Genomic DNA, 144,179 nt, shown 5'->3' with positions numbered 1-144,179 from the left:
CTGGATAAATGTGTAAAACTGAAATAAAGGGCATCTGTTAACTACACCAGGAATAACTGGAACCAAATATAGCCATTCAAACTGGTATTGATGTAGTCGAGCGGCACAGTTCCGACTTGCACATAATGAACAACACATTATGAATGACTGAAATAAACAAGGCATAAATGACCAGTATAACAACCAAATATAGCCATTGAAAACTGGACAGAGTCTCACTGCAACCAACCTAACAAGCAAATACAGATAAACAGGGCATATGCTTGAAAACTGGACAAATGCTCACTGCAACCAACCTAACAAGCAGATAAAGATAAACAAGGCATCTGCTTGATAACTGGACAAATGCTAAAAAAGCAACCTAACAACCAAATACAGATAAACAAGGCATCTGCTTGATAACTGGACAAATGATAAAAAAAGCAACCTAACAACCAAATACAGATAAACAAGGCATCTGCTTGATAACCGGACAAATGCTCACTGCAACCAAACTAAGAACAAAATACAGATAAACAAGGCATCTGCTCGATAACTGGAAAAATGTTCAGTCCAACCAACCTAACAACCAAATACAGATAAACAAGGCATCTATTCACTATAAACAACCAAATATAGCCATTCGTGAAACTGAAGTGGACAATTCATACTTAAACATCACATAGACCTATTGAACAATACATTTTTGCATAACTGAAATAATTAAACACGGCACAGTTAAAGCACCGCACGACAAATGCTACTACAACAAAGGGTACGGGTTGGCAAGCTAGAAAAGGTAAGATTTGTTGATAGAATGTTGCCTCACATTTCATGGACGGGATCCTTCCAGTTGGAAGAGCGCAGACCCATGGTGCGATCTATGATGTCACAGATGGGTTGTTTCACCTTGGAAGAACCTTGGTCTCCTCGTGGTCGTGGTCATGGTCGATGAGATCTGACTTGGCAATTGAGGATCCCAAGCCGCCGCCGTAGAACGTGTCCTTCAGAAATGACAAAATGGGCTCAATGGCGTAGAAAGCCCGCAAATCCTTGACCGCTTGGCAGAGGAGATCAGCGGCAAGGCCGCCGAAGAGATCGACGGTGGTTGAACCAGAGGGGTTGGGGATGGAACACTTAACATGTGACATGGCTCGTGTGAAGCCGTCGGTGTTGACAAGCTTGATGTCGTAGCCAGCTTTCACGAGATACAGTAATATGCTAGCCCGCTGACATGAAGCCTTCGGCATGGCAACGTAGTCAACATCTTCGCCGGCTTCCACGGCGACGTGTTGCTCCGGGATCGACAGGTCAGGGCGAATGGCAGCCACCTCGCCAATGTCCGCCGGAGAGGCCATGATAAACCTCTTCTTGGCAAACGCTCGTCGGGCTCCCCGGGATACGTGGTCGAGCTTAGGCTACGACATTCTGGAGCAAGGGATGTGGATCTGGCGGGGAGGGACACCGCAGGCCTCATCTAAAAACTCAGGGGAGTGGGACGATGGTATGGGAATCGTTGGGTAACCTGAACTTTATTATCTAAGCTAGAAGGAACGGGAAGACCGGCAGGGGTTGGCGGCGGCGCCGGCGGCGGCCGCGAGCTAGGGTTCGAGGGGGGAGGGGCGGGTGGGGGAATGTGGAGGGGGGTTGGTGTTTAAGGATACGCCGTGGCTACTGAAAATTTTAGTAATGGTGGGTGGAGATGGTGGTGGACGAGGGAGGGTGTCAGTTCAAATGCCTCGGCTACTGCAATTTTACTATAAGGTCGGTCCTGGAGGAGTGTGGGCGACGGTTGAAGTACGGAGGCTACTAAAATTTGGGTAAAGGAATTGATGTGGGGCGGGAGTGCCCAAGATCGCGCACGATCCGATAGCAATATGCGTGTATGATAATAAGGAAAAGTGGCGCGGATCTGCTGATTTTTGCAACGCTCAAGGCGGGTAGTTTGTTTTTTATATTTCTAGCTAGTTGGTCTATTGCACACGGTTCGTCCTAATTTCCAAATAAACTTACCCGCCTTTAGCTTGCACAGGTGGTGGTTTTACAGCGCACTTGCATCGCACACGGTTAAGCCAGTACCACCACCCTTTGCTCGCGCTTGCGCGGTCGTGGTGATTTCAGCGCACTTGCATCGCACATGGTTGAGCCAGTACCTCCACCTTAATTTGCTCGCGCTTGCGCAATCGTGGTGATTTCAGCGCACTTGCATCGCACATGGTTGAGCCAGTACCTCCACCTTAATTTGCTCGTGCTTGCGCAGGCATGTTGATTCACATCGCACTTGTATCGCACACGGTTAACATATTATACCCCGTGTCCGTTGAGCATATCAGAGTCTTTGCAGCAAAAAATAACGTTAGAGAGGGTCAAAAGATAGCCACACCAGCATGTGGCCCAAATATATATGAGTGAAAAGGGTGGTCTGTGATGTTCAAAATTCCAATGCACAACTTTGACCGCGCGGGCCCACGGTTGGGCGCGTCGTTGAAGATCGATGAGAGGGGCCAGAAGTCAAGAACCACCTGGAAGTGGCCAAATATATGTACAAATATTGGGGATGTTTAAAACTTTAAATACATGATGCATAACTTTGGTGGCACCTGCCTCACAAACCCGAAAGCACCCTAACAACCACCTAGCTAGGATATATATATAATGACATAATGTCATACCTAGCTAGGATGCTTGGCCCACCACCTCCCACTTCGTGTCAGCAGGGAGGATGCACGTAATGATCGATACTTTGGTCATACATGCATGTCGCCATGACCTAGACGGACCAATGAATCTATCGTTTGGTCAAATGACAGTTGTTGTTGTTGATAAACCACTTGGGCCAATAGATTGAACCATCATAAAAGTCGCACGAGAGGGACCACAAAACCAGCACCTCTTGCATGCGGCCCAAAATGATGTACGTTGGGAAGGGGTGATGTGTGTTTTCAATATAGACTAATGTACAATTTAGATGTGGTGCCTACCTCTCGATACAGACAACAACCATGAAGGCAAGGTAGTTAAGGACGAGATACGCAGGGTTTGATGTAGGTCGAATCCAGCAATCTGAGCATCTGGGAGGGAATCCTGACAAAGCATGAGCTCGAGCTTTGGTTGAGCGACATTTGACGGTGACCGGCCCTAATACGAACTAGGAGGAATCCATTCATGGCCAACACATACCCCTCATTATCGGACAAAGGAATGATATATATACACTCGGGGAGCCCATAGATATGCGTGTGTCGTCACAAAAAACCGCACAAGGGAGACGTGGTCGATCAGAAGACCCCGTATACACTGCATGCTGCCGAAAATATGTATGCGTACGATGGTGTATGATGTGTTTAAATCCCAAAGGCACAACTTCGATGGGCCACCAACTACATTACAAACCGAACACCGTACCCGACTCCAAGCCTGGTTCAATACGTACGATGTTAGTTTCCCAACTTCGAGGCGGCGGGGGGGGGGGGGGGGGGGTCGTCCCATGCATGCGCTCAAACTTTATTTTGTCTAGCATGGGACACATCTATATATATCTATACATCTATACACCTATATAGTGTGTGAATAACTTTGAAAGTTGGTCGTTCGATGAAGCCAATTCGACGGTACAGAGATGGCAAATCCGAGCACTACTGGCCGTTGGATATCATCTACATTCCACCAGATTCTGCCACATGTACAATCTAGAAGACTCCATGGTTGAACTTAAGCATAATGCACAAACCTCAGAACACAAGCACTTCTCCTTTGTTCTCTAGAATCTTCCATATCTTAATTGCCCAAACTTTTTTTCTAAATGAATTGTCACTTTTTGTTTTTACCTTTACAATGCACAATTCCATGAATCTTAAAATAGATTTTTTTTATAGAACTAATTGATTTTGGATGAGATGAAATATAAGAATTAAACAATGGGAGAAGAGGCGGGAAACCGATGAGAGGAGTGGCGAGAAACGGTAGCCTATTTTTAATGAAAACCTAGTAGAGAAGGAAGCGTGAGCTACACGATGCATGCGCACAGTGCTTACCCATGTACTGCATGTGCTGTCGAAAGGGCTCAGGGTTGTCGTTCGATCTGGGAACATCCAACGGTGCACATGTACGATCCGTGGGGTTTGGGTTTGGCCAATCAGAACACACGACTCAGATCACGCGCGCAGCGAGGGGGAATATCATACAAAAACCAACATTCGGTGGAAACCAGTGAAAACCACGAGGAAAAGATGTTTTGAAGTTTCAAAAAAAAAATTGAAAAAAATGCGGGATGTTAAGAGGATGATGTTTTATTGCCACACAAAATTTCAAGTTGAAACACATTACGAGATGTGAGCTATGAAAAAGACAAAATCAACATTGAATAGTGTTGAATTGTAATGTCACTATTCAGGGCTGAATTTGTCTTTTTCATAGCTCACATCTCGTAATGTTTTTCAACTTGAAATTTTGTGTCACAATAAAACATCACCTTCTGAACATCCCACATTTTTTTCAGATTTTTATGAAACTTTAAAATATGGTTTCCAAGAAGTTTTCATTGATATTGGCTTTCATGAGTGAACCGTGTGCTATTTGAAAACATTTCGTGAGAAGAATCTCGGTTTTTAAATCCCCGTAAATCCAAAACTAAGCCAAAAATCGTGAAACCTGGCCTGGTGTCACGACATGGCACTTATATGTTGAGGAATTTTTTTCGTCCATTGTGGCGCAAGTTTTATTACAAGCCTCTTACAAACCGGAGCTTCTCTCAAAGAAGTCTCGTGGTTCCGATAGGGAAACGTGTCCCCCTTCTTGTGGGCGAAATGTAATCACTGCCTCTTTTCGCCTTGTATTTTCTTCTACGGGCAACATGGAACGACAGGATATCCGTGCTGAAATTTAAACTTGTTCAGGGTTCGTTTGGCCTTTTTATACACTAATTGAGTTTCCTAGGCATTTAATGTCCATAATTCAAATCTGAACTACAAATACATGCTCCAGTTCACCAAAATGGCTAGAAAATTATACATGTGTCCTTAGGTGCATGTTTAGGTCCCATGCCAGGAATGGGACAACTGTACCGGTGTCATGGCTCGTCCTCAAACATTTCGAATCTTAGTTTTTAATTCCCCATAAATCCTAAACTCACCAGAAAGTCATCAAAGGTGGCATGGTGTCACATCATGGCACATATATGTCGTGGTAAAAACATTGTCCAATTTGGGCCAAGCTTTATTACAAACCTCTTACAAAAACCGGAGCTTCTCTCAAAGAAGCCTCGTGGTTCCGATAGGGAAACGTGTTCCCCTTGTGGGCGAAACGTAATCACTGCCTCTTTTCGCCTTGTATTTCTTCCACGGGAAACATGGAACGACATGATATCCATGCTGAAATTTAAACTTATTCAAGGTTCATTTGGCCTTTTTATACACTAATTGAGTTTCCTAGGCATTTGATTTCCATAATTCAAATCTGATCTACAAATACATGCTCCAGTTCACCAAAATGGATAGAAAAATTATACATGTGTCCTTGGGTGCATGTTTAGGTCTCATGCCAGGAATGGGAACGAATTACAACCGTACCGGTGTCCTGGCTCGTCCTCAAACATTTCGAATCTCAGTTTTTAAGTCCCCATAAATCCTAAACTCACCAGAAAGTCATCAAAGGTGGCATGGTGTCACGTCATGGCACATATATGTCGTGGTAAAAACATTGCCAATTCGGTCCAAGATTTATTACAAACCGGAGCCTGTCGCAAGAACCCTTGTGGTTTCGATAGGGAAACGTGTCCCCTTGTGGGCCAAACGATAATCACTCCCTCTTCTAGCCTCGTATTTTCTTCTACACGCGACACGGAACAACTGGAGATTCGCGCTGAACTTTGAAATTATTCAGGGTTCGTTTGACCTTTTTTATTCATTAATTGAGTTTTCTAGGCATTTAATGTCCATAATTCAAATCCGAACTACAAATACATGCTCTAGTGCACCAAAATGGCTAGCAAAAACGTACATGTTTCCTTGGGGTGCATGTTTAGGTCCCATGGAACGAATGGGAATGAATTCAACCATCTCGTCATCCTGGCTTGGCCATAAACATTGCGAATCTCGGTTTTTAAATCTCTGTAAATCCAAAACTCACCAGGAAATCATGAAACTTGGCATGGTGTCACTACATGGTACATATAATTGTCCAATTTGGGCGAAGCTATATTACAAGCCTTTTACAAACCGGAGCCTGTCACAACCCTCGTGGTTCCGGTAGGGAAACATGCCCCTCTTGTGGGCGAAACGATAATCGTTGCCTCTTCTCGCCTTGAACTTTGTTTTCTATAGGCAACATAGAATAACAAGAGTGTCGAGCTAAAATTTGAAATTGTTCAGGGTTCGTTTGGCCATTGTATATATATTACTAATTACTAAGTTTTCTATGCATTTAATGTAGTCCATAATTCAAATTTGAACTACAACCACATGCTCCAGTGAAGCAAAATGGGTGGGAAATCCTACATGTGTCATTGGGTGCATGTTTAGGTCTCATTTAAGGAATGGGAATGAATTACAAACTTGTCGTCGTCCTGAAACATTGAGAATCTCGGTTTTCAAATCCCAGTAAATCAAAAAGTCACCCAAAAAACATGAAACTTGGCATGGTTACATGACATGGCACATATATGCCATGGTAAAAAAATCATCCAGTTTGAGAAGAGGCACACACATTAGTAGCCAATGAAGTCCTTTTTGAAACAAAAAGTTGACACGTTAATATCGCAAACAGTTGTATTATATTAACCGTGTCAAAATTTAACCATGCTCGGTGGCGTGCATGCAGCTGTTTGATTAGACGGGACGAGCGCGAGTAGTCCGCCGTGCAGGCTCGACGGGACGCGTGCGAGCAGTGCGCCGCGCAGGCTCGACGGGACGCGTGCATCCTGTCCACCTCGCAGGCTCGACGGGACACGTGAAAGCAGCAAGGCCGCCCATGCTCACCGGGAAGCGAGCTCTTTGACCTCCATGCACCAGCCGCCGCTGCCCGCCTCGCTCATAACTTCTCCATTAATGGGTTAATTAAAGCACCTGGATGGAGGGTGTTTGCTTGTGATCCCATGGCAGCATTTTCTTTGTTCGTGTTTTCAACTCGTATTCCGCCCTAATTTAAATTGCCACATAGGGCAATGGATAATACGACCACAAATAAAATGGCAACGGATAATACGACGACAAATTTACAATGGCGCAGATAATAATTGTCTTACATATTCCGGATAATTTAAAATGCCACATGCTGTCTGTGTTCTGGGAACGGGGGTCCCCAGACTTGCCTGCCTGCGGCCCACGGCGTGGCTTTGCTAGCAGGCCCGTACGGCCCATCTTTATCGTCAAGGCATCCAAGACCCTTGCGAGGGGCCAAGCCTCGCGAGGCGGACGATGCAAGACCTCCTCAGGAGCGGCCTCGCCATGCAGGCTCGCGAGGGGCGGAGAGATCAAGGCAAGGCAAACCTCGCGAGGTTCTCGTGACGTGACCCATGACGATCGAGACCAGGCGGGCGCCAGCACGCGCAGTGTCCTTGTTTCCTCTTTGGTGCTAAGGAGGCAAGCGCAGGCGCGGAGTACCGAGGCATCAAGCAAAGGTTTCCATATCAATGCAACAATACCAAGACCAGCAGGACGGCAAGACGGAGGTCACCATGGAGCCCAAGGCGGCGTCACCACCAGAGCCTTTTGCAGGCGAAGACTACTTTTGTCAGGATAAGCTGTACTAGTTGTCCCCTTTCAAATTGGCTGTTGTTGGCTCCATTCCCGCACAATATTTGGGGAGAGGACCAGGGCCTCTATAAATAGGACTAGCCACCACAGTAGAAGGAAACTGAGCCTGAGCTGATCGAATCCTCACACACACAAGTTCACCAAGCACAAGAACACCTCAACCTCAGGAGGCTGTTCTTCCCCCTTGTACTGTTCATCCTCAGCCCCAAGAGGCAATCCACCACCACCACACTGGAGTAGGGTATTACACCACAACGGTGGCCCAAACCAGTAAAAATCTTGTGTCCCTTGTGTTGTGAGCTGGTCGAGTTAGTCCGTAAGATCATAGCAAAACTAGGACGTGGATCAGTAGGGGGGAATCTTCGTGCGCACCCCAGTGTTCGAACCTTGAGGGTTTTGCCGGAACCCATGATCTGACATTTGGGGCACCAGGTATGGGTGCGCGAAGCTTCCCTTCCGTCGCCCCGCGTTCCGTTGCTTCATCGTCTCCATGGCGGACGCGCGCCGCGGTCGTGCTGAGCGTCGGGCTGCCCTTGCCGCCCGCGTTGCTCAGGCGGCTCCCGTCGGCGGGCCGCCCCGTCATTCTCCATCGCCTGCCGCCAACGTCGACACCGGCCCGGCGGGGAACGAGCAGCAAGCATCCTTGATGCACCCCTCGGTGCGGCGGGACGGCCGCACCGCCACTCCACCGCTGACCCCGGCCGGTTCGTCATCCCATGCTCGTCGCACTCCCATGGATGCGCAGGCTGCTCTGTGCATGGCGCGCGAGCTCCTGCACTACCGCCCCGTCGACGAACTCTACGAGGACTGGCTCGACTGCATCGCCGAGCTTGTCAGCGCCGCAGGGGGCTCCCCTGCGCCGTCCCTCTCGCTGCCTCGTCCTCCGACAGCCATGGGCGGCATGGCCCATGGGGCGCCTCCACCACCTCTGCCCCAAGACAGAGTCTTGGCGCCAAGGAGAGCGGCCCCACGGCGCGACCTGCGGCGTCCGGCGCTCGTGCAAGAAGAAAGAAGCTGCCAAGAGGTCCCACGGCCATGAGAAAACGCCCCCACGCTCCCTGCGCCACCACGGCAAGACCGCGCGCCGCCTGCGGTGGCGGTGCGCGGACGCCATCAAGAGCAAGCTCTCCACCAGCATCGAGTCCCTGTGACCACGGCAGGCTGCCGCGCCTTCACCCCTGAGCTGCGTAGCGTCGCCTGGCCTGGCAAGTTCAAGCCGGATCTGCCTCCTCGCTATGACGGCACCCCCGACCCCGCGGAATTCCTGCAGCTCTACGAGCTGAGCATCGAGGCGGCCAACAGCGACGAGAAAGTCATGGCGAACTGGTTCCCCATGGCTCTCAAGGATGGCGCCCGCTCCTGGCTCTTGAACCTGCCCCCAGGCTCGATCTCCTCCTGGGACAAGATGCGCAACTGTTTCGTTGCCAACTTCCAGGGCACTCGCGACCGCCCGCCGGCCGCGGGTGACCTGCGCCGCGTCAAGCAACAACCAGGAGAGACCCTCCAGAAGTACATCCAGCGCTTCAACAATGTTCGCCTCAAGATCCCCAAGGTGACGGACGAGGCCATCATCTCCGCGTTCTCTGATGGCGTCCGTGACGTCAAGATGAAGGAGGAGCTCGCCATCCACGAGGAGCTGTGCACGTCTCTGGAGCTGTTCAACCTGGCGACCAAGTGTGCAAGAGCTGAGGAGGGGCGCCTCTCCCTCCTCGAGCTCCCGGCTGTGGACCCGGAGGAGAAGAAAGCCAAGGCCAAGGACGTGAAGCGTAAGGGAGCGGCCGTGCTCGCGGCGGAGCCGGACACGAAGCGCGGTAGGGACCAGCCCGAGTCATCCAAGAGCAGCTGACCGTTCTGCGCCTTCCATAACCTGCATAGCCACAACACCAGCGACTACCAGGAGCTCAGAGCCATTCGAGAAGGACGCTTCGGTCAACGCCCCGAGCGCAACGACCGGGGCTACGGCCGAGGAGGAGGACGTGGTGGCGGACGCTGGGACGACCATGGCCCGCGCCAGGAGTGGCGCGACCGGCCTCGTGAGGACCGCTGGCAGGATCAGCCTCGCGAGGGCGCCTGGAGGGATCAGCCTCGTGAGGATCGTCCTCAAGGCAATGTTGGCCTTCCTCCACTACCGCCACCACCCAGAAGGAATAACGACCACCATCAAGACGAGGGGGCTGGGGGCTTCCAGGAGCCGCGCGCTATAGCCTGCATCTTGGGCGGAGCTCAAGCCCCAGCCTCGTAGTGTATCTTCAAGTAGTTTGCTCGTGAAGTGAATGCAGTCCTCCCCAAGCTTGAGGCCACGCGCCCGCTCAGATGGTCCAAGTGCCCCATCACGTTCAGTTTGGCAGATCAGCTCAAGTGCGCAGCTACTGCAGGCGTCCTCCCAATGCTTTGTTAACCAGTCATCAGCAACGTGCAAGTCACCAAGACCCTCATCGACGGTGGCGCAGGGCTCAACGTCCTGTCCGTCGACACGTTCGACAACCTCCAAGTGCCGTATGACCAGCTTCAGCCTACCAAGCCTTTCTCAGGAGTGACCGACGGTTCCACCACACCGATAGGGCAGGTATGCCTCCCTGTCACCTTTGGAGAACGCAACAACTACCGCACCGAGCTCATCGACTTCGACGTCGCCTACATCCGCCTGCCATATAATGCGATCCTCGGGTACCCAGCCCTGGCCAAGTTCATGGCGGTGACCCATCACTGCTACAATGTCCTCAAGATGCCGGGAAGCAGCGGAATCATCACAGTCCCGTGCGAAGAAGGAGATGCGGTGTGCTCCCTCGAGTGTGCCTTCCAAGCTGCAACAATCGACGACCCCGACAGCAAGGGCGAGCGCCTTCCTGAGGCCACCCCCAAGAAGAAGAAGCAGCTGCACCACGCAGGACCTCAGGCAAGCCGCGCCTCGTCAGGATCGGCGCCCGCACCTGGGGCGCCTCCCTCCATCGCAAAGGAAAGCGCGCCCGGCGCCCCTCTCGGGCAGGGCTCGGGGGCTCTCTTTTGGAGGGCCTCAGACTTTGCCAACATCATGAGGGAGGCGCTTGGGCACCACTTGGAGGCGTGCTTCACGGCACGTTTCCCTAAGGAGGACACAGGGCGAGGAGCGCCCACCGCTCAGGAGTTTATCACCAAGACCACGCAGGAATTGCAAGACGCAAGAGCCATACACGGCGGCCGCCGCTCACCGGGCATAGCTCCCCATCCAGGTGAGGATGTCGGGCTGCGCGTCTGCATCGATGTCCCATGGCTTAACAGGGCCGCATCTTAGGAGCTTTTCTGGCCTTCGCGCGTGGGACGCCGCGAGGGCCCACCTCACAGCTACGTTCGCATGCCTTTCAGCCTGCCGAGCGTGGCGACCACCTATCAGCGCAACCTGCGGAGCATCCCGGCGGCTCAGGAGGCCAGGCACCATGCTGTGCTGACGGATATGGAGACGGTCCTCAAGGAACCACCTGGACCCCTAGAGCCTCCTGAGGCTCAGGGCCCCGGTGGCTCATGAGGAGCAACCCCTTCGCCGCGTACCTTCAGCTGCCCCAACTCTCCTTCGTCAACAGAACCAGGTGACATTTTCCAAGTTTATTTAGCTGGGAGCGCCCCCAGGGCTGCATCATTCCCAGGCTGCGTGGGTCCGTCCCTGTGGCATGTATCCCTTTTATGTCTTTAGCTTACCTCGCTGGGAGCACCCCTCGGGCTGCATCATCCCAAGCCGCTCGGGCCTGGCCCAATGGCATGTATCTCCCTTGCATTTACTTAAGCCTGCTGCTTCCATGCTTAATCTACTTATGACTACTACTTGTTTGATCGTCACCCACCACGGGGGCTACTCACGCTGGCACGGCGCTTGTGCACGGGTCTGTCCCTGCAACGTCGACAAACCTGAGTGGCTGAGCTCTGGCTCACGGCGCGCCCCGCGCACGTCACCTCACCAGGCCCTCAGTGCCGTCATTCCCTCGCGAAGAGACCGGTGGCAGACCGGCAACCATAATGGCAAACTGTGTTTCTCCTTGTGTTGGCTTGCAGGAATCTCCTGAGGATAACAGCAGGTGGCACCGCGAGATCCCTCTCCGCCCATGCAGTCCGCTTGCACGTTAAAAGGGGGGCTCCTGAGCATCGTGACTCAGGAGCTCTTACTGGCTCTCCAGCCCTCACCCCCTGGCCTTGACCACGTCACGCAACCTGGCATACCAGCGGCGGCTGAGCTCGCTCGAGGGCCGGGACCTGAGGACGTAGAGCACGAAGGAGAGCGTGGGAGAGGGGGAGGCTCGTATGGGTCCGACCTAGCTACGCTGCGGACGCCTACGCACGAACCTGGCGCACCACGAGGAGTCAATCCCGAATCATCGAGATAAGTCCCGCGCTCAGATCGGCTAACCCTTGGAGCCTAGGAGTCACGCACGCCGCAGCCCTGTTGCGGCAACGCCGTCTCCCTTTCTTGCCTTACCATGGATGCTTGAGCGCTAAAGGGGACCTCCTGAGCATCGCGCCTCAGGAGCTCTTACTGGACCTCGGGCCGCTCACCTCCTGGCCTTGACCACGGCACGCGACCTGGCATACCAGCGACGGCTGCAGCTTGCCTGGGGACCGGGACCTGTCAGCGTAGAGCAACAAGCCGTCGCAAGGTTGGAAAGGGGAGACCGAGCCTAAACAGGACATGCGTTCACAAATTTCCATAATAAGGATAACATCAACAAAAGACATTACAGACCCTTTACACGCCCCCACGGGGTACTCCTCGATTCCTCGCAGGGAACAAAAGACGAGAACTTAGGGGAATCCTATCTACACGCCCCCGCGGCCGACGTCATCATCAACAGTGGGCCACGGGAGGCCAGCGCCAACCCCATCCAGATCAGCGACGGCGGCGGCTGGACGCTGCAGCCTTGCCCCGGGCACGGCGAGAGCTCGGGGGCACGTAGCTGTCGTTGCTCGTCTCCGGAGTCTCGTAGAGCTCAGGAGAACCGCTGGACTCCCAGGAATCGCTGCTGCTGGAGGGGCCGCAGGCGGGGTGCGCATCGTCCAGGCGCTCCCCACCAGGGCAGCACTCCAGGCGGCGGCCCTCCGCATCAAAGACCTTGAAGGACAGCGTGGAGGCGCCGTCATAATCAAAGTGGATCGCGAGGGCGCCCTCAGCGTGGCAAACCCGCGCGACCTCACCCCAGCCGTGGGTCATGAAGACCTTGCCGGAGGAGACCGCTTCAACCTCTGCTCCGGTCGCCGGAGCATTGCAGTCGGCATGCTGCAACTAGAGCTCGAGGCATCCCCTCGGCGGCATCATGTCGGAGAAGAACCGCGGGAAGCAGATCCAAGTGCTCGGGGACATCGCCGCCCACAGCACAAGCTCACGCGAGGAGTCCGTGGCGTGGACCCCAGGGGCGGCGACCCGCACCACAGCAGCACGTCGACCTTGGCCAAGGCGCGCACGCCGACGCTCGTCGCCTCTCCCTCCTGAGCCATCGGCTTGGGCGTACAGGGGTAACGGATACCCAGGAGGAGGCCGCTCGCACCAAGGCCTCGTCACCACCTGCATCACTGCTGCATCACGGGTGGACCGGCCTCTTCTTCGGCGGGAGCGGCGCCGGCCCGCCGAGGGGAGTCTTTCCTTTCTCCGCAGCAGAAAACCTTTGGATGGGCGCCATCGATGTCGACGGTGGAGCGGAGGAGGAAGAAGCGAGCGGAATGGGAAGAAATGGCGACGGGGGCTCTACCCCCCTCCTCATTTATAGCAGGAGAAGGCCAACCAGCGCCCCCCACGATCACAGGTAATGATGGTTTTCCTTGCATGTCGCAGGGACTTGTCAAGTCAGGTAGTTGCCAAGGCAGCGTGGGGAAGCGGAGACGCCCACGTCCAATCAACCGCCACGCGTCGACCAAGGCCGCAGGCTATTGGGGCCTCCGGCGCTCCGTACTTGACCTTTGGCTTCGCCTCGAAGCCAATCCCGAGCGCGCCTTGGGCCCGGGGGCTACTGTCGGCGTTCTGGAAATGGGGGTCCCCAGACTTGCCTGCCTGCGGCCCACGGCGTGGCTTTGCTAGCAGGCCCGTACGGCCCATCTTCATCATCAAGGCATCCAAGACCCTCGCGAGGGGCCAAGCCTCGCGAGGCGGACGATGCAAGACCTCCTCAGGAGCGGCCTCGCCAGGCAGGCTCGCGAGGGGCGGAGAGATCAAGGCAAGGCAAACCTCGCGAGGTTCTCGTGACGTGAGCCATGATGATCGAGACCAGGTGGGCGCCAGCGCGCAGTGTCCTTATTTCCTCTTTGGTGCTAAGGAGGCAAGCACAGGCGCGGAGTACCGAGGCATCAAGCAAAGGTTTCCATATCAGTGCAACGAGACCAAGACCAGCAGGACGGCAAGACGGAGGTCACCATGGAGCCCAAGGCGGCGTCACCACCAGAGTCTTTTGCAGGCGAAGACTACTTTTGTCAGGATAAGCTGTACTAGCTGTCCCCTTTCAAATTGGCTGTTGTTGGCTCCCTTCCCGCTCAATATTTGGGGAGAGGACCAGGGCCTCTATAAATACGACTAGCCACCACAGTAGAAGGAAACTGAGCCTGAGCTGATCGAATCCTCACACACACAAGTTCGCCAAGCACAAGAACACCTCAACCTCAGGAGGTTGTTCTTCCCCCTTGTACTGTTCATCCTCAGCCCAAGAGGCAATCCACCACCACCACACTGGAGTAGGGTATTACACCACAACGGTGGCCCGAACCAGTATAAATCTTGTGTCCCTTGTGTTGTGAGCTGGTCGAGTTAGTCCGCAAGATCTTAGCAAAACTAGGACGTGGATCGGTAGGGGGGAAATCTTCGTGCGCACCCCAGTGTTCGAACCTTGAGGGTTTTGCCGGAACCCGTGATCCAACACATGCGGCAAAGCCCGGAAGACAAGGGGGCAAGAGAAGAAGGAAATTGCAAACAACGATCTAGGTCGCTACTGTCTCTACTCGTCGATGGATCACCGGGCGGCGAAATCCTCCAGCTCCTTCTTCAATTCCTCACGACTTTGCTTGAAAGCAGCCACGGATTCCTCCACCTCCTGCTCGCGCTCGATCCGGAGCTTCCTCAAGCCACCCGTCAGTTCCTCGACGACCGCTTTCAGCGGTATCTCCGAGGCACTCCTCTACTCATGCAGCATCTTCCAGCCGGCGGCCTCCTCCTCCTTCTCGGTGACCAACTTGAGGAGCTTCGCATTGTCACCCATGATTTGCTCGACGAGGCCGGTCACCTTGTCAACCGAGGCATCGCTGATCTTGAGCAGCTTCATCAAGCCGTCGACCAGCTCCTGCTGCGTAGTGACGCCAGTGAGAATATCGTCGTCGCCGGTGAAGGACTTCAGGAACGCCGGCTCGTCGCAATGGCCTACGCCGCGAATGCACTTGTGAGAGCCCTCGCGTGCCCGTGAGAGCTCGTTCGAGGGCTCCGCGGAGCGTCGGGACATCTCTGCTACGGCTGCGGCTTCACGGAGGGACCTCTCTTGTGCTTCTGCGGCCTTGGTCTCCTCCTACCGGTCATGGCGGAACGACTTGATAGAAAAAAACCAGTTTTGTGGGTGATGAGGAGAGGAACTGTGAAGCAATTTTCGAGTGGGTAGTTTTTATAGCCCGGTGCTAAGTGTGAACACATATTAGTTTGATAGGTGTGAACAGATTTTCAATTACTTATTGCGTTGTAATCAGCAATGTGACGAGAAACAAGGTCAAAATTTATTGATGGCAGAAGGTTGACCACGTGGTTGCTCGCCGTTGAGGCGGCCGCGGCGCGCTCCGCTTTGGCGTCCCTGCGCGTGCTCTGCTCGCCGTTGAGGCAAAGTTACAATGGCAATGGTTAATAATTCTTAATAATTGTCTTACATATTCAGGATAATTTAAAATGCCAAATGCGGCAAGGTCCAGAACACTCACGACCTACATATGCATACAATTATAATAAAATATAAGCTAAAAGGCTGAGCTGGTGGCCTTCCGACGATGGTCTTCTCGGACTCCATGATCAGCATAGCACCCTTGCGGCCGTTCACGACAAGTGTCCCGACCCGCCTCCGCCAATGGAGCTGCTAGCGCTGGGAGGCTCTTGGGGCTGCTGGGCCTCTTCCAGAAGAGCTTGACAGCGTGCAATCGCGTGCATGACAACTCTGCGGAACCGCTCCATTTCCATGTCTCTGGCCTGGTAGCAAATTCCGTCGATCACCTGCATCCTCAAGATATCACGTTGGCGATGTTCTACTTCGTCGGGGACGTCAACTCCACCAAGGATGCGCTCGAGCCTGGCCACCACATCATCGGGATCAAGGTTGACACGGCCGCCGTGGGCAATGATGAAGCTGCAGGCTGCCTTTGTCTTGAATGAATCGCAGAGGTCCTCTGCCCGTTCCTTGCGGAGCATCGGGCTCTCGATGAGCACTGGTGACGGCGGCTCTTCGGGTGGGTCATCGATCATGCCGCCGAGAAGCTCTGGATCTTTTGCACGATGGATGGCAAACTGCTCATCACACCTCCTCTGCAATATGTCGATTGTGCTCCCAAAGACTATGACGCCGATATCGCTGCCGATGGGCCATGGTGCCTGCACCGGCCGATGAAGCTCTTGCTCCCCGACCTGCTCCGGCTCGTTCTCCTCACCGAAGATGTAACGCAGGTAGGCATCGACGTCGAAGCTTTGGTCGTTGCCTGGCATGCTTGGAATAACTAATAGTTGATGGGTGAGGACTAGATCTTCGCAGAGTGTCACTGCTACCTCTAGAGCACTGCGTTGGTTTTCCATTGAAGAGGAAAGGGTGATGCAGTAAAGTAGCGTAAGTATTTCCCTCAGTTTTTGAGAACCAAGGTATCAATCCAGTAGGAGACCACGCTCGAGTCCGACGCACCTACACAAACAAATAAGAACCTCGCAACCAACGCGATAAAGGGGTTGCCAATCCCTTCACGGTCACTTACGAGAGTGAGATCTGATAGATATGATAAGATAATATTTTTTTGGTATTTTTATGATAAAGACTAAAAGTAAAGAAAGCAAAATAAACGGCACTAGAAATAGCTTGTTGACAGGAGATTAATATGATGGAAAATAGACCCGGGGGCCATAGGTTTCACTAGTGGCTTCTCTCAAGAGCATAAGTATTACGGTGGGTGAACGAATTACTGTCGAGCAATTGATAGAATTGAGCATAGTTATGATAATATCTAGGTATGATCATGTATATAGGCATCACGTCCGTGACAAGTAGACTGAAACGATTCTGCATCTACTACTATTACTCCACACATCGACCGCTATCCAGCATGCATCTAGAGTATTAAGTTCATAAGAACAGAGTAATGCTTTAAGCAAGATGACATGATGTAGAGGGATAAACTCATGCAATATGATATAAACCCCATCTTTTTATCCTCGATGGCAACAATACAATACGTGCCTTGCTGCCCCTGCTGTCACTGGGAAAGGACACCGCAAGATTGAACCCAAAGCTAAGCACTTCTCCCATTGCAAGAAAGCTCAATCTAGTAGGCCAAACCAAACTGATAATTCGAAGAGACTTGCAAAGATAACCAATCATACATAAAAGAATTCAGAGGAGATTAAAATATTGTTCATAGATAAACTTGATCATAAACCCACAATTCATCGGTCTCAACAAACACACCGCAAAAGAACAGTTACATCAAATAGATCTCCAAGAAGATCGAGGAGAACTTTGTATTGAGATCCAAAGAGAGAGAAGAAGCCATCTAGCTAATAACTATGGACCCGAAGGTCTGAGGTAAACTACTCACACATCATCGGAGAGGCTATGGTGTTGATGTAGAAGCCCTCCGTGATCAATGCCCCCTCCGGCGAAGCGCCGGAAAAGGCCCCAAGATGGGATCTCATGGGTACAGAAGGTTGCGGCGGTGGATATAGAGTTTTGGCTCCGTATATGATGTTTCCAGGGTATATGGGTATATATAGGAGGAAGAAGTACGTCGGTGGAGCAACGTGGGCCCCACGAGGGTGGAGGGCGTGCCTGGGGGAGGTGGGAGCGCCCCCCTACCTCGTGCTCTCCTCGTTGATTGCTTTACGTAGACTCCAAGTCCTCTGGATCATGTTTGTTCCGATAATCACGTTCCCGAAGGTTTCACTCCATTTGGACTCTGTTTGATATCTTTTTCCTTCGAAACACTGAAATAGGCAAAAAAAACAGCAATTTGGGATGGGCCTCCGGTTAATAGGTTAGTCCCAAAAATAATATAAAAGTGTATAATAAAGCCCATTAATCATCCAGAACAGAATATAATATAGCTTGGAACAATAAAAAAATTATAGATACGTTGGAGACGTATCAAGCATCCCCAAGCTTAATTCATGCTCGTCCTCGAGTAGGTAAATGATAAAAACAGAATTTTTGATGTGGAATGCTACTTAATGTAATTATCTTATTTGTGGTATGAATATTCAGATCCGAAAGATTCAAGATAAAAGTTTAGTATTGACATAAAAATAATAATACTTCAAGCATACTAACTAAGCTATCATGTCTTCTCAAAATAACATGGCCAAAGAAAGTTATCCCTACAAAATCATATAGTCTGGCTATGCTCTATCTTCATCACACAAAGTATTTAATCATGCACAACCCCGATGACAAGCCAAGCAATTGTTTCATACTTTTGATGTTCTCAAACTTTTTCAATTTTCACGCAATACATGAGCGTGAGCCATGGACATAGCACTATATGTGGAATAGAATGGTGGTTGTGGAGAAGACAAAAAAGGAGAAGATAGCCTCACATCAACTAAGCGTATCAACGGGCTATGGAGATGCCCATCAATAGATATCAATGTGAGTGAGTAGGCATTGCCATGCAACGGATGCACTAGAGCTATAAGTGGATGAAAGCTCAACAAAAGAAACTAAGTGGGTGTGCATCCAACTCGCTTGCTCACGAAGACCTAGGGCATTTTGAGGAAGCCCATCATTGGAATATACAAGCCAAGTTCTATAATGTAAAATTCCGACTAGTATATGAAAATGACAACATAGGGGACTCTCTATCATGAAGATCATGGTGCTACTTTTGAAGCACAAGTGTGGTAAAAGGGTAGTAACATTGTCCCTTCTCTCTTTTTCTCTCATTTTTTTATTTGGGCCTTTTCTTTTCTTTTTTATATGGCCTCTTTTTTTAGTCCGGAGTCTCGTCCCGACTTGTGGGGGAATCATAGTCTCCATCATCCTTTCCTCACTTGGGACAATGCTCTAATAATGATGATCATCACACTTTTATTTACTTACAACTCAAGAATTACAACTCAATACTTAGAACAAAAATATGACTCTATGTGAATGCCTCCGGCGGAGTACCGGGATATGCAATGAATCAAGAGTGACATGTATAAAAAATTATGAACGGTGGCTTTGCCACAAATACAATGTCAACACATGATCATACAAAGCAATATGACAATGATGAAGCGTGTCATAGCAAATGGAACGGTGGAATGTTGCATGGCAATATATCTCGGAATGGCTATGGAAATGCCATAATAAGTAGGTATGGTGGCTGTTTTGAGGAAGGTATATGGTGGGTGTATGATACCGGCGAAAAGTGTGCGGTATTAGAGAGGCTAGCAATGGTGGAAAGGTGAGAGTGCGTATAATCCATGGATTCAACATTAGTCATAAAGAACTCATATACTTGTTGCAAAAATCTATTAGTTATCGAAACAAAGTATTACACGCATGCTCCTAGGGGGATAGATTGGTAAGAAAACACCATCGCTCGTCCCCGACCGCCACTCATAAGGAAGACAATCAATAAATAAATCATGCTCCGACTTCACCACATAACGGTTCACCATACGTGCATGCTACGGGAATCACAAACTTTAACACAAGTATTTCTCAAATTCACAACTACTCAACTAGCATGACTCTAATATCACCATCTCCATATCTCAAAACAATTATCAAGCATCAAACTTTTCTTGGTATTCAACGCACTTATAAGAAAGTTTTTACTAATCTTGGATGCCTATCATATTAGGACTACCTTCTCAATTTAAGCAAATTGCCATGCTGTTTTGTAGAACTCTCAAAATAATATAAGTGAAGCATGAGAGAACAATAGATTCTATAAAACAAATCCACCACCGTGCTCTAAAAGATATAAGTGAAGCACTAGAGCAAAACTATATAGCTCAAAAGATATAAGTGAAGCACATAGAGTATTCTAATAAATTCTGAATCATGTGTGTCTCTCTCAAAGGGTGTGTACAGCAAAGATGATTGTGGTAAACTAACAAACGAAGACTCAAATCATACAAGACGCTCCAAGCAAAACACATATCATGTGGTGAATAAAAATACAGCTCCAAGTAAAGTTACCGATGGATGAAGACGAAACAGGGGATGCCTTCCGGGGCATCCCCAAGCTTTGGCTTTTTGGTGTCCTTAGATTATATTGGGGTACCATGGGCATCCCCAAGCTTAGGCTCTTGCCACTCCTTGTTCCATAATCCATCAAATCTTTACCCAAAACTTGAAAACTTCACAACACAAAACTCAACAGAAAATCTCGTGAGCTCCGTTAGCGAAAGAAAAGAAAACACCACTTCAAGGTACTGTATTGAACTCATTCTTTATTTATATTGGTGTTAAACTTACTGTATTCCAACTTCTCTATGGTTTATAAACTATTTTACTAGCCATAGATTCATCAAAATAAGCAAACAACACACGAAAAACAGAATCTGTCAAAAACAGAGCAGTCTGTAGTAATCTGTAACTAACGCAAACTTCTGGAACTCTAAAAGTTCTGCCAAAATAGTACGACCTAAATAATTTGTTTATTGATCTGCTGCAATTGGAATCAGCATTATATCACGTTCTGATAATTTTTAACAATTGTTTTCGTGAACAGAAAGTTTCTGGAATTTTCAGCAAGATCAAATAACTATCATCCAAGAAGTTCCTATATGTTTAACTTGGCACAAACACTAATTAAAACACAAAAACAAATCTAACCAGAGGCTAGATCAAATATTTATTCCTAAACATAAGCAAAAAAACTAAAATAAAATTGGGTTGCCTCCCAACAAGCGCTATCGTTTAACGCCCCTAGCTAGGCATAAAAACAAGGATAGATCTAGGTGTTGCCATCTTTGGTAGGCAATCCATAAGTGACTCTCATAATAGATTCATAAGGTAATTTAATATTCTTTCTAGGGAAGTGTTCCATGCCTTTCCTTAATGGAAATTGGAATCTAATATTCCCTTCCTTCATATCAATAATTGCACCAATCGTTCTAAGGAAAGGTCTACCAAGAATAATAGTGGAATCCGCAAGGTGCAAGTTTAAAGAGCAATCATCAAATTCATGGAAACCTAACAAATCACATAAAGTTTTTGGAATCGTGGAAACACTAGCACCCAAATCACACAAAGCATAGCATTCATGATCTTTAATTTTAATTTTAATAGTAGGTTCCCACTCATCATAAAGTTTTCTAGGGATAGAAACTTCCAACTCAATTTTTTCTTCATAAGATTGCATTAAAGCATCAACGATATGTTTAGTAAAAGCTTTATTTTGACTATAAGCATGAGGAGAATTTAGCACGGATTGCAACAAGGAAATACAATCTATCAAAGAGCAATTATCATAATTAAATTCCTTGAAATCCAAAATAGTGGGTTCATTGATATCTAAAGTTTTGACCTCTTCAATCCCACTTTTACCAATTTTTGCATCAAGATCTAAAAACTCCGAATTTTTGGGACGCCTTCTAGGTAAAGGTGACGCATCTCCAGTCCCATCATTATCAAGATTCATATTGCAAAACAAAGATTTAATAGGAGACACATCAATAACTTTTAGATCTTCATCTTTATTCTCATAAAAACTAGAAGAACACGCTTTCACAAAACAATCTTTCTTAGCACGCATCCTAGCGGTTCTTTCTTTGCACTCATCAATGGAAATTCTCATGGCTTTGAGAGATTCATTGATATCATGCTTTGGTGGAATAGATCTAAGTTTCAAAGAATCAACATTAAGAGAAATTCTATCAACGTTCCTAGCCAATTCATCAACCTTAAGCAATTTTTCTTCAAGCAAAGCGTTGAAATTCTTTTGCGAATTCATAAACTCCTTAACACTAGTCTCAAATTCAGAGGGCATCTTATTAAAATTTCCATAAGAGTTGTCATAGGAATTACCATAATTATTAGAGGGATTACTATGATACGGCCTAGGATTAAAGTTTCCTCTATAAGCGTTGTTACCAAAATTATTCCTACCAACAAAATTCACATCCATAGATTCATTATTATTCTCAATCAAAGTAGACAAAGGCATATCGTTAGGATCAGAAGAAACACTTTTAGTAGCAAATAATTTCATAAGTTCATCCATCTTTCCACTCAAAACATTAATTTCTTCTATCGCATGCACTTTTTTATTAGTAGATCTTTCGGTGTGCCATTGAGAATAATTAACCATAATATTATCTAGGAGTTTAGTAGCTTCTCCTAAAGTGATTTCCATAAAAGTGCCTCCCGCGGCCGAATCTAAAAGATTTCTAGAAGCAAAATTCAATCCAGCATAAAAAATTTATATAATCATCCAAAGATTCAAACCATGTGTAGGGCAATTATGTATCATTAATTTCATCCTCTCCCAAGCTTGTGCAACATGTTCATGATCAAGTTGCTTAAAATTCATAATGTCGTTTCTAAGAGATATGATTTTAGCGGGAGGAAAATACTTAGAGATAAAAGCATCTTTGCACTTATTCCATGAATCAATACTATTTTTAGGCAAAGACGAAAACCAAGCTTTAGCACGATATCTAAGCGAAAAAGGGAATAGCATCAATTTAACAATATCATTGTCCACATCTTTCTTCTTTTGCATATCACACAAATCAACGAAGCTATTTTTATGGGTAGCGGCATCTTCACTAGGAAGGCCGGCGAATTGATCTTTCATGACAAGATTCAACAAAGCAGCATTAATTTCACAAGATTCAACATCGGTAAGAGGAGCAATCAGAGTGCTAAGAAAATCATTGTTGTCGGTATTGGTAAAGTCACACAATTTAGTATTATCTTGAGCCATCATGACAAGCAAGCAATCCAACCCACAAGCAAACAAGAAGCAAGCAAAAAAGAGGCGAACGGAAAAGAGAGGGAGAATAAAACGGCAAGGGTGAAGTGGGGGAGAGGAAAACGAGAGGCAAATGGCAAATAATGTAATGCTAGGGATAAGAGTTTGTGATGGGTACTTGGTATGTCTTGACTTGTGCGTAGCCTCCCCGGCAACGGCGCCAGAAATGGCTCGTTGTCGGGAAATCAAATCTTGACTTGACTTGGCGCGAATCTCCCCGGCAACGGCGCCAGAAATCCTTCTTGCTACCTCTTGAGCAGTGCGTTAGTTTTCCCTTGAAGAGGAAAGGGTGATGCAGTAAAGTAGCGTAAGTATTTCCCTCAGTTTTTGAGAACCAAGGTATCAATCCAGTAGGAGACCACGCTCGAGTCCCAGGCACCTACACAAACAAATAAGAACCTCGCAACCAACGTGATAAAGGGTTGTCAATCCCTTCACGGTCACTTACGAGAGTGAGATTTGATAGATATGATAAGATAATATTTTTTGGTATTTTTATGATAAAGACTAAAAGTAAAGAAAGCAAAATAAACGGCACTAGAAATAGCTTGTTGACAGGAGATTAATATGATGGAAAATAGACCCAGGGGCCATAGGTTTCACTAGTGGCTTCTCTCAAGAGCATAAGTATTACGGTGGGTGAACGAATTACTGTCGAGCAAGTGATAGGACTGAGCATAGTTATGAGAATATCTAGGTATGATCATGTATATAGGCATCACGTCCGTGACAAGTAGACCGAAACGATTCTGCATCTACTACTATTACTCCACACATCGACCGCTATCCAACATGCATCTAGAGTATTAAGTTCATAAGAACAGATTAATGCTTTAAGCAAGATGACATGATGTAGAGGGATAAACTCATGCAATATGATATAAACCCCATCTTTTTATCCTCGATGGCAACAATACAATACGTGCCTTGTTGCCCCTGCTGTCACTGGGAAAGGACACCGCAAGATTGAACCCAAAGCTAAGCACTTCTCCCATTGCAAGAAAGATCAATCTAGTAGGCCAAACCAAACTAATAATTCGAAGAGACTTGCAAAGATAACCAATCATACATAAAAGAATTCAGAGGAGATTCAAATATTGTTCATAGATAAACTTGATCATAAACCCACAATTCATCGGTCTCGACAAACACACCGCAAAAGAAGAGTTACATCAAATAGATCTCCAAGAAGATCGAGGAGAACTTTGTATTGAGATCCAAAGAGAGAGAAGAAGCCATCTAGCTAATAACTATGGACCCGAAGGTCTGAGGTAAACTACTCACACATCATCGGAGAGGCTATGGTGTTGATGTAGAAGCCCTCCGTGATCAATGCCCCCTCCGGCGGAGCGCCGGAAAAGGCCCCAAGATGGGATATCACGGGTACAGAAGGTTACGGCGGTGGAAATAGGGTTTTGGCTCCGTATATGATGTTTCCAGGGTATATGGGTATATATAGGAGGAAGAAGTACGTCGGTGGTGAAATGTGGGCCCCACACGGGTGGAGGGCGCGCCTGGGGGAGGTGGGCGTGCCCCCCTACCTCGTGCTCTCCTCGTTGATTGCTTTACGTAGACTCCAAGTCATTTGGATCACGTTTGTTTCGAAAATCACGTTCCCAAAGGTTTCATTCCGTTTGGACTCCGTTTGATATCTTTTTCCTTCGAAACACTCAAATAGGCAAAAAACAGCAATTTGGGCTGGGCCTCCGGTTAATAGGTTAGTCCCAAAAATAATATAAAAGTGTATAATAAAGCCCATTAATCATCCAAAACAGAATATAATATAGCATGGAACAATCAAAAATTATAGATACGTTGGAGACGTATCAGTCGGGGCGGTGCGTTGCCGCCTGGGTTATATGCAGCAAGCCGTTAGCTGGTGGCAGGAAACCGGTGAGGGAATAGGCGTGGATTTTACAATTCACCCATGTGGAGCGCGGGAAGCATTTGCTGGAGCGCGGGAAGACTAAGTGGAGCACACACACAACCCAAATGCCGTATCCGGTGCCACGTGTTATTTATCACACAATTTTTAACATAAGGAAACGTATGTGTAACTTACTAATCATCGCATACGAGTACTCGCAGACGCATCGTGTGCGATACTCCTAGCCACCGCAAGCAACTAGTTTGCATTTTTCAAAGTTTTTTGTACACACAGAATCCCACACGAACTAACTGTATTAACCGTCTCTGTTGTAATTTCTCATCCTAAATAGTTCATCCGGTCGGCTGTTTGCCACGTATCACACACATCTTGTTAAGTTGAACCATTTCTGTTGCGTTCGCTAATCGAAAACTGTTCATCCGAGTGAACCGTATGCCCTATATCACACACACCTTGATCTGGCTAACCGTTTATGTTGCACTCCCTAATAGCAAATGGTTCATCGGAGCGAACTGTATGCCGTATATCACACACACATTGATATGGTTGCCTGTTTCTGTTGTTCTACCTCATCGCAAAAAGTTCGAACGGGTTAACCGTGTGCCCTGAATCGCACACACAACTAAAATCTAAACCGTGTTTGATGGCTCCGCCATCACAAACGTTTTGCACCTTTTTGACAGTTTTTTACATCCCCGTTTGTGATTAATGCATCGCACACAGTTTCGTCAAAGGGTCTCTGATCGTAGTGTCGCGTTAGCAGCATCCTGCAGTAGTGATTATCATATCTATAATTACTCTCTACAAAATGTAGTGTACAGGCAATGCTTATGAAGAAGATTCTGTGCTGAAATTCTTGAGTTATCCTTCCCTTGACATGGAGAAGGGCATTATAAAGCCGGTGTTAACTGTTAATGTAAGTCAGTCCGTCTAAAGTCTTTATCCTCAACTGATGTTTAATTTGCTCATACTCCCTGTCGTTTACTGCTATTTAGTTTGTTGTTTCTATCAAAATGCATGTTTGCAACAACCGTAAGTTCCAAGTTTTACTTGTAAAACCAAATTCCTTATTCATACCATGCACATTACTCAATACCCCCTATATGTATGCTTGTTTTTGTGGATCTATAATCCAGTGTGTGGTGAAGCAGCCCACGTTTGCACCTTGTCATCTCCTGTTTTATCTTACTGATGTGGCTGATGATATGAAAAACATGCCATGCACATTAACCAAAATATATACAATGATTGACTTTGCCCTTCATCTATGTCGGTTATGTTGACATGGTAATCCAGTAGTGTGGTGAAGCTCCCCGCATTATGAACAATGCCAAATTATGCTATTGATATTTTGAACTTACTCTTTATTTTCTAATTTGAAATTGGATGAAATTGACAGCACAGTTATCATATTTGTTTATACACGTGCAAAACATGTCATCTCTCTGCTTGTTTCAGGGTGATATGCCTGATGGCATGCACAAGTCTGTTGAAGGCTGTGAGACAAACCCAACATATATTGCAGCAAAGGAGGCAAAACATCTTGAAGATAGCGAGACAACCCCAAAGTCTTGTCTTGATGCAGTGTTCAAGTTACTTGAGACTAGCAGTGAGACAAGCTCACAGAATTCGCTGTCTGAATCAGTTCAACTTCTTCAGTCCCAAGCTTTAGCAGAAAGGCATTCTGCAACTCAACTTCGACTTGAAGTCCTATCTCTAAGAAAGATTGCGGAGAACACCAATGAGAACCTCATTGCTAAACAGCTACACCTGGAAGCTATGACCGACATGCTAGGCCGGTCTCACAGCCTTGCTCAGCAGCTTGCGCAGCAGTTTCCGTGCAAGGCTAACCTTTCTTGAACTGTCTTGGAAGTGGTCTCAGTTCACTATTATTTTGTTACACTGCAATGGTGCCCAGTTTTTGTAATTTGCTTCTTCGTTGCGCTTTATGATCACTGGTGGCGAACTTCGATGCCCAGTGGATGTAATATACCATAAATCCTTTATTGTATAGTGTAGGTTTTATTCTAAGTTACTATGCCATAATTTATTTATTGTATAGAGTAGGTTTGTTCTTAATTCCTACTAGTTACTGCCATCATTCGCTATCTGAAAAAAAAATTGATGTAGTCGACCGGGCCGAAACATTCGCCTCTAACGGGCCTGGTTTTTAGCGGGCCACAATGGGGCCGGCCTACATCTTTCTTGGGCCCGAATGGCCATTGGTGCCTTCACACTTTGCGCCAGGCCCACAACTTACTCCGGCCTATATTCGGGCCAAATTTTAGTTGGGCCTTTTGTGGACCCAGCGCTTAGTTTGGCCCATGTAGCGTTGGGCCATTAACAGGCTGAATATTCTGCTGGCATATTACAGCCCAGAAGAAACCATGGGCCTTTAGCAGGCCAAAATTCATGTTGGGCCTTAATTTTCACTAGTCGTCGACAGGCCTTCAGCAGGCTGAAAGGTAGACCGGGCCTTTTTTGGCCCAGTTATATGACGGGCCGTTACCCAGCCAAAACATATCTCGGGCCTTAGTTGGCCCACTGATATCATGGGCCTTTAAGAGGCCGAAAGCTTAGTACAGGCATCAACGGGCCGAATTATACGACAGGTCTTTAACAGGCCCAAAGTCACGTTGGGCTGAACTGTTGCCACCTTTATCACGGGCCGTTAGTGGGTCAGATGTCGCGTCGGACCATATATGGCCCATGGGCAGCATGGGCCATTCCCAGGATGATACGTCCATTTTTCATCATGCTTTTATATTGATATTTATTGCATTATGGGTTGTTATTACACATTATGTCACAATACTTATGCCTATTCTCTCTTATTTTACAAGGTTTACATAAGGAGGTAGAATGCCGGCAGCTGGAATTCTGGGCTGGAAAAGGAGCAAATATTAGAGACCTATTCTGCATAACTCCAAAAGTCCTGAAACTCCACGAAAGTTATTTTTGGAAATAACTAAAAATACTGGAAGAAGAATCTACGTCAGGGGGGCCTCCACCTGTCCACGAGGGTGGGGGGCGCGCCCTACCCCCTGGGCGCGCCCCCTGCCTCGTGGGCCCCCTGTTGGCCCTTCGATGCCCATCTTCTGCTATATGAAGTCTTTCGTTCGAAGAAAAATCATAAGCAAGCTTTCGGGATGAGACTCCGCCGCCACGAGGCGGAACCTTGGCGGAACCAATCTAGGGCTCCGGCAGAGCTGTTCTGCCGGGGACACTTCCCTCCGGGAGGGGGAAATCATTGCCATCATCATCACCAACGCACCCCTCATCGGGAGAGGGCAAGCTCCATCAACATCTTCACCAGCACCATCTCCTCTCAAACCCTAGTTCATCTCTTGTATCCAATTCTTGTCTCTAAGTCTGGGATTGGTACCTGTAGGTTGCTAGTAGTGTTGATTACTCCTTGTAGTTGATGCTAGTTGGTTTATTTGGTGGAAGATCATATGTTCATATCCTTTATGCATATTAATACCCCTCTGATTATGAACATGAATATGCTTTGTGAGTAGTTACGTTTGTTCCTGAGGACATGGGAGAAGTCTTGCTATTAGTAGTCATGTGAATTTGGTATTCGTTCGATATTTTGATGAGATGTATGTTGTCTATCCTCTAGTGGTGTTATGTGAACGTTGACTACATAACACTTCACCATTATTTGGGCCTAGAGGAAGGCATTGGGAAGTAATAAGTAGATGATGGGTTGCTAGAGTGACAGAAGCTTAAACCCTAGTTTATGCGTTGCTTCGTAAGGGGCTGATTTCGATCCACATGTTTCATGCTATGGTTAGGTTTACCTTAATACTTCTTTTGTAGTTGCGGATGCTTGCAATAGGGGTTAATCATAAGTGGGATGCTTGTCCAAGTAAGGGCAGCACCCAAGCACCGGTCCACCCACATATCAAATTATCAAAGTACCGAACGCGAATCATATGAACGTGATGAAAACTAGTTGGACGATAATTCCCATGTGTCCTCGGGAGCGCTTTTCTCTATATAAGAGTTTGTCCAGGCTTGTCCTTTGCTACAAAAAGGATTGGGCCACCTTGCTGCACTTTATTTACTTTTGTTACTTGTTGCTCATTACAAATTATCCTATCACAAAACTATCTGTTACCTATAATTTCAGTGCTTGCAGAGAATACCTTGTTGAAAACCGCTTATCATTTCCTTCTGCTCCTTGTTGGGTTCGACACTCTTACTTATCGAAAGGACTACGATAGATCCCCTATACTTGTGGGTCATCAAGACTCTTTTCTGGCGCCGTTGCCGGGGAGTGAAGCGCCTTTGGTAGGTGGAATTTGGTAAAGAAAAATTTATATAGTGTGCTGAAATTTACTGTCACTTATTACTATGGAAAGTAATCCTCTGAGGGGCTTGTTCGGAGTATCTTCACCCCGACCAGTAGAGCAAAGAGTTGCTCCTCAACCTACTGAACCTACTGAAAATGAAAATGTCTACTTTGAAATTCCTTCGGGTATGTTAGAAAAACTGCTAGCTAATCCTTTTGCAGGAGATGGAATAATGCATCCTGATGAGCACCTAATCTATGTGGATGAAGTTTGTGGATTATTTAAGCTTGCAGGTATACCCGATGATGTTATTAAGAAGAAGGTCTTCCCTTTATCTTTGAAGGGAGATGCATTGGCATGGTATAGGCTATGTGATGATACGGGGTCATGGAACTACAAACGATTGAAATTGGAATTTCATCAGAAGTTTTATCCAATGCATCTTGTTCATCGTGATCACAATTATATATATATTTTTTGGCCCCGCGAAGGAGAAAGCATCGCTCAAGCTTGGGGGAGGCTTAAATCAATGTTATATTCATGCCCCAATCATGAGCTCCCAAGAGAAATAATTATTCAAAGTTTTTATGCTCGGCTTTCTGATAACAATCGCACCATGCTCGATACTTCTTGTGCTGGCTCTTTTATGATGAAGACTATTGAATTCAAATGGAACTTATTGGAAAGAATTAAACACAACTATGAAGATTGGGATCTCGACGAAGGTAAGGAGTCAGGTATGACACCTAAGTTTGATTGTGTTAAATCTTTTATGGATACCGATGTTTTCGGTAAATTTAGCACTAAATATGGACTTGAATCTGAGATAGTAGCTTCTTTCTGTGAATGTTTTGCTACTCACATTGATCTCCCTAAGGAGAAGTGGTTTAAATATCATCCTCCCATAGAAGTAAAAGTAGTTGCACCTATTAAAGTTGAAGAAAAGACTATCACTTATAATGATCCTATTGTTCCTACAGCTTATGTTGAGAAACCACCTTTCCCTGTTAGCATAAAGGATCATGCTAAAGCTTCAACTGTGGTTCGTAAAAGCAATATTAGAACCTATACAGCTCCTGAGCAAGTTAAAGTTGAACCTAATATTGCTATTGTTAAAGATCTCTTGGCTGATAATATTGATGGGCATGTTATTTATTTCCGTGAAGAGACTGCTAGAATTGCTAAACCTTGTGCTAAATATAAACATAGACCTGTGGTAGGCATGCCTGTTATTTCTGTTAAAATAGGAGATCATTTTTATCATGGCTTATGTGACATGGGTGCTAGTGCTAGTGCAATACCTATTGACTTATACAAAGAAATTATGCATGATATTGCACCTACTGAGTTAGAAGACATTGATGTCACTATTAAACTTGCCAATAGGGATACTATTTCACCCATGGGAATTGTTAGAGATGTTGAATCTTGTGTGGGAAAACTAAATATCCTGCTGATTTTCTCGTTCTTGGTTCCCCACAAGATAGCTTTTGTCCCATTATATTTGTTAGACCCTTCTTGAACACTGTTAATGCTAAGATAGACTGCGAAAAGGATGTTGTTACTATTGGTTTGGGTGATATGTCTCATGAGTTTAATTTCTCCAAATTTAGTAGACAACACCGTGAAGAAGAATTGCCTAGTAAGGATGAAATTATTGGTCTTGCTTCTATTGCCGTACCTCCTAGTGATCCTTTAGAACAATATTTGCTAGACCATGAAAATGATATGTTTATGAATGAAAGAAGGGAAATAGATGAAGTATTCTTTAAACAGGAACCTATCCTGAAACACAATTTGCCTGTTGAAATCCTAGGGGATCCTCCTCCACCCAAGGGTGATCCCGTGTTTGAGCTTAAACCGTTACCTGATACTCTTAAATATGCTTATCTTGATGAAAAGAAGATATATCCTGTTATTATTAGTGCTAACCTTTCAGAGCATGAAGAAGAGAGATTATTGAAAACTCTGAAGAAGCACTGTGCTGCTATTGGATATATTCTTGATGATCTTAAGGGCATTAGTCCCACTCTATGTCAACATAAAATAAATTTGGAGAAAGATGCCAAACCAGTTCGTGATCATCAACGACGGCTGAATCCTAAGATTAAAGAAGTGGTAAGAAAGGAAATACTAAAGCTCCTTGAGGCGGGTATAATTTATCCCGTTGCTGATAGTCAGTGGGTAAGTCCTGTCCATTGTGCCCCTAAGAAGGGAGGTATTACTGTCGTTCCTAATGATAAAGATGAATTGATTCCGCAAAGAATTATTACAGGTTATAGGATGGTAATTGATTTCCGCAAATTAAATAAAGCTACTGAAAAGGATCATTACCCCTTACCTTTTATCGATCAAATGCTAGAAAGATTATCTAAACATACACATTTTTGCTTTCTAGATGGTTATTCTGGTTTCTCTCAAATACCGGTGTCAGCCGATGATCAATCAAAGACCACTTTTACCTGCCCTTTCGGTACTTTTGCTTATAGACGTATGCCTTTTGGTTTATGTAATGCACCTGCTACCTTTCAAAGATGCATGATGGCTATATTCTCTGACTTTTGTGAAAAGATTTGTGAGGTTTTCATGGACGATTTCTCCGTCTATGGATCCTATTTTGATGATTGCTTGAGCAACCTTGATCGAGTTTTGCAGAGATGTGAAGAAACTAACCTTGTCTTGAATTGGGAGAAGTGCCACTTTATGGTTAATGAAGGTATTGTCTTGGGGCATAAAATTTCTGAAAGAGGTATTGAAGTTGATAAAGCCAAAGTTGATGCTATTGAGAAGATGCCATGTCCCAAGGACATCAAAGGTATAAGAAGTTTCCTTGGTCATGCCGGTTTTTATAGGAGGTTCATTAAGGACTTCTCAAAAATTTCTCGGCCTCTGACTAATTTATTACAAAAAGACATACCATTTGTCTTTGATGATGATTCTATAGAAGCATTTGAAATACTTAAGAAAGCATTGATCTCCGCACCTATTGTCCAGCCACCTGATTGGAATTTACCCTTTGAAATTATGTGTGATGCTAGTGATTATGCTGTGGGTGCTGTTCTAGGGCAAAGAGTTGATAAGAAATTAAATGTTATTCAATATGCTAGTAAAACTCTAGACAATGCTCAGAGAAATTATGCTACTACTGAAAAAGAATTCTTAGCAGTTGTATTTGCTTGTGATAAGTTCAGACCTTATATTGTTGATTCTAAAGTAACTATTCACACTGATCATGCTGCTATTAAATATCTTATGGAAAAGAAAGATGCTAAACCTAGACTTATTAGATGGGTTCTCTTGCTACAAGAATTTGATTTGCATATTATTGATAGAAAGGGAGCTGAGGAACCCCGTTGCAGACAACTTGTCTAGGTTAGAGAATGTTCTTGATGACCCACTACCTATTGATGATAGCTTTCCTGATGAGCAATTAAATGTCATAAATACTTCTCGTACTGCTCCATGGTATGCTGATTATGCTAATTACATCGTTGCTAAATTTATACCACCTAGTTTCACATACCAGCAAAAGAAAAAGTTTTTCTATGATTTGAGACATTACTTTTGGGATGACCCACATCTTTATAAAGAAGGAGTAGATGGTGTTATTAGACGTTGTGTACCTGAGCATGAACAGGAACAGATCCTACGCAAGTGTCACTCCGAGGCTTATGGAGGACACCACGCTGGAGACAGAACTGCACATAAGGTATTGCAATCCGGTTTTTATTGGCCTACTCTCTTCAAGGATGCCCGTAAGTTTGTTTTATCTTGTGATGAATGTCAAAGAATTGGTAATGTTAGTAGACGTCAAGAAATGCCTATGAATTATTCACTTGTTATTGAACCATTTGACGTTTGGGGCTTTGATTATATGGGACCTTTTCCTGCCTCTAATGCATACACACATATTTTAGTTGCTGTTGATTATGTTACTAAGTGGGTAGAAGCTATTCCAACTAGTAGTGCTGATCATAACACTTCTATTAAGATGCTTAAAGAAGTTATTTTTCCGAGGTTTGGAGTCCCTGGATATTTAATGACTGATGGTGGTTCACATTTTATTCATGGTGCTTTTCGTAAAATGCTTGCTAAATATGATGTTAATCATAGAATTGCATCTCCTTATCACCCACAGTCTAGTGGCCAAGTAGAATTGAGCAACAGAGAGCTGCATTATGGGCCTATAGAACTGCATATAAAAATCCTATGGGTATGTCTCCGTATAAAATGGTTTATGGAAAAGCATGTCACTTAACTGTCGAACTAGAACATAAGGCATATTGGGCTATTAAAGAGCTCAACTATGATTTCAAACTTGCCGGTGAGAAGAGGTTATTTGACATTAGCTCACTTGATGAATGGAGAACCCAAGCTTATGAGAATGCCAAATTGTTTAAAGAAAAACTTAAAAAATGGCATGACAAAAGAATACAAAAGCGTGAGTTTAATGTAGGAGATTATGTATTGCTATACAACTCTCATTTAAGATTTTTTGCAGGAAAACTTCTCTCTAAATGGGAAGGCCCTTACGTTATCGAGGAGGTCTATCGTTCCGGTGCCATAAAAATCAACAACTTCGAAGGCACAAATCCAAAGGTGGTCAACGGTCAAAGAATCAAACATTATATCTCAGGTAATCCTATAAATGTTGAAACCAATGTTATTGAAACCGTAACCCCGGAGGAATACATAAGGGACACTTTCCGGAATGTTTCAGACTCCGACAAGGAATAGGTATGTGGTACGGCAAGTAAACCGACTCCAAAACAGTTCTAATGGCAATTTTTCTCCGTTTTGGAATATTTAGAAAAATAGAAAAATAAGAAGCAGTCCGGGAAGGACACGAGGGTGGAGGGCGCGCCCTACCCCCCTGGGCACGCCCCCCTGCCTCGTGGGCACCTCGTGTGCTCTCCGGACTCCGTTTTCTTGCACGTTACGTATTTTGGTCGGTCAAAATTCAATATATATTCTCCCGAAGGTTTTGACTCCTGTATCACGCAATTGTCCTCTGTTCTTGTTTCGAGCTGTTTTTTGTTAGGATTGTCAAGGCCAGGCTTCATGTCGTCCCCCTCCTCCAACATTGGTGACAATTATGCTTGGCTAATGAAGATAGAGCTGAAGAGGGAAGAACCCATGGAGATCAACAAGGATGAAGGGATCAAGAAGGTAGTAATAAAGAAAATGAGGTTTCACATATAAATATACTATCTTGGACATCTTTTATGATTGGGAGCACTCATTAAAATATGACATGCTAAAGAGTTGATGTTGGACAAGGAAGACAGCGTAATGGGTTATGTTTTCTTATATCTGAGATAAAGTATATTGTCATGGATCATCCAACATGTTGAGCTTGCCTTTCCCCCTCATGCTAGCCTAATTCTTTGCACCAAGTAGAGATACTACTTGTGCTTCCAAAAACCCTTAAACCAGTTTTGCCATGAGAGTATCCTTCAAGTAAGTTGTCATCGGTGCAAGCAATAAAAATTGCTCTCTAAATATGTATGATTGATTGGTGTGGAGGAAATAAGCTTTATACAATCTTGTGATGTGGAAGAAATAAAAGCGACGGACTGCATAATAAAGGTCCATATCACAAGTGGCAATATAAAGTGACATTCTTTCGCATTAAGATTTTGTGCATCCAACCTTGAAAGCACATGGCAACCTCTGCTTCCCTCTGCGAAGGGCCTATCTTTTATTGTTATCTTTTATCTTATGCAAGAGTCATGGTGATCTTCACCTTTCCTTTTTACATTTTATCCTTTGGCAAGCACAGGGTGTTGGAATGATCCGGATAGATATATCTAATTGGATGTAAGTTAGCATGAACTATTATTGTTGACATTACCCTTGAGGTAAAAGGTTGGGAGGCGAAACTATAAGCCCCTATCTTTCTCTGTGTCCAGTTAAAACTCCGTAACCACAAGTATTGCGTGAGTGTTAGCAATTATGAAAGACTAAATGATAGTTGAGTATGTGGACTTGCTAGAAAGCTCTGACATAGACTCTTTCTGATGTTATGATAAATTGCAATTGCCTCAATGACTGAGATTATAGTTTGTTAGTTCTCAATAAAGTTTCTGATTCATACTTTGCATTGTGAATAGATTATTAATTGAGCATAAGGAATCATATGACAATATCTATATATGTTGCTGTTATGAGAATAATCATGATGCCCTCATGTCCGTATTTTATTTTATCAACACCTCTACCTCTAAACATGTGGACATATTTATCGTTATCGGCTTTCGCTTGAGGACAAGCGAGGTCTAAGCTTGGGGGAGTTGATACGTCCATTTTGCATCATGCTTTTATATTGATATTTATTGCATTATGGGCTGTTATTACACATTATGTCACAATACTTATGCCTATTCTCTCTTATTTTACAAGGTTTACATAAGGAGGGAGAATGCCGGCAGCTGGAATTCTGGGCTGGAAAAGGAGCAAATATTAGAGACCTATTCTGCACAACTCCAAAAGTCCTGAAACTCCATGAAAGTTATTTTTGGAAATAATAAATAATACTGGAAGAAGAATCTACGTCAGGGGGGCGTCCACCTGTCCACGAGGGTGGGGGCGCGCCCTACCCCCCGGGCGCGCCCCCTGCCTCGTGGGCCCCCTGTTGGCCCTCCGGTGCCCATCTTCTGCTATATGAAGTCTTTCATCCGAAGAAAAATCATAAGAAAGCTTTCGGGACGAGACTCCGCCGCCACGAGGCGGAACCAATCTAGGGCTCCGGCAGAGCTGTTCTGCCGGGGACACTTCCCTCCGGGAGGGGGAAATCATCGCCATCGTCATCACCAACGCTCCTCTCATTGGGAGAGGGCAATCTCCATCAACATCTTCACCAGCACCATCTCCTCTCAAACCCTAGTTCATCTCTTGTATCCAATTCTTGTCTCTAAGTCTGGGATTGGTACCTGTAGGTTGCTAGTAGTGTTGATTACTCCTTGTAGTTGATGCTAGTTGGTTTATTTGGTGGAAGATCATATGTTCAGATCCTTTATGCATATTAATACCCCTCTGATTATGAACATGAATATGCTTTGTGAGTAGTTACGTTTGTTCCTGAGGACATGGGAGAAGTCTTGCTATTAGTAGTCATGTGAATTTGGTATTCGTTCGATATTTTGATGAGATGTATGTTGTCTATCCTCTAGTGGTGTTATGTGAACGTCGACTACATAACACTTCTCCATTATTTGGGCCTAGAGGAAGGCATTGGGAAGTAATAAGTAGATGATGGGTTGCTAGAGTTACATAAGCTTAAACCCTAGTTTATGCGTTGCTTCGTAAGGGGCTGATTGGATCCACATGTTTCATGCTATGGTTAGGTTTACCTTAATACTTCTTTTGTAGTTGAGGATGCTTGCAATAGGGGTTAATCATAAGTGGGATGCTTGTCCAAGTAAGGGCAGCACCCAAGCACCGTTCCACCCACATATCAAATTATCAAAGTACCGAACGCGAATCATATGAACGTGATGAAAACTAGTTGGACGATAATTCCCATGTGTCCTCGGGAGCGCTTTTCTCTATATAAGAGTTTGTCCAGGCTTGTCCTTTGCTACAAAAAGGATTGGGCCACCTTGCTGCACTTTATTTACTTTTGTTACTTGTTGCTCGTTACAAATTATCCTATCACAAAACTATCTGTTACCTATAATTTTAGTGCTTGCAGAGAATACCTTGCTGAAAACCGCTTATCATTTCGTTCTGCTCCTTGTTGGGTTCGACACTCTTACTTATCGAAAGGACTACGATTGATCCCCTATACTTGTGGGTCATCACAGGCCGAAAGACACACCAGGCTGAAATGGTCCCATGTCTACATCGGGCCTCTAATAGGCCAAAAGTCACTGGGCCGTAATTGGGCCCAAATATTCGGCGAACAATTAACGGGCCAGATCTGGCTTCGGGCCGTAAATGGGCCTTTATTAAACAAGCCGTTATTGGGCTGGCCTACTAGTACCTGAGTAAGTACTACGGACCTTTGACTGGGCTAGCCTTTTTAACCTATATGGGCCTCTGTTGGGCCCTGCCACATGTCGACGTATCATAGGCATGTCTCCTCCAATGGACGGACGATATCTGGCCCACCGAGGAGCAACGCGTGTTTCCTCTGGCCAATGAGAATTTTACACGTGGAAAATCCCCATTGGTCCGGGTTGTTAACGGGTTATCGGATCCAAAACCGGACCCGATAACTTAACGACGACCCATTACGGTCGATGCCATGTGTCGGTCACCCTTGACGAAAGCACTTCTATGACGTGTGATTTATCGTCATGGAAGTGGACACTTCTGTGATGATAATTTTGGTAATGTCATGGAACACTTCTACCACATCACAAGTATGACTATCTTGATTCCGTCATAAAATCGTCATGGATGTACATGCATGACAGAAAACATGACCTACTATGACAAACACGTATCATCACGGAAGTGTTTTTTTGTTAGTGTAGGCTCGTCAAGTTTAACCAAGTATTCAGCACGTGCAAAACTGGCTTGCACCCGTTGTATGTGAACGTAGAGCTTATCACACCCGATCATGACGTGGTGTCTCAGCACGACGAACTATAGCAACGGTGCATACTCAGGGAGAACACTTATACCTTGAAATTTAGTGAGGGGTCATCTTATAATTCTACCGCCGTACTAAGAAAAATAAGATGCATAAAAGATAAACATCACATGCAATCAAAATATGTGACATGATATGGCCATCATCATCTTTTGCCTTTGATCTCCATCTCCAAAGCACCGTTATGATCTCCATCGTCACCGGCTTGACACCCTGATCTCCATCGTAGCGTCGTTGTCGTCTCGCCAACTATTGCTTCTACAACTATCGCTACCGCATAGTGATAGAGTAAAGCAATTACATGGCGATTGCATTTCATACAATAAAGCGACAACCATAAGGCTCCTGCCAGTTGCCGATAACTTTTACAAAACATGATCATCTCATATAATAACGTATATCACATCATGCCTTGACCATATCATATCACAACATGCCCTGCAAAAACAAGTTAGACGTCCTCTACTTTGTTGTTGCAAGTTTTACGCGGCTGCTACGGACTTCTAGCTAGAACCGTTCTTACCTACGCATCAAAACGACAATGATTTTTCGTCAAGTGTGCTGTTTTAACCTTCAACAAGGACCGGCCGTAGTCAAACTCGATTCAACTAAAGTTGGAGAAACAGACACCCGCCAGCCACCTGTGTGCAAAGCACGTCGGCAGAACCGGTCTCATGAACGTGGTCATGTAATGTTGGTCCAGGCCGCTTCATCCAACAATACCGCCGAATCAAAGTAAGACGTTGGTGGTAAGCAGTATGACTATTATCGCCCACAAGTCTTTGTGTTCTACTCGTGCATATCATCTACGCATAGACCTGGCTCAGATGACACTATTGGGGAACATAGCATGCAATTTCAAAAAAATTCCTACGCTCACGCAACATCTATCTAGGAGATGCATAGCAACGATAGGGGAGAGTGTGTCTACGTACCCTCGTAGACCGAAAGCGAAACCGTTAAGTTAACGCGGTTGATGTAGTCGAACATCTTCACGATCCAACCGATCCAAGTACCGAACGTACGGCACCTCCGAGTTCAGCACACGTTTAGCTCGATGACGTCCCTCGAACTCTTGATCCAGTAGAGGGTTGAGGGAGAGTTTCATCAGCACGACGGCGTGGTGACGGTGATGGTGATGTGATCCACGCAGGGCTTCGCCTAAGCACTACAACACTATGACTGGAGGAGTAAACTATGGAGGGGGGCACCGCACACGGCTAAGAGAACAATTGATGTGCCTTTGGGGTTCCCCCACCCCCGTATATAAAGGAGGGGAGGAGGAGGTGGCCAGCCCTAGGGGTGGCGCGCCATGGGGGGGAGTCCTACTAGGACTCCACTCCTAGTAGGATTCGCCCCCCCCCCCTTCCTTCCAACGCAGAGGGGAAAGGGAGAAGGAAAGGGGGGCCGCGCCCCCACCCCTTGTCCAATTCGGATTGGGCAGGGGGAGGCGCGCGCCACCTCATGTGGCCTGCCTCCCTCTCTCCACTACGGCCCATGAGGCCCATAACTTTCCCGGGGGGTTCCGGTAACCTCCCGGTACTCCCAAAAATCCCCGAACGTCTTCGGAACCATTCTGCTGTCTGTATATAACCTTCCAATATATCAATATTTACCTCTCGGCCATTTCGAGACTCCTTGTCATGTCCGTAATCTCATCCGGGACTCCGAACAAACTTCGGCCACCAAAACACACAACTCATAATAAAAATCGTCATCGAACGTTAAGCGTGCGGACCCTATGGGTTCGAGAACTATGTAGACATGACCGAGACACATCTCCGGTCAATAACCAATAGCGGAACATGGATGCTCATATTGGTTCCTACATATTCTATGAAGATCTTTATCGGTCAAACCGCATAACAACATACATCATTCCCTTTGTCATAGGTATGTTACTTGCCCGAGATTCGATCATCGATATCATCATACCTAGTTCAATCTCGTTACCGGCAAATCTCTTTACTCGTTCCGTAATGCATCATCCTGCAACTAACTCATTAGTCACATTGCTTGCAAGTCTTATAGTGATGTGCATTACCGAGAGGGCCCAGAGATACCTCTCCGATACACAGAGTGACAAATCCGAATCTTGATCTATGCCAACCCAACAAACACCTTCGGAGACACCTGTAGAGCATCTTTATAACCACCCAGTTAGGTTGTGACATTTGATAGCACACAAGGTGTTCCTCCGGTATTCGGGAGTTGCATAATCTCATAGTCAGAGGAATATGTACAAGTCATGAAGAAAGCAATATCAATAAAACTAAACGATCATAATGCTAATCTAACGGATTGGTCTTGTCCATCACATCATTCTCTAATGATGTGATCCTGTTCATCAAATGACAACACATGTCTATGGTCAAGAAACTTAACCATCTTTGATTAACGAGCTAGTCAAGTAGAGGCATACTAAGGACACTTTGTTTTGTCTATGTATTCACACATGTACTAAGTTTCCGGTTAATACAATTATAGCATGAATAATAAAAATTTATCATGATATAAGGAAATATAAATAACAACTTTATTATTGCCTCTAGGGCATATTTCCTTCAGTTCAGGGGGCACCCGAGGTGGACACAACCCACCAGGGCGCGCCTGGGCCTCCAGGCGCACCCTGGTGGGTTGTGCTCCCCTCGGAGCACCCCCCCCCCCCCCCAGGTGCTTCTCCGACCCACTGGATGTCTTCTGGTCCAAAAAATCCACAAAAAGTTTTGCTGCGTTTGGACTCCGTTTGGTATTGATTTCCTGCGATGTAAAAAACATGCAAAAAACAGCAACTGGAACTTGGCACTATGTCAATAGGTTAGTGCCAAAAATGGTATAAAATGACTATAAAATGATTATAAAACATCCAAGAATGATAATATAACAGCATGGAACAATCAAAAATTATAGATACGTTGGAGACGTATCAATACACTAGATGCATGCTGGATAGCGGTCGATGTGTGGAGTAATAGTAGTAGATGCAGGTAGGAGTCGGTCTACTAATCTTGGACGTGATGCCTATATAATGATCATTGCTTGGATATCGTCATGATTATTTGAAGTTATATCAATTTCCCAATAGCAATTTGTTTACCCACCGTATGCTATTTTTCTCGAGAGAAGCCACTAGTGAAATCTACGGCCCCCGGGTCTCTTCTTTATTATATTTGCCTTCGAGATCTATTTTTATTTGCTTTTATTTTCAGATCTATTAATCCAAAAACACAAAAATACCTCGCTGCAATTTATTGTTATATATTTTATCTCACATTCCCGCGAGATCTATTTATCCAATCTACTACAATTTTACCTATCTTTTTACCCGTGAGGGATTGACAACCCCTCTCTTACGTCGGGTTGCAAGTATTTGTTCTTTGTGTGCAGGAGCCGTTCACGTGGTGTTGCGTGGTTCTCCTACTGGTTCGATAAGCTTGGTCTCATCATTGAGGGAAATACCTACCATCGTTGTGCTGCATCATCCCTTCCTCTTTGGGGAAATACCGACGTAGTTCAAGCCGCATCACTGAGCATGAACAGGGACAAATCCTACGAAAATGTCACTCTGAAGCTTATGGAGGGCATCATGCGGGAGACAACTGCTCACAAGGTATTGCAATCTGGTTTTTATTGGCCTACTCTCTTCAAGGATGCCCATAAGTTTGTTTTATCTTGCGATGAATGTCAAAGAATTGGTAATATTGGTAAGCGTCAGGAAATGCCTATGAATTATTCTCTTGTTGTCGAACTTTGATGTTTGGGGTTTTGATTACATGGGACCTTTTCCTTCCTCTAATGGGTATACACATATTTTGGTTGTTGTTTATTTTGTTACTAAGTGGGCAGAAGCTATTCCAACTAGTAGTGCTGATCACAACACCTCTATTAAAATGCTTAAGGAATTTATTTTCCCAAGGTTTGGAGTCCCTAGATTTTTAGTGACTGATGGTGGTTCACACTTTATTCATGGTGCTTTTCGTAAAATGCTTGCTAAGTATGATGTCAACCATAGAATTACATCACCCTATCATCCTCGGTCTAGTGGTCAAGTTGAACTTAGCAATAGAAAAATAAAATTAATTTTACAAAAAACTATCAATAGGTCCCGAAAGAATTGGTCTAAGAAATTAGATGATGCACTTTCGGCTTATAGAACAACATATAAAAACCCTATGGGTATGTCTCCTTATAAAATGGTTTATGGAAAAGCTTGTCATTTGCCTCTTGAGTTAGAACATAAAGCATATTGGGCAATTAAAGAACTCAACTATGATTTCAAACTTGCCGGTGAAAAGAGGTTATTTGATATCAGCTCGTTAGATGAATGGAGAACCCAAGCTTATGAAAATGCTAAGTTATTTAAAGAAAAGGTTAAAAGATGGCATGATAAAAGAATCCAAAAGCGTGAGTTCAAAGTTGGAGAATATGTTCTTTTGTACAACTCTCGTTTCAGATTCTTTGCAGGAAAACTCCTCTCCAAATGGGAAGGACCCTATGTTATCAAGGAGGTTTATCGATCTGGAGCCATCAAAACAAATAATGCTGAGGGTACTAACCCGAAGGTTGTCAATGGGCAAAGAATAAAACATTGTACCTCAGGTATGCCCATTAATGTTGAAAGCAATATTATACAAACTATGACACCTGAAGAACATATAAAGGAAACCTTCCGGAACACTCCAGAATCATGAAAAAAGAGGAGGTGTGTGACACGGTAAGTAAACAGACTCCGGAAATCCGCAAAAATATTTTCTGTCGGTTTAGGAATATAATAAAAATTAGGAAAATAAGAAACAGCCAGGAAGGTAACCCTGGTGGGCACAAGACACCAAGGCGCGCCTGGCAGGCGCGCCCAGGTGGGTTGTGCCCACCTCGGGTACCTTCCGGACTCTGTTTTTCTTCCGTTTGCTTGTTTCCCAAGATAAAAATATATATTTATATATCCCCTGAACCTATTGACCACCGTATCATGGAGAAATCTTCTGTTTTCTTTTCTTGCTGTTTTCGGTCAGATATGTTAAGCCAGGCATCATGTCTCCTCCCTCCTACAACAACGTAGAAGAGGATGCTTGGTTGATGAAGATTGAATTGAAGAGAGAAGAGCCCAAAAATCCTTAAAAGGGGACAAGAGCAAGGAGGCTACTAGAGACCAAGCTCCGGTGGTCGAGCAAGCCTTGCCTACCGAGGAGGAGGAAGAAGATATCCTTAAACCTTACTATGATCATCTTACCCCCACTGAGATTGAAGCTTTTCGGATCATCGAAATGGTCCGTGTGCAAAATAAATATCTTACTCATGAAAATATTCTATTGCAAGAGCACATCATCGCCCTCCAGAGCGTCATCCATAGATTGGAGTATCTCTTGAGCTTGAAGGATAAGATTGCTACTACTTCATCACCACCACCTCCTTCTTCATCACCAAAGGAAAATTGAGTATCGGGTATGGGCACTCCCCTTGGCTTGTGCCAAGCTTGGGGGAGGTGCCCCGGTATCGTATCACCTCCATTATCTTTTGCCTTCACTTATCTTAGTTCGATCCATAGTTATCTTTTGCTTTAGATGAATAAAAGTTTAGTTCGATCCTTTCTTGTCAAGAGTTTGCTTAGTGATCTATCCTTGTAATCGTGTGCGAGATATATAATAAAGTTTAGTTTGAGTTTTTTTATTTACTTTCATGTTCAATAAAAAGAAAGGAAATAAATGAAAAAGATCATATGCTAATCTTACGGTAAGTAATGACATCACATAAGGAAGAGTATAAATAGAAAATTTTATTGGAGATTTACAAACATAGCATTAGTCAATGATACAATTCATGAAAGAATTAATAAGAGAAGAGAAGATTCACATGCAAATACACTATCTTGGACATCTTTTGTGATTGTGAGCCCCCATCAAAATATTATATCCCAAAATTGTTGACGTTGGACAAGGAAGACAATGTAATGATTTATGTTTGTTCATATTCACATAGAAGTTATATGGTCATAGATCCTTTAACATGTGGTGCTTTCCCCCCATCTTTGCTAGCCAAAAATTCCGCACTAAGTAGAGATACTACTTGTGCATCCAAAAACCCTTAAACCCACATCTTGTTTTGAGAGTCCACCATAACTACCTATGGATTGAGTAAGATCCTTCAAGTAAGTTGTCATCGGTGCAATAAGGAAATAAAAATTGCTTCTAAAAGTGTTGGATCATTTAGTGTAAGAGAAAATTGATCGTTGTACGAACTTGTGATGGCAAAGAATAAAAGCGGCAGACTGCATAATAAATGTTGCTATTATAAGGGGCAATATAACGTGACGTTCTTTTGCACTAAGAGATTGAACATACAAACAAAAAGCGCATGGCAATCTCTGCTTCCCTCTGCGAAGGGCCTATCTTTTACTTTTATGCAAGAGTCAAGGTATTTCTCTATATTCCTTTTTATTTTCTCTTTTGGTAAGCATCATGTGGTGAGGAAAGATCTAGGCACATATATCCAGTTGGATATGGGTGGCATGAGTTATTATTGTTGACATCACCCTTGAGGTGAATACGTTGGGAGGCAAAACTATAAGCCCCTATCTTTCTATGTGTACGATTGAAACTTTTTGCTCATGTGTATGCGGTGAGTGTTAGCAATCATAGAAGACTATAGATGGTTGAGTATGTGGACTTGCCTAAAGGCTTCGATACGTGACCCTTCCTGAAAATATGATGAATTATAGTTGGAAAGTTGACTGAGAACATAGTTTGTTGGTTTTCAATAGAGTTTATGCTTTATACTTTGATGTTGTGATGAATTGTTACTTATTCATGAGAAGTCTATGATAAAAGTTCTATGATAAAGTTTTATCTTAAAGTTTTTTACTGTTATAATAATATACATGATGCTTCTATGTCCGTATTTTGTATTTATCGACACCTCTCTCTCTCTCTCTCTAAGCATGTGGACATGTTTTTCGATTTCGGTTTTCGCTTGAGGACAAGCGAGGTCTAAGCTTGGGGCAGTTGATATGTCCATTTTGCATCATGTTTTCCTACTGTTATTTATATTGTTTTTATGCATAATAATGCCTTTTCTCTCATAATATGCAAGGTTCACACAAAGAGGGAGAATACCGGCAGCTGGAATTCTGGACTTGAAAAAGCTACGTTAGGCTACCTATTCTGCACAACTCCAAATGAGCTGAAACTTCACAGAGATTTTTTATGGAATATATAAGAATTATTGGAGCAAATAAGTACTAGAGGGGACCCACCAGGTGGGCACAACCCACCTGGGAGCGCCAGGGAGCCCAAGCGCGCCCTGGTGGGTTGTGCCCTCCTCGGCCCACCTTCGGTGCCCCTCTTCTGGTATATAAGTCATTTTGACCTAGAAAAATTAAGGAGAGGACTTTCAGGACAAAGCTTCGCCGTCTCGAGGTGGAACTTGGGCAGGAGCACTTTTGCCCTCCGGCGGAGCGATTCCACCGGGGGAACTTCCCTTCCGGAGGGGGAAATAATCATCATGATCATCACCAACAACTATCCCATCTTGGGGAGGGCAATCTCCATCAACATCTTCAACATCACCATCTCCTCTCAAACCCTAGTTCATCTCTTGTGTTCAATCTTTGTACTGCAACTATAGATTGGTGCTTGTGGGTGACTAGTAGTGTTGATTACATCTTGTAGTTGATTACTATATGGTTTATTCGGTGGAAGATTATATGTTCAGATCCATTATGCTATTTAATACCCCTTTGATCTTGACATGATTATCATTTGTGAGTAGTTACTTTTGTTCTTGAGGTCACGGGAGAAATATTGTTGCAAGTAATCATGTGAACTTGATATGTGTTCAATATTTTGATGGTATGTATGTTGTGATTCCCTTAGTGGTGTCATGTGAACATAGACTACATGAAACTTCACCATATTTGGGCCTAAGGGAATGCATTGTGGAGTAGTTATTAGATGATGGGTTGCAAGAGTGACAGAAGCTTAAACCCTAGCTTATGCGCTAGTTCGTAAGGGACTAATTTGGATCCAAAAGTTTAATGCTATGGTTAGATTTATTCTTAATAGTTTTCTCGTAGTTGCGGATGCTTGCGAGGGGGTTAATCATAAGTAGGAGGTTTGTTCAAGTAAGAACAACACCTAAGCATCGGTCCACCCACATATCAAATTATCAAAGTAGCGAACACAAATCAAACCAACATGATGAAAGTGACTATATGAAATTCCCGTGACCCTCAAGAACACTTTTGCTTATCATAAGAGACCGTTTTGTCCTGTCCTTTGCCTCAAAAGGATTGGCCTACCTTGCTGCACTTTTGTTACCATTACCGTTACTTGCTCGTTACAAATTATCTTGCTATCAAACTACTCGTTACTTATAATTTCAGTGCTTGTAGAGAATACCTTGCTAAAAACTATTTGTCATTTCCTTCCGCTCCTCGTTGGGTTTGACACTCTTACTTATCGAAAGGACTGTGATTGATCCCCTGTACTTGTGGGTCATCATGCTCCATCTTCTTAACACAAAGTATTTATCATGCACAACCCCGATGATAAGCCGAGTAATTGGTTCATACTTTTTAACTCGCTTCAGCTTTTTCAACCCTCACGCAATACATGAGCGCAAGCCATGGATATAGCACTATGGGTGGAATAGAGTATGATGATAGGGGTTAACATAGAGAAGACAAAACAAAAGTCTCACATCGACGCGGCTAATCAACTGGCTATGAAGATGCCCATCAATTGATATCAATGCGAGGAGTAGGGATTGCCATGCAACAGATGCAGTAAGAGCTATCAGTGTATATGAAAGCTCAATATGAAAACTAAGTGGGTGTGCATCTAACTCTATAATGAAAAATTCCCACTAGTATATGAAAGCGACAACATAGGAGACTCTCTATGTGAAAAACATGGTGCTACTCTGATGCACAAGTGTGGTATTTTCATGCCCCTTCTCTCTTTTTCTCTCTTTTTTTCTTTTTTTCTTTTTTTTCTTTTTTCTTGGGCTCTTTTTGGCCTCACTTTTTTTCTTCTTTTTTCTTATTTTTTTATATTTTTCCGGAGCCTCATCCTGACTTGTGGGGGAATCATAGTTTCTATCATCCTTTCCTCACTGGGACATGCTCTAATGATGAATAATGATGATCATCACACTTCTATTTACTTACAACTCGATATCTAGAACAAAGTATGACTCTATATGTGATGTAACACGAACTAGCGAGACACTAATTCATGCGTGTCGCGGCCCGATCTTTCACAGCACTGTAGTCGTCACGGCGTAGTAGAACGATCTGTGATAACTAGAAAAATACCGTACTCAAAGTAAATGATCGGGTAAAAATAGATTTCAGCCCTTGCTATTATCTAACAAGAACAAAAACCAATCTGCGGCAAGATCACCAGCCTCAACGCAGTAGCAGTCAATCCCTCAAAAGGTCACAGAAACGCAGTACATGGTGTCCCCTGACTGGGAACTTTTTTGGTTTATTTCAATCTCAGAACACTGGTACAGCGACATGCTAAACAAACAGTTTTTAACCCCTTTCCGCGACAGCATTTGGAACCGTTGCCATGTGAGTGTGTGCGATAGGGTGTCCTTCCCACACGACCCAGAAATCGTCGGGGATAGGCCCTCCTGGGACCCAGGCTGGGGCCATGTGCGATCGGGTGAGGCATCGAAACCCAATCATTTCCGTAGGTATGTACATCCCACACGGTGAATCCCAGAAAATCATTTCCGTAGGTATGTACATCCCACATGGTGAATCCCTGAAAATCATTTTCGTAGGTATGTACATCCCACATGGTGAATCCCAGAAAATCATTTCCGTAGGTATGTACATCCCACACGGTGAATCCTAGAAAAACATTTCCATAGGTATGTATATCACACACAGTTCTTTGTGTGGAAACGTTTGTGCAAGGTGGCCTAACGCAAACAGTTCGCTGCCGGAAGCCGTGTTTGATTGTTAGTTGATCGAACATGCCTACTTTCTAGAAACCGTGCGGGTTGTTTGAGTTCATCGCCCACGGTGTTGTCTGAGTAACCTTCTGCAATAGAAAACCACAATAAGCAGGGTAATTAGCCTATTATTGATAATCCATGTACTAATCAAACTGGTATTTCTTATAAAACATGCCAGATATTTCATATCCGTATAAAAGCAACCAGGATTTCATAATCGAATTACATCAGATAGCTTCGGCACTCAGTTACGCCATTACACAACAGCACCAAGTTTCACATGTAGCATCAAAAACCTTTGGAAAGTAGCATCATAAATGGTAAATAGACAGATGAATCTTATCTGGGAAACTGCAGAAGCGGAAGGCAAATATTGAGCCTTCAGTGATGTTGAATGTCCTTGCAACTTTAGGCCAGTGGCTATGGATAATTGCCCGCCCAACCTTCGTCCTCTTCAGCAAGACTTCAATATTGTACCGTGGGTGTTGAATGAATACCTTGCTTGCCTCTTGACCATGCAGGTGGTTTGAGAGGTAATCATCGGTGAACTGCTTTGAAAAGTACTGAAAACAAAGCTATGCATAAATCGTTGTTGTAAATTTTGAAATGGCGCAAGGGGTAAAAACAAGGTAATAGAGTTGGTACCATCCTATAGTTGACGGATGTCTTCTTCATTGTGCAAACAAAGATCTTGCAGTTATTCATCGCAAGTTTCTTCATCCTAACAATCTTTCTGAGTTTCTTGACAGTAGGAGCTACATGTGCAAGACCAAATTGTAAGAAACCTAAATATTAGAATAATTCCTGCAACTGCACAATAATCTGCTATTAGCCAAAGGACCCTACTTGAACAAACCTCGACGGTAAACCGCAATGTCTCCCATTGTTTCCCTGCAACACACATAAGGAAGATCTTGATCGGGTTAATTGAGAGTTGCCATACTATTAGTGGAATATGTATTGAGTACAGCCAAATTCGATTGGTGTCACATGCATAACAATACAAAATTGTACCCACAGCAAATGAAAATCAAATTGCAGAACTGAACCAAACAATTAAATGGACAGCAGACCAAATGAACCAAAATAGTTAACTGAGCACGACATTGCAGAATAGAAACATGTACTAGAAGATAAGACAGTTAACAAATCAAAGAATGCTTGAGAACAGTACTACGAAATGTAGCAATTGTTGGACCAAAGTGTTAAATGAACATTACATTTCAGAGGACCAAACTGATAATTGAACATCAGATTGCATATTAACATTACAGAGGACAAATCACTAGAAGGCACTGGCGGTGGCCTCGAGAAAACATCACGAACTGTATTTTAAAGTAGACAACCGCGTGGCGGTGTCGACAGTGGCCTCAAAGACGAGGCGCAGCCATAGCGACCTCGTTCGCGCGTACGGCCGCATGCTACTCAGCTCCACGTTATACTGCGTGTAAAATGGTTGTGGGCGGCACTTAATTGGAGGAGGGGGCAGTGGTTTCGGTGGAAGGTGTCGCTCCGTCGGTCGGGGCATGTGGGACGGGAAAGGAGGAGGATGGTGTGGGTGGGGTGTGGATTACCTGACCATATCGACAAGGCCGCGCAGCAAGAAGAAGGGTCGGCGGCGAGGAGGCCGCGCAGCAAGAAGAAGGGTCACCGGCGAGGAGGCGGCGCTGCAAGAAGAAGGGTAGCCGGCGAGGAGGTGGCGCTGCAAGAAGAAGGGTCGCCGGCGAGGAGGCTGAGCTGCCAGTAAGTAGTAGTGAAGGTTTGAACTTGGAAAGCAAGGAGGAACAGTGGAAATATGGCTTTTGGTAGGAGGGAGGGGGCGGGGAGATAGATATTTCCGTGGTGGCAAAAAAATTCGCTCGGTGCCGCGAGAAACTGGCGCGCAAGTGTGGTTCAAGCGGGGGCGGTGGACTGTAGACGACGAAGCTTCCTGCGTAAGCCAGACAAGACGGTGCACCAAGATATTTTATATCGCATCCACATGATTCTTTCTAGTAAACTGTTTATGGTATACCTGATTTTTTCATTATGTTTTGAAAGACAAAATGGTGTTACGGAGGGAAAGGATGGTGTTTGAATTGCTAGAACATTTACGTACATTGAACATGCAACTAGCACATGAGTGTCGTGTTTAAATTTGGAATTATTCCGGGTTCGTTTGGCATTTTATGCATTAATTGAGTTTCTGGGCATTTAATGTGCATAATTCAAATTTGAACTACAAGCACATGCTCCAATGCACCAAAGTTTGCTGAAAAATCACATGTGTGTCTTTGGGTGAATTTATAGGTCACATGCAAGAAATGAGAATAAAATTCAAACATTTGGGTGTCGTGGCTCGGCCAGAATGATTGAGAAACTTGGTTTTTTAATTCCTGTAAATCCAAAACACGGCTGAAAATCATGAAACTTGGCATGCTGTCATGACATGGCACCAACATGCTGCAGTAATTTTTTTGGCCGAATTGGGACAAGCTTTGGTGTAAGCTTCTTGCAAGTCGGAGCTTCCCTCAAGAAGGCTCTTGGTTACAAGAGGGAACGTGTCACCTCCGTGTGTGAAACGATATACGTACACTACCTTCTCCCGCCTTACTTTTTTACACAGGCAGATTAGACCAAATAGAAGTATCATGCTAAATTTTGGAATTATTCCGTGTTCGTTTGGCCCTTTTTATACATTAATTGAGTTTCTAGGCATTTAATGTGCATAATTCAAATTTGAACTACAAGCACATGCTCCAGTGCACCAAAGTTGTTTGAAAAATCACATGTGTGTCCTTGGGTGAATTTGTAGGTCCCATGCAAGAGATGGGAGTGAAATTCAAACATCTGAGCGTCGTGGCTCGGCCGGAAAGATTGAGAAACTTGGTTTTTTAATTCCTGTAAATCCAAAAACACGCCTGAAAATCATGAAACTTGGCATGGTGTCCTGACATGGCACCAACATGCTGCGGTAATTTTTTGGCCGAATTGGGACAAGCTTTGGTGTAAGCTTCTTGCAAACCGGAGCTTCCCTCAAGAAGGCTCGTGGTTCCGAGAGGGAACGTGTCACCTCCGTGTGCGAAACGACATACGTACACTGCCTTCTCCCGCCTTAATTTTTTTACATAGGCAGATTAGACCAAATAGAAGTATCGTGCTAAATTTTGGAATTATTTCGGGTTCGTTTGGCCTTTTTTATACATTAATTGAGTTTCTGGACATTTAATGTGCATAATTCAAATTTGAACTACAAGCACAGGCTCCAGTGCACCAAAGTTGTTTGAAAAATCACATGTGTGTCCTTGGGTGAATTTCTAGGTCCCATGCAAGAGATGGGAGTGAAATTCAAACATCTGAGCGTCGTGGCTCGGCCGGAAAGATTGAGAAACTTGGTTTTTTAATTCCTATAAATCCAAAACATGCCGGAAAATCATGAAACTTGGCATGGTGTCCTGACATGGCACCAACATGCTGCGGTAATTTTTTGGCCAAATTGGTACAAGATTTGGTGTAAGCTTCTTGCAAACCGGAGCTTCCCTCAAGAAGGCTCGTGGTTCCGAGAGGGAACGTGTCACCTCCGTGTGCGAAATGACATACGTACACTGCCTTCTCCCGCCTTAATTTTTTTACACAGGAAGATTAGACCAAATAGAAGTACCGTGCTAAATTTTGGAATTATTCCGGGTTCGTTTGGCCTTTTTTATACATTAATTGAGTTTCTGGACATTTAATGTGCATAATTCAAATTTGAACTACAAGCACAAGCTCCAGTGCACCAAAGTTGTTTGAAAAATCACATGTGTGTCCTTGGGTGAATTTGTAGGTCCCATGCAAGAGATGGGAGTGAAATTCAAACATCTGGGCGTCGTGGCTCGGCCGGAAAGATTGAGAAACTTGGTTTTTTAATTCCTGTAATTCCAAAACACGCCTGAAAATCATGAAACTTGGCATGGTGTCATGACATGGCACCAACATGTTGTGGTAATTTTTCAGTCCGATTTGCGAAGGCGCACACATTAACAATCAACAAAGTCATTTTGGAACAAGTGCTGTCACGTTACAAATCGGAAACACAAGTATTATTGAAACCGTGGGCATTCTACTTACCAATTACGTGCGGCCACGTGTCCCCTTTTTTTACTGGCTAGGAGATGTCGTGCGGGGTAGCTATTTGAGTACGGGAGGCTGCGATCAGACCCCTGCGCGTGCTCATCGGGAGGAGAGCCCTTTGACTGCTACCCGCCGCGCACCTCCCTCCCAACGTCTCCATTAATGGCGCCCGAGCACCTGTTCTACGGCGTGGCTATATGTCTCACTGGACTGAGATTTAAGAGAGAAAAATGAAAACCTAAAAAGAAAGTTTTGCACGGATCTTGATGTAAGATCCGACGGACCTATATAGCATCGACTGCGACTTATAGCGAGCATGATGAATATAAGGACAATGACAGTGGATAATAAGTATCTTACATATTTAGAAACATAGTTAAAAAGCCACATGCGGCAACGCCCGAAATACACAAGGGCAAAAGAAGAAGGAAGACAACGATCTGGCTCGCTGATCTCTACTTTCTTGATGCGTTGCTGCAGGCCGCGGGAACTAGTCTTCGCGGCGAGCGGTGACAAGCTCTTTCTTGTCCTCAAGATGCTGCTTGAGAGCATCCACGGATTCCTCCACCAGCCTTCTGCGCTCGATGCGCAACATGGCATTCTCGTCCATAAGTTTCTCGACGATGATGCCGGTCCTCTTCAACAAGGCAGTGGTCTGTTCCTACTGCTCCGCACTTCCGATGATCTTCGCCCTCAGTAGGTCGCGCTCGGCCCGGAGCTTCGCATTGCTCTCATTTAGTTGTCGGATGATGTCGGTAGACTGTTCAAACGAGGCTTTCATCCTGCAACCTCACCCACCTGGAGATCTGATCCATCTGCCTAAGGATGAGGGCACGCATGCGCTTGTAAGAGTCCTCGCCTGCCTGCGAGACATTTTCCCAGTCTGCCACGGCGCGGGAGGACATCTCTGTTGCATTCGCGGCGCGGTGGGACATCTCTTCTGCTTCCGTGGCGCAGCCGGACCAGTCTGTTGCATCGACGGCACGGCGGGACCTCCGTGCTGCTTCGGCAGCGCGGCGGGACCTCTCTGCTGCTACGGCCGTGAGACATGTTGGCTGCTTTCGCGGCGAGGCGGGACATCTCTCGTGCTTCCGCTTCCAGGCTCGCCTCTCCCTGGTGGCAACCTCTCGACCCAGAACTCACGCTGGCCATGGCGGACGCAAGGGAACGATGATGAATGACTTGTTTGTTTTTGACTTTTTGTGGATGAGGATTTGAGGAGGAATGTGCAGTCATCTTGGAGTACTAGTATTTATAACCGCGTAGTAATACGCTCCTAAGTGAGAAACCGTTTAGGTTTTGATCGGTGTGAATAGGTTACAATTGGAATGTGACGGGATGCGGCATCCCTGTTCTTCTAAAAAGAATTGTGACGGGACGCATGCTCAAAATTTACTGACGGTTATAAGTGCAACACTATTCCCGGAAGGCGTAACATGGGCACGTACGCCTTCTCGGCCGCGTACGTGGCGTTTGCACCATAGGGTTGTAAGGGCATTTTTATCCCTTAGTTGGTTTTGGTGATTGATGACAATGCTTTTGCGGACTAATCATGTGCATCAAATATTTCAGATATATTGACTAGGCACAAGATGATTGGGTTCCCCTCAAAGGCTATAGAAGACGGCGTTTCTCTTCGGTTCTTTTCGGTGGTATTGAGTCGTAGGGAAGCCGTACTATTAAGAGGGGGTCTGCTTTGGAAAGGTTGGGTGGATTCATCACGTACACATCGTCCCTTGCACCTCCTTTCCTCTTGCCTTTGGAGCATCCTAAGTTTTCCTTGTCTATGCAATTATAGCTCTTTTCTGCCGAACTAGGAAGTGCGGTAGTACCGCTCGTCAGAGCGGTAGTACCGCCCGCTGGTGCGGTAGTACCGCAAGGCCCCACGGTAGTACCGCTTCTGGTAAGCGGTAGTACCGTGGTCCCTGCTTAGTTCCGCAACTACGCGGCTGCAAGGGGCGGATGTAATTTTTTACATCCGCACCTCGCGCGGTAGTACCGTGGCTGGCTTACGGTACTACCGCGTCGGGTTTTTGCATCGACTCCTACTCTGCGGAAGTAGCCACGGATGTAATTTTTATATCCGTGCCTTCCCATCCCTGGACAGCCCCTGCCTTGCGGTAGTACCGCAAGGGGGAGCGGTAGTACCGCGCCAGCAGTACTACCGCCCTCTGCCTTAGTGCATGTGTGGCTGTTCTGGTCTCTGCTGCGTGGGCGGTAGTACTGCGGGGCTCTGCGGTAGTACCGCGTACCCCTGCGGTAGTACCGCGCCTCAGGTGCGGTAGTACCGCGTGCCCCTGCGGTAGTACCGCGTCTCAGGTGCGGTAGTACCGCGCTGCGCAGGCTGAGTTGGTGGATAATGGTTGGATTTGTTCTTCCACTATATAAGGGGTGTCTTCCTCCTCTAGTTGACCACCTCTTCCACCTCCAAGCTCCATTGTTGCTCTAAGCTCCATTTTCGCCCGATCTCCTTCCCTAGCCAATCAAACTTGTTGATTCTCTAGGGATTGGTTGAGGAGGCCCCGATCTACACTTCCACCAAGAGATATTTGAATCCCCCCACTAATCCCTTGTGGATCTTGTTACTCTTGGGTGTTGAGCACCCTAGACGGTTGAGGTCACCGTGGAGCCATAGTCCATTGTGGTGAAGCTTAGTGGTGTCGTTGGGAGCCTCCAATTAAGTTGTGGAGATTGCCCCAACCTTGTTTGTAAAGGTTCGGTCGCCGCCTTCAAGGGCACCAATAGTGGAATCACGGCATCTCGCATTGTGTGAGGGCGTGAGGAGAATACGGTGGCCCTAGTGGCTTCTTGGGGAGCATTGTGCCTCCACACCGCTCCAACGGAGACGTACTTCCTCTCAAAGGGAAGGAACTTCGGTAACACATCCTCGTCTTCACCGGCTCCACTCTTGGTTATCTCGTGACTTTACTTGTGCAATTTTATTTGTGCCTTATCTCTTGCTTGCGTGTATGCTTATTGTAGTTGCATCATATAGGTTGCTCACCTAGTTGCATATCTAGACAACCTACTTTGATGCAAAGTTTAAATTGGTAAAGAAAAGCTAAAAATTGTTAGTTGCCTATTCACCCCCCCCCCCTCTAGTCAACTATATCGATCCTTTCAATTAGTATCAGATCCTCGTCTCTTTATTAAGGACTTTGCCGTCCGAAGAGTATGGTTGATGTCGTAGACGGTGTGGAGGAGCACTCCGGTGTGAATCCGGTCTCGTCTACGGGAGATGGGGGAACCACGGCCTCTCGTGAGGAAATAAATGTGGCGTTGGACACATTGAAAACCTCCATGACTACCGAGGTCGAAAGCATGTTTCATAAATTCTTAGAAGGGCTTAAACTTTCCACCGCACCGTTGAAAGTGGGTGATCCCGCCAACAAGGTGACGGATGCTACCTCCGACAAAGGGGGAGCTACTAGCGAGAAAGCTCCTTCTTCTAGTGGTAAAAATGGCACCGGCATCTTTGCCCATGTGGAACCTCCACTTGTCTATGGTGGACCGCTCCCTTCCACTCATTTGAATCATGCCGGCCCGGCTCCGAAGATTGAGAAGAATATAGATTTTGATTCTTGGGTCTATTGTTTTAAGCGTCATTTAAATCATGTGAACACTAACCTTTGGAGAATCATTGAAGAAGGTTTTTATCCGCATGACCGAAGTAACTTCACTCCTAGAGAAGTTGTGGATCATCAATTCAATGAGAATGCTCTCTTCATCATCCAAGAAGCAATCCCACCCGAAGATCTTCCTCATCTCCGGCCCTACACCATGGCCAAAGATGCTTGGCTCCAAGTTGTTTCCCTCTATCAGGGAAGCGCAAGCATTCAACGCTCCAACTATGAAGTGGTGCAAGATGAAGCTGATGAGTTTGCAATGAAAGAAGATGAAGAACCTCGTGAGCTTTTTCGGAGAGTAACCAAACTCGCGGTCTCTCTCCGAGTTCATGGAAGTAAAGACACGGATGAAAATTGGATCAAGCGCAAATTCCTCAAGGCAATGATGCCCTACCACAAAGCCATGTCCTCCGTCATTCGTCAAAGGCCGGACTTCCACACCTTGTCCTCAAGTGAAGTTTTGGATGAGTTCGTTGCTATGAGCATCTTGGACAAGACCGCCGACAATGCGGTTCTTCGCTCTCAAAGAGTAAAGAAGCCCAACCTTGCTCTAAAGGCCAAGGTTAGTATGGAGGAAGAGGATGAAGAGGAAGAAGAGGAGGGCAACCTCGAAGATACGAAGTATGCCTATCATGAACACATGGCTCTTGCTTCAAGGCAATTTTGGAGCAAGAAGAACTCAAGGCCAAACTTCAACAAGAACAATTCAAGTGGCGCAAAGGGCAAGCAACGGGTGAGGACTTGCTTCAATTGTGGCAATGTGAGCCACTTTGTTGCGGAGTGCCCTTACGAGAAGAGGGAAGACAATGGTGGCAAGCTCATCAGAAAGGAAAAGGCCAAGTCGTTCCCCAACAAGAGCAACTTCACCAAGAAGACTCCTCCCAAGGCATTAGTCGTACAAGAAGAGTACAACGAGGATGATGACGATGATGAAGATGGTGAGTCGGTTGCCATGGCCTCTGTGGCCATTGCGATGACTCCACGGATGTCTCTCTTCGACTCACCCAATGAGAACATCGCCGCCAAGTGCCTCATGGCTAAAGCCACCAACAAGGTAACCCCCAACATCAAAACTACCATCATTAATCATCCTTCTTCGACGGATAGCATTGATGAACATGAGGGGACAAATGTGGAGGAAAATGAGTTTGAGACCTTTATGGGTAAACTCAAGGGTAAATCCAAGAAGCACTTCGTTGCTCTCTTGGAACAACTTGGTGAAGCCAATGACATGATCGAGGGTCACGAAGACACCATCTCTAAGATGGAGGGGCATAGTTGTGACTATGCCGATGAGATTTCGGATCTTTCCAATGCTCTTGACGAAGAGCGTGGTCTTCGTTTGGCTCTTGAGGAGTCATACAACAATGATCATGCTAAGTTAAAGAAAGGTCTTGATCATGCTCTTGTTGTGTCTCGTGTGCTAAACTCCGAGAAGGCAAAGCTTGGGGTTGATCTTGCTAGACTCAAAGAGGAGTTTGACATTCTTGACAAGGCTCACAAAGTCTTGAAGGGTGTTCATGCTAGCCTCAAAGAGTCTCATGATCAACTCCAAGTGAAGCTAACTAAGGAGAAAGCCACCTTTCCTCATATGGTGTTAATTGATAATGCAAATGCTACTAATCCTTGTTGTGAGCATGTGCATCTTGTTGAGGAGAATGCTAAGTTGAAGGAGCAACTTGAGAAAGGCCTTGTGTCATGCATACAAGGTGAGAAGAACCTCAACGACCTTTTGAGCAATCAAAAGGAAGTTGTGGCCAAGGAGGGGATTGGGTTCGCACCCAAGCCCAAGAACAAGAAGAAGAATGACAAGACCAAACGACCTCCTCCTCTCAAGCAAACTTTTGTGAAGGAGGGAGAGGGTGCTTCCAAGGAGAAGAAGAACAATGCAAAGTGTGGCGGTGTCAAGAAGGGCAATGCCACCCCTTCCAACAAAGCCGACGACTTTAATCCTTCTTATGTGCTATGCCGTGCTAGTGATGGGCATGTTTATGCCAAATTTGTTGGTTCTCCTCATGAGTATATTGAATGGTCTATTTGGGTTCCTAAGACCCTTGTTACTAACATCAAAGGACCCATTACAAAATGGGTACCTAAAACCAAGCATTGATCTCGTGTAGGTGTTTGCTTCCGGTGGGGGATCATGGTTGCTCGATAGTGGAGCTACAAATCATATGACCGGAAGCAAGGACTTGGTGGTGGACGTGCACAAGATTCCATCTATGCCCACCAATGTCAAGTGGGGTGATGCCTCGTCTTCTAAGGTATTGGGACTCGGCAAAGTTTTCATTTCTCATGATCTCATGATCGAGAAGGTCATGCTAGTTGAGTCCCTTGCATACAATTTACTTTCCGTTCGTCAACTTGCAATCATGGGCTTTGCCACTTTCTTTGATATTGATACCGTGGCCCTCTTATGGAGCAAGACTCTTAAAGTAGCCTTTGTTGGGCATGTCGAAAACGGTCTCTATGTGATTAACTTTTCGGAGCGACCCACTAAGACCGCGACATGCCTAATGGCTAAAGTTGACGTGGGATGGCTTTGGCATCGCTGGTTAGCCCGTGTCAATATGAGATCTTTGCAAAGTCTTCTCAAGGGGGACCATGTCCATGGACTAACGAATGTTAGTTTTGCTAAAGATCGTGCTTGCAGTGCTTGTATCGAAGGAAAGCTACATGAGACGGCTCACCCTCCCACAACTATCCTTTACTCGAAGAGGCCTTTGGAGCTCCTTCATTTGGATCTCTTTGGGCCTCCATCCTTTGATAGTCTTGGGCGTAGGAAGTATTGCTTGGTGATTGTGGATGACTATTCAAGATACACTTGATTGTATTTCTTCAAGAGGAAGAGCGAGACCCAACAAACCGTCATTGACTTTGCGAATGAAGCCCAACGTCAACACAATACAAAGATCTTAACAATAAGAAGTGACAACGGCACCGAGTTCAAGAACTACACCTTGGATGAGTTTCTTAGTGATGAGGGGATCAAGCTGTTGGGAATCGTAGCATAGTTTAAAATTTTCCTATGCTCACCAAGATGCATCTATGGAGTATACTAGCAACGAGGGGAAGGGAGTGCATCTACATACCCTTGTAGATCGCGAGCGGAAGCGTTCCAATGAACGTGGATGACGGAGTCGTACTCGCCGTGATCCAAATCACCGATGACCGAGTGCCGAACGGACGGCACCTCCGCGTTCAACACACGTACGGTGCAGCGACGTCTCCTCCTTCTTGATCCAGCAAGGGGGAAGGAGAGGTTGATGGAGATCCAACAGCACGACGGCGTGGTGGTGGATGTAGCGGGTCTCCGGCAGGGCTTCGCCAAGCTTCTGCGAGAGAGAGAGAGAGGTGTTGCAGGGGAGGAGGGAGGCGCCCAAGGCTGTAGGTTGCTGCCCTCCCTCCCCCCCTTTATATAGGCCCCCTTGGGAGGGGGGGCGGCCAAAACCCATCTAGGGTTGGGGGGCGGCGGCCAAGGGGTGGAAAGGGGTGCCTTGCCCCCCAAGGCAAGGGGGAAGCTCCCCCCCCCTAGGGTTCCCAACCCTAGGCGCATGGGGAAGGCCCAAGGGGGCACCCCAGCCCACTAAGGGCTGGTTCCCTTCCACTTTCAGCCCACGGGGCCCTCCGGGACAGGTGGCCCCACCCGGTGGACCTCCGGGACCCTTCCGGTGGTCCCGGTACAATACCGGTAACCCCCGAAACTTTCCCGGTGGCCGAAACTTGACTTCCTATATATAATTCTTCACCTCCGGACCATTCCGGAACCTCTCGTGACGTCCGAGATCTCATCCGGGACTCCGAACAACTTTCGGGTTTCCGCATACATATATCTCTACAACCCTAGCGTCACCGGACCTTAAGTGTGTAGACCCTACGGGTTCGGGAGACATGCAGACATGACCGAGACGCCTCTCCGGTCAATAACCAACAGCGGGATCTGGATACCCATGTTGGCTCCCACATGTTCCACGATGATCTCATCGGATGAACCACGGTGTCGAGGATTCAATCAATCCGTATGCAATTCCCTTTGTCAACCGGTATGTTACTTGCCCGAGATTCGATCGTCGGTATCCCAATACCTTGTTCAATCTCGTTACCGGCAAGTCTCTTTACTCGTACCGCAATGCATGATTCCGTGACTAACGCCTTAGTCACATTGAGCTCATTATGATGATGCATTACCGAGTGGGCCCAGAGATACCTCTCCGTCATACGGAGTGACAAATCCCAGTCTCGATCCGTGCCAACCCAACAGACACTTTCGGAGATACCCGTAGTGCACCTTTATAGTCACCCAGTTACGTTGTGACGTTTGGCACACCCAAAGCACTCCTACGGTATCTGGGAGTTGCACGATCTCATGGTCTAAGGAAAAGATACTTGACATTGGAAAAGCTCTAGCAAACGAAACTACACGATCTTTTATGCTATGCTTAGGATTGGGTCTTGTCCATCACATCATTCTCCTAATGATGTGATCCCATTATCAATGACATCCAATGTCCATAGTCAGGAAACCATGACTATCTGTTGATCAACGAGCTAGTCAACTAGAGGCTTACTAGGGACACTTTGTGGTCTATGTATTCACACATGTATTACGATTTCCGGACAATACAATTATAGCATGAATAATAGACAATTACCATGAACAAAGAAATATAATAATAACCATTTATTATTGCCTCTAGGGCATATTTCCAACAGTCTCCCACTTGCACTAGAGTCAATAATCTAGTTACATTGTGATGAATCGAACACCCATTGCGTCCTGGTGTTGATCATGTTTTGCCCTAGGGAGAGGTTTAGTCAACGGATCTGCTACATTCAGGTCCGTATGTACTTTACAAATATCTATGTCTCCATTTTGAACACTTTCACGAATGGAGTGGAAGCGACACTTGATATGCCTGGTCTTCCTGTGAAACCTGGGCTCCTTCGCAAGGGCAATAGCTCCAGTGTTGTCACAGAAGAGAGTCATCGGGCCCGACGCATTGGGAATCACCCCTAGGTCGGTAATGAACTCCTTCATCCAGACTGCTTCCTGTGCTGCCTCCGAGGCTGCCATGTACTCCGCTTCACATGTAGATCCCGCCACGACGCTTTGCTTGCAACTGCACCAGCTTACTGCTCCTCTATTCAAAATATACATGTATCCGGTCTGTGACTTCGAGTCATCCAGATCTGTGTCGAAGCTAGCGTCGACGTAACCCTTTACGACGAGCTCTTCGTCACCTCCATAAACGAGAAACATATCCTTAGTCCTCTTCAGGTACTTCAGGATATTCTTGACCGCTGTCCAGTGTTCCTTGCCGGGATTACTTTGGTATCTTCCTACCAAACTTACGGCAAGGTTTACATCAGGTCTGGTACACAGCATGGCATACATAATAGACCCTATGGCCGAGGCATAGGGGATGACACTCATCTCTTCTATATCTTTTGCCGTGGTCGGGCATTGAGCCTTGCTCAATTGCACACCTTGCAATACAGGCAAGAACCCCTTCTTGGACTGATCCATACTGAACTTCTTCAATATCTTGTCAAGGTATGTACTCTGTGAAAGACCAATGAGGCGTCTTGATCTATCTCTATAGATCTTGATGCCTAATATATAAGCAGCTTCTCCAAGGTCCTTCATTGAAAAACACTTATTCAAGTAGGCCTTTATACTTTCCAAGAATTCTATATCATTTCCCATCAATAGTATGTCATCCACATATAATATGAGAAATGCTACAGAGCTCCCACTCACTTTCTTGTAAACACAGGCTTCTCCATAAGTCTGTGTAAACCCAAACGCTTTGATCATCTCATCAAAGCGAATGTTCCAACTCCGAGATGCTTGCACCAGCCCATAGATTGAGCGCTGGAGCTTGCACACTTTGTTAGCATTCTTAGGATCGACAAAACCTTCCGGCTGCATCATATACAACTCTTCCTTAAGGAAGCCGTTAAGGAATGCCGTTTTGACGTCCATCTGCCATATCTCATAATCATAGTATCGGCAATTGCTAACATGATTCAGACGGACTTCAGCTTCGCTACGGGTGAGAAAGTCTCATCGTAGTCAACCCCTTGAACTTGTCGATAACCCTTAGCGACAAGTCGAGCTTTGTAGATGGTCACATTACCATCCGCGTCCGTCTTCTTCTTAAAGATCCATTTGTTTGCTATGGCTCGCCACTCATCGGGCAAGTCAGTCAAAGTCCATACTTTGTTTTCATACATGGATTCTATCTCGGATTTCATGGCTTCTAGCCATTTGTCGGAATCCGGGCCCGCCATCACTTCTTCATAGTTCGAAGGTTCACCGTTGTCTAACAACATGATTTCCAGGACAGGGTTGCCGTACCACTCTGGTGCGGAACGTGTCCTAGTGGACCTACGAAGTTCAGTAACTTGATCCGAAGCTTCATGATCATCATCATTAACTTTCTCCCCAGTCGGTGTAGGCACCACAGGAACATTTTCCCGCGCTGCGCTATTTTCCGGTTCGGAAGGGGTAACTATCACCTCATCAAGTTCCACTTTCCTCCCACTCAATTCTTTCGAGAGAAACTCCTTCTCCAGAAAGGACCCGTTCTTGGCAACGAAGATCTTGCCTTTGGATCTGAGGTAGAAGGTATACCCAATAGTTTCCTTAGGGTATCCTATGAAGACGCATTTTTCCGATTTGGGTTCGAGCTTTTCAGGTTGAAGTTTCTTGACATAAGCATCGCATCCCCAAACTTTTAGAAACGACAGCTTAGGTTTCTTCCCAAACCATAATTCATACGGTGTCGTCTCAACGGATTTCGACGGAGCCCTATTTAAAGTGAATGCGGCAGTCTCTAAAGCATAGCCCCAAAATGAGAGCGGTAAATCAGTAAGAGACATCATAGATCGCACCATATCCAATAGAGTGCGATTACGATGTTCGGACACACCATTTCTCTGAGGTGTTCCAGGCGGCGTGAGTTGTGAAACTATTCCACATTTCCTTAAGTGTGCACCAAACTCGTGACTTAAATATTCTCCACCACGATCTGATCGTAGGAATTTTATTCTCCTGTCACGTTGATTCTCAACCTCACTCTGAAATTCTTGAACTTTTCAAAGGTTTCAGACTTGTGTTTCATCAGGTAGACATATCCATATCTACTTAAATCATCAGTGAGAGTGAGAACATAACGATATCCTCCGCGAGCCTCTACACTCATTGGACCACACACATCGGTATGTATGATTTCCAATAAGTTGGTTGCTCGCTCCATTGTTCCGGAGAACGGAGTCTTGGTCATCTTACCCATGAGGCATGGTTCGCACGTGTCAAATGATTCGTAATCAAGAGACTCCAAAAGTCCATCTGCATGGAGCTTCTTCATGCGCTTGACACCAATGTGACCAAGGCGGCAGTGCCACAAGTATGTGGGACTATCGTTATCAACTTTACATCTTTTGGTATTCACACTATGAACATGTGTAACATCACGTTCGAGATTCATCAAAAATAAACCATTGACCAGCGGGGCATGACCATAAAACATATCTCTCAAATAAATAGAACAACCATTATTCTCGGATTTAAATGAGTAGCCATCTCGAATTAAACGAGATCCAGACACAATGTTCATGCTCAAAGTTGGCACTAAATAACAATTATTGAGGTTTAAAACTAATCCCGTGGGTAGATGCAGAGGTAGCGTGCCGACGGCGATCACATCGACCTTGGAACCATTCCCGACGCGCATCGTCACCTCGTCCTTTGCCAGTCTCCGTTTATTCCGTAGTTCCTGCTTTGAGTTACAAATATGAGCAACCGCACCGGTATCAAATACCCAGGAGCTACTATGAGTACTGGTAAGGTACACATCAATTACTTGTATATCACATATACCTTGGGTGTTGCCGGCCTTCTTCTTGTCCGCTAAATATTTGGGGCAGTTCCGCTTCCAGTGACCACTTCCCTTGCAATAAAAGCACTCAGTCCCGGGCTTGGGTCCATTCTTTGACTTCTTCCCAGTAACTGGTTTACCGGGCGCGGCAACTCCCTTGCCGTCCTTCTTGAAGTTCTTCTTACCCTTGCCCTTCTTGAACTTAGTGGTTTTATTCACCATCAACACTTGATGTTCTTTTCTGATCTCCCCTTCCGCTGATTTCAGCATTGAATATACTTCAGGAATGGTCTTTTCCATCCCCTGCATATTGTAGTTCATCACAAAGCTCTTGTAGCTTGGTGGAAGCGACTGGAGGATTCTGTCAATGACCGCGTCATCCGGGAGATTAACTCCCAGCTGAGACAAGCGGTTGTGCAACCCAGACATTCTGAGTATGTGCTCACTAACAGAACTATTCTCCTCCATTTTACAGCTGAAGAACTTGTCGGAGACATCATATCTCTCGACCCAGGCATGAGCTTGAAAAACCAGTTTCAGCTCCTCGAACATCTCATATGCTCCATGTTTCTCAAAACGCTTTTGGAGACCCGGTTCTAAGCTGTAAAGCATGCCGCACTGAACGAGGGAGTAATCATCAGCACGTGATTGCCAAGCGTTCATAACGTCTTGGTTCTGTGGGATTGGTGCATCACCTAGCGGTGCTTCTAAGACATAATCTTTCTTGGCTACTATGAGGATGAGCCTCAGGTTACGGACCCAGTCCGTATAGTTGCTGCCATCATCTTTCAGCTTGGTTTTCTCTAGGAACGCGTTGAAATTGAGGACAACGTTGGCCATTTGATCTACAAGACATAGTGTAAAGATTTTAGACTAAGTTTATGATAATTGAGTTCATCTAATCAAATTATTTAATGAACTCCCACTCAGATAGACATCCCTCTCGTCATCTAAGTGAAACATGATCCGAGTTTAACTAGGCCGTGTCCGATCATCACGTGAGACGGACTAGTCAAGATCGGTGAACATCTCCATGTTGATCGTATCTTCTATACGACTCATGCTCGACCTTTCGGTCCTCCGTGTTCCGAGGCCATGTATGTACATGCTAGGCTCGTCAAGTCAACCTAAGTGTATTGCATGTGTTCCGAGGCCATGTCTGTACATGCTAGGCTCGTCAACACCCGTTGTATTCAAACGTTAGAATCTATCACACCCGATCATCACGTGGTGCTTCGAAACAACGAACCTTCGCAACGGTGCACAGTTAGGGTGAACACTTTCTTGAAATTATTATAAGGGATCATCCTACTTGCTACCGTCGTTCTAAGCAAATAAGATGCAAAAACATGATAAACATCACATGCAATCAAATAGTGACATGATATGGCCAATATCATCATGCTCCTTTGATCTCCATCTTCGGGGCACCATGATCATCTTCGTCACCGGCATGACACCATGATCTCCATCATTGTGTCTTCATGAAGTCGTCACGCCAACGATTACTTCTACTTCTATGGCTAACCCGTTTAGCAACAAAGTAAAGTAATTTACATGGCGTTATTCAATGACACGCAGGTCATACAAAATAATAAAGACAACTCCTATGGCTCCTGCCGGTTGTCATACTCATCGACATGTAGGTCGTGATTCCTATTACAAGAATATGATCAATCTCATACATCACATATATCATTCATCACATCTTCTGGCCATATCACATCACATAGCACTTGCTGCAAAAACAAGTTAGACGTCCTCTAATTGTTGTTGCAAGTTTTTACGTGGTTTGTAGGTTTCTAGCAAGAACGTTTCTTACCTACGTATGACCACAACGTGATTTGCCAATTTCTATTTACCCTTCATAAGGACCCTTTTCATCGAATTCGTTCCGACTAAAGTAGGAGAGACAGACACCCGCTAGCCACCTTATGCATCTAGTGCATGTCAGTCGGTGGAACCTGTCTCACGTAAGTGTACGTGTAAGGTCGGTCCGGGCCGCTTCATCCTACAATACCGCCGAAACAAGAAAAGACTAGTAGCGGCAAGAAGAATTGGCAAACTCAACGCCCACAACTACTTTGTGTTCTACTCGTGCATAGTAACTACGCATAGACCTGGCTCATGATGCCACTGTTGGGAATCGTAGCATAGTTTAAAATTTTCCTACGCTCACCAAGATGCATCTATGGAGTATACTAGCAACGAGGGGCAGGGAGTGCATCTACATACCCTTGTAGATCGCGAGCGGAAGCGTTCCAATGAACGTGGATGACGGAGTCGTACTCGCCGTGATCCAAATCACCGATGACCGAGTGCCGAACGGACGGCACCTCCGCGTTCAACACACGTACGGTGCAGCGACGTATCCTCCTTCTTGATCCAGCAAGGGGGAAGGAGAGGTTGATGGAGATCCAACAGCACGACGGCGTGGTGGTGGATGTAGCGGGTCTCCGGCAGGGCTTCGCCAAGCTTCTGCGAGAGAGAGAGAGAGAGAGAGAGAGAGAGAGAGAGAGAGAGAGAGGTGTTGCAGGGGAGGAGGGAGGCGCCCAAGGCTGTAGGTTGCTGCCCTCCCTCCCCCCCTTTATATAGGCCCCCTTGGGAGGGGGGCCGGCCAAAACCCATCTAGGGTTGGGGGGGGCGGCGGCCAAGGGGTGGAAAGGGGTGCCTTGCCCCCCAAGGCAAGGGGGAAGCTCCCCCCCTAGGGTTCCCAACCCTAGGCGCATGGGGAAGGCCCAAGGGGGGCGCCCCAGCCCACTAAGGGCTGGTTCCCTTCCACTTTCAGCCCACGGGGCCCTCCGGGACAGGTGGCCCCACCCGGTGGACCCCCGGGACCCTTCTGGTGGTCCCGGTACAATACCGGTAACCCCCGAAACTTTCCCGGTGGCCGAAACTTGACTTCCTATATATAATTCTTCACCTCCGGACCATTCCGGAACCTCTCGTGACGTCCGGGATCTCATCCGGGACTCCGAACAACTTTCGGGTTTCCGCATACATATATCTCTACAACCCTAGCGTCACCGGACCTTAAGTGTGTAGACCCTACGGGTTCGGGAGACATGCAGACATGACCGAGACGCCTCTCCGGTCAATAACCAACAGCGGGATCTGGATACCCATGTTGGCTCCCACATGTTCCATGATGATCTCATCGGCTGAACCACGGTGTCGAGGATTCAATCAATCCGTATGCAATTCCCTTTGTCAATCGGTATGTTACTTGCCCGAGATTCGATCGTCGGTATCCCAATACCTTGTTCAATCTCGTTACCGGCAAGTCTCTTTACTCGTACCGCAATGCATGATCCCGTGACTAACGCCTTAGTCACATTGAGCTCATTATGATGATGCATTACCGAGTGGGCCCAGAGATACCTCTCCGTCATACGGAGTGACAAATCCCAGTCTCGATCCGTGCCAACCCAACAGACACTTTCGGAGATACCCGTAGTGCACCTTTATAGTCACCCAGTTACGTTGTGACGTTTGGCACACCCAAAGCACTCCTACGGTATCCGGGAGTTGCACGATCTCATGAGGAAAAGATACTTGACATTGGAAAAGCTCTAGCAAACGAAACTACACGATCTTTTATGCTATGCTTAGGATTGGGTCTTGTCCATCACATCATTCTCCTAATGATGTGATCCCGTTATCAATGACATCCAATGTCCATAGTCAGGAAACCATGACTATCTGTTGATCAACGAGCTAGTCAACTAGAGGCTTACTAGGGACACTTTGTGGTCTATGTATTCACACATGTATTACGATTTCCGGACAATACAATTATAGCATGAATAATAGACAATTACCATGAACAAAGAAATATAATAATAACCATTTATTATTGCCTCTAGGGCATATTTCCAACACAAGCATCAATATTCCGCACCTTACACCCCTCAACAAAACGGTGTTGCGGAGAGGAAGAACCGGACGTTGATGGATGCGGCAAGGACTATGATGGCGGAGTTCAAGTCTCCATACAACTTTTGGGCCGAAGCCATCAACACCGCGTGTCATGCATCCAATCGGCTCTACCTCCGCAAGGGCTTGAACAAGACTCCATATGAGATACTCACCGGTAACAAGCCCAACCTCAAGTACTTTCGGGTGTTCGGGTGTAAGTGTTTCATTCTCAAGAAAGGTGTTCGGTTGTCTAAATTTGAGGCTAGAGCTTATGAGGGCATATTTGTTGGTTATGCTACAAACTCTCATGATTACCGTGTCCTCAATAAATCTACGGGACTTATTGAGGAGACGTGTAACGTGAGGTTTGATGAGAATAACGGCTCCCAAGTGGAGCAAAGTGGCACTTGTGATGTAGGTGATGAAATTCCTCCTCAATCCATAAAAAGAATGGGTGTTGGTTTTATACTACCCATTGAGGAACCCCTTGTGGCCGAAGGAGAAGGACAATGCTCCACCCAAGTGGAGCCATCACCAACCCAAGGCCCACACGCTTCCAAAGAACAAAATGAAGACCCTCAACCTCATGAACAAGACCAAGGTCAAGATCATGCTCAAGACGGTGGTGACACACCAAGTGATGCCCAAGGTCAAGTTCTCTCCTCCGAGCAAGTTCAAGATCAAGAACAAGCTCAAGACGGCGCTCAAGATGATCAAGTGACCGCTCCTCGACTCACCACCGAGGAGGCATTGGAGCGTCGTGCCGCCAAGATTGCATCCAAGCTCTCCACCAAGGGTCATCTCATGAAGAATGTGCTTGGAAGCATTCAAAAGGGGGTAAGCACTCGTAGACAATTGGCAAACTATTGTGAACATCACGCGTTTGTCTCTTGTGTTGAACCCCATAAGGTATATGAAGCACTTGAAGATCCGGATTGGCTTAATGCCATGCATGAAGAACTCAACAACTTCGAGTACAACAAGGTGTGGAGATTAGTGCCGAGGCCAACGGGGAACCACAATGTCATTGGAACCAAGTGGATATTCAAGAACAAGCAAGATGCTCATGGGACCATCATTCGCAACAAGGCACGATTGGTGGCATAAGGCTACTCCCAAGTCGAGGGTATCGACTACGGTGAAACCTTTGCTCCCGTTGCTCGCCTTGAATCTATTCGTTTGTTGATTGCTTATGCTTCTCATCACAACTTTAAGTTGCAACAAATGGATGTGAAGAGTGCTTTTCTTAATGGTCCCATTAATGAGTTGGTTTATGTCAAGCAACCCCCCGGGTTCGAGGATCCCTACTTTCCCGATCATGTGTATCAACTCGATAAGGCACTCTATGGCCTTAAACAAGCCCCACGTGCGTGGTATGACCACCTTACCGAGTTGTTACAAGATCGTGGGTTTGAAGTTGGGCTAATCGACCCCACTCTTTTTACTAAGAAGGTCAAAGGGGAGTTGTTTGTATGCCAACTATATGTTGATGACATTATCTTTGGTTCCCCTAACAAAGCTTTCAATGAGGAATTTGCCGCACTCATGACCTCAAAGTTCAAGATGTCTTCCATGGGAGAGTTGAAGTTCTTTCTCGGTTTAGAAGTAAAGCAAAGAAGAGAAGGAACCTTCATCAACCAAGCCAAATACACTCAAGACATGCTCAAGAGATTCAAACTAAGTGATGTCAAGCCGGCGTCCACTCCAATGCCCACCAAGTGCCAACTTGACATCGATCCCAATGGTAAAGCGGTGGATCAAAAGGTATATCGCTCCATGATTGGTTCCTTGCTTTATATTTGTGCATCTCGACCGGATATCATGTTGAGTGTGGGAATTTGTGCACGGTTTCAAGCCGCACCTAAGGAAAGCCACTTTGTGGCGGTCAAGCGAATCTTTCGATATTTGGCTCATACCCCAAACTTTGGCTTATGGTACCCAAGAGGAGCAAACTTCAAGCTTGTAGGATATTCAGACTCCGATTGGGCGGGAGACAAAGTGGATAGGAATTCCACTTCCGGAGGGTGCCAATTCCTTGGTTGCTCTTTGGTAAGTTGGTCTTCTAAAAAGCAAAGTTGTGTGTCTCTCTCGTCCACCGAAGCGGAGTATGTGGCGGTCGGGAGTTGTTGTGCACAACTCTTATGGATGAGGCAAACTTTAAAGGATTACGGTGTCATTTGTGACAAAGTGCCTCTTTGGTGTGATAATGAAAGTGCCATCAAGATTTCTCTCAACCCCGTGCAACACTTCAAGACGAAGCATATTGAGATTCGGTATCACTTCATCCGAGATCACATTAGGCGAGGGGAGATCGAGCTCAACTACGTCAACACCCATGATAACCTTGCAGATATTTTCACGAAGCCTTTGGATGAAGCAAGATTTCGCGAGTTAAGGCATGAGCTAAATATCATTGATTCGAGCAATGTTGCTTGACCCCTTGCACACCCCACCACACTCAACTTGTTGTCTAATCTAGGTGTAGGCATGGACATAGGGGGAGTGTTGTTCTCTCAATGAACTCTCCCTCCCCCCATTATGCGCAACACAGAGGTAGCAGAGGGCTCCAATGCCCCCCAACGCAGAACCAAGACCGCTGCCACTAAAGAGAAGGAACCCGCCAAGGGCATGGATGAGATACCGCTTGCTGAGTTCATCACAAGCAGGGCTATCGGTGGACCGAGTCTGAGGAGGAGTCCGTCCCAGCTGCAGAGTCCGACGAGGAGCGTGCCAGTGACTACTCCGCTTGAGCCACCACTATTGCTGTAGGTGTCCTCTCTGCCTTTTTGGCGTCTCGATGCCAAAGGGGGAGAGAGTGTAGGATTTGCTGCGAGTTATGTCGTGTTTGGGTCAGTTGAACTTCGTTTATTTCGTTTGCTTTGGTTTGCTTTGGTTTGTGCTCGTGAGACCTTCTATCATATGGTGTAAGACATATGCACTCTATCGTACCGTAGTGAGCTTATTCTATCTTGTGCTTATTACATTTTGCTCCGGTCTATCTTGCTTAGCTTTAGCCTAATTGCAAGATTTGCCTTGTCTATAAAATATAGGGGGAGTGTTGATCCTAGTATGTGTGCCGTGCAGTCCAAAGCACTCATCGAGATAGCACACATCTAGGGGAGCCCGTCTATATTTTAGAGACTTGGGGTTTGCCCTTGCTCTTTAGCCTACCGGGATTCCGAGACTGATCGGGTCTTTCCGGGAGAAGGTTTATCCTTCGTTGACCGTGAGAGCTTATGATGGGCTAAGTTGGGACACCCCTGCAGGGTATTATCTTTCGAAAGCCTTGCCCGCGGTTATGAGGCAGATGGGAATTTGTTAATGTCCGGTTGTAGAGAACTTGTCACTTGACCCAGTTAAAATACATCAACCGTGTGTGTAGCCATGATGGTCTCTTCTCGGCAGAGTCCGGGAAGTGAACACGGTTTGAGTTATGAATGACGTAAGTAGGAGTTCAGGATCACTTCTTGGTCATTACTAGATGACGACCGTTCCGTTGCTTCTCTTCTCGCTCTCTTTTGCGTATGTTAGCCACCATATATGCTTATTGCCTGCTGCAGCTCCACCTCATTACACCATCCTTTCCTATAAGCTTAAATAGTCTTGATCTCGCGGGTGTGAGATTGCTGAGTCCTCGTGACTCACAGATTCTACCAAAACAGTTGCAGGTGCCGACGATGCCAGTGCAGATGATGGGATCGATCTCAAGTGGGAGTTCGATGAGGAACGTGGTCGTTACTATGTGTCTTTCCCTGATGATCAGTAGTGGAGCCCAGTTGGGACGATCGGGGATCTAGCATTTGGGGTTATCTTATTTTCATTTCGATCTTGACCGTAGTCGGTCTATGTGTGTATTTTGGATGATGTATGGATTATATTTATGTATTGTGTGAAGTGGCGATTGTAAGCCAACTCTTTATCCCATTCTTGTTCATTACATGGGATTGTGTGAAGATGACCCTTCTTGCGACAATACCACAATGCGGTTATGCCTCTAAGTCGTGCCTCGACACGTGGGAGATATAGCCGCATCATGGGCGTTACACGTGTTGTCATCAATCCACCAAAAAGGGGGAGATTGTAAGGGCATTTTTATCCCTTAGTTGGTTTTGGTGATTGATGACAATGCTTTTGCGGACTAATCATGTGCATCAAATATTTCAGATATATTGACTAGGCACAAGATGATTGGGTTCCCCTCAAAGGCTATAGAAGACGGCGTTTCTCTTCGGTTCTTTTCGGTGGTATTGAGTCGTAGGGAAGCCGTACTATTAAGAGGGGTCCGCTTTGGAAAGGTTGGTTGGATTCATCACGTACACATCGTCCCTTGCACCTCCTTTCCTCTTGCCTTTGGAGCATCCTAAGTTTTCCTTGTCTATGCAATTATAGCTCTTTTCTGCCGAACTAGGAAGTGCGGTAGTACCGCTCGTCAGAGCGGTAGTACCGCCCGCTGGTGCGGTAGTACCGCAAGGCCCCACGGTAGTACCGCTTCTGGTAAGCGGTAGTACCGTGGTCCCTGCTTAGTTCCGCAACTACGCGGCTGCAAGGGGCGGATGTAATTTTTTACATCCGCACCTCGCGCGGTAGTACCGTGGCTGGCTTACGGTACTACCGCGTCGGGTTTTTGCATCGACTCCTACTCTGCGGAAGTAGCCACGGATGTAATTTTTATATCCGTGCCTTCCCATCCCTGGACAGCCCCTGCCTTGCGGTAGTACCGCAAGGGGGAGCGGTAGTACCGCGCCAGCAGTACTACCGCCCTCTGCCTTAGTGCATGTGTGGCTGTTCTGGTCTCTGCTGCATGGGCGGTAGTACCGCGGGGCTCTGCGGTAGTACCGCGTACCCCTGCGGTAGTACCGCGCCTCAGGTGCAGTAGTACCGCGCTGCGCAGGCTGAGTTGGTGGATAACGGTTGGATTTGTTCTTCCACTATATAAGGGGTGTCTTCCTCCTCTAGTTGACCACCTCTTCCACCTCCAAGCTCCATTGTTGCTCTAAGCTCCATTTTCGCCCGATCTCCTTCCCTAGCCAATCAAACTTGTTGATTCTCTAGGGATTGGTTGAGGAGGCCCCAATCTACACTTCCACCAAGAGATATTTGAATCCCCCCACTAATCCCTTGTGGATCTTGTTACTCTTGGGTGTTGAGCACCCTAGACGATTGAGGTCACCGCGGAGCCGTAGTCCATTGTGGTGAAGCTTCGTGGTGTCGTTGGGAGCCTCCAATTAAGTTGTGGAGATTGCCCCAACCTTGTTTGTAAAGGTTCGGTCGCCGCCTTCAAGGGCACCAATAGTGGAATCACGGCATCTCGCATTGTGTGAGGGCGTGAGGAGAATACGGTGGCCCTAGTGGCTTCTTGGGGAGCATTGTGCCTCCACACCGCTCCAACGGAGACGTACTTCCTCTCAAAGGGAAGGAACTTCGGTAACACATCCTCGTCTTCACCGGCTCCACTCTTGGTTATCTCGTGCCTTTACTTGTGCAAGTTTATTTGTGCCTTATCTCTTGCTTGCGTGTATGCTTATTGTTGTTGCATCATATAGGTTGCTCACCTAGTTGCGTATCTAGACAACCTACTTTGATGCAAAGTTTAAATTGGTAAAGAAAAGCTAAAAATTGTTAGTTGCCTATTCACCCCCCCTCTAGTCAACTATATCGATCCTTTCAAGGGTGCATCGCAATAGGCAATGTCAGCACACGTCTTGTTCCAACAACCGTGCGCGCTCGTTATTACCATCGCACGCGCTTCTTTTAATTAGAATGTGTGTGCCCGTCTAGCGCACACACGTTGATCTATCTAACTGTTTCAGTTTGTTGTGGCTAATCCCAAACAGTTCATCCATGTGAAGTGTATGCCATCAATCGCAGACACTTTGATCTGGCTGACCCGTTTCTGCTCTGTTGCCTAATCGCAAATAGTTAATCCTTCTGAAGCGTATGCCCTCAATCACACACACCTTGATCTGGCTGACCGTTTTTTTGTGTTGCCTAATCACAAACAGTTCATCTGAGTGAACCGCATGCTCTATATCGCACACGCCTTCATCAGGCTGCCCGTTTCTTTTGTTCTGCCTCATCGCAAACAGTTCATTGGACTGAACCGTATGCCTGGATCGCACACGCAACTAAAATCTGAACCGTGTTTGATGGCTCCGCCATCGCAGACGTTTTGCACCTTTTTACGGTTCTTTTACACCACCGTTTGCGATTATTGCATCGCACACAGTTTCGTCGAAGGGTCTCTGATCGTAGTGTCGCGTTAGCAGCATCCTGCAGTAGTGGAAGAACAAAAACTTCCCACTCGATACACGGCTGAAGCCTGCTTGTTATATAGGCGACACCAATCTGGCCAAACCGACTAAAGCACCCAAGATAGATATGGACTCTATCTCCTATTCAAACTAACCAAGGATTTTAACTAATTAATTATCCGACCGCCTTAATCACCTAGGAGACTAAGATAACCACGTAACTAGTACTAGACCAAAGACTTGACTCACGTATACTGCACCTATACCAAACCGAATCAAACTTGACTTGTATATTTCCTACCACAACGTGTGTACAACACATGGAGTTCTAAATGTTGGCTTAACTTCATCCGGTGCAACAAGCTCAATAGGGATTCTTCCAACACAAATAATCTGCTTCTTGTTTGCATGATCAGATGAGCATGTAGTTGTTTTGGAACTCTCAGCTATGACACGGATGCCCACATCATCCCATCCTTCTTGGAACGAAGCCATCCTCGGCTGCATGGTGGTTTTAGAGACCTTCTTCTTTACTGAAAGAATATCATCCTCCTTAATAGCATTAGCAAACATCGGTTGTAGCAAATATTGTCTTCCGGCATTCCGAAAAGAATAAGTGTTGGACCTTCCGTCATGTGTGGCGTGATGATCATATTACCAAGGTCTCCCCAGCAACAAGTGACATGCATCCATCGGCAAAACATCACAAATCACTGTGTCGGTATAGTCACCAACGGAAAAAATTGAGACACACCTTATGAGTAATTTTTAGTCTGCCGGACTGATATAACCAGTCGATGCAGTGTGGCTGTGGGTGCTTCTATGCAGGTAACCCCAAAGCTTCGACCAATCCCTTGCTGACCGCATTGGTGTAGCTTCCTCCATCTATGATCAAGTTACAATTGGTGTCGTTGATTTGGCATTGGTTTGAAAAATATTCCAACGTTGGCCCTTATCCTCAATGCGATCCTCTTGCACTCGCTGCACCATCAAAGACGGATATGATTCGGTAGCTTCAAAACTAGCAGTCACCTTTTCAGCATCTTCAAATTTTTCACGAAGTGTCGGAAACTGCCTCTTCATCACTCGCAGATGCATAGCCATCTCTTGTGAGCGATACTCTTTTCTCATTAGGACATTCACGCCTCATATGGCCCCTTCCTCCACACTTGAAACACTCTATGCCACTAGTACGTGTGGTCGACTACACACTAGAATTAACCCTCGACAGTCCTGAGCTTGAAGCATCCTTTTGCACAGAACCATGAGAGCGATTTGATGTTGTCGTCCTGGAGTTAGGACCGACATCCTCACTGTTATGCTGCGAGTGTCGCCATGTGTTCAAAGTGGTACTGGGAACTGTGCTGACTTGGCGTCGCTTAATTTGTTGTTCCGCATGCACAGCTTGGTGCACAAGATCTTGTATGTTGTAGTAGACCACCATCTCAACACGATCCTGCACCTCAATATTTAGCCCATTAAAGAAACGTGCCATAGTCGCCTCCGGATCCTCCGTTGTCCCTGTACGTATCATAAGCAATTCCATCTCCTTGTAATATTCATCTACACTCATATTACCTTGAGAGAGCCACTGCAACTTGCTGTACATATATCTCTTCTATAGTGCTTAGGAAAAAAATGTCGCCTCATGAATTCTTTCATCCCTCGCCAAGTCATCGGACAATGTCGCGACCGGCAAATTTGATTCCATCAAATTAGCGCGTAACCGGTGGACTCAATTCCAGCAAGTTGAACTTTCTTCTCCTCGCTATAATGATGGGCATCAAAAATCTGATCAACACGCATCTCCCACTCCAAATAGCCTTCTGGTTTGCACTTGCCAGAGAACGAAGGTATTGAAATTTTTATGCGCCCAATTCCATCATCCAAAGGCACACACACACCTTGACCAACTCGGTCATGCACTCCGCCACGAACGGAAGTTTCAGGACAAGGCTCATAGTGTCGTGGTCTTGGCGTGTACCCCACCTGGTCAACGTCGTCATCGAGACCATCATCTCCAGCATGAGGTTGTGCCGCCAAATGGCGATCATGCACGCTGGCATGTCTGTCGCGAGCCGGTGGTGCATAATGCAGTGGAGCAGCCGGAACAGCCTGTGGTAGTGCAGAATTCGTCGCCGGCATATTGATGATGTCTGCCAAACCATCAAACCGAGCGATCAGGACATCTATCATTTTGCCAAGCGCATCATGACATTGCTTGATGTAGTTGCATGTGTGGTCAAAATCATCCCGAATATTTTGGAATATTATTCGCATACACTGGACGTACAACTTCCTTAGAATCAGCAGCAGCATCGCCATGCATCCTTGTTGACCAAGGTTGACATCTTGATCAACGCAGTACCGTGAACAACTTTTGCTCTGAATACCACTTGATGTAACACGAACTAGCGAGACACTAAATTGCGCGTGTCGCGGGCCGGTCTTTCACAGTACTGTAGTCTTCACGAAGTAGCAGGACAATCTATGATAACTAGAAAAGTACCGTACTCAAAGTAAATGATCAGGTAAAAAGAGATTTCAGCCCTTGCTATTATCTAACAAGAACAAAAACCAATCTGCGGCAAGATCACCAGCCTCAACGCAGCAGCAGTCGATCCCTCAAAAGGTCGCAGAAACGCAGTACATGGTGTCCCCCGACTGGGAACTTTTCTGGTTTATTTCAATCTCAGAAGAACAAAAACTTCCCACTCGATACACGGCCGAAGCCTGCCTGTTATATAGGCGACACCAATCTGACCAAACCGACTAAAGCACCCAAGTTAGATATAGACTCTATCTCCTATTCAAACTAACCAAGGATTTTAACTAATTAATTATCCGGCCGCCTTATCACCTAGGAGACTAAGATAACCACGTAACTAGTACTAGACCAAAGACTTAACTCACGTATACTGCACCTATACCAAACCGGATCAAACTTGACTCATATATTTCCTACCACAACGTGTGTACATCACATGGAGTTCTGAATGTTGGCTTAACTTCATCCAGTGCAACAAGCTCGATAGGGATTCTTCCAACACAAATAATCTGCTTCTTGTTTGCATGATCAGATGAGCATGTAGTTGTTTTGGAACTCTCAGCTATGACACGGATGCCCACATCAATATGAATGTCTCTGGCAGTGTATCAGGAGGTGCGATGATCTAGCATAAAAAGGATATCAAAAAACCGGACAAGCCATGGAAATATCATGTTGGATGTCTTACGATCATGCAAAGCAATATGACAATGAATGCTCAATTCATCAAAACGAAAGTGGTGGAAGTTGCAGGGCAATATATCTCAGAATGGCTATGGAAATGTCATAATAGGTAGGTATGGTGGATGTTTTGAGGAAGATATAATAAGGCTTATGTGTGATAGAGCGTGGCATATCACGGGGTTTGGATGCACCTACGAAGTTTGCACTGACTCTCAAGGTGAGAAAGGGCAATGCACGGTACCATAGAGGCTAGCAGATTGAGGAAAGATAAGAGTGCGTATAATCTATGGACTCACATTAGTCATAAAGAACTCACATACTTATTGCGAAAGTTAATTAGCCCTCGAAGCAAAGTACTACTACGCATGCCCCTAGGGGGATAGATTGGTAGGAAAAGACCATCGCTCGTCCCCAACCGCCACTCATAAGGAAGACAATCAATGCTCCAACTTCATAGCATAATGAGAGACTATATGTGCATGCTTCGGGAATCACAAACCTTAACACCAATATTCCTACTAACCACAACCATTTACTAGTACCTCCCACATATTATCATCTCTATATCACAAAACTATTGTAAGGAATCAAACATATCATACTCAGTGATCCACAAGTTTTATGTAGGATTTCATGACTAACCATGCAAACGACCAATTCCTGTTGACTCTCTAAATAGATATAAGTGAAGCATGAGAGTTTAATTCTTTCTATAAAAGACCATGCTGTAATAAATTTAAGTGAAGCAAAAGAGCATTCTACAAATAACGGTTTTCTATGTGAAGAGAAACAGGCAATCCAAACTTCAAATGATATAAGTGAAGCACATGAAGCATTCTATAAAGACATACTCAAAAGATATAAGTGAAGTGCAATGAGCATTCTAAAAATCAACCATGGACTATCTCATACTAGCATGGTGCATAAAACAAAATGAAAACTAAACACAAAAGACGCTCCAAGATTTACGCATATCATATGAACGAAACAAAAACTGAAACATACTGATACTTGTTGAAGAAAGATGGGATGCCTTCCGGGGCATCCCCAAGCTTAGAGACTTGAGTCTCCTTGGATATTTACTTGGGGTGCCTTGGGCATCCTCAAGCTTGAACTTTTGCCTCTCCTCCTTCTCCTCATATCGAGACCTCCTCGATCTTTGAACACTTCACCCATACAAAACTTAACAGAAAACTCGGTGAGATCCGTTAGTATAATAAGGCAAGTTGCTACTTTAAGTACTGTTGAAAACCCATTCATATTTTGTTTTTGCATTGTAGCTATTGTATTATAACTTCTCCATGGCTTATACCACCGATACAATCGATAGTTTCATCAAAACAAGTAAAACAATGCATCAAAAACAGAATCTGTCAAAAACAGGACAGTTTGTAGTAATCTGAACTTTGACAATACTTCTATAACTCCAAAAATTCTAAAAAATTAGGAAAAAATAAACATTTTGCATAGCAATACTGTGTCAAAAATTCAGAAACTTTTGACGTTCCAGGAAAAAAAATGAAAATTCACGCACTACAGCCAAAGTTTCTGTTTTTGCACCGCACATACCAACAAGCAATCTAATCATCCTAAAGGCAAATCTTGGCACATTATTTTTATGATACAATGATTTGTACAAGGGGATAATTATTTTTTGAGAAACTTCCATGAATTTTTTTGCATTGTTTCCATGAGCATGAACACAAGTGTTCAAGGTCGACCCTCACTTCTCCAATGCATATAACCTTCCAATCGCTTCTCTTTCTGAAAAAAGTTTAGTTCCCTTTATTTTTTTGTTTTTGAACTTTATAAAAGCACACAACAAAAGTAAAATGACTCTCTAAAACTTCCGGGTTGTCTCCCTAGCAGCGCTTTCTTTAAAGCCATTAAGCTAGGCATAAAGTGCTCAAGTAATTGATCCACCCGGATCCCAAGGTATATCAAAGCCAATTTTAATTAGCAATGATTTTGCAATCTAATAGTGAGCAGAAAGCAACATATATCATGCAATGATGAAGTCTAACTCTCTTCCTGTGCATCGGCATGTCATAAAAGAACAATTCGTGCACATCAAGTAAATGCTAATGCATAGCTAAGCAGTTTCTTGCAATTTTATCGTGTTGGAAACATAGAGAGGTTGAGATATAGTTCCTCTCTCACAATGATTGCAAGTAGGAGCAGCAAGCACATGCATATTATATTCATCAAAATCATCAGGTGTAGTAGCAAAACGCAACCCATCAATATAATCCTTAATAAGAGCAAACTTCTCCGGTATAGTGTAGTTTGGAGAATTCAAAAAGATAATAGGACTATCATGTATGGGTGCAATATCAACAATGTCATTCTTAACATAAGGACCTATAGCAAGTTCATCTCCATAAGCATAATTCATATTGGCATCATGACCACAAGCATAGCAAGCATCAATTTCACCAAAAAGGGATATTTCAAATGAATTAACAGGATCATAGCAATTATCATAGCATTCATCCTTCGGTAAGCATGGAGGGAAATTAAAGAATGTATGAGTTGAAGAGTCACTCTCATTAGAAGGTGGGCAGGGGTGATCAATCTGCTCTTCCTCCTTTTGTTCTTCACTCTCCTCCTCATCTTTTTCATCGAATGAGCTCACAGTTTCAGCAATTTCTTCTTCCATAGACTCCTACAAAATGTTAGTCTCTTCTTGGACAGCGGAGGAGTCTTCAATATATGGTTTAACAAAGCATTAGAAGCATAGTTTTCATAGCAATATTTAAGTATAGCAAATTTTTCATATTTGTAAAGAGTAGCATCATACTTTTCAATCAAATAAGCGATTTCATAAGCATCCTTAAAAGCAACAAATTTTCAATTTGTTCCAGGGCCGTCCAAGGGCCTGTGCGACCGCACAGGGCCCCCAAATTCTAGGGGCCCCCTGTTTTGGGCCAATGTTTGTATATGTTTTGATTTGGGCCCTTTTTCTGCAGCTAATCGCGGGCTCCCTCGAACTGGGCCTGCTCCAACATCTCCCGAACCAAGCCCTAGTTCCATCTACACACCTACCGATCCATCGATCAATCTATCGATCTTTCCCGAGACGAACTAACAGATGTGTGTCGTCGCCGTAGGGAGACCTGGGCTAGTGGTGTTGTCTCGTTTTTTGTTGCTTTGTTTCCTTTGTTTTTTTGCGAAAGTGATTCTTCATTTCCTGCCCGAAGACACAGCTCAGTTCATAGCCCTTCTCATATCAAGAACTAATTCCATGATTCATCTTGCCGCCGGTCGCTCGGAAAGTCGTAGCAAATCAAAACACACAAGTTGAAGCAGCAGGTAGCCAAGTGCGCAAGACCAAGGCAAGGGCATCATCGATCTGTCTAACAGGTGCGCTCAAATTAAATCCTTATTTAATTTAGACTATTTTGCGCTGTTGAATAATTATATTAGTGAGTATATTGTGTGCATATGCATCAATTCATCAATCAACTTTTTTACGGAATATATAAAGTAGGTTAGTTAATCAAGTTGACACACACGGAGATTTCCAAGATAGTTGCTTGTTTAACATTCAGGTTGTCTATTTTTGTTGTATTATCTCGACTAGCCTGTAATTTATGCAGTGTTTGAATTTATTTAAATTTCTTTTCTTAAAATCCAAGTATTCTAGAAATTTTAGGGCAACAATTTGTATTTGGCACAGGGGCCTCATATTTCTGGAGACGGCCCTGATTTGTTCAACATCACAATATTTATAAACACCCTTGGCATAAGAAGATAAGATTCCATTATTACTAAACTCACATTGATAGGGATGGTGTTTCTTAAGGTCTTCATAACAACAAGGAAAATCATATATTTCGTATAAATTCAAAGCATACCAATACAAATTATTAATATGATGCCACAAAAGTTTTCCTTTTTGAGATAAGCGGTGTCGCACAAAATGAGCATGCTCATCTAATGATTTGCCCTCAACTAAGCTAGTTGGGGTTTTAGCACGAGCACAAAGGGATCGAAGATGATCCAAGTAGAAAGCTTCAACAGTATGATAGATTTTAGGTGGTTCTTCAACCATTGGTTTAACCGGTACAACTATTTTTTTGGTATTTTGCATTTCCTACCCATAACTAAAGATAAAAAACAAGAGCAAAAAATAAAAAATACTTAGTGATAAAGCAAACAAGCACACACGAGAACATTCACCACACGCTATTGCTCCCCGTCAACGGCGCCAGAAAAAGGTCTTGATAACCCACAAGTATAGGGGATCGTTTGTAGCCCTTTTCGATAAATAATAGTGTCGAACCCAACGAGGAGCTAAAGGTAAAACAAATATTCCCTCAAGTTATATCGACCACCGATACAACTCTACGCACGCTCAACGTTTGCTTTACCTAGAACAAGAATAAAATTAGAAGTACTTTGTAGGTGTGGTAGGATAGGTTTGCAAGATAATAAAGAACGTGAAAATAAAAATTAGGCGCTGTTTAGATAAAGAAACAATTAACTTAGTATAACGAGTGTGGATTAGTAGTGGTAGGATTTGCGGAATTATCCCTTAGCAATTGACTATGTTACTAGACCGATAGCAAGTTTTTATGTGAGAGAGGCCACAGCTGGCATGTCATCCCTTACATGGAACTCTATGCACTTATGATTAAAACTATTAGCAAGCGTCCGCAGCTACTAACATTCATTAAGGTAAAACCCAACCATAGTATTAATATATATATATATATATTGGTCCCCCTTCAATCCCGTATGCATCAATTTCTATGGTAGGAAGAAGCTTCTGTCATCCTTGCCCTCCAATGCATAGTCCTATCAACATACAACTACCCGGCCCTATGGTGTGATCCACACACACGCTCATATGATGGGCACCAAAGGACATCAATATAACCACAAGCAAATTAAACCAATCATAGCAATTCACCAATTACCGGTAGGACAACAAAAATCTACTCAAGCATCATAGGATGGCAACATATCATTGGATAATAATATGAAGTATAAAGCACCATGTTCAAGTAGAGGGTACAACGGGTTGCAGGAGATGGACCGCTGAATATAGATGGGGGGAGGTGATGAAGATATTGGTGAAGATGACGGAGTTGTTGGAGTAGATCGCCGTCACACGATGATTGCCCCGGCAGCGTTTCGGCGCCATCGGGAGAGAGGAGGAGAGAGCCCCTCCTTCTTTTTCCTTGGCCTCCCCCTAGATGGGAGGAAAGTTCCCCCTCTGGTCCATGGTTGCCATGGCGGCGGAGGGGGCAGGAGCCCCTCCTAGATTGGGTCTATCCATCTGTTCTCTTCTGTTTTGCGTTCATATTTTCTGGCCCTTCACCATTTCTTAAATCCCCAGAGATCCGTAACTCCGATCGCGCTGAAATTTTTACACGATTTTCCCCATAAATTATGTTTCTTGCGCCCGAAGAAGGGCCCCAACCGACTTACGGGGAGGCCACGAGACACCTGGGCGCGCCCTAATGGGTGGTGGAGGCCGTGGGCCTCTGTTTGCATTGATTCCACCTCCTAAAAATCACATATATTCCAAAATAATTCTTCGTAAAATTTTATCGCGTTTGGACTTTGTTTGATATGGACATTCTGCGTAAAAAAAACATGCAATAAACAGGAACTGGCACTGGGCACTGGATCAATATGTTAGTCCAATAAAATCATATAAGTTGTTGCCAAAAGTATGTGAAAATTGTATAATATTGACATGAAACAATAAAAAAATTATAGATACGACGAAGGCGTATCACGCTTCTGCTCGGGGTCCTAGCCTCCGTCGGCGTCACAGCCAGAGCTCCACATCGCTGTCTACGATAGCGGAGTGAGGCAGCGGATTTGGGTTGCCAGCAACGAGAAATCAAACGGGAAACAAAGGATTATGATGACGGGAAATAGGGTTTTGCCCCGTATAGCGGCAGTGGACCCGTAGATATACTGCCAGGAGTTCTGGGCCTATACAGGGTCTGGTCTGATAAAAAAAAGTCAAATCCATATACTCGCCGGAATTATACAGGCCGGGCGTTTTTACAGCCAGCGTAGGCTAGAGATGCTATTAGGAAGAAAAATGTGTGCCGACCGGTTGCTACTCACGCGGCCCCTCTAGAAATGTGCCCCCTTCTCTTTCCCCACGACCCTGATCTCCACTGCCGTTCCTCCTTACCCATCCTGATTTACTGTCGTTCTCAACGCCGGCCGCTTTGCCTGCTTCCGGAGCCTACCATCGAGATGGTGTGGACCGCACCGGAGAGCGCTGCCGCCCGGAACTCCTCGGTCATCGCTAATCTAGGCGGCTTCGTCAGCTGAGGAGCGACGACTTGGCCTCTGCCGCTGCACGCCGCCGGCCGGGGCCGCGTTGGCAGCATGGAGGACGAGGTTGGGCCGACTCTAAGGTTGGCGGGGAAGGAGAGGCAGCAACGCTAGCTGCAGAACTCGGGGCCCGGCCGAACCGAGGGTGTCGTCGAGATTCTCGATGGTAATCTCTGACGGAGGATCCAGTGATGGTGAAATCCTACAGAGATGGTCTTACGACAAGCTCCATCCACCAGCGGCTAGACGGCGAGACCAGACTGCGACGGCGTGTCCACCCCGGTGCTAGGCGGAGCAAGGTGGACGCCCTCCTCCCCCCCTCCCCAGGTTCCCCTTCCCTGTTTCATCTGCCGCCTCCCCGTCTCTACTCTCCTTGCACCCCCTCGACGCCTTCTCCTTCTTCTTTTTTCAGCTCTTGAATTGGCGACCATGGGGAAGGAAGGACGGACAACCGCAGCAGGGTGTGGTAGGATTGCATCCTCAATCTCCCCCCTCTCCCTGCGCGCTGCGCCGGTCGCTCTCAGTGGAGGAAGCATCCAATTAGGTGGTGGTGGCTCCGACGGTTTGGGTACAACACGTCTGGTTGCAGAGAGGCAGGTGATTAGAGTAGAAGCCGGCAAGCGGCGTCCGGAGATTGCGCAATGACCAACAAGGTATTTGGTCAATTGACCAAACCGAGTCAAGTCTTCAGTTATTCACCTTTGAGTTGCTATATAATCAAGTCTAGAAGGTTATATGAGCTGCATTGGTATTATATCAGTAGTAAACTAATACATATCTGTTAGCAAGGATAAAAGAAGTAATGTTTGAGATCCAATACTAACACTCATGGCACATTTAACATTTTCAGTGGCTGATGCTTGCACATGGAATGCTCTCTCTGAAGTTGTTCAAGACAAAGGTATGACGATTGCTTCAGAGAGGAATGTTGAGTCGTATGATTTCTCTAAGCTGCCAATTGTTCTCTTTTACACTTCTGTTGGGTCACACCTTTTAAGAATCAATTAGCATAACTTCTTTCCTGGTATGTGGATCGGACTACTTAGTCTTCAGGCTAGAAAAATACTTTTTTTATCACCCGACATGATCTCCTGGTATGTCTAGTGGCTTATCACCGGTTAGCAAGTTCATAACCGTCTCTACGAGATCAGATATTGCTTCCTGTTAAGTAGAATACAATTTTGTTGACCACACACTGTTACGTGTCATAGCCATATGCGACAATTATGTCACACTGTTGACCACACACAATGAGCCTACACTTTTATGTGCTAGCATTGGTGCCTTTTTTCCTCTGAACACGATTTCTGCAGTGCAGAATGACTATTTCAAGTCTTCTCCGAAACAATGGTTAGTGTAAGCTTAGGGCATGTTTGGTTGGGAACCGCATTTTTGCCACAACTAAGTATAAGCGTGTGCCACACTTGTGGCATGACTAACCTGTGGTAGAAATAAGGATGTTTGGTTGGTTGCCACATCTTAGTTGAGTTGTGGCAAATTGAGTGAGGCACCCGTTTTAGATGATTGCCATGTATTCTGCCACATGTGTGGCAAAAAAGTGTGGATGGTGTTTGTTTGATAGCCAAAGCTGATAGAGTCACCCCCCTTGAATGAAGTGGTGAGCTTTCCCTCTTATGCTCATGCATGTCAGACATCATTGATTATTGCCATGAAAAAAATACCCAGGTACAAAATAGAGCAATCAATCTAGCTTATCATAATCCATTAAACATCACATGCAATAGTTCATTACAGTAACCACTTGCACTGGTTCACACCAACCAGTATAGCAACAAAATATCACATGATCGATGCTATTATACATAAGCAACTAACAGTTCTTGCACCTAGGAACTACTTGCAAATCTACATAGTTGGTCATATTAGCAGTACTACACAAGCATCAGGTCGCTCTGCATAGTTCAACAATCTTCAGTAGCAACAAAAGTCAGAACAACACCCAAAAGCATTTTCACCAAGTTCATGCATAACAGCCATTAGCAGCAAAAGGAGGCCAAATAACACCAGAAGCATGTACTACCAGGAATCAATAGTAACTGCATACGATCTTCATGCTTGCAAATGAATTGGTATACCCAGGTCTCCAAAGTTTTGTCACTTCTGTAAGATAGGAAACTGCGCATACCCTCATTGTTTGGGCCTGCAAGACAGAGATATTCACCAATAAGGATCGTATCTTCATTACTAATATTTATCTCATCAATTCTTGACCGCAATGCAGCACTGGGGTCAATAAGTTGTGGCAATTGGGGCGCAGGAGGAGGATTAGCAAGAGTCTGCTGGATTGCTTTCATTATGGTGGTGATATGTTCAATAGCATTGGTGAAACTACTCTTAGGCTGCTTCATCGTCTTAGTGGGTGATTTCACATCTCTAGGTCGCTTCTTACCAGCCTGGTGTTTCTTAGATGAGCCAATTCCACCACTTGCTACCACTTTACTACTTGGAGGGGCTGGTATTGTATCAGAATCATTACCTTCAAGGTCAATACTTTGTGGATAAATGAACATGTCATTCAGCTATTCCGAGTCAGAGTCAGATGGTCCGCTTCCATCATCCAAGCCTGTTTCCGGATCCATGGCAAGGGAACCATCAGCATTCATGCCCGAGAAAAGTTCTTGCATCTCATGAAAGAATTTGATGGGCTTAGAGAGCAAGCGCCTGGCCCTATCCTGCAAGCACGTGCATAATAAATTAGTACCACAAAAATCTATAGGAATGTATTTTTAATTTTTTATATATAAACAAAGAATTAATACTCACACTAAGTTGCTCCTTTCCCGACTCTGAAATTGTTACTTTGCATTTTATTTTGTCAAAACCATTGCCACTCTTATTCATAGCTGTCTCAACTATCGTCCAATTCTCTTTGTAATGTCCGTAGTGACAATCATCTTGGTCAAGTGTACCCCCCCCCCCCCCCCCCCCCCCAATAGCAAACTCTTTGTTTAAAACATCAGCACACTTCATATGGTGTTGCTTCTTGAATACGAAGCCTGCATGCTGTTCTTTTCGGTACTCGATGTACCAATTCACCATGAACTTAGTTTGTTCATCATCCCAGCTCATGGTTCTCTGCCGGGAACCTTCATCACCATACTTTCCCTTTCCCTTTGCCATGGCTAATTCAATGAGAAAAAAGAATGATTTCTTAGGAAGTGATGGGATGTGCTATATTAATCCACACGATAACAAGCAGAACTAACACAGAAATTAGCAGAATTTAAATAATAATAATGAGCTTATATAGGTCACACAAGTAGAAATGAGTGCATGTGGGTACTGGGTAGCAACAAAAACAATGTAATGGAGCCACAACAGCATAGGACATCAATGAGTACAGGTTACAACACATAATAAAGTACTACACACCATTCTCGACGTTGTTGCCCTTGATGTTTTGATTGACATCCGGTTGACCTACTTATCTTGCCACATACGACGTGCTAGCTGGTCCCTTTTAAGTGCCCAGCTCCGACTCATGCCTTATGCCACGGTGCACTCTACTGCTCCTTGGGAGGGCTCTATACCAAGAATCTTCATCATTTCTTTTTTGAGAATCACAGGGGGAAGGGGGGGGGGGGGGGAGCTCCCCCACCTGAATATATTACTCAAAGGGCTGCCGGGGCAGCAAGTACAGAATTACATAGGCACGGTGCAACGTGCAGAGAGGTAGGAACGCCACGAGAAGACGTCCTCCTTGTCTCGTGTTTCCACAAGACGGTGTGACCAAAGGTCTAAGTCAGAAATAAGGTTCCTAAGGGTTATTACAGAACATTGATCAACACTCCTAAACAACATATCATTACGTGCTGTCCATATCTTCCATAGTAGTGCCATGAGGACCAAGGACCATGCTTTTTTGGGGAGGTGATGAGGCAGAGAGGCGTCCCAAAGCTCATTGATGTCGTCGGTTTGTGGCAGTATCCCGATTCGTTGCCATATCCTGTTGGCAAGTGGGCATGTGATGAAGAGGTGCATGGAGTCTTCGGGTAACCTAGCACATCGGGGGCATAAATCAGAGGAGATTATATGCTTATGGGCAAGGTTGACCCTGGTATTGAGGCGGTCCTTGAAGAGTAGCCAGGCGAAGATTTTTAGCTTGCGAGGAGCCTTGGTGCCCCAGATGAGAGGGGCAATGAGATCGTTGTCTGGCCGGGCCATGAGGGCGCCGTACGCGTGCTTGGTGGAGAAGCCATGGCCTCGGTTTAGGAACCTTTGATCTTCCTCCGCCGAGGGCATGAAGTCCTGCAAAATAGCCAAAAGCGAAACAAGCTCTTGTTCTGCCGTAAGAGAGAGACGATTATTGAGGTTAGCTTCGGGACCGAAACGCAAAATATTAGCCACTTTAACCAGCTCTAAGTTGGAGTGTGAGAAGAGGTGGGGAAAGGTGGTAGCTAGGGGTTTTGGGGTCAACCAGGTGTCAAGCCAGAAATATGTATGTGAGCCGTTTTTTGGTAGCACAAATGAGATAGTCTGTAGGGTGGGGATTTGCTGTGCAATTGTGCGGCAAAGAAAGGAGGTTTGAGGAGACGAGGAGACTAGAGCGTTGGGGTGTTGAAGGTCTAGCCATTCTAGCCAAGGTGTCTGTGCAGAGGAGAGAGCTTTGGCTGCAAATTTCATGAGTAGACAATTATTTTGGACATGCAGGTTTTTAAGCCCTAAACCACCGATTTTTTTTTTGGTAAGCAAACATTTTTCCATGCAATAAGGCATTGAGCTCCTGAATAAGCATCGTCCCCTGCCAAAAAAAAGCCCTTCTTAGAGAGTCAATGACTTTGAGGGTTTTCTTGGGAATGCGGAACACCGACATGAAGTAGGTAAGGAGGGAGTCCAGAACCGCGGAGATGAGAATGAGACGGTCGCCCTTGTCAAATAGTTTACCACGCCAGCCCGTCAGTAGGTTGCGAGATCGTTCTATCAACGGAGCGAAGGCATTGGTAGGAGGTTTAGTTGGGGCAAGGGGTAGGCCGAGATAAGTTTGAGGGAAGGGTGCGCGAGAGCAACCCATGGCAAGGGCAAGGGCAGTGGCAGTGGCCATGGTATCATCTATGTGGAGGGTGGCTAGAGTGGTTTTGGAGAAGTTGATGGTGAGGCCCGTAGCTTGCGCGAAATTGTTTAGGGTTACTTTGAGGGCTGCGGCGGCGACAGGGGAGGCGGCTGCAATGATGAGCGTATCATCGGCGTATTGGAGAACGGTGGGAGGCAAGTGGGAGAAGATGGGGTGGTGGGGAGCAGACTTAGAGCTCTGGAAGATGAGCTGTTGAAGCAGGTCGGCAACGATGAGGAAAAGGTAGGGGGAGGCCGGGTCGCCTTGCCGCAAGCCATTCTTGCATTGTATCCAGTTGCCTGGGACCCCATTCAGGAGAATGGCAGCTTTGCCCGTGTGAAGAATGTTTTGCATCCAGGTACGAAAGGTTTGAGAGAAGCCACGAACGGCCAGGATCCTGTCAAGGGCGGGCCAAGCCACGGAGTCGAAAGCTTTTCAGAAGTCGAGCTTAAAAACCATGGTTGGTCTTTTGCGAGAGTGGCAAGAGCTAATGAGGTCGGCTGCAAAAACGTAGTTCTCGCCGATATTCCTGCCGGAGATGAACCCAGTCTGATTGCCATGGACTAACATAGGAATGAGCGGTTTGAGACGAGAAGTGAGGACTTTAGCAACAGCTTTGATTGGGCAGTTCTGCAGAAAGATAGGCCTGAAAGCGTCGGGTGAGGTTGGCGTGTCCTTCTTTGGAAGGAGGACGATGTGAACACGGTTTATGCGTTCTGTATCTGACCCACCTTGGTGAAATTGGGAGAAGAAAGGTAGAACTACGTGTTTGACTAAGGGCCAGTAAGTTCTATAAAAGGACAGGTTGTGGATATATAGCGTTCAGATCAAAAGCCCATGTCGTAGTGGCTGTACCAATGAGGGAGACGAAGAAATCCCTAAGAATCTCCGCTTTGTGGTGGTGAGAGGTGAAATCATTACCATCGCGTGAGGGTAAATATTTTGTTTTTTCTAAGCCGGTGGGAGGCAGACATGTGGAAGAATTTTGTGTTTTCCCTGCCGTGGATGGCTCGTGACACTTTAGCACGCCATCTCCAATAGGTCATTTTCTATTGGATTGTGCATTTGAGGAGAAACAATAATTTTGCGAGTGAGAAGTTCTGGATGGGACAGAGCTCTAGATTCTTCAGCGTGATCTAACGCAGCGATTGTAGATTTGCAACTAGACTCGCGAAGGGGAGCAGGGATACGTGATCATGCCCATTTTTTTAGCCCGGCCCGAGATTTTTTGAGCATGGAGGCAAGAGCAGCGGCAGAGTTGACTGACGATGTGGGCTGAGATGGAGCCCAGATTCTCCTGATAATGTCTCCACATGGCTGGAAGTTGGCCCAGCCAGGCTTGAATTTAAAGAAATTGGACCGAGGAATCGTTGTGGTGACGTGGATGAGGAGGGGGACGTGATCGGACGTAAAACGCGTGAGTGAAGATAATGATGTGTTAGGGAAGGCGTCAGCCCAGCCTAAGTTAAAGGAAGCTCGATCGATCCGTTCTAAGGTGGGCGTATCTCTATTGTTCGACCAGGTGAACTGGCGATCAAGTAGCGGCAACTCTATGAGGGCTAGGTCGTCTAAGGTTTGGTTGAAAGCGTTGGCCTCAGATTGTCGGAAGGCATGATTGTTTTTGTCAGAGGGGAAGCGAAGGAGGTTGAAGTCTCCAGCAATGAGCCATGGGGAATCATCTGGTTGTGCGATAGTTAGGAGCTCGTTTAAGAAAGATTGTTTGAGTGCACGTGAAGAGGGGGCGTAGATATTAGTGATGGCAATGTTGCGGGCGCATGCCGTTGATTGCAAAATCAGGGTGGAGGAGAAGGTGAGGTGTGTGAAAGAGACAACTTGAAAAGAAGTTGTGTTGACTGTAGAAATAGTGCCACCCGCCGTGCCCATGGTGGGTAACGAGAAAACTTGGTCGAGTTGTCGTGGCAAGAAGGATCTTAGTTTGGGGTCGGAGTAAGTATCTAGTTTTGACTCAAGAGGGTAATGTGAGGTTTGATCGCAATCAATTCAGAGAGGACGTCAGAGCACTTGGCATCATCGCCTAAACCACGTACATTCCAGGAGCAAATGGAGAATGCGACATTACTCATTAAAAAGGTTCAAACACCGGTAGGCAGAGCAGAGGTACAACGGGTCTACAGGCGCAAAAGTTACAGAGAGGTACGACAACAGTACTAAAACTAACGACAGCGGGTACAACGACCAAAAGTATAACGACACACTTAGAACATGCGGTGTAACAGAAACGGGCGGGAGCGGCCAGTTGCGCCCTGACGGGCTGTGAATGCGTGGAGTGCTGATCATGGAGCATCGTGCTCACCGGAGGCAGAAGCCTCGGATCCAAGGATGGCGTCAAGATGGCCGTCGTCGGCACCACAGAGCAGCGCAATGGCAGCCAGGTCTTCAGCAGAGGCAGGAGGGGCATCAGCGACGTCAAGGCGGGCATCCTGGATGGCATGATCAATGGCAGTGCCCACGCCCGCGGCAGAGAGGCGAGAGGCGAGCGGCCTTGGTCTTGACGGCCTTGGCGAGCATAGGCAAGTACTTGGCCTCCTTGCCAGCAAGCCGCGCGCTACGGCGCAGCTTGTCCTTGGAGTAGGAGTGGTCACGAGCTGTCTTGCGGCGCTCCTTGCGGATGGTGCACTCATGAGTGTCCAGGTCCTCGAGAGGAAGAGCTGCGTCCATGTTGGCAGTGGTCAGCGCATTGGTAGCAGAGGATACAAGGTTTGATGGATTGAGCATAGGAGAGGTTGGGGGGTTACCATTTGCACATGACGATTCACCGGCAGAGAAAGTGAAGGTAGGGAGGGCGGCAGAGCCATCTGCGAACGGCACGAACATAGTGAAAGCGGACGCGTCGGACGGCATCAGCGGGCCATCAGGCAGAGCAGCAGCCGACAGGCGGGCGGGCGGATCTGGAGGCACAACAGATCCCACCCGGGGAGCCGGGCAGATGACAAGTGGGGACCGCACAGGCAGGGGGTGCATGCACCGTGTCCACGCCATGCAGGAGCAGGGCGTGCATGTCCTCAGAGCCAGGTGAGTCGTCGTCAGAGATGATGAGGGGTTGGCGCACAGTGCCAGGTGGTGGGAAAGGTGAGGACAGAGCGGATTCGCCCGTACCGTCGCCAGGAGAGGCAACAGGCACACGTGAACCGCCGCTGGCATGGCGGGCGTGCCACCGTAGGTGGGGTCCGCGCGCCAACCAGCTCTGACAGCAGAGATGACTGGAGCGAGGTGGTCTGGGGAGAGAGGACATGGGGAGCTACGTTGGGAGAGCGGGGCAGAGTCCCCATCGGAGGAATCGCCACCGAAGGGGTTGGCGCCTTCGCCATGATGCCAGTGGGAAACCTCTACAACTTTTGCTATTTTGATCTCATTGATGGGAGGGAGTTGGATGACAATGCCAGGAGGAGCTGGTTTGCCGGACTGGAGCAGCACAAGGGCGCGGACTGAGGTGTAATCTATGCCATGGAGGCAGAAATCATCGACGACACAGACATCGCCAAGGAAGGCCAGGGCGAAGCGGATGCCATCGCTCTGCCAGAGCTCGTGCGGAAACTCGGAGACCTCGATTTCCGCGAGGTCGGTGAAAACGGCAATGGCACGGTCAACATGCTCTACCGGCTCTATGGTGATCACATTGCCTTCAAAGTCTATGGGGCTACGGCGGACGACATCGTTGCGGGCAGCAGGAGTATGGAAGGTGAGGCAGGCCACCCCACGCCAGGACCTGCCCATAATGAAGGCAGGGTTGCCGCTAGTGTGCTGAATGGCGCGGCGGATGAGGAGGTGGGGTTGGGGTTGGGGTTCTGTAGGTGCGCGAAAGTGAAGCGGCGCGGGTAGTGGACTAGGCAGGGTGGAGCGGCGACGAGCGGCATGTCTCCATAGGGAGGCAGTGGCCCAGCCTCATGGACTGGACGAGGCAGCTCGTCATCAGAGTCTGTTTCAGATACGTGCGAGGTGGCCCTCGTGTGTTGTGAGGCGATGAAAACGTCGGAGAGATGATCCGCAGTTCTTGGGTGTCGAACGGGGATGTGGGCGTGTGATTGGTATCGTGGAGAGGAGTGGTGGGGGTGGGTGGAGGGGCTGAGGTGCGCGGTGGTGAGGGAGGGGGAAGGAGGGCTTCGTTTGCGCGACGGGAACGCCATGGAGGATGAAGGGAGATGGGACGCAGACGGCTGGGAAAGGCTCGGAGAGGATGATACGGACATCCGATCATGAGAGTGCGCGGGCCGCGTGCCGCCGCCGACGAGGAGCTACCAGAGTCCATGCTGCGAGGGCAGAAAGTTGGGTTAGGGCTAGGAGGGAAAGAAAGGCCAGATCCGTTTGTACCTGCAGTCGCGGATGCGGTGGCCGTTCCGCCAACAGCGAGCGCAGCGGATGGGGTCGCGGCAGGCTTCGACGCAGTGGTCTAAGGCGAGGCACCGGAAGCAGCGTCGCCTCCTTTTGGTGGGTGGTGGTGGGTGAGAGTGAAGATGAAAGGGAAGGAGATGCCGATGTGGTAGGGGGGCGGGGCTGCGGGTGGCTGCGGCCGTGGGGGGAGGAGAGGAGAACATCTCTGTATGACCTTGTCGTGGCGCTGTTGGACCGCATGGGCAGCATATCTGCCGTCAGAGCGGCGTGATCTGTTGCGTGTGCCAGTGCGCGAGGCGACTGGGGCTTATGGCGTGGTGATCGAGCGGACGGATTAGGCTGCAGGGAGGTTTTAGGCGCGATGATGATGGCTAGATACCGTTTAGAGGTAGCTTGGGTGAGCTGCAAGGGCGGGTATACGCGTGACGGCTCGGCTTCGTCAGTTCCCGATACAAGATTCTCGCACGGTGAGGTCGCAGGGGCCGCGTGTGGGGGGGCAGGGGGCGGCGCGGCGGAGCCCGGATTAGACGCGGGGGGGGGGGGGGGGGGGGTGGGGGTGGGGCGTCCATATTTGGCACAGACAGAGAGACAAAAGGGGATACCTGGGTTCGCGCGCCGTCCTTGCGCACATGCGCAGCAGCAGTCACCGCGTACGGATCTTTTGCAAGATTTGGTTTGTCTAGGGCCGCCGCACAGCCATCATTATGCATGGGGTGGGCCAGGGGTTCATGCAGGGCTGACCGGTCGTGCTCGCAGCACGTGACCGTGGGGGATGGCTGGTGCGGTGCATGGACAGGCAGGTGCTGCTGATCAAAAGGGCCAAGGATGGATGCAAATCGAGGGGGCTGGGGAGAGTAAGAAAAATTGTTATATAGATGGAGGAATGACTGCAGTGAGCAACGGCCGGTTCTAGTTGGTCAAAGAGGAAAAGACGAAACCCTTCAAAGTCAAGGGACCCATGCTTGAGAATTTGAAATTTGATTGAGCGGGAGATGCCAGACTTAAAAATAAGCTCATGAACCTTGACCGCAAGAAAATCTTGTTTGACCGAAAAACAGTGATTTAGGGCTGACTCGACTAGCATTTCATTAGGCCTAACACTAATTGGCATGAAAGTGATCCAGAATAAATGAGAGTGGTAAGTGTAATGCACGTGAGGGGGGAGCTGGCTAAAACGATTAACATTAAGCATGCGGTAAAAGAAGCTAATACCAGGCCGTTGTCGTCGCACCTTAGGCAGATCGAGAGTTGTTGAGGCTGGTGGGAAGGATGCAGAGACGACCGCCGACGGTGAGGATGACGTGGTGCCATACGACGGAGGCATGGCATCTCCAGGAATCGAGCCTCGGGCACCACCCAAGGGTGGTGGCCAGGGGAAACGGATCAGCATGCCCTTCTTGTGGAAGTCACCCATGGAGGCGATGAGCTTGGCGACTTCTTGCGAGGCGACGGTGAACGAGAAACATGAGTCACCGTCGTCCGTGACGTTGAAGCTGTGGTGGAAGCCGCCGAACAGACGAGCAAGGATGAGGGCCATTGAGGTGGCATTAAGGGCGAACGGGAACTGGATGACGCGCATACATGCGGCATCCGTGTGGCTGGTTGCATGGATCAACGGAGACTGGAGATTGGAGTTGTGACCATGCGACGCCTTCAAAGTGAAGACCCAGGTCATCTGGAATTTGAAGCAGGTGTGCAAGCGACATGCAAGACACAGCGGCCTGGGGTGGTGGTGGAAGCGGGGGCAGGGTTCTAGTGAAGAAGAAGGCGAAGTTGTGGTGGCGGACCCTGGTTTGGGCGAGGATGATCTCTGCGACACGCGATGAGGCAACATGGAGGCGGAAAACAAGAGGAGAGCACATGGCCACGAAGAATTCAGCAGCACTGCCGCCAAGAACAGCTTGAAGCAGAGCAGCGACGACAATGGCGTCGAGGTGGCGGTTGGAGAAGTCGAAGACGATGTAGAGGGGTGATGCGAGGTGGAGTTCTGGGGTGGTGATGTCAAGGCGGTGGTAGTAACTGCAGTCGTCCTCAAACTCCAGGCCCATGGCGTTGCCGCACCCCAGGAAGCAGCGGAGAGCTACCTGGCCGGCTTTGACATAGGGCAGGTCAAAGAAAGGCGATGGAGGAGGCGCAACAGAGGGGAGGAGTGCGTCCAGAGGATTGGTGGCGAGGGCGAGGTCAGGTTGAGGGCCATCCGGGGGGTTTGTGGTGACTGGAGCGTGGCTGGAGGCCGGAGGTGGAGGTGGAGGAGGGGGAGGAGGAGGTGGGAGAGCGAGAGCGAGAGCCATCAACACCGTGGTGGTCCTGCGAAAAACATTTGGAGTGGATATCACCATTCTCTAGGACATACTCGTCAATACCTTTCTCTAGGATCCAATTGTGAAGTGCACAACATGCAACCACAACCTTCACTTGCGTTTTCAAAGGGAAATATGGCTGACTTGAAAGGATATTGAAACGATTCTTCAAGGCCCCATATGCTCGTTCAACTGTTGTACCACATGAGGAGTGGCGGTGATTAAATAATTCCTTATAATCTGATGGATTTGTATCCCCTCTGTATTCTTTTAGGTGATAACGAACACCACGGTACAGCGGTAGTATTCCAGGTCTACTTGCATATCCAGCACCAGGTAAGAAGAATTTTCCTACAATAGAAAATGCCTCCTAAAGTTAGATATGAACTAATTTGATGTTTGATAACTTCACAATAGCTGCTAGGTGAAATCCTACCTTCTGGTATTTTTAATCTAGTGGGACGACTTAAAGCATCTTGAAGCACTAGAGAGTCATGGGCAGATCCCTCCCACCCAGCAAGCACATAGATGAATCGCAAGTCAAAATCAACAGCTGCTAGGACATTTTGAGGTGGGATGGACTTAAAGCCCCTAAATCTGTCTTGCATATGTAAAGGCACAAATGCCGGCATATGTGTACCATCCAAGGCCCCTACGCATCCCTAGGAAAAGGCATGATGTTCAACTAGTTGAGTATGTAGCTCACGTGTGCTTTAAAAAATTAGTGCAGTGATATATTTTATTTTTACCTTGAAGCAAGGATGAAACCTGCCTGGGTTACTTGTGATCTTTTCATGCATTTCAGTGCTTCTCATGTATATCGATTCTTTGGAAAGCTTGACGAGTGCATCTAAAACAGCATGGAAATACCTACTAACCGTCTCATTAGATCAGAAAACCCTGAAACCTATAGACCTGTTTGCCCACTCTTGTCCCACTGTAGGCATAAACATTGCAACTTGTTCTTCCACTGTGACAACAACTACAAATGGCTACTGCTCTAATAAATCCAGATCAAATGAGCAACTAATCATGAAGTAAGATAGAGAAATCAAATAGATAAAAAGGTGAAAGACCAGTGGCATGAGTGGCCATGAGTATTACAAGGATTACATGGAGAAGTGTCATAGATAAAGGAAGATTGATGGAAACACAATACCTTGAATAGAGAGGTGGAGTAGAAGCTGCAATACGTGGGGTTGATTCCAGGCCAGAGCCCACACAGCGTGCACCTCCGCAACTATCACAAACCAGTGATGGTGCTCAAGAACTTGGATCTGGAAGGGGATTTCGAGTGGAATGAGTAGGGGCTTGGCAAATAAATAGAGGGGAATCTGGAGAGGTTTAGTAGGTAAAAATATTTTTCAAGGAGAGGGGATTTCAGATTTGGAGAAGAGAGCGATCTGGGGAGAGGAGGATCTGTGAGGAGAGATGCGTGAGAAGAGGAAAGTGCCATGGGAGAACGGGAGGAGGGGAAAAGACAACAGTTCGCGCGTTTTTTAGTCGAGAGCGGTGAGATGCTCCTGTTCGCACCCAAAAAAATCGTACGGGTGGCAGAGGAAACCCAACTTTTCCCTCCACCTGCAGCGTGCCGAAGATTTGGCGGACGAATCCGGCGCCACAAGTCGGGCGAAGAAAAGTGCAGCGAGATTCTGTGGCAACCCAACCTAAGGCAGAGAAACAAACGCTAGCCTAAGTGAGCACCTACCGTGAGGCATGGCTCCCAACCAAACATGCCCTTTGTTTGAGCTATACCTGATACTGTATCTGAGCATATAATCTCATGCGTTGATGTGGTTAATGCACCCCTTATTGTCTGGTAGGTACTGCCTAGAACATCTTATTTTGAATATCGTATTTTGTGGTATATAATATGATAGAGCGTTAGTTGGGCTTTTGTGGTACTCACTGATAGGCTTTCAGTTTAGGAGTTATTGTGGCATCTTGATCCGTGAGAGTATGTTCATGTTGAAGAAACTATAAGAATAAATAAGGAGGGAAGAGAAAAATATTTGTTATCTGGCTTGCTTGCCTAATGAAGCTCATGTGGACCATTTATAGTTTGTATTATTAGAGTTTGGTTGTAGTATTCATACAAAGAAATATGAGCGCCACGTTGAAATATGGTTCTCGCGGTAAAAAGTGATCCTTGAAATTGCAAGTATCATGATAATGGTGTAATGTCTGCAAATCAGATTCTGTAGCCAGAATAATATATGTGCTACCTTCAGCTATATATGTACATCAATTGTTTAACTATTGTTCTTTGGATTGTTTCAGTGAACTGCTAAACAGTGGGTGTAACTAGGTTGACATTGATTAAGAAGTGCTAAACAGTGGACGAAGCTAGGTTGACATTGTACTCACCCCGTAAAGAAATATAAGAGCGTTTAGATCACTACTTTAGTTTCTTAGTGATCTAAACGTTCTTATATTTTTTTACAGAGGGAGTACATAGTTTGTAGGTTGTTTGATCTACTATATCAGGCGGCACCTGGATTCTCATGGCTCTCCCGACAATGGTCAGTGTACATTTTACCTAGAGCTATGGTGATCAATACTGAAAAGCTTTCCTGCAGATTATTAACTGCTATAAATCATGCACAGTCCTCCCTAAAAGGAAAATCAGACACAAAATTGTATTTACTTCTCCAAGCATATATTTTACTGGAGCACATCTTTGTAAGACCAATATACCATATTATTTTATTGTTATTCACTTGTTCATTTTCACATTTGAGATGTAAACATTGATACCACATCATGCATGCTTCAGGCAATTATTTCTTTTCTTGCATTCTTCTGTGGAAATAACTAAATCCATATAGGTTGAACTGTTACTTTCTACTCCCTCCGTCCCATAATGTAAGACGTTTTTTAACACTAGTGTAGTGTCAAAAAACGTCTTACATTATGGGACGGAGGGAGTAATTCGCAAACCAGTATGGTAGCAATCATATGGGTTAATATTGCTAAACTAATTGTTTAGCTAGGTATTTATTTACTTTGTTCGATTCCTGCCTTTTATCATTACCACTTCATATTTTATTGGTGAAATAGCATAAAAGAGGATGGTATGTTTTTGTTTTTCCCATTGTCATCACAAAAGGAGCATATGAACAGCAATATATTTCGTTCAAGAAACTTTTTCAGCTTTAAGAGATAAGCACTATCATTTTAAATTCGGGCATGTTACTTACGTGATTGTTGAGTTACTTACTGTAGTTGATAGTATAGATGTACTTTCTGATGAGACGGTTGGTAAAATAGTAGTAGTAAATAATATAGATTCAGCTGTATTTACTTTGCCCTGCTCTCCCTGAAGTTATTAAGTGATTCATCTGTTCTTTGCTTCACATGTTATACCACTGTCCTCGATGGAGGCAATTGGGATCTAGCAAATTTGAATTTCCATCTTACATTCAGAGACATCTCAATTGCTTCAGTATGCCATTCTCTTCTCCTCTTTGACGATACACAGAACAAACTTTCTTTAACGTTTACTGCAGCATTTGGAAGTATTTTGCGCATCACGGTGTGTTGGAGAGAGTGAGGCCACTTCATAAAATGACCAGTTGCAGTGCCTTCAAACTTACCTAATTCCTGGTAAATACTGAACATATTTTCTCTTCTTTCTTTCGTCAAACGGAGCTGCATAGAAAGCTCTATTTATTAATTGTTGTATACTTAATTGTTGTATATGTCGTATTTGATTCTTGGGAAGGCAAGACATACCTTATCATTCATAACTTCTCATGGAGCATGTTGTAAGAATTAATTCGGTCTTTTTCTATCTATCGCAAAAGAAACAAATATATGCAGTGCCAGCCTTGATCCTTTGATAATAGTGAACTATGTGCATCCTCGGTGCCCATTGTTTTCTAGGACAGTAATAGAAGATGAGTCCTCGTTAAATTGCCTTGTCCTGCCTGTTTTAGTAGAAGAGCATACTGTAGATGCTGATATAGTGGTGAAAGAAATGTACATTTGCTTGAATATTCATCATCGTCACATATGCATGCAATCACCAGGCAGAAATCAAAACCAAAAGGCAGCAATCAGGTACATCAAACAGAGAAATAGTGAGACCGCGCGGCGGCATGGCTCAATGATGCATGGATGCGTCGAGCTTCTGGCCGATCACGCAATGAAGATTCATCTTCATTGCAAGAAACTATAAACAGTTTGTTGGAAGAAAATAGAAGCACAACATTTTTCAGACCTTTTTAGTGGGTAGTACCATCATAAGTTAGTATCATGTGCGTATATGATACGTATTAATGCATGATGTAGTCTTTACAGGATTATAGCGCATAATATCATAGATTGATATATTATATGGTCTCCCTTACAATTTTAGATGATTCATTTGAGTACCTCATTTATATGATACAATATCATTGCTTTAATACCGGTGTCATCTTTGTCTTTACTACTCCCTCCGTCCCATAATATAAGAGCTATGATACTAGTTTGGGTCTAGTGTGACCGCAAGCCTACGGGTCACTCATGGCATGTTCCCGTGGATTGGTGGTATCCCGTTTGTGTCCCACCTGGTATCGGGACCCACATGCTAGTTGCTTGGGGTTGGCTCCGTCTCGCGTGTAACTCGACGGCAAGATTCCGCGTTACGCTATTATGGCCATGCTACCACAGTTGTCGGCGTACGTAAACAGTCACGGAGATGAGGGCCCGCCGGTACGCCGTGTCCACATGTCAGTGTTACTTATTTCGCTAGGTGAGGTGACACGGAGACGCGCACCGCGCCGTGCCCACCTTTGCTTGTCGGAATTGTTGACCTTTAGCGGGCCCGGACGCGCAAAGCTACAATACAAATTCGTTCGGATCCTATTACGGTGGCTCGAGATCTGCAAGACGCAAACCGTACGCGTATTTTATAGCTGGAAAGAAATAAATCCTCCACCGCTCAACGAGGCTCTCCCCTCCCTGTCGTTGCCCCTCGACTCATCCTCTCATCGTGATCTCGTTCCCGTTCCCGTTCCCGGCGAGGAGAGAAAGGCATGGCGAAGAAGCCATCAGGAGATGCTCGTCGGGCGCTGCACCGGCCGTTTGTGCGCATCGCACGGCCGGTCAACCACGTCGTCGTAGATCGCGCGGTCTACCCGGCCAGGGGCGGCTGCTGATCGGGCGGATCCGCGGCCAGGCTCGACGGGGAGCACAGCACGGGCACGATGCAAGGTTTCCGTCTGTGTTCCCGTTCTTGTCTCCGTTTCTCAAGTTTTATTTATTGCTCGCTTGTTTTTTACCGAGGATTATTGGTCACTTTTGTCGACGCTGCCTGCGTTGCTATCATCCGCGCTTCTTCGCGTGAGTTACCGACTTTGAGTATCCATCCATGAATCAAATCAAACAACTACTCATTATTTTATTTATACCGTGGCGTCAATTTATTTTATCTGTTTGTATTAATGATTACCCAAAGCAACCTCCTGAATCCCTTTTTTTCAAGTTTTTTTCTAACAAAAGTGTTGGATCTTTAGCTTCTCTTGTTCATAGGCTTGTAACAACACTGGAAGAGGTGTCCTGGATGGATTAGGAAACCACATGAACTGATGCGAAAAAAAGAGGAGACCACATGAACTGATGCGAAAAAAAGAGGAGACCACATGAACTGATGCGAAAAAAAGAGGAAACCACATTAGTTTTTGTTAACGAGCAAACAATTTGTGCCAAGAGGTTTGAGTGGACGTCAAGTGTTGTTCAAAACAGTGCGGACCAATCCTTGGTGGCTGTTTGGGTAAAGGGAATTAACGCCTAGGTTTACCAAAAACATGTTTTAGTAGGATTTTTAAAAGGAACTAGTTTTACTAATAGTTTTGGTTAGGAACAAGTAGTACGCACAAAAACCTTGTGTTGGATGGTTAAACATGTTTAAGCATGATGGACTGGACCCGCGTAAGAGATGATCCCGTCGTACTCCCTAAGTGCGGCCATCATTTGGTCGCACACGGAGATAGACAAACGAAGAAGATCGGAGATGGGGTTGGGCACAACCGAACGAGGCATATGGAAATTTTTCCTGAAGGAATAACTTTCATTTGTACTACATTAGATAGGGAATCTAGCATACACTGCAACCTCTTAAAAAAACCTTTATTCTTCATATGACTCAAATCCTACCGCATTCCAAAAGGCATCACATTTTTACAGTTTTGCTAAAGCACATCTAGATATGCTCTACGAATTGCACATCTAAGTCCTATGTCATTCATTTTACGCTAAGATTCGTGCAAGCATTTTCTTTCGTCCTTTTTTTCTTTTTCTTTCTAGTTTGATTGAGTCACTTAGATGTGCAATAACTAGGGCACATCTAGATGTGCCCTAGACAAACCCGACATTTTAATATGTGTTTTTTAGTTCCTACTTTTTTACAATCCTACGAATCAACCAAGCACTTCAATTTTTCTAAGGATTTGAATCCCAACAATTCCTCCATAAATATTCCAACGGACCCGAATCCTTAAAGGTCCTACGCAAAATATGCGAATAAAAGGAAGTCTAAAAATATAGATATGGGGTAGAGTGGCGACGTCCAGAACCCATGGGCTTATGAACCCGCTTTTTAAAAATGCATTTAAAACGTGTTTTAAAATGTCAAAAAATTCATGTATACATCTTTGCATTATGTGTGCGTGGCACAAAGATTTATGAAAAATATCTCTTTTTATTTTGCATCCGCGATAAAAACAAATTTCAATGCTTTTAAATAGCGTTCGACGACATTATTATTATTATTATTGTCTTTTTTGCACAGGCCAAAGAACAAGTCGTTTTTCGGCGAAACTTTCTGCGCACATAGAATGTGAAGATGTATGCATGAAACTCTTTTCAGAATTTTTTGGCAGTTTGAAAAAAGTTTTCCAAAGTGGCTTCATATGCCCATGTATTCATCCGTGTACTTTCACCTTGGGCAGCCACTGAAACTCCAGCGATACATACATTTCGGCCCATTACAACCCGTTCCATTAGATCACACGCCCCCCCTCAATCGGACGGGCAGGGATGGCGAGCGATTAGGTTAATTCCCGTATAAATTGCCCACCCCGCATTATCCCATCTCCTCCTCCCCTCCCCTCTCTCCGTCGACAGCCGCCACCGCGCTCCACTTTCCCCCTTGCGCTGCGCTCTTCTCGCGTGTGAAGTCCAGGACCAGGACAACGGTGAGTCGCGATCCCCTTTCTCTGAGGTCGATGGCTAGTCTCAGCGTTTGAATCGGCGTGGAATAGCTAGATCTGGGTTAGTTCTGCCATTAGATTTGATGGGGTCGACGAGTCCCATGTGATTAGCGTCCGGGGTTCTGATTGAGTTCCTGATTCGCGTTTGCATCTAGGTTGAGTTCCTTCCGAATACCATTTGTAAACGCAGCATTGCTCTGTGATTCGCGTCCGGATCCAGTCTCTATTGATCATAGGTGATTAGCCTTTGAATTTAATTTAGTTGCCATGATTGCTTCCTTTGCTAGAGGTGGTTGTTCGGTATCAAATGGCTTTTTGGTTCTGTTACATAGGACGGAGTAGAATATTTTTAGTATGTTGATTTCTGCAATGTAAGCAAGTAAGCCCACACATCAAAATCGTACAAAGAAATTTTACAACGATGCCAGACCACCATGATAGAGCAGGGTTCATGCGTCTGTCTGCTAGGGTTTGGATGTGTTCATATGGACGAGTTTCCATGTGATAAGTTTAGATCTAAGTCATGTGTCTCTTTTTAGTACTGGTTCATGCAGTGACTAACTTGTCCATTAAATCTGTTTTAGGAATGGCTTCAAACAAACACAAGGGGCAATAAAGAAAGGGCTACGGCCAGGGGTTCTGATGGTAAGATCATTTTCTCTACTGATCCCCTGCATATCATATATGCAATCATGACTGCAGTTGGCACCGAAACCATCATGTATTTCAATAGTTTGAGGCTGATATTCAAACGGTTTTACAGCTCAGCGCTGAAAAATAAACCTCTGCTAGATTTTAGGTTGCGCTGAAAAATAAAGGCTTGGGTAAATTACTGTAGTTCTGTACTAGCACAACAGGATCGCATAGCAGTATAGGAAAAACCATGTTTCAGCGCTTGCATAAATAGTGCATTAGTGTTATCTTATTGTTCCTAGCTTGAGTATCCGATAGTTTAAGAAGACTATCTAATCTGAAGCCAACTGCAGAACCTGTTCAATACATCACCTTATCAGAAAATGCTATTAAACAAAAGACATCCCATGCAAGTTTTCTATAATGATTTGGTACCTTGAGCTGTTCCTTGATTCAATGCATTCCCTAATGTTAGAATGGTCTGCATTATCTGCTGTAACTCCAGTGACTCTTTTCACCTGCCCAAAATGAAACAAACCAGTCAATGTGAGGAAGACAACGGACCTGTGTTGAGAATGCAATTCTGAAAGCAAAAACTCTTAGTTTGGACTCGACGCGAGGAACTTTCATTAGCTCCAGGAAAAACTACAGCAAAGTTTAAATCCTCCATCAGTATATTCAAAGTGGTGCACCATATGTAACCAAAATATTAAACCAACCTGTTAACATTTTCCAAGCATTTCTTTATTGCCGTTGTAGTTCAGAGCTCATAGATGAAAAGGATAGCGATTTAGGACAAAACAACATCTTATGTTTGTCGATCATTGATGATGTGTTGTGCATTTTGTGTGCAGCTGATCTGTATGGAGGGGTGAACGCACTTGCTGGAGACGATTTGGAGAGCCAGTGTAATATATCTAGTGCTACATTCTTCTGTTTGAGTCTGTTCTTAATAATGAATAATCTGTTTGTTGATTTCTATTGCTTTATTTTCAGTAAGCTCCAATGTTAGCAAACTTATAAAAGCATATCAGAATTATGTTGCAATCTTATGGCTTGTTTGTTTACACAGTTTACTCAAAGGAGACGATTTGGAGAGCCAGTGTGAAGAAGGGTCCGAACAAGCTTCGCCCACACAAAGATGCCATTGCCAGGGCTGATGTCATTAAGAGTGGAAGCTATGGTGGCATGACAATTGTCCACCCATCACCAGGTATACTCTCATATTCACTTCTCTTCAGCTTTTTCATGGCATGAAATGCAAGGGCAGGCTCTTCTAAATACTGTGTGATTCCTGAATTATTTTCAGCTGTCACTAAAGATGTAGCACAGAAGTAGATCAGGAAGACCTCGGGGCCACTATGCACAATATTTTTATCAGGTTTGCTAGCCTACTGGTTTGATCAGTTTACATTCCTGCAGTTAATATTTCATTAGCCTGACAGTCTTAAGTAATTTGTCAGGTATTGTTTCCAATGACATCTGAAGTTATTTGCTCCGGGGTTTCATCATCACGCCTGTTTGCACAGTTACCTAGTACCCCAGTTTTTGCACTAAATGTATGGTCTTCTGTGACCTGACTATGAAAGTGAAGTTTTTGTAATAGAACTATAATGATTCGTACGTATGGTCATCTATGACCTGACTATTGCTATATATGTGCTATGTATGACTACTGCTGAAAGTAATAATGTCTTTTACCATGGTGTTGTGCTGTTCATGTCGAATCTTTGATTGTGAGTTCTTGGATTTTGTATTGATATGATGGATTTTTTGAGAATCCAGTTGGTGGACAAAAATTGTCTAGCCAATGTTTTGCTAACCCTAATACTTGGCAATTTTGGATCAAACCAACTAACCCTTTTTTAAGATATGTGCCGTGTACTCTGCCACATCTGTTGAAGATATGCCCCTTCTGCCGATTATGTTGTTGAAGAAAAACCCGTTCTTTCGCAGCTGACTGAAAATACAATTTTTGACACAAGTTCCATTTCAAGGGAGGACGACGTACCATGATACTTTTCGATACCTAAGTTTTGTGAAGCCCTACTTTTCGAGACCAAAGTTTTGTGAAGCCCTGCTTTGGTCTCTGGTTTGATGGTTGTACGTGCTAAAAATCCGGTACATTCTCCCATCCTGAAATGATGGGTTCAGTTAAGCAAACAAATTGAGCACGCACAACTTCAATTCAATTTCATTCCAGTAAAAAATCAGTTCTTCGAGTGCAAAACAAACAAAAAATAGAGCGCAACACGACTCAAGCACCAAAAGCACACACAACAGCATTTCCGGTTTAAATCAGCTCATGGCATGGTAAAACAAATAGGAGCAGGGCCCAACTAGCGGCGCAGCGCCTGCTTCCTTTCCAGAGCCGGTGGCCATATGAGATGCACCGCTTCGCGTCCTCATGACAAGACCGCCGCGGCAGCTTTGCTCGCCGTAGCCTCCCCGGTGACCCAGCTCACCTCGTCGTCGATGGGGGCGTTGAGGTGCGTGTCGTCGATGGGGACGTTGAGGTGTGTGTCGAGCGAGGAGGCCGCCATCTCCTCCCGGACGACCTCTCCCCCGCACCGCCTGATGGAGACGAGGATAAGAGAGCGGGGAGGGGGAATCTACGGAGCAAGTGAGTGAGAGGGTACTTCAGCGCCCTCGTTCGCGTGGTTCTCGTTCAGAGCGAACGACTGCTCGATGCTGATGTGGCAGGAGACATGCGCCAAGATTCGTGCCACCAAATTCAAAGGTTCCCACATAGTCCGCTGGAAAATCGTTCCTGACGAACGTCAACCAGTTATCATTTCCATTTGTTAAATTCCTCCCCCGGAGCTCGGAGACCGGTGCGCCTCGCGGCCATGCCCAACCTGCTGCCGCCGCCGCGCGCCGCCCAGCGGCTCCTCGCCCCGACCGTCCCGCACCTCGCCCGCCTCCTCCTCACGCACGCGCCGGCGATCCCGCCGCTCCTCACCGCCATCCTGCCCTCCTCGCCTTCCCTCCTCACGCCGCTCCTCTCCCACCTCCTGCTCTCCCACTCCCCGCCCCTCCCGGCGCTCTCCCTGTTCCGCCGCTTGCTCGAGCTCCCCCACTTCCCAGTCCCGGAGAGCTCCCTCCCCGTCCTCCTCCGCCTGCTCGCGCGCTCCCGCCGCTACGCGCACCACTCCTTCCAGCTGCTCGAGTCGCTCCCGTCCACCCACCCCCACCTCCTCTCCGTGCCCGCCCTCTCCGTCGTCCTCTCCACCGCGCTCTGCGCCTCCGCCCCCGGCGCGTCCTTCGCGGCCGCCGTCAGCCGCTTCGAGTCCGCCGCTGCCGTCTGGGCGCGCGCGGGGCGCTCGTTCGGCGCCGCCGAGCTGAACGCGCTGCTCCGCGTCTTCTGCGCCCGCGGACGCGTCGCCGAGGCGCGCGCGCTGTTCCACCGGTACTGCGACGCGTACCCGCCCGACACCCGCACCTTCAACACGCTGCTGCTCGGGTTCAAGGAGGCCGGCCACGCGCAGGCGCTCGACCTCTTCTACCATGACGCCGTGCTGCGCGGCTTCGTCCCGGACGCCGTGTCCTACTGCGTGAGGATGGACGCCTACTGCAAGAAAGGCAGGTTTCTGGATGCCCTCCAGCTGCTCGACGAAATGCGCAAGAGGGAGAACTGCAAGCCGACGCTGCAGGTTTTCACCACGCTGATATACGGGGCCGGGATCGTGAGGGACGCGGCCCGTGCACGCCTCCTGTTCGACGAAATGGAGCAGTGCGGCGTGACTCCGGACCGTGGAGCTCACAATGCGCTCATGGGGGCCTATGTGAGGGCAAGGGATTTGCAGTCCGGGATGGCGCTCATGAGCGAGATGGAGCAGAAAGGTTTTGGTCTGGACGATGTCACCTACAACACGATGCTGTGTGGGTTCCAGAGGGCTGGTGATTTGGAGGGGATCTGGAAGATATACAGCAAGATGATTGGCTCAGGGTTCATGCCAAGAACCAGGACGACAATGCTGCTCATGAAGGTCTTTTGCGAGAATGGGCGACCGGATCTTGGCCTGGAGTTGTGGGATTATCTGATCGGGAAAGGATGTGTACCACATAGGCATGCGTTGGATGTTCTGGTTACTGGTTTATGCTGCAGAGATGTGGTTGGTGAAGCATATAGGTGCTTCCGGGAGCTGGTTGAGATGGGAATGGCACCTACGGAGCGTGCATTCAGGGTTTTGGAAGGGTTCTTGAAGAAGAAGCGGGAGTTTGGGAAGATTGACGAGATTAGGCAAATGATGAAGGCAACCCAGTTGGAGGAGCATCAAGCTGAAGAAGAAGCTGCGTGAAGCTATCAACCCTCTTGTGGTCCCTTTTGAAAAGAAACATATTTTATTTCTTGGACAATGTAAAATTTCCAAGCCTGCGTGGTTTAAGCAAAGGTCTCTGTTTATACCCTCTGATGTCGAGGGTGAACTGTTGGCTGTTGCAAAGAACAAACTTGCTTTTACTGGGGCAAACAGGGAATAAAGAGATAGGCTTGCAATGACCTAACTCGCTTTGACTGGGACAAACAGGGAATAAAGAGATGGCCCCAAGCCGCCAATTCGAGAGAAATATATGTAGATTGGAGAATCTTTGAGTTGATAAAGAGTTTGAGACACCGAGAAGGAATTTTTGTGGAGCCAGGTGCCACTAGAGAAACTGAAGATTCCAGGTCTGCAGAAAATGTTTGCATAGCCTTTGCCAAGGGAATGAATGCACTGGAAGTCTGAAAGTGTTGTCACTGTTGTAACAATGGTTGAAAGTTTTGTTGAATTATATCTTTCAGACTTAAAATGGCGACATGAGTTTTCTTCTCTCCCAGCCACATAATTCTTGTACATGACAACCGTATTAGTATGTTTAGTATTTCACTGCAGTGATTCAGAATTAAAAGACTGAAGTACTGACATGGAAACGTAATCACAAAGCTGAATTTTGTCTTCCTTCGATTGATGCACATGTTTCTACTCTGTCAACTGAACAGCCAGGATCGATGGTATTTTCTCTCTCAGCTTTTGTGTTACAGCTACACGTACTGTCATTACACCTGCTGCAGGTCCACTGATTTGAATCTTGACGACGAAACCGTCAATCTGAACAAGCTCAAGGCTTCCACCTCCGGTGCCGGAAAGGTACGGCCTGATCTCATCTAGCAGCTACAACATTGGACAAACTTCAGATTCACAGTTTGATCAATAAAAAATGCATTTTTGTTGAACTAACTGTCTAGGCTGTAAAAGAAATTTAGAGGCTCAGAAAAGAGACAAGTGGCATGCACAATGGAGCATTGATCAGTGAGTGAGCACGAAGCATCTGGCTGACCTTCTCGACGTTCTCTGTGTTGAGCTCAAGCCCGGTCTCGGTGTCGTGGATCTGCTCGACCTCGAGGATCTCGGGGATCTTGTCACGGAGGCGGGACTCGATTCCCATCTTGAGCGTCATGGTGGAGCTGGGGCAGGAGCCGCAGGCGCCCTGGAGCATGAGCACGACGACGAGGCCGTCGATCTCGTGCAGGGCGACGTTGCCTCCGTCCCGCATCAGGCTCGGCCGCACCTCGTCCAGCACCCTCTCCACGTTCTCCTCCGTCAGGGGAAGCACCCGCACCGCCCACCCTTGAGGTATCAATCAATCAACACATGTTCAGTCCTACAATTCTGGAAAGAACTATACTTGTCTTGCATGATGTAGCTGTGATTTCTCTTATTTTCGCTCATGCACCTGCTCTCTTGGCGCGGTGGTTCGGTGTCTGCAGCAACGTGTGGCCGAAGCTGAGACGGCCATGGATAAGGGAGCTCGAAGAACTCTGCGCACAACAGCACAAGTTGGATCGGTCAGTGCAGCAAGGGACGATGAAATGGTTGGAAAATAAAAGGCTGCCACGAGTGGAAGTGCGCACCTTGCCGAGAGCTGCTGCAAGGGGGGCGCTGGTGGCGCCGGCGCCGGCAGCGGCTTGCCGGAGATTCGGCGAGTACGGCCTCATCTGAAGCCGATTTTGCTTGCTAGCCGCGAGGGTTTGCGGGGGGAGTGTGTCGTGGATGTCGAGCCAGCCGTAGGCAGGCTCACCCGTTCGTGATTCCTTTTCGCTTCTGGATGTGGTTCACCTTTCACCAAGGTGAAGGTTCGTTGGGCCTAATGTGGCCCATCGACTCCAGGGCCTAGGGCCCATGATCGAACTGAAAAGCCTACTGCAAAGAGGCGTCTGATTCTCAAAAAAAGAAAAAGAAAAAGGTAAGAAAAGAGGCGTCTAGACTCTGCAAAACAAATCCCTAAAAAACTGCATCATGCCTTTGCACAAAAGCAGTTTTTCACTGTGCAGTATGTGTAAAGCGCAAAAAATGGTGGAACCCAGTCCATCTCAAACTAGACCAAATCATTGATGCGCTTACAGTTTTTTTTTGTCTGCAGAAAGGTTGAGCACTCATTCTCAGAGTAGAGAGTTAAAGGGAACCATCAAGCATAGCATGACGACGGTCACAGATAAGATACCCATATCACCACGCCCTGGACACCACTTTGCGATCCACTCCAAGGGGGAGGAGCTAGCAGAAAATTAGGCCGGGAAAGGTCCAAAAGGGCACCAATAATCTATGTCCAAACCCGGGGGCATCCAAGGACCAAAGCTGGTAGTACGTATGTGAACACCGACCGGGACAGGGTTGCCACGGGGTGGTGGTGTGGTGTACGTGGTGTGGTCCATGTGATCCGTCCGTCCGGCCAGTTTGATGTTGTTTGTGCTGGCCACCAAGCGCGCGCACACGCAGTAATAAACTCATTAAGAGATTGCCCGGACGACGAAGACAGCGAGGAAAGGGATCGGCGGCAGGTAGCCTGTCGGGCGGGGCTCGGGGGCGAGCGCGACAGTCGCCTCGCCATTATTTGGCCGCTGCCCGCTGGTGCTGCTCCTTATTTGGTGTCCTCCCCAAACCCCCCTCTCTCTCTCCCACTCCTGATTCTCCACATCTCCAAACTCTCCCACCAACAGGTGCATCAGTCACATGGTCAATTCCGCCCATGAGCATCTGGCTTTTGTTTTTTGAGAACACGCAGGAGATCAGCTGCGCGCCACGGGCGGACACATGGGCTGGCTAGAGAATTTTTTCCTTTTCTCTTTCGAGAAAAGGAAATGAGCCGCCGCGTTTCAATGCGTCGACGGAGAAAATGCGGTTACCGACGGCCCACGGAGGCGCATCGTAGCATCACAGATGATATGTGTGTGTGCGTTAGAGGAATTGTCAAGGAAATTGAGCATTTAATAAATAAATATGCTTGTTTTTTGTACCTTTATCATGTGCAAGTTGGCCACCCGTGCCTAGTCTCTCGTGAAAGGAAAGGAACCATCGAATATCTTGTCTGGGACTGGGAGCGCAACAAGAGCCAGTAGATTTGTTCTCCAAGTTATCCAGAGTTGATGCTGCTTGTCTGACCCTGAGTGGTACGTGGATGGCCGTGAGTCCATGACGTTGCGGAGTTCCTTTCCATGTTAGATATTTGCTTGTCTGATATTGGGCATATGGCATGGAGGCTCCTGCACAGAAATGTCTGTTAGATTCCCACCTCATGTCATAGTACAGTAGAATGTCAAATCCTAACTCCATTCTACGGACGCAATCACACAAATTAAGACCAGTGGCGCGTATGATTGAGAACCTAACCAGCAAGATTGGGCTCATCAATGAACACGAACTGGAAAACACTAGACAGGGTCAGCAGTTTGATCATGCCGTATATTATATATCCAAGTGCAAATCCTTTTCGGAACAGTGACAGTCTGATATCCAGAATCCCTTCTTTGGTGGAAAAAGGGTGCACGAGAAAAGAATGCAGTTTGGGGTTAGCGTGGATAGAAAGTAACATGGCCGGCCCCGGCATTAAGTTGTGGTGAGTTGTCGACATAGGATTCTCGGACAGCCGAGTAGTGATGGGCAGCGCAATCTTATCCTACGTTGTACTGTGCTACCGTCCTATGTATGCGTGTACCACTAGCATATCTGAAGAAAGAAAAACATATTAAAACTCCAGATCAAGCCGTTCCCAAAGAAATCTTGGTGCTTAGCTCGGGATACTGTTCAACAGTTCAAGTGTTCGTATCATATATGATCGAGACTGCCTTAAATCAAGGCGTGGATCCATCAAGGCGAGGGCACAGAAATAACAAAGAAAAGTCAAACCATATGGAATCTGGACCCCAAATCAAATCACGAACTGATCATTGAACAGCCTAGCTACTGTTAAGTCAACCCAGACGCAATTTGGATGAACAGGAGAGGTTAGTTTAGTACCTTGTCGGTGCAATCATGGGATTAACAAAGGCCTGGTTTGAGATACGGGCGTCCTAGAATCCTGGGAAGGCAGGGATCGAACATGCCGAAGCAACAGCAGCAGCAACAACAACAACCTGTCCAGGGCTAAAAAAAACGCAAAGTTAGGAAGAGGTTTGCAACTCACATCACATGGAAGAAGCTCAAACGGAGGTTTACTTTTCTTCAGAGGCTGTTGTACTGGTGGGCAGGCCCCAGGGCCGGGGCTGTGACGACGACTACCAGTACCAACCAAGGACAGCAGCAGCAGCAGCCCAGGATAACTCCTTGCCGCGGGCCCACGGTATCTGCAGATCTACTACAAACTGCAAACATGTGAAGATATGTCTGGCCTCGCTTATCCTATATCAGAGTGGGGGTGGGGGGGTGGCGATTTGAAAACACCTTGGTATCTTTAGTCCCGGCAAGCCCTGCGTGAAATATCTACTCCACATGCATGTAGGTTGGCCTCCTTGTTTCATTAAACCAGCGAGATTTGGCCGTCCCATTGGCCGCCGCGCTTCCCTGATCCTTCCTTCCTTGCTGAGCCTCCCCTGTTTGTTATAAACAAATACCTGTGCCTCCTGCCAACGATCTCAAATCCTCAGCTTTTGCCTCGTTGCATCCTGCTCCTGCTCCTGCTTAGCCATCGCACAGCCTGTCTCGAGCCTTTGCATTGCTGCCTTTCCTCCCCTTTTGGTTGGCTCGCCTATTGTTATTCCTACAAAAGGATGCGGTCTGCTCCATGAGCATGAGGAGGAGAGGGAGCCTTGCTGCTGCTACTGCTGCTGCATCCAGATTCCAGAGCTTCTTCTTCCTTGCAATTCTCCCATGCTCGGCCGCCATCCGCTGCTGCGAAATGAGTAATGGGTGCTGAGGAGAGCTTGCGCCCGTCGTCCGTGCCCTTGCTGGTGTATGGAGGTTCCCAGTGCTCATGAGCTATAACCGAAGTCCAGAGGAGAGTGAAGATGCGAGATAAGCAGCCGCAGCATGAGTCGCCGATTTTCAGGTGAGTGAATCTTCATGTGAATTGCTGCTCTACGTTTGATTTCGCGACGCTGTGTTGGCCCAGCATCCAGCATCGGCTGATTTCCCTCTATCCCTGCAGTCAAGCATATGATAATTACTCTACCTAGCAAATCGTAGAATTAAACTCTGGCTGCAGTTTAAAACTTCATGTGATAATTCACTTACCATGCAGACAATACTGGTGACGAGCCTGACCTTTCCCTCTGACTGTTTCAGGAATGGCTACTGATTTGTTTCGTACTCATAGAATCCTCTTTGCCCTGTTGGAGAAAGGAGGAATAACCATCATTAGAGAGCTAGAAAGTAGAGGTTCTGTTCAGAAACTAGCCAAAATATTGCTGAAAGCTAGTGGGGGAGGGCTTTTGAACGACATCTTGGCAGACATAATGGACAGGTATTCCAAACACGACAGCAAGGAATCACTTCGGAGAACAATCATGGAACATGATGAGGTCTTCAGACAACAGGTAACAAGTAGTTTTGTTATTCATAATTCATCTCATAAAGCACCAGATTTACAAGACATCTATATAGCATTGAGATTGGGAAAGATTAAAAGTGGGGAACTCAAAGTTCAAATACCAGAATAGGTCTTTGGATTCTTGAATTTGCAATACAGGTTTGCAGTCATCAACGAGAATAGTTAACATGTGTTTACCTTCATGATATAATGCAGTGCATGGTGCTGTTAACCTGCACAGTCATTCATCTGAAAATCAACTACTACTGTTCTGTGATTGTCTTTGTCATTCTGCAACTCAGAGTTTTACATTCCTCCTTTTCTTGCGTCAGGTGCATGAATTGCATCGGCTATACAGGGTACAGAAAGCACTGATGGCTGAATTACGTGGTGAGAAGCACAGTTTCCAACTCAGAACAGAAGATACTCGAGAAATGGTGCAGGGCCACAGGCCAAACCTCAAGAATAGCTCTTGTACGTCAGAGACTAGCCAATCTGCTTGTCTTGGAAACGCACAGTACTCTGATACTAGGCAAGTACCCGAACAGTCGTTTCTTCAAGAATGCAAGCCAGTGACATGCTTAAACCTCTTCGACGAAGAAACTTCAAGAAACCAAGAAAGAAGACCAGAAAGCAGTAAATCAGTTGAAGGTGAAAGTTGGAGTGTTTCTATGGAAGGTGATCTCGATCTCAAATTAAGCATTGCCCCCAGTTCAAATGCAACAAAAGCACCACACTGGCTCTTCTCCGACAGCAGGGAAAGAAACCCTTCTGGTCAGCATCGATGACAAGTTGACAACCAATTGGCATCCCAGATCAGTTGGTTTCATAGTGCAAGAAGCAAATGTTAACATTTCCAAGCTATCTCATAGCATATCATATCTCCTTGACATGCTGGCCCCAAATTTTGGTCTGAATTATACCTCAGTCATGGTGAGTAATTTGTATGCGGAATTCTAGAGCTTCTCAGGCTGTCAAGCACAAGGACTTGCTAGGAGCACATTAATGTAACACCAAGATAGCAAAGTATTGGCAGCTATTCATTTCTTATTTGTCCTCCCCCATAATCCAGAATGGAAGAGACATTAGCAAGTAGGAAATGACCTGAGTTCTGTCCTCCTGCAATAGTTATGTCCACCAATGCTCTAAAAGGAATTCTTGCTAACATACACCGTGGGCAGTGTTTCGCCATTTGCATTTCCTTTGTTTATCTGCATCATCCAATGTAAGTTAAAGTAGCATTCTGCAAAATGAATATGGGACCTTTTGTGATCAAACACCCAGGTTATTTATAACCCAAACATTGCCAGCTTAGGTCTGCATCATGTAACAAATCGTAGCAAATTAGCCAAGCCAAAACTGCTCTCAAACCAGATGTTGCACACTGAAGTTAGCTTATCCTGCTATTTAATATTGAGTGCCAATGCTCAAAAAACAAGCCAAATAAACAATTTATTACATGCAGCATTAATCAATCAAGTTCCTGTTCTGCCATATTTTGTTGAACTATTGTTGCTTTTCTGCTTTCACCAGAATCCACCACATGAGCATTCTCCATCTTTGAAATGATGGAATCTCATATTGTCCCTGACTATAATCTCAGCCTGCTCAATTCTTGAGGCAAGTCGCATAAACAAATGGCAATCGTCGCAGATCCTTAGATTTTTTACTATTCGAATTGTGCATCTAGATCCAAGAGTCAGCAATCCAAACGACAGAGCAAGTTTCTCACTGTGACCCATTAACAGCCTTTCTTTCTCTCCATCACTCACATCATAAACAATAGAAGTCAGGATTGGCACATAACCAGCATGCTTCAATTTCGCAGCTAGCTCTAATAATGCCTTCTTTATTTCATTGGTCTTTGGATGAGAATTGTCACCAGCAAAGAACTGATGGACCAAACCATCTCTGCCTTCAAACGAGCTGACAGCAGGATCCTTTTTCAGCCCCCGGGTTCTCATTAGTTTCCGAACTTTTGAGACTTCATCCCACTTTCCTGCCGATGCAAGTGTATTCGATAACAGCACATAGTTCCCTATACCCTCTGGCTCAAGCTTAAATAGATGTTCAGCTGCAACCTTGGCAACATCAGTATTCCCATGGATCCGACAAGCCCCAAGCAGCGCTCCCCACACCCCGCCATGAGGCTCCACGATCATTGACCTCACAAGATCCAGAGCTTCGTCCACCAATCCAGCCCGACCAAGCAAATCCACCATACAAGTATAGTGATCTGCAGATGGCAATATCCCATATTTGTCCTTCATCTGTGCAAAGTAGAAGTGCCCATCTCTGACCATCCCTGCATGGCTGCAAGCTGTCAATAACCCTATAAAGGTCACATGGTTGGGCACCACATCGGCCCTCCTAACCATGTCCTTGAACAAAGCAATTGCCTCTTTAGCCCTCCCATGAGAGGCGAGGCCAACAATCATTGAGCTATATGTGTAAACATTCTTCTCCTGCATCCCATCAAAAACACTGCGTGCTTCATCGATTAGTCCGCACTTGGCATACATATCCACCAACCCTGACCCGACAATCACATTCTGCCCAAAGCCATTCCTCTCTGCAATCTCCTGAACCCAAGCAGCACGCCTCACCGCGCCAAGCTGAGCACAAGCTGAGATTGCACCCGTCAATGAGACCTCGTCAATGCCCATGCCAATGGTGGCCATCCGATCAAACACTTCCAATGCCTTCGCCGGCATGGAATTTTGAGCGTAACCAGTTAGCATGGCTGTCCATGCCACCATGTCCTTCACCGGGCACTGCGCAAACACCTCCTCGGCGCAACCCATATCGCCGCTCTTGGAGTATGCCACCACAATACTCGTCCAGGAAATGACATCCTTGACCACCATTTCATCAAACACCTTCCGTGCGGCACCGACGTCACCACAGGCGACGTAAGCGCCGATGAGCGAGTTCTCAACGAACCGGTGCTTATCAAAGCCGCCGAGGAGGATCGAGACCGCGTGGGCGGCCTGGGCGGCCGGGAGGGAGCGCGCGGCCGCGGCGGACTTGGCGAGCGGGGAGAAGGCGAACGGGAGGAAGGGGAGCTCGCCGCGGGGGGTGTGGAGGAGGCGGGAGAAGAGGCGGAAGGGGCTCAGCGGCGGCTGCGTGAGGAGCGCGAAGCGGAGGAGCGCGGCGGCGAGGAACGGGTCCGGGGGAGAGTGCGCGGAGAAGACGGAGAGCGCGTATGGCAGCGGGGCGTGCGGGGGCGGGAGGGCGGCGAGTCGGCGGAGGAGGCGGGAGAGGAGGTAGGGGAGGGAGTGGGCAGGGAGCGGCAGGCGGACGAGGAGCCCGTGGAGGCTGCGGAGGTGCCGGAGGGACGGGGAGGAGTCGACGGCCGCGAGGAGGAGCGAGGAGAGCGCGGGAGGAGGGAGGAGGGGCAGGGGCAGCGCGGCGGGGAGCGGCGGCCGCGACGCGTGGAGGAGCAGCGCGGGCGGGGGACGCGGCCTGGCGAGGTGCACCATGCCGGCATCGCCCGTGCGGCACGGCGTGTGGCGAGCGGTGTTCTGGGAGACGGCGCCCGGCGAGATGCGCGCTTCGCGGCACGCCGTGGTTCGACGGTGGCTAGTTTCGGAAACGCGCGGTGTTTCGCGGGAGCCGGCACGGCGGCGCGAGGCAAACTATTGAAACGCCGGAGCAGAGCCGCGCTGCCGCTTTTTCCCTGGCTACACCGGAGAAGGGTACTTTGGGCCTCCTCACTCGCGGTCTGCCTGTATATGGGCTGGTCACAGACAAATTGGGCTGCCTTCGTCCGGTCTTTCTTTTGGTGTGTTTCTTTGGAGCCCAATCCAATCTCATCAAAAGTTGGCCGGGACTGACTATGTGTAAGTTGACTGATTTTTGTTTTTAGGCAAGTCGCCTGAACAAATTTTTGGGTCAGTCACTTTGTTACCACCGCGCTCACGTAGTCACGTACACAAGCGGCATGCATGCTCACAAACACAAGCCCACCACCGAGACCCTGGTTGCATGCGCATGCATGCTCACGTACACAAGCCCAACACCGGGACCTAGGCTGCATGCATGCTGCACGCCTATGAATGCAAGTTTTGCATGCTGGGTGATTCATGATTATACTTTTTAAGCTTGGTTAGAAATGATTTTAGTTTCAATTACATAATTAAATAGTGTCACATGATCGTACCAAAGGTAAAAAATTAAAGGATTACAACTATTTGATAGCACTTGATTCTTTTTTCTAAAAAGTAATGGATTAGGGAGATCGGTATTATCCTTACAAAAGAAAACAAAATGAAAATTAAATACAAAAAAGAAATAAAAACTATAAAAATATCAAAAATGAAGTTTTTTTATGGAAGAATGAATTCGAGGCATTGGTATTACCCTTTCAGAAGAAAGAAAATAAAAAAACAAAACAAAATCAAATAATGAAGTTTTCTAAGAAAGAATGAAACCCTTCATGCAGAAAGAAAATGAAAAAAAAAATCAAAACTTGCACACAACTTGCACTGAAATTGCACTTTCCAAATACTGAAAGAATAAGCATATAATAGTGCGATATTCACATTCTACTATAATTTACACACATATTATTTAGTACTTGCATTTATACTTACACAAAAAAATCTAAAAAACAATAAAAACAAAAATGAAGTGTTTTCTAAAAAGTAATGGATTAGTGAGATTGGTATTATCCTTACAAAAAAAGAAAATGAAAACTAAAACAAAATAAAAGAATAAAATAAAACCTAAAAAAATGAAGTTTTCTATGAAAGAATGAATTTGTGGCATTGGTATTACCATTTCAGGAAGAAAATAAAAATAATCAAAATAGTGAATGTTTCTATGAAAGAATGAAACCCTTTAAGAAAAAAGAAAATGAAAATGAAAAACCTTTCCAAATTTCACACAACTTGCACTGAAATTGCACCTTTTCAAATATGCAAAGAATAACCATATAATAGTGCAATTTTCGCATTCTACTATAATTTACACACATATTATTTTCTACTTGCATTTATAATTATACACAAACAAAAATATAAAACAAACAATAACAAAATGTGCACAAAATATACACACAAATTGCACTTTTTTCAAATGTGCAAGAATAAGCATACAATAGTGAAATTTTCTAAAAAAAAGTTTCCATAGGAAGAATGAATTAGTGACATTTTTATTAACTTAACGAAGAATAAGACAATAACTAAAAAAATCAAAATAATGAAGTTTTATAGGGAAGATGGATTAGTGACATTGGTATTACCCTTTAAAAAGAAAGAAAATTGAAAAAAAATTGCACAACATTTTGCAGTGAAATTGCACATTTTGCAGTATGCAAAGAATAATTAGTCGCTTTTTAGGGTAGCACATTATCATATAATTGTATAATTTTCACACACATTGCATAATATTTATGTGTATACATTTACACTCATCTGTCATCCCAAAAATACCCAACAACAACAACAACAACAACAACAAAGCCTTTAGTCCCAAACAAGTTGGGGTAGGCTAGAGCTGAAACCCATAAGATCTCGCGGCCAACTCATGGCTCTGGCACATGGATAGCAAGCTTCCACGCACCCCTGTCCATAGCTAGTTCTTTGATGAATCTCCAATCCTTGAGGTCTCTCTTAACGGACTCCTTCCATGTCAAATTCGGTCTACCATCCCAAAAATACCCACTAAAGAAAAATAAAACCGAACTAACAAAGAAAAAAAAAGCAAAAACACATAAAAACATAAATAACATCAAACAAACAAAGGAACGGATGAGGGCCCAATCGCATAGTTAATAGGCTTTGGCATAGTAGAAAATCGACATACCCAAATATAGGGTTGATACGTCTCCAACGTATCTACTTTTCCTAACGTTTTTCTTCTTGTTTTGGACTCTAATTTGCATGATTTGAATTAAACTAACCCCGGACTGACGCTGTTTTCAGCAGAACTACCATGGCATTGTTTTTGTGCAGAAATAAAAGTTCTCGGAATGGAACGAAACTTTGCGAGGATTTTTTATATCAATAATAAGAATTTCTGGAGCCAAGACCTGCCGGAGAGGGCCACCTGGGCGGGGATAACCCACCAGGGCGTGCCCCCCTCTCCTAGCGCGCCCAGGTGAGTTATCCCCACCTGGTGGCCCTGCAGACCCTGATTCTGACGCTATAAAATCATATTATTCCAGAAAATAATCAGGGAGAAAGAATTATCGTGTTCCACGAGACGGAGCCGCCGCCCAGCCCTGTTTTTCCTCGGAAGGGCAGATCTGGAGTCCGTTTGGGGCTCTGGAGAGGGGGATCTTTGTTCTTCGTCATCACCAACCCTTCTCCATCGCCAATTCCATGATGCTCCACACCGGGAGCGAGTAATTCCTTCGTAGGCTCGCTGGTCGGTGAGGAGTTGGATGAGATTCATCATGTAATCGAGTTAGTTTTGTTAAGGGTTGATCCCTAGTATCCACTATGTTCTTAGATTGATGTTGCTATGACTTTGCTATGCTTAATGCTTGTCACTTTGGGCCCGGGTGCCATGAACTCAGATCTGAACCGTTTATGTTATCATTATTATATCCATGTTTTAGATCTGATCTTGCAAGTTATAGTCACCTACTACGTGTTATGATCCGGCAACCCCGGAGTGACAACAACCGGGCCCACTCCCGGTGATGACCGTAGTTTGAGGAGTTCATGTATTCACTATGTGTTAATGCTTTTTTCCGGTTCTTTATTAAAAGGATGCCTTAATATCCCTTAGTTTCCAATATGGACCCCACTGCCACGGGAGGGTAGAACAAAAGATGTTGATACGTCCATTTTGCATCATGCTTTTATATCGATATTTATTGCATTATGGGCTGTTATTACACATTGTGCCACAATACTTATGCCTATTCTCTCTTATTTTACAAGGTTTACATGAAGAGGGAGAATGCCGGCAGCTGGAATTCTGGCCTGGAAAAGGAGCAAATATTAGAGACCTATTCTGCACAGCTCCAAAAGTCCTGAAACTTCACGGAAGTCATTTTTGGAATTTATAAAAAATATTGAGCGAAGAAAATACCAGAGGGGGCCCACACCCTGGCCACGAGGATGGGGGCGCGCCCTACCCCCCTGGACGCGCCCCCCTGCCTCGTGGGCCCCCTGGCAGGCCTCCGATGCCCATCTTTGGCTATATGGTGTCTTCTACCCTGGAAAAAATCATAAGCAAGCTTTCGGGAAGAAACTCCGCCGCCACGAGGCGGAACCAATCTAGGGCTCCGGCAGAGCGGTTCTGCCGGGGAACTTCCCTCTAGGAGGGGGAAATCATCGCCATTGTCGTCACCAACGATCCTCTCATCGGGAGGGGGTCAATCTCCATCAACATCTTCACCAGCACCATCTCCTCTCAAACCCTAGTTCATCTCTTGTATCCAATATTTGTCCCAAAGCGCCCGTGGGTTGCTAGTAGTGTTGATTACTCCTTGTAGTTGATGCTAGTTGGTTTATTTGGTGGAAGATCATATGTTCAGATCCATATGCATATTAATACCCCTCTGATTATGAACATGAATATGATTTGTGAGTAGTTACGTTTGTTCCTGAGGACATGGGAGAAGTCTTGCTATTAGTAGTCATGTGAATTTGGTATTCGTTCGATATTTTGATGAGATGTATGTTGTCTTTCCTCTAGTGGTGTTATGTGAACGTCGACTACATGACACTTCACCATTGTTTGGGCCTAGAGGAAGGCATTGGGAAGTAATAAGTAGATGATGGGTTGCTAGAGTGACAGAAGCTTAAACCCTAGTTTATGAGTTGTTTCATGCTATGGTTAGGTTTACCTTAATACTTCTTTTGTAGTTGCAGATGCTTGCAATAGGGGTTAATCATAAGTGGGATGCTTGTCCAAGAAAGGACAGTACCCAAGCACCGGTCCACCCACATACCAAATTATCAAAGTAACGAGCACGAATCATATGAGCGTGATGAAAACTAGCTTGATGATAATTCCCATGTGTCCTCGGGAGCACTTTTCTCTATATAAGAGTTTGTCCAGGCTTGTCCTTTGCTACAAAAAGGATTGGGCCACCTTGCTGCACTTTATTTACACTTGTTACTTGTTACTCGTTACAAATTACCTTATCACAAAACTATCTGTTACCGATAATTTCAGTGCTTGCAGAGAATACCTTACTAAACACCGCTTGTCATTTCCTTCTGCTCCTCATTGGGTTCAACACTCTTACTTATCGAAAGGACTACGATAGACCCCCTATACTTGTGGGTCATCAAGGCTATTTTCTGGCGCCGTTGCCGGGGAGTGAAGCGCCTTTGGTAGGTGGAATTTGGTAAGGAAAAATTTATATAGTGTGCTGAAATTTACTGTCACTTGTTACTATGGAAAACAATCCTTTGAGGGGTTTGTTCGGGGTATCTTCACCCCGTCCGGAACCACAATTAGCTACCCCTCAACCTACTGAACCTACTGAAAATGTTTACTTTGAAATTCCTTTGGGTATGATAGAGAAACTGCTAGCTAATCCTTTTGCAGGAGATGGAACATTGCATCCCGATTTACACCTAATCTATGTGGATGAAGTTTGTGGATTATTTAAGCTTGCAGGTATGCCCGAGGATGTCATCAAGAAGAAGGTTTTCCCTTTATCTTTGAAGGGAGATGCATTGACATGGTTTAGGCTATGTGATGATATGGGATCATGGAGCTACAAACGATTGAAATTGGAATTTCATCAGAAGTTTTATCCTATGCATCTTGTTCATCGTGATCGTAATTATATATATAATTTTTGGCCTCGCGAAGGAGAAAGCATCGCTCAAGCTTGGGGGAGGCTTAAGTCAATGTTATATTCATGCCCCAATCATGAGCTCTCAAGAGAAATGATTATTCAAAAATTTTATGCTCGGCTTTCTCCCAATAATCGCTCCATGCTCGATACTTCTTGTACTGGCTCTTTTATGATGAAGACTATTGAATTCAAATGGGATTTATTGGAAAGAATTAAACGCAACTCTGAAGATTGGGATCTCGACGAAGGTAAGGAGTCAGGTATAACACCTAACTTTGATTGTGTTAAATCTTTTATGGATACCGATGCTTTCCGTGAATTTAGCACTAAATATGGACTTGACTCTGAGATAGTAGCTTCTTTTTGTGAATCATTTGCTACTCATGTTGATCTCCCTAAGGAGAAGTGGTTTAAATATAATCCTCCCATTGAAGTAAGAGTAGTTGCACCTATTAAAGTTGAAGAAAAGACTATCACTTATAATGATCCTATTGTTCCTACTGCTTATGTTGAGAAACCACCTTTCCCTGTTAGAATAAAGGATCATGCTAAAGCTTCAACTGTAGTCAACAAAAGTAATATTAGGACACACAAACCCCCTGAGCAAGTTAAAGTTGAACCTAAAATTGCTATGGTTAAAGATCTATTGACTGATAATATCGATGGGCATGTTATTTACTTCTGTGATGAGACTGCTAGAATTGCTAAACCTGGTGCTAAAGATAAACATAGACCTGTGGTAGGCATGCCTGTTATTTCTGTTAAAATAGGAGATCATTGTTATCATGGCTTATGTGATATGGGTGCTAGTGCTAGTGCAATACCTCATTCTTTATACGAAGAAATTATGCATGATATTGCACCTGTTGAGATAGAAGATATCGATGTTATCATTAAGCTTGCCAATAGAGATGCTATTTCACCGATTGGGATTGTTAGAGATGTTGAAGTCTTGTGTGGGAAGGTTAAATATCCTGCTGATTTCTTGTTCTTGGTTCCCCACAAGATAGCTTTTGTCCCATTATATTTGGTAGACCCTTCTTAAACACTGTTAATGCTAGGATAGACTGCGAAAAGGATGTTGTTACTATTGGTTTGGGTGATATGTCTCATGAGTTTAATTTTTCTAAATTTAGTAGACAACACCGTGATGAGGAATTTGCCTAGTAAAGATGAAATTATTGGTCTTGCTTCTATTGCTGTGCCTCCTAATGATCCTTTAGAACAATATTTTCTCGACCATGAAATGATATGTTTATGAATGAAAGAAGGGAAATAGTTGAAGTATTTTTTAAACAGGGACCTATTTTGAAACACAACTTGCCTATTGAAATTCTAGGGGATCCTCCTCCACCCAAGGGTGATCCCGTGTTTGAGCTTAAACCATTACCTGATACTCTTAAATATGCTTATCTTGATGAAAAGAAGATATATCCTGTTATTATCAGTGCTAACCTTTCAGAGAAGGAGGAAGAGAAATTATTGAAAACTCTGAAGAAGCACCGTGCTGCTATTGGATATACTCTTGATGATCTTAAGGGCATTAGTCCCACTCTATGTCAACACAAAATAAATTTGGAGAAAGATGCCAAACCAGTTATTGATCACGAATGACAGCTAAATCCTAAGATGAAAGAAGTGGTAAGAAAGGAAATATTAAAGCTCCTCGAGGCAGGTATAATTTATCTCGTTGCTGATAGTCAGTGCGTAAGTCCTGTCCATTGTGTCCCTAAGAAGGGAGGTATTACTGTTGTCCCTAATGATAAAGATGAATTGACCCCACAAAGAATTGTTACAGGTTATAGGATGGTAATTGATTTCCGCAAATTAAATAAAGCTACTAAAAAAGATCATTACCCTTTGCCTTTTATTGATCAAATGCTAGAAAGATTATGCAAACATACACATTTTTGCTTTCTAGATGGTTACTCTGGTTTCTCTCAAATACCTGTGTCAGCTGAGGATCAAGAAAAGACCACTTTTACTTGCCCTTTTGGTACTTTTGCTTATAGACGTATGCCGTTTGGTTTATGTAATGCACCCGCTGCCTTTCAAAGATGCATGATGGCTATATTCTCTGACTTTTGTGAAAAGATTTGTGAGGTTTTCATGGATGAATTCTCCGTTTATGGATCTTCTTTTGATGATTGCTTGAGCAACCTTGATCGAGTTTTGCATAGATGTGAAGAAACTAATCTCGTCTTGAATTGGGAGAAATGCCACTTTATGGTTAATGAAGGCATTGTCTTGGGGCATACAATTTCTGAAAGAGGCATTGAAGTTGATAAAGCTAAAGTTGATGCTATTGAAAAGATGCCGTGTCCTAAGGACATCAAAGGTATAAGAAGTTTTCTGGGTCATGCCGGTTTTTATAGGAGGTTCATTATGGACTTCTCAAAAATTTCTTGGCCTCTGACTAATCTATTACAAAAAGATATTCCTTTTGTCTTTGATGATGATTGTGTAGAGGCATTTGAAATACTTAAGAAAGCTTTGATTTCTGCACCTATTGTTCAACCACCTGATTGGAATTTACCTTTTGAAATTATGTGTGATGCTAGTGATTATGCTGTAGGTGCTGTTCTAGGACAAAGAGTTGATAAGAAATTAAATGTTATTCAATATGCTAGTAAAACTCTAGACAATGCCCAGAGAAATTATGCTACCACTGATAAAGAATTTTTAGCGGTTGTTTTTGCTTGTGATAAGTTTAGACCTTATATTGTTGATTCTAAAGTAACTATTCACACTGATCATGCTGCTATTAAATACCTTATGAAAAAGAAAGATGCTAAGCCTAGACTTATTAGATGGGTTCTCTTGCTACAAGAATTTGATTTGCATATTATTGATAGAAAGGGAGCTGAGAACCCTGTTGCAGACAACTTGTCTAGGTTAGAGAATGTTCTTGATGACCCACTACCCATTGATGATAGCTTTCCTGATGAACAATTGGCTGTCATAAATGCTTCTCGAACTGCTCCATGGTATGCTGATTATGCTAATTACATTGTTGCTAAATTTATACCACCTAGTTTCACATACCAGCAAAAGAAAAAGTTTTTCTATGACTTGAGACATTACTTTTGGGATGACCCACATCTTTATAAAGAAGGAGTAGATGGTGTTATTAGACGTTGTGTACCTGAGCATGAACATGAACAAATCCTACGCAAGTTCCACTCCGAGGCTTATGGAGGGCACCACGCTGGAGATAGAACTGCACATAAGGTATTGCAATCCGGTTTTTATTGGCCTACTCTCTTCAAGGATGCCCGTAAGTTTGTCTTGTCTTGTGATGAATGTCAAAGAATTGGTAATATTAGTAGACGTCAAGAAATGCCTATGAATTATTCACTTGTTGTTGAACCATTTGATGTTTGGGGCTTTGATTACATGGGACCGTTTCCTTCCTCTAATGGGTATACACATATTTTAGTTGCTATTGATTACATTACTAAGTGGGTACAGGCTATTCCAACTAGTAGTGCTGATCATAACACTTCTATTAAGATGCTTAAAGAAGTTATTTTTCCGAGGTTTGGAGTCCCTAGATATTTAATGACTGATGGTGGTTCATATTTTATTCATGGTGCCTTTCATAAAATGCTTGCTAAATATGATGTTAATCATAGAATTGCATCTCCGTATCACCCGCAGTCCGGTGGTCAAGTAGAATTGAGCAATAGAGAGCTCAAATTAATTTTGCAAAAGACTGTTAATAGATCTAGAAAGAATTGGTCCAAGAAACTTGATGATGCATTATGGGCCTATAGAACTGCATATAAAAATCCTATGGGTATGTCTCCGTATAAGATGGTTTATGGAAAAGCATGTCACTTGCCTCTCGAACTAGAACATAAGGCATATTGGGCTATTAAAGAGCTCAACTATGATTTCAAACTTGCCGGTGAAAAGAGGCTATTTGACATTAGCTCACTTGATGAATGGAGAACCCAGGCCTATGAGAATGCCAAACTTTCAAGGAAAAGGTTAAAAGATGGCATGACAAAAGGATACAAAAGCGTGAGTTTAATGTAGGTGATTATGTGTTGCTATACAACTCTCGTTTAAGATTTTTTGCAGGAAAATTTCTCTCTAAATGGGAAGGTCCTTACGTTATCGAGGAGGTCTATCGTTCCGGTGCTATAAAAATCAACAACTTCGAAGGCACAAATCCAAAGGTGGTGAACGGTCAAAGAATCAAACATTATATCTCAGGTAATCCTATACATGTTGAAACTAATGTTATTGAAACCGTAACCCCGGAGGAATACATAAGATACACTTTCCAGCACGCTTCAGACTCCGAAAAGGAATAGGTACGTGGTACGGTAAGTAAACCGACTCCAAAACAGTTCTAATGGCAATTTTTCTCCGTTTTGGAATATTTAAGAAAATAGGAAAATAAGAAGTAGTCCGGGAAGGACACGAGGCTTCCACAAGGGTGGGAGGCGCGCCCTACCCCCTGGGTGCGCCCCCTGCCTCGTGGGCACCTCGTGTGCTCTCCGGACTCCGTTTTCTTGCACGATACTTCTTTTGGTCGGTAAAAATTCATTATATAATCTCCCGAAGGTTTTGACCAACGTATCACGCAAATATCCTCTGTTTTCGTTTCGAGCTGTTTTTCTGACAGATCTAGGTCACCATGACGTCTCCAAGCGCCCCCAAGGACAAGTTCTTCGAGAAGGTCATCAACCCCTACCTCGCGGAAGTGTTGCAACACCCTCAAACCATTGAGATGCATGATGGGTTGCTGCACATCCGCGATGTTGAGGGACCAAGGAGGACCGGAAGCGTGGAGACAAGGCTTGAAGCAATGGAGCAACAAGTCTTCAAGTGTCAGGAGATGGTGGAGCGTGGACTCGACACCAATCACATAATGATCACGGAGTTCAGCAACAACCACAAGCTGGACGCCAAGGACATTGGGGAGGCCATCTTCAAGCTTAACGAGAAAATCGAGCACCTCCAAGCCCAGATCTATCACCTGCAAAACCAAAACTGTGAGTATGAATATAGATTCAAGAGGATGAGTTTGGCTGCAGATTTGAGGATTCCGGAGACTCGATCATCTTTCTATGATGGTGAGCCTATGCCTTGGAAGATGGACGACAAGCCTACATCATCAACAACTCCATCATCACCACCCCCGAGGAAAGAGACATAATCACATGGGTATGGGCACTCCCCTTGGCAACTGCCAAGCTTGGGGGAGGTGCCCCGGTATCGTATCACCATCACACTCCTATCTTTACCGTTTTTCTTAGTTCGATCCTTTTAGTAATATCTTGATCTAGTAGAATAAAGTTTTAGTATGATTTAGTTTTGAGTTTTGCTTTATGATCCCTCTATGTAATCTAGTCCGTGAGCTATATATAATAAAGATTAGTGTTGAGTCAAGGGCTTGATTATCTTGCTATGATCTCGAGGGAATTAAAGAAAAGAGAAAGAATAAAAAGAAAACAAAGAGATCATATTGATCTTATGGAGAGTAATGACTTCACATATAAAGAGTATGATGAATAAAAGTTGTTGAGAGTTGACAAACATAGTTTTGGTCGTCGTTGCAATTAATAGGAAGTAATAAAGAAAGAGAGGTTTTCACATATAAATATACTATCTTGGACATCTTTTATGATTGTGAGCACTCATTAAAATATGACATGTTAAAGAGTTGATGTTGGACAAGGAAGACAACGTAATGGGTTATGTTTTCTTATATCTGAAATAAAGTATATTCTCATGGATCATCCAACATGTTGAGCTTGCCTTTCCCTCTCATGCTAGCCAAATTCTTTGCACCAAGTAGAGATACTACTTGTGCTTCCGAATACCCTTAAAACCAATTTTGCCATGAGTGTCCACCATATCTACCTATGGATTGAGTAAGATCCTTCAAGTAAGTTGTCATCGGTGCAAGCCATAAAAATTGCTCTCTAAATATGTATGATTTATTAGTGTGGAGAAAATAAGCTTTATACGATCTTGTGATGTGGAAGAAATAAAAGCGACGGACTGCATAATAAAGGTCCATATCACAAGTGGCAATATAAAGTGACGTTCTTTCGCATTAAGATTTCGTGCATCTAACCATGAAAGCGCATGACAACCTCTGCTTCCCTCTGTGAAGGGCCTATCTTTTACTTTTATCTTTTACCCTTATGCAAGAGTCATGGTGATCTTCACCTTTCCTTTTTACATTTTATCCTTTGGCAAGCACCTTGTGTTGGAAAGATCCTGATATATATATCCAATTGGATGTAAGTTAGCATGAACTATTATTGTTGACATTACCCTTGAGGTAAAAGGTTGGGAGGCAACACTATAAGCCCCTATCTTTCTCTGTGTCCGATTAAAACTCCATACTCATAAGTATTGCGTGAGTGTTAGCAATTGTGAAAGACTAAATGATAGTTGAGTATGTGGACTTGCTGAAAAGCTCTTACATTGACTCTTTCCGATGTTATGATAAATTGCAATTGCTTCAATGACCGAGATTATAGTTTGTTAGTTTCTCAATAAAGTTTCTGATTCATACTTTACATTGTGAATAGATGATACGTCTCCAACGTATCTATAATTTTTGATTGCTTCATGCTATATTATATTCTGTTTTGGATGATTAATGGGCTTCGTTATACACTTTTATATTATTTTTGGGACTAACCTATTAACCGGAGGACCAGCCCAAATTGCTGTTTTTTTGCCTATTTCAGAGTTTCGCAGAAAAAGAATATCAAACGGAGTCCAAACGGAATGAAACCTTCCGGAACGTGATTTTCGGAGCAAACGTGATCCAGAGGACTTGGAGTCTACGTCAAGAAATCAACCAGGAGAGCACGAGGCAGGGGCGCGCCTACCCCCTGGGCGTGCCCTCCACCCTCGTGGGGCCCACGTTGCTCCACCGACGTACTTCTTCCTCCTATATATACCTACGTACCCCCAAACCAACAGAGGCATCCACGAAAACCTAATTCCACCGCCGCAACCTTCTGTACCCATGAGATCCCATCTTGGGGCCATTTCCGGTGTCCTGCCGGAGGGGGCATTGATCACGGAGGGCTTCTACATCAACACCATAGCCTCTCCGATGATGTGTGAGTAGTTTACCTCAGACCTTTGAGTCCATAGTTATTAGCTAGATGGCTTCTTATCTCTTTTTGGATCTCAATACAAAGTTCTCCATGATTCTCGTGGAGATCTATTCGATGTAATCTTCTTTTGCGGTGTGTTTGTTAAGACCGATGAATTGTGGGTTTATGATCAAGTTTATCTATGAACAATATTTGAATCTCCTCTGAATTCTTTTATGTATGATTGGTTATCTTTGCAAGTCTCTTCAAATTATCAGTTTGGTTTGGCCTACTAGATTGATCTTTCTGGCAATGGGAGAAGTGCTTAGCTTTGGGTTCAATCTTGCGGCGTCCTTTCCCAGTGACAGCAGGGGTAGCAAGGCACGTATTGTATTGTTGCCATCGAGGATAACAAGATGGGGTTTATATCATATTGTATGAGTTTATCCCTCTACATCATGTCATCTTACTTAAAGCGTTACTCTGTTCTTTTGAACTTAATACTCTAGATGCATGCTGGATAGCGGTCGATGTGTGGAGTAATAGTAGTAGATGCAGGCAGGAGTCGGTCTACTTGTCACGGACGTGATGCCTATATACATGATCATACCTAGATATTCTCATAACTATGCTCATTTCTATCAATTGCTCAATAGTAATTTGTTCACCCACCGTAATACTTATGCTCTTGAGAGAAGCCACTAGTGAAACCTATGGCCCCGGGTCTATTTTCCATCATATTAATCTTCCAACACTTAGCTATTTTTATTGCCTTTTATTTTACTTTGCATCTTTATTATAAAAATACCAAAAATACTATCTTATCATATCTATCAGACCTCACTTTCGTAAGTGACCGTGAAGGGATTGACAACCCCTTTATTGCGTTGGTTGCGAGGTTTTTATTTGTTTGTGTAGGTACGAGCGACTTGAGCGTGGCCTCCTACTGGATTCATACCTTGGTTCTCAAAAACTGAGGGAAATACTTACGCTACTTTACTGCATCACCCTTTCCTCTTCAAGGGAAAACCAACGCAGTGCTCAAGAGGTAGCAAGAAGGATTTCTGGCGCCGTTGCCGGGGAGTCTACGCAAAAGTCAACATACCAAGTACCCATCACAAACTCTTATCTCCCGCATTACATTATTTGTCATTTGCCTCTAATTTTCCTCTCCCCCACTTCACCCTTGCCGTTTTATTCGCCCTCTCTCCGTTCGCCTTTTTTTCGCTCGCTTCTTGTTTGCTCGTGTGTTGGATTGCTTGCTTGTCAAGATGGCTCTACCTATATTTTGTGATCTTCACCTTAAAAGGTTGGAAGAGATCGAAAGCAATGTTAGGAGTTTTATGACTTTACAATTTGAGCATAATAATTTCTTTAGGAACGAGCTTAAGGAACAAAAAAGCTTTATGGGTTATATGAATAAAGAGCTCGATGATATGTCTAAGGAATTTTATGGTTTGAAATCTCAGATTGCTCATCTCGAAAAATTAATAGCTGAAGTTTCGGATAAGCAGGCCACCTTAGTTAATAAGATGGCCGCTAAGCCGGAATTTTTTTGTGAGAATAAAGTTGAAGATCTGAAAGTTATTGATGTGTCCCCTATTAAATCTTTGTTTTCCAATATGAATCTTGATAATGATGGGACTGAATATGAGCTACCTTTACCTAGAAGGCGTTCCAAAAATTTGGAGTTGTTAGATCTTGATGCTAAAATTGGTAAAAGTGAGATTGAAGAGATCAAAACTCTAGATATTAATGAACCCACTATTTTGGATTTCAATGAATTTAATTATGATAATTTCTCTTTGATAGATTGTATTTCCTTGTTGCAATCCGTGCTAAATTCTCCTGATGCTTATAGTCAACATAAAGCTTTTACTAAACATATCGTTGATGCTTTGATGCAATCTTATGAAGAAAAACTTGAGTTGGAAGTTTCTATCCCTAGAAAACTTTATGATGAGTGGGAACGTACTATTAAAATTAAAATTAAAGATCATGAATGCTATGCTTTGTGTGATTTGGGTGCTAGTGTTTCCACGATTCCAAAAACTTTGTGTGATTTGCTAGGTTTCCGTGAATTTGATGATTGTTCTTTGAACTTGCACCTTGCGGATTCCACCATTAAGAAACCTATGGGGAGAATTAATGATGTTCTTATTGTTGCAAATAGGAACTATGTGCCCGTAGATTTTATTGTTCTTGACATAGATTGCAATCCTTCATGTCCTATTATTCTTGGTAGACCTTTCCTTAGAACGATTGGTGCAATTATTGATATGAAGGAAGGAAATATTAGATTCCAATTTCCGTTAAAGAAAGGCATGGAACACTTCCCTAGAAAGAAAATAAAATTACCTTATGAATCTATTATGAGAGCCACTTATGGATTGCCTACCAAAGATGGCAATACCTAGATCTATCCTTGCTTTTATGCCTAGCTAGGGGCGTTAAACGATAGCGCTTGTTGGGAGGCAATCCAATTTTATTTTTAGTTTTTTTTGCTTTTTGCTTCTGTTTAGGAATAAATCTTTGATCTAGCCTCTGGTTAGATTTGTTTTTATGTTTTAATTAGTGTTTGTGCCAAGTTAAACCTATAGGATCTTCTTGGATGATAGTTATTTGATCTTGCTGAAAATTCCAGAAACTTTCTGTTCACGAAAACAATTGTCAAAAATCACCAGAACGTGATAAAATATTGATTCCAATTGCTGCTGATCAATAAAAAATTGTCTAGGTCTTCCTATTTTGGCTGAATTTTTGGAGTTCCAGAAGTTTGCGTTAGTTACAGATTACTATAGACTGTTCTGTTTTTGACAGATTCTGTTTTCCGTGTGTTGTTTGCTTATTTTGATGAATCTATGGCTAGTAAAATAGTTTATAAACCATAGATAAGTTGGAATACAGTAGGTTTAACACCCATATAAATAAAGAGTGAGTTCATTACAGTACCTTGAAGTGGTGTTTTGTTTTCTTTCGCTAACGGAGCTCATGAGATTTTCTGTTAAGTTTTGTGTTGTGAAGTTTTCAAGTTTTGGGTAAAAGATTTAATGGATTATGGAACAAGGAGTGGAAAGAGCCTAAGCTTTGGGATGCCCATGGCACCCCAAGATAATCTAAGGACACCAAAAAGCCAAAGCTTGGGGATGCCCCGGAAGGCATCCCCTCTTTCGTCTACTTCCATCGGTAACTTTACTTGGAGCTATATTTTATTCACCACATGATATGTGTTTTGCTTGGAGCGTCTTGTATGATTTGAGTCTTTGCTTTTTAGTTTACCGCAATCATCTTTGCTGTACACACCTTTTGAGAGAGACACACATGATTCGGAATTTATTAGAATACTCTATGCGCTTCGCTTATATCTTTTGAGCTATATAGTTTTTGCTCTAGTGCTTCACTTATATCTTTTAGAGCACGGCGGTGGTTTTGTTTTATAGAAACTATTATTCTCTCATGCTTCCCTTATATTATTTTGAGAGTCTTAAACAGCATGGCAATTTTCTTAAATAGGAAAATTAATCCTAATATGCTAAGTATTCAAGACTAGTAAAAACTTTCTTATGAGTGTGCTGAATACTAAGAGAAGTTTGATGCTTGATGATTGTTTTGAGATATGGAGGTAGTGATATTAAAGTTGTGCTAGTTGAGTAGTTGTGAAATTGAGAAATACTTGTGTTGAAGTTTGCAAGTCCCGTAGCATGCACGTATGGTAAACGTTATGTAACAAATTTGAAACATGAGGTGTTCTTTGATTGTCTTCCTTATGAGTGGCGGTCGGGGACGAGCGATGGTCTTTTCCTACCAATCTATCCCCCTAGGAGCATGCGTGTAGTGCTTGGTTTTTGATCACTTGTAGATTTTTGCAATAAGTATGTGAGTTCTTTATGACTAATGTTGAGTCCATGGATTATACGCACTCTTACCCTTTCATCATTGCTAGCCTCTTCGATACTGTGCATTGCCCTTTCTCACATTGAGAGTTGGTGCAAACTTCGCCGGTGCATCCAAACCCCGTGATATGATACGCTCTGTCACACATAAACCTCCTTATATCTTCCTCAAAACAGCCACCATACCTATCTATTATGGCATTTCCATAGCCATTCCGAGATATATTGCCATGCAACTTTCCACCGTTCCGTTTATCATGACACGTTCATCATTGTCATATTGCTTTGCATGATCATGTAGTTGACATCGTATTTGTGGCAAAGCCACCGTTCATAATTTTTCATACATGTCACTCTTGATTCATTGCCTATCCCGGTATACCGCCGGAGGCATTCATATAGAGTCATACCTTGTTCTAGTATCGAGTTGTAATCATTGAGTTGTAAATAAATAGAAGTGTGATGATCATCATTCATAGAGCATTGTCCCAATAAAAAAAAGAAGAAAGACCAAATAAAAAAAAGAAAAAAAGGAAGGCCCAAAAAATAAAAAAATTAAAAAGGGACAATGCTACTATCCTTTTTTCCACACTTGTGCTTCAAAGTAGCACCATGATCTTCATGATAGAGAGTCTCTTGTTTTGTCACTTTCATATACTAGTGGGAACTTTTCATTATAGAACTTGGCTTGTATATTCCAACAATGGGCTTCCTCAAATGCCCTAGGTCTTCGTGAGCAAGCAAGTTGGATGCACACCCACTTAGATTCTTTTGTCGAGCTTTCATGCATTGATAGCTCCAGTGCATCCGTTGCATGGCAATCCCTACTCCTTGCATTAACATCAATCGATGGGCATCTCCATAGCCCGTTGATTAGCCGCGTTGATGTGAGACTTTCCCTTTTTTTGCCTTCTCCACATAACCCCCATCATTATATTCTATTCCACCCATAGTGTTATATCCATGGCTCACGCTCATGTATTGCGTGAAGGTTGAAAAAGTTTGAGATTACTAAAGTATGAAACAATTGCTTGGCTTGTCATCGGGGTTGTGTATGATGAGAGCATTCTTGTGTGACGAAAATGGAGCATGACTAAACTATATGATTTTGTAGGGATGAACTTTCTTTGGCCATGTTATTTTGAGAAGACATAATTGCTTAGTTAGTATCCTTGAAGTATTATTTCTTTTATGTCAACATTAAACTTTTATCTTGAATCTTTCATATCTGAATATTCATACCACAATTAAGAGGGTTACATTAAAAAATTATGCAAAGTAGCATTCCGCATCAAAAATTCTGTTTTTATCATTTACCTACTCGAGGACGAGCAGGAATTAAGCTTGGGGATGCTTGATACGTCTCCAACGTATCTATAATTTTTGATTGCTTCATGCTATATTATATTCTGTTTGGGATGATTAATGGGCTTTGTTATACACTTTTATATTATTTTTGGGACTAACCTATTAACCGGAGGCCCAGCCCAAATTGCTGTTTTTTCGCTTATTTCAGAGTTTCGCAGAAAAAGAATATCAAACGGAGTCCAAACGGAATGAAACCTTCGGGAACGTGATTTTTAGAGAAAACGTGATCCAGAGGACTTGGAGTCTACGTCGAGAAATCAACCAGGAGAGCACGAGGCAGGGGGCGCGCCCTCCACCCTCGTGGGGCCCACGTTGCTCCACCGACGTACTTCTTCCTCCTATATATACCTACGTACCCCCAAAACAACAGAGGCATCCACGAAAACCTAATTCCACCGCCGCAACTTTCTGTACCCGTGAGATCCCATCTTGGGGTCTTTTCCGGCGTCCTGCCGGAGGGGGCATTGATCACGGAGGGCTTCTACATCAACACCATAGCCTCTCCGATGATGTGTGAGTAGTTTAACTCAGACCTTCGGGTCCATAGTTATTAGCTAGATGGCTTCTTCTCTCTTTTTGGATCTCAATACAAAGTTCTCCACGATTCTCGTGGAGATCTATTCGATGTAATCTTCTTTTGCGGTGTGTTTGTTGAGACCGATGAATTGTGGGTTTATGATCAAGTTTATCTATGAACAATATTTGAATCTCCTCTGAATTCTTTTATGTATGATTGGTTATCTTTGCAAGTCTCTTCGAATTATCAGTTTGGTTTGGCCTACTAGATTGATCTTTCTTGCAATGGGAGAAGTGCTTAGCTTTGGGTTCAATCTTGCGGTGTCCTTCCCCAGTGACAACAGGGGCAGCAAGGCACGTATTGTATTGTTGCCATCGAGGATAACAAGATGGGGTTTATATCATATTGCATGAGTTTATCCCTCTACATCATGTCATCTTACTTAAAGCGTTACTCTGTTCTTTTGAACTTAATACTCTAGATGCATGCTGGATAGCGGTCGATGTGTGGAGTAATAGTAGTAGATGCAGGGAGGAGTCGGTCTACTTGTCACGGACGTGATGCCTATATACATGATCATACCTAGATATTCTCATAACTATACTCAATTCTATCAATTGCTCAACAGTAATTTGTTCACTCACCGTAATACTTATACTCTTGAGAGAAGCCACTAGTGAAACCTATGGCCCCCGGGTATATTTTCCATCATATTAATCTTCCAACACTTAGCTATTTTTATTGCCTTTTATTTTACTTTGCATCTTTATTATAAAAATACCAAAAATATTATCTTATCATATCTATCAGATCTCACTTCCGTAAGTGACCGTGAAGGGATTGACAACCCCTTTATTGCGTTGGTTGCGAGGTTTTTATTTTTTTGTGTAGGTACGAGGGACTTGAGTGTGGCCTCCTACTGGATTGATACCTTGGTTCTAAAAAACTAAGGGAAATACTTACACTACTTTACTGCATCACCCTTTCCTCTTCAAGGGAAAACCAACGCAATGCTCAAGAGGTAGCAAGAAGGATTTCTGGCGCCGTTGCCGGGGAGTCTACGCAAAAGTCAACATACCAAGTACCCATCACAAACTCTTATCTTCCCCATTACATTATTTGCCATTTGCCTCTCGTTTTCCTCTCCCCCACTTCACCCTTGCCGTTTTATTCGCCCTCTCTCCGTTGCCTCTTTTTCGCTCGCTTCTTGTTTGCCCGTGTGTTGGATTGCTTGCTTGTTAAGATGGCTCTACCTAGATTTGGTGATCTTCACCTTAAAAGGTTGGAAGAGATCGAAAGCAACGTCAGGAGTTTTATGACTTTACAATTTGAGCATAATAATTTCTTTAGGAAAGAGCTTAAGGAACAAAAAAGCTTTATGGGTTATATGAATAAAGAGCTCGATCATATCTCTAAAGAATTTTATGGTTTGAAATCTCAGATTGCTCATCTCGAAAAATTAATAGCTAAAGTTTCGGATAAGCAGGCCACCTTAGTTAATAAGATGGCCGCTAAGCCGGAATTTTTTTTGTAGGAATAAAGATGAAGATCTAAAAGTTATTGATGTGTCCCCTATTAAATCTTTGTTTTCCAATATGAATCTTGATAATGATGGGACTGAATATGAGCTACCTTTACCTAGAAGGCAGCTCGCCGCGCAGGCGACCTCCGCGCCACGCAGCGTGTCGGTGCAGACGCCGTCTGGCGTGCCGGGCTGGCTGCGCTCGCCAGGAAGGAACAGGGTTCCCGTCCAGAACAGGTCTCCGGGAGACGGTGCACCTCGCCCCACGGTGGGCGCCAAATGTCGGGGGTGTTGGAAATATGCCCTAGAGGCAATAATAAAATGGTTATTATTGTATTTCCTTGTTCATGATAATTGTCTATTGTTCATGCTACAATTGTATTAACTGGAAACTGTAATACATGTGTGAATACATAGACCACAACATGTCCCTAGTAAGCCTCTAGTTGACTAGCTCATTTATCAATAGATTGTTATGGTTTCCTGACCATGGACATTGGATGTCATTGATAACGGGATCACATCATTAGGAGAATGATGTGATGGACAAGACCCAATCCTAAGCATAGCCCAAGATCGTGTAGTTCATTTGCTTAGAGCTTTTCTAATGTCAAGTATCATTTCCTTAGACCATGAGATCGTGCAACTCCCGGATACCGTAGGAATGCTTTGGGTGTACCAAACGTCACAACGTAACTGGGTGGCTATAAAGGTGCACTACAGGTATCTCCGAAAGTGTCTGTTGGGTTGGCACGAATCGAGACTGGGATTTGTCACTCTGTATGACGGAGAGGTATCTCTGGGCCCACTCGGTAATGCATCATCATAATGAGCTCAATGTGACTAATGAGTTAGCCACGGGATCATGCGTTACGGAATGAGTAAAGAGACTTGCCGGTAACGAGATTGAACAAGGTATGGGGATACCGATGATCGAATCTCGGGCAAGTAACATACCGATGGACAAAGGGAATTGTATACGGGATTGATTGAATCCCCGACATCGTGGTTCATCCGATGAGATCATCGTGGAACATGTGGGAGCCAATATGGGTATCCAGATCCCGCTATTGGTTATTGGCCGGAGAGGTGTCTCGGTCATGTCTGCATGGTTCCCGAACCCGTAGGGTCTACACACTTAAGGTTCGGTGACGCTAGAGTTGTTATGGGAAATAGTATGTGGTTACCGAAGGTTGTTCGGAGTCCCGGATGAGATCCCGGACGTGACGAGGAACTCCGGAATGCCATGTGATGTGATATGGCCAAAAGGATGTGATGAATGATATATGTGATGTATGAGATTGATCATATTCTTGTAATAGGAATCACGACTTGCATGTCGATGAGTATGACAACCGGCAGGAGCCATAGGAGTTGTCTTAATTTATTTTATGACCTGCGTGTCAATAAAAATGCCATGTAATTACTTTACTTTATTGCTAACTATTAGCCATAGTAGTAGAAGTAATAGTTGGCGAGACAACTTCATGAAGACACGATGATGGAGATCATGGTGTCATGCCGGTGACGAAGGTGATCATGCCGCGCCTCGAAGATGGAGATCAAAGGCGCAAGATGATATTGGCCATATCATGTCACTTTATGATTTGCATGTGATGTTTATCATGTTTACATCTTATTTGCTTAGAACGACGGTAGCATAAATAAGATGATCCCTCACTCAAATTTCAAGAGATGTGTTCCCCCTAACTGTGCACCGTTGCGAAGGTTCGTTGTTTCGAAGCACCACGTGATGATCGGGTGTGATAGATTCTAACGTTCGCATACAATGGGTGTAAGCCAGATTTACACATGCGAAACACTTAGCTTGACTTGATGAGCCTAGCATGTACAGACATGTCCTCGGAACACAAGAGACCGAAAGGTCGAACATGAGTCGTATAGTAGATACGATCAACATGAAGATGTTCACCGATGATGACTAGTCAGTCTCACGTGATGATCGGACACGGCCTAGTTGACTCGGATCATGTATCACTTAGATGACTAGAGGGATGTCTATCTAAGTGGGAGTTCATTAAATAATCAGATGAACTTAATTATCATGAACATAGTCAAAAGGTCTTTGCAAATTATGTCGTAGCTTACGCTTTGGTTCTACTGTTTAAGATATGTTCCTAGAGAAAATTTAGTTGAAAGTTGATAGTAGAAATTATGCGGACTGGGTCCGTAAACTAAGGATTATCCTCGTTGCTGCGCAGAAGGCTTATGTCCTTAATACACCGCTCGGTGTGCTGAACCTCGAGCGTCGTCTGTAGATGTTGCGAAACATCTGACATACACGTTTTGATGACTACGTGATAGTTCAGTGCGTAATGCTAACGGTTTAGAATTGAGGCGCCAAAGACGTTTTTGAAACGTCGCAGAACATATGAGATGTTCCAAAGACTGAAATTGTGATTTCAGACTAGTGCCCACGTCAAGAGGTATGAGACCTCTGACAAGTTTCTTAAGCCTGCAAACTAAGGGAGAAAAGCTCAATCGTTGAGCATGTGCTCAGATTGTCTGAGTACTACAATCGCTTGAATCGAGTGGGAGTTAATCTTCCAGATGAGATAGTGATGGTTCTCCATAGTCACTGCCACCAAGCTATTAGAGCTTCGTGATGAACTATAACATATTAGGGATAGACATAATGATCCTTGAGCAATTCGCGATGTTTGACACCGCGAAGTAGAAATCGAGTAGGAGCATCAATTGTTGATGGTTAGTAAAACCACTAGTTTCAAGAAGGGCAAGGGAAAGAAGGGATACTTCATGAAACGGCAAATCAGTTGCTGCTCTAGTGAAGAAACCCAAGGTTGAACCCAAACCCGAGACTAAGTGCTTCTGTAATGAGGGGAACGGTCACTGAAGCAGAACTACCCTAGATACTTGGTAGATGAGAAGGCTGGCAAGGTCGACAAAAGTATTTTGGATATACCTTATATTAATGTGTACTTTACTAGTACTCCTAGTAGCACCAGGGTAATAAATACCGGTTTGGTTGCTAAGTGTTAGTAACTCGAAATAAAAGGCTACAGAGACTAGCTAAAGGTGAGATGACGATATGTTGGAAGTGTTTCCAAGGTTGATGTGATCAAACATCGCACGCTCCCTCTACCATCGAGATTGGTGTTAAACCTAAATAATTGTTATTTGGTGTTTGCGTTGAGCATAGACATGATTGGATTATGTTTATCGCAATACGGTTATTCATTTAAGGAGAATAATGGTTGCTCTGTTTATTTGGATAATACCTTCAATGGTATTGCACCTAAAATGAATGGTTTATTGAATCTCGATCGTAGTGATACACATGTTCATGCCAAAAGATATAAGACAGTAATGATAGTACCACATACTTGTGGCACTGCCATTTGAGTCATATTGGTATAAAACACATGAAGAAGCTCCATGTTGATGAATCTTTGGATTCACTCGTTTTTGAAAAGATTGAGACATGCGAACCATGTCTATTGGTAGATATGCATGAAGAAACTCCATACAGATGGATCATTTGGACTCACTTGATTTTGAATCACTTGAGACATGCAAATCATACCACATGGGCAAGATGACTGAAAGGCCTCGTTTTCAGTAAGATGGAACAAGAAAGCAACTTGTTGGAAGTAATACATTTTGATGTGTGCAGTCCAATGAGTGCTGAGGCACGCAGTGGATATCGTTATGTTCTTACTTCACAGATGATTTGAGTAGATGCTAAGTATATTTACTTGATGAAACACAAGTCTGAATTATTGAAAGGTTTAAGTAATTTCAGAGTGAAGTTGAAGATCATCGTGACAAGAGGATAAAATGTCCATGATATGATCATAGAGATGAATATCTGAGTTACGAGTTTGGCACACAATTAACACATTGTGGAAAATGTTTGACAACTAATACCGCCTCGAACACCATAGTGTGATGGTGTGTCCGAACATCATAACTGAACCCTATTGGATATGGTGCATACCATGATGTCTCTTATCGAATTACCACTATCGTTTATGGGTTAGGCATTAGAGACAACATCATTCACTTTAAATAGGGCACCACGCAATTCCGTTGAGATGACACCGTATGAACTGTGGTTTAGAAAAACCTAAGCTATCGTTTCTTAAAAGTTTGGGGCTGCGACGCTTATGTGAAAAAGTTTCAGGCTGATAAGCTCGAACCCAAAGCGGATAAATGCATCTTCATAGAATACCCAAAACAGTTGGGTATACCTCCTATTTCAGATCCGGAAGCAAAGTGATTGTTTCTAGAAATGGGTCCTTTCTCGAGGAAAAGTTTCTCTCGAAAGAATTGAGTGGGAGGATGGTGGAGACTTGATGAGGTTATTGAACCGTCACTTCAACTAGTGTGTAGCAGGGCACAGGAAGTTGTTCCTATGGCACCTACACCAATTGAAGTGGAAGCTTATGATAGTGATCATGAAACTTCGGATCAAGTCACTACCAAACCTCGTAGGTCGACAAGGATGCGTACTACTTCAGAGTGGTACGTAATCCTATCTTGGAAGTCATGTTGCTAGACAACAATGAACCTACGAGCTATGGAGAAGCGATGGTGGGCCCGGATTCCGACGAATGGCTCGAGGCCATAAAATCCGAGAGAGGATCCATGTATAAAAACAAAGTATAGACTTTGGAAGAACTACTTGATGGTCGTAAGGCTGTTGGGTGCAGATGGATTTTAAAAGGAAGACGAACAATGATGGTAAGTGTCACCATTAAGAAAGCTCGACTTGTCGTTAAGATGTTTTCCGACAAGTTCAAGGAGTTGACTGCGATGAGACTTTCTCACTCGTAGCGATGCTAAGAGTCTGTTGGAATTATATCAGCAGTTACTGCATTATTTATGAAATCTTGCAGATAGGATGTCAAAACATTGTTTCCTCGATGATTTTCTTGAGGAAAGGTTGTATGTGATACAACCAGAAGGTTTTGTCAATCCTGAAAGATGCTAACAAGTATGCAAAGCTCCAGCAATCCTTCTAAGGACTGGAGTAAGCATCTCGGAGTTGGAATGTATGCTTTGATGAGATGATCAAAGATTTTGGGTTTATACAAAGTTTATGATAAACTTGTAATTCCAAAGAAGTGAGTGGGAGCACTATAGAATTTTTGATGAGTATATGTTGTTAACATATTGTTGATCAGAAATGATGTAGAATTTCTGGAAAGCATACAGGGTTATTTGAAAAGTGTTTTTCAATGGAAAACCTGGATTAAGCTACTTGAACATTGAGCATCAAGATCTCTAAGGATAGATCAAAAATGCTTAATAGTACTTTCAAATGAATACATACCGTGACAAGATTTTGAAGGAGTTCAAAATAGATCAGCAAAGGAGTTCTTGGCTGTGTTACAAGGTGTGAGTATTGAGTAAGACTCAAGACCTGACCACGGCAGAAGAGAGAGAAAGGACGAAGGTCGTCCCCTATGTTTTAGACGTAGGCTCTACAGTATGCTATGCTGTGTACCGCACCTGAAGTGTGCCTTGCCATGAGTCAGTCAAGGGGTACAAGAGTGATCCAGGAATGGATCACATGACAGCGGTCGAACTTATCCTTAGTAACTAGTGGACTAAGGAATTTTCTCGATTACGGAGGTGGTAAAAGAGTTCGTCGTAAAGGGTTACGTCGATGCAAACTTTGACACTAATCCGGATGACTCTGAGTAGTAAACCGGATTCGTATAGTAGAGCAGTTATTTGGAATAGCTCCAAGTAGCGCGTGGTAGCTGCATCTACAAGATGACATAGAGATTTGTAAAGCACACACGGATCTGAAAGGTTCAGACCCGTTGACTAATAACCTCTCCCACAAGCGAGATATGAACAAACCCCATGGGTGTTGGATTCTTTACAATCACATAGTGATGTGAACTAGATTATTGACTCTAGTGCAAGTGGGAGACTGTTGGAAATATGCCCTAGAGGCAATAATAAAATGGTTATTATTGTATTTCCTTGTTCATGATAATTGTCTATTGTTCATGCTATAATTGTATTAACTGGAAACCGTAATACATGTGTGAATACATAGACCACAACATGTCCCTAGTAAGCCTCTAGTTGACTAGCTCATTTATCAATAGATGGTTATGGTTTCCTGACCATGGACATTGGATGTCATTGATAACGGGATCACATCATTAGGAGAATGATGTGATGGACAAGACCCAATCCTAAGCATAGCACAAGATCGTGTAGTTCGTTTGCTAAGAGCTTTTCTAATGTCAAGTATCATTTCCTTAGACCATGAGATCGTGCAACTCCCGGATACCGTAGGAATGCTTTGGGTGTACCAAACGTCACAACGTAACTGGGTGGCTATAAAGGTGCTCTACAGGTATCTCTGAAAGTGTCTGTTGGGTTGACACGAATCGAGACTGGGATTTGTCACTCCGTATGACGGAGAGGTATCTCTGGGCCCACTCGGTAATGCATCATCATAATGAGCTCAATGTGACTAATGAGTTAGCCACGGGATCATGCGTTACGGAACGAGTAAAGAGACTTGCTGGTAATGCGATTGAACAAGGTATGGGGATACCGATGATCGAATCTCGGGCAAGTAACATACCGATGGACAAAGGGAATTGTATACGGGATTGATTAAATCCCCGACATCGTGGTTCATCCGATGAGATCATCGTGGAACATGTGGGAGTCAATATGGGTATCCAGATCCCGCTATTGGTTATTGGCCGGAGAGGTGTCTCGGTCATGTCTGCATGGTTCCCGAACCCGTAGGGTCTACACACTTAAGGTTCAGTGACGCTAGAGTTTTTATGGGAAATAGTATGTGGTTACCGAAGGTTGTTCGGAGTCCCGGATGAGATCCCGGACGTGACGAGGAACTCCGGAATGGTCCGGAGGTGAAGATCGATATATTGGAAATATGCCCTAGAGGCAATAATAAATAGGTTATTATTATATTTCCTTGTTCATGATAATCGTTTATTATCCATGCTAGAATTGTATTGATAGGAAACTCAGATGCATGTGTGGATACATAGACAACACCATGTCCCTAGTAAGCCTCTAGTTGACTAGCTCGTTGATCAATAGATGGTTACGGTTTCCTGACCATGGACATTGGATGTCGTTGATAACGGGATCACATCATTAGGAGAATGATGTGATGGACAAGACCCAATCCTAAGCCTAGCACAAGATCGTGTAGTTCGTTTGCTAAGAGCTTTTCTAATGTCAAGTATCATTTCCTTAGACCATGAGATTGTGCAACTCCCGGATACCGTAGGAATGCTTTGGGTGTACCAAACGTCACAACGTAACTGGGTGGCTATAAAGGTGCACTACAGGTATCTCCGAAAGTGTCTGTTGGGTTGGCACGAATCGAGACTGGGATTTGTCACTCCGCGTAAACGGAGAGGTATCTCTGGGCCCACTCGGTAGGACATCATCATAATGTGCACAATGTGACCAAGGAGTTGATCACGGGATGATGTGAGTTACGGAATGAGTAAAGAGACTTGCCGGTAACGAGATTGAACAAGGTATCGGGATACCGACGATCGAATCTCGGGCAAGTACCATACCGATAGACAAAGGGAGTTGTATACGGGATTGATTGAATCCTCAACATCGTGGTTCATCCGATGAGATCATCGAGGAGCATGTGGGAGCCAACATGGGTATCCAGATCCCGCTGTTGGTTATTGACCGGAGAGTCGTCTCGGTCATGTCTGCGTGTCTCCCGAACCCGTAGGGTCTACACACTTAAGGTTCGGTGACGCTAGGGTTATAGAGATATTAGTATGCGGTAACCCGAAAGTTGTTCGGAGTCCCGGATGAGATCCCGGACGTCACGAGGAGTTCCGGAATGGTCTGGAGGTAAAGATTTATATATGGGAAGTCTTATTTTGGTCGCCGGAAAAGTTTCGCACTTTATCGGTATTGTACCGGGAGTGCCGAAAGGGGTCCGGGGGTCCACCAGCCCGGGGGGCCACATGGGCTGTAGGGGGTGCGCCTTGGCCTATATGGGCCAAGGGCACCAGCCCCAAGAGGCCCATGCGCCAAGAGATAAGGAAAAGGGAGAGTCCTAAAGGGGGAAGGCACCTCCGAGGTGCCTTGGGGGGGAAGGACTCCTCCCTGGCCGCACCCTTCCTTGGAGGAAGGGCCAAGGCTGCACCCCCCTCTCCCTTGGCCCTATATATAGTGGGGGGAAGGGAGGGCAGCAATACCCAAGCCCTGGCGCCTCCCTCTCCCTCCCGTGACACCTCTTCCTCCCCGCTTGCGCTTGGCGAAGCCCTGCCGGGATCCCGCTACTTCCACCACCACGCCGTCGTGCTGCTGGATCTCCATCAACCTCTCCTCCCCCTTGCTGGATCAAGAAGGAGGAGACGTCGCTGCTCCGTACGTGTGTTGAACGCGGAGGTGCCGTCCGTTCGGCGCTAGGATCATCGGTGATTTGGATCACGACGAGTACGACTCCATCAACCCCGTTCTCTTGAACGCTTCCGCTCGCGATCTACAAGGGTATGTAGATGCACTCCCCTTCCCCTCGTTGCTAGAGTACTCCATAGATTGATCTTGGGGATGCGTAGAAAATTTTGAATTTCTGCTACGTTCCCCAACAGTGGCACCATGAGCTAGGTCTATGCGTAGTTTCTATGCACGAGTAGAACACAAAGTAGTTGTGGGCGTCGATTTTGTAAATTTACTTGCCATTACTAGTCTTATCTTGATTCGGCGGCATCGTGGGATGAAGCGGCCCGGACCGACCTTACACGTA

General features: G+C 45.2%; 4 protein-coding genes, 1 long non-coding RNA gene and 1 pseudogene across 7 annotated transcripts; 3 read left to right on the top strand and 3 right to left on the bottom strand.

Moving 5' to 3' along the window:
• The first annotated feature begins 82,779 nt into the window (after positions 1-82,779).
• LOC109737817 (uncharacterized) lies at positions 82,780-98,786 on the top strand. Of its 3 annotated transcripts, none has more exons than XR_012189656.1 (6): positions 82,780-83,257; positions 83,343-83,583; positions 83,781-83,831; positions 97,097-97,173; positions 98,161-98,257; positions 98,683-98,786. It is a non-coding gene; the product is annotated as an uncharacterized lncRNA (long non-coding RNA). The 3 variants fall into 3 exon arrangements; XR_012189655.1 differs by having other exon boundaries at positions 97,097-97,333; XR_012189657.1 differs by lacking the exons at positions 98,161-98,257; positions 98,683-98,786 and adding an exon at positions 96,932-97,001 and having other exon boundaries at positions 97,097-97,333.
• On the bottom strand, positions 92,924-96,313 carry LOC120968129 (uncharacterized; annotated as a pseudogene).
• A 6,543-nt stretch (positions 98,787-105,329) lies between the features above and the next one.
• LOC109737824 (pentatricopeptide repeat-containing protein At3g61360) lies at positions 105,330-106,781 on the top strand. Its single transcript, XM_020296946.1, has one exon. The coding sequence runs from the start codon at positions 105,330-105,332 to the stop codon at positions 106,779-106,781; it is 1,452 nt and encodes a 483-aa protein (XP_020152535.1).
• A 613-nt stretch (positions 106,782-107,394) lies between these two features.
• On the bottom strand, positions 107,395-111,178 carry LOC109768682 (nifU-like protein 3, chloroplastic). Its single transcript, XM_020327428.4, has 7 exons — positions 110,955-111,178; positions 110,757-110,882; positions 109,757-110,002; positions 108,374-108,676; positions 108,196-108,280; positions 107,800-108,089; positions 107,395-107,633 (listed from the first exon to the last, which is right to left on the bottom strand). Exons 4-7 carry the CDS (start codon positions 108,455-108,457, stop codon positions 107,442-107,444), a joined length of 651 nt encoding a protein of 216 aa, XP_020183017.1. The 5' UTR covers positions 108,458-108,676; positions 109,757-110,002; positions 110,757-110,882; positions 110,955-111,178; the 3' UTR covers positions 107,395-107,441.
• Positions 111,179-111,491: 313 nt separating this feature from the next.
• Positions 111,492-113,430, top strand: LOC109737820 (uncharacterized). The gene is made up of 3 exons (XM_020296944.4): positions 111,492-111,783; positions 112,020-112,270; positions 112,596-113,430. Exons 1-3 carry the CDS (start codon positions 111,765-111,767, stop codon positions 113,049-113,051), a joined length of 726 nt encoding a protein of 241 aa, XP_020152533.1. The 5' UTR covers positions 111,492-111,764; the 3' UTR covers positions 113,052-113,430.
• Positions 113,431-113,600: 170 nt separating this feature from the next.
• LOC109768680 (pentatricopeptide repeat-containing protein At5g44230) lies at positions 113,601-115,899 on the bottom strand. Its single transcript, XM_020327425.4, has one exon. The coding sequence runs from the start codon at positions 115,743-115,745 to the stop codon at positions 113,790-113,792; it is 1,956 nt and encodes a 651-aa protein (XP_020183014.3). The 5' UTR covers positions 115,746-115,899; the 3' UTR covers positions 113,601-113,789.
• Between the last annotated feature and the right edge of the window lie 28,280 nt (positions 115,900-144,179).

The sequence above is a fragment of the Aegilops tauschii genome, chromosome 7 (genome assembly GCF_002575655.3).
Source record: "Aegilops tauschii subsp. strangulata cultivar AL8/78 chromosome 7, Aet v6.0, whole genome shotgun sequence".
Classification (NCBI taxonomy): domain Eukaryota; kingdom Viridiplantae; phylum Streptophyta; class Magnoliopsida; order Poales; family Poaceae; genus Aegilops; species Aegilops tauschii.
This window is presented reverse-complemented; position numbering and strand designations above follow the sequence as displayed.

Bases quoted from the DNA above. Each gene is read 5' to 3' on its own strand.
- LOC109737824 (XM_020296946.1), top strand. From the start codon at position 105,330: ATGCCCAACCTGCTGCCGCCGCCGCGCGCCGCCCAGCGGCTCCTCGCC.
- LOC109768682 (XM_020327428.4), bottom strand. From the start codon at position 108,457: ATGAGGCCGTACTCGCCGAATCTCCGGCAAGCCGCTGCCGGCGCCGGC. The intron at 108,281-108,373 runs GTGCGCACTTCC...TGTTGTGCGCAG, and splicing joins TTGCAGCAGCTCTCGGCAAG to AGTTCTTCGAGCTCCCTTAT. The intron at 107,634-107,799 runs GTCAGCCAGATG...CCAATGTTGTAG, and splicing joins ACACAGAGAACGTCGAGAAG to CTGCTAGATGAGATCAGGCC.
- LOC109737820 (XM_020296944.4), top strand. The intron at 112,271-112,595 runs GTAACAAGTAGT...TTCTTGCGTCAG, and splicing joins ATGAGGTCTTCAGACAACAG to GTGCATGAATTGCATCGGCT.
- LOC109768680 (XM_020327425.4), bottom strand. From the start codon at position 115,745: ATGGTGCACCTCGCCAGGCCGCGTCCCCCGCCCGCGCTGCTCCTCCAC.